General features: G+C 32.6%; 7 protein-coding genes across 11 annotated transcripts; 3 read left to right on the plus strand and 4 right to left on the minus strand.

The window, feature by feature from the left end:
* Positions 1-5305: 5305 nt before the first annotated feature.
* On the minus strand, positions 5306-20366 carry LOC128157972 (uncharacterized). 3 transcript variants are annotated; one of them, XR_008239898.1, is made up of 6 exons: positions 20180-20366; positions 12589-12650; positions 12353-12505; positions 11123-11238; positions 9743-10620; positions 8935-8985 (listed from the first exon to the last, which is right to left on the minus strand). XR_008239898.1 is itself a non-coding variant. In XM_052820645.1 (5 exons), the coding sequence occupies exons 3-5, from the start codon at positions 7758-7760 to the stop codon at positions 5575-5577; spliced, it is 627 nt and encodes a 208-aa protein (XP_052676605.1). In that variant the 5' UTR covers positions 7761-7859; positions 8935-8985; positions 9743-9934; the 3' UTR covers positions 5306-5574. The 3 variants fall into 3 exon arrangements, 2 of the variants coding, with proteins under 2 accessions (XP_052676605.1, XP_052676604.1); XM_052820645.1 differs by lacking the exons at positions 11123-11238; positions 12353-12505; positions 12589-12650; positions 20180-20366 and adding exons at positions 5306-6094; positions 7516-7603; positions 7742-7859 and having other exon boundaries at positions 9743-9934; XM_052820644.1 differs by lacking the exons at positions 8935-8985; positions 11123-11238; positions 12353-12505; positions 12589-12650; positions 20180-20366 and adding exons at positions 5306-6094; positions 7516-7603; positions 7742-7859 and having other exon boundaries at positions 9743-9934.
* An 862-nt stretch (positions 20367-21228) lies between these two features.
* Positions 21229-38855, minus strand: LOC128161803 (uncharacterized). 2 transcript variants are annotated; one of them, XM_052825207.1, is made up of 11 exons: positions 38789-38855; positions 36449-36510; positions 36196-36345; positions 35718-35833; positions 35373-35517; positions 34392-34514; positions 33436-33612; positions 27061-27194; positions 26158-26344; positions 22075-22162; positions 21229-21906 (listed from the first exon to the last, which is right to left on the minus strand). In XM_052825207.1, exons 1-11 carry the CDS (start codon positions 38812-38814, stop codon positions 21381-21383), a joined length of 1734 nt encoding a protein of 577 aa, XP_052681167.1. In that variant the 5' UTR covers positions 38815-38855; the 3' UTR covers positions 21229-21380. The 2 variants fall into 2 exon arrangements, with proteins under 2 accessions (XP_052681167.1, XP_052681166.1); XM_052825206.1 differs by having other exon boundaries at positions 38736-38845.
* Positions 38856-40417: 1562 nt separating this feature from the next.
* LOC128161277 (serine-aspartate repeat-containing protein I-like) lies at positions 40418-65775 on the minus strand. The gene is made up of 17 exons (XM_052824531.1): positions 65586-65775; positions 64852-64951; positions 62051-62192; positions 61725-61841; positions 59469-59667; positions 59046-59175; positions 58718-58829; positions 58316-58512; positions 57932-58121; positions 57625-57702; positions 57341-57501; positions 56516-56687; positions 55936-56321; positions 55750-55828; positions 55490-55645; positions 55246-55326; positions 40418-46380 (listed from the first exon to the last, which is right to left on the minus strand). The coding sequence occupies exons 1-17, from the start codon at positions 65635-65637 to the stop codon at positions 42544-42546; spliced, it is 6189 nt and encodes a 2062-aa protein (XP_052680491.1). The 5' UTR covers positions 65638-65775; the 3' UTR covers positions 40418-42543.
* Positions 65776-65906: 131 nt separating this feature from the next.
* Positions 65907-88202, plus strand: LOC128161276 (uncharacterized). 2 transcript variants are annotated; one of them, XM_052824529.1, is made up of 19 exons: positions 65907-66054; positions 69692-70643; positions 71855-72056; positions 72362-72582; positions 72950-73113; positions 73220-73664; positions 74055-74294; positions 75230-75280; positions 76514-76724; positions 77223-77397; positions 77785-78024; positions 78179-78251; positions 78376-78521; positions 79597-79789; positions 80071-80221; positions 80454-80603; positions 80752-80858; positions 81109-81201; positions 86343-88202. In XM_052824529.1, exons 2-19 carry the CDS (start codon positions 69845-69847, stop codon positions 87587-87589), a joined length of 4908 nt encoding a protein of 1635 aa, XP_052680489.1. In that variant the 5' UTR covers positions 65907-66054; positions 69692-69844; the 3' UTR covers positions 87590-88202. The 2 variants fall into 2 exon arrangements, with proteins under 2 accessions (XP_052680489.1, XP_052680490.1); XM_052824530.1 differs by lacking the exon at positions 75230-75280.
* A 2116-nt stretch (positions 88203-90318) lies between these two features.
* On the plus strand, positions 90319-94857 carry LOC128160067 (uncharacterized). Its single transcript, XM_052823334.1, has 3 exons — positions 90319-91385; positions 92356-94012; positions 94688-94857. Exons 1-3 carry the CDS (start codon positions 91089-91091, stop codon positions 94717-94719), a joined length of 1986 nt encoding a protein of 661 aa, XP_052679294.1. The 5' UTR covers positions 90319-91088; the 3' UTR covers positions 94720-94857.
* Positions 94858-101228: 6371 nt separating this feature from the next.
* LOC128160187 (uncharacterized) lies at positions 101229-107395 on the minus strand. The gene is made up of 6 exons (XM_052823471.1): positions 106833-107395; positions 106432-106624; positions 105706-106019; positions 105248-105505; positions 102980-104907; positions 101229-102807 (listed from the first exon to the last, which is right to left on the minus strand). The coding sequence occupies exons 1-6, from the start codon at positions 107281-107283 to the stop codon at positions 102793-102795; spliced, it is 3159 nt and encodes a 1052-aa protein (XP_052679431.1). The 5' UTR covers positions 107284-107395; the 3' UTR covers positions 101229-102792.
* A 4695-nt stretch (positions 107396-112090) lies between these two features.
* LOC128157953 (uncharacterized) lies at positions 112091-116127 on the plus strand. The gene is made up of 4 exons (XM_052820629.1): positions 112091-112603; positions 112776-112968; positions 114516-114771; positions 116006-116127. Exons 1-4 carry the CDS (start codon positions 112174-112176, stop codon positions 116027-116029), a joined length of 903 nt encoding a protein of 300 aa, XP_052676589.1. The 5' UTR covers positions 112091-112173; the 3' UTR covers positions 116030-116127.
* Positions 116128-124056: the final 7929 nt, after the last annotated feature.

The following is a 124056-nucleotide window of genomic DNA, read 5'->3' on the forward strand; positions in this document are numbered from 1 at the left end:
TTCATTAGCCTCCAGTCTACTTGCGGTATGACTGATGTTCGTCTCTAAAGGAATTTTGTACAAAGAAAATAAAAACAAGTCTGAATTTGCCTTCTCGTTTGTTGGCTCTTTAGTTGATTAAACTGAATTTAAATTTTAAACAATGCATTGTAAGCAAAATGCATTATAGACTATACATTTTGGAAGACTTATACATCATATTTATAATATATACAATCTTATCGATTGAAGAACCAAGTTAAATGTTAATGTTCATGTTTTCTGGCTTAGTTGGAATCAGGCTTGGGGTGAATTACAATGTAAAATAATGCATTGCATTACCATTACACTGTACTTCATGAATTAGGGGATTAAATTACCATTACCATTACTTAATATTCTTGAAGTAATGCATTACATTACCATTACATGAGTAAATGCATTACCATTGCTTTGTGAAAAGTCAATAAGTTTTATAAAAGTAATTTAAAAACTAAATAAAGAGTTTTTGTAAACTTTTCATCAATAAAACATGCTTAAAATATTTACAGGTTCATGTTCATGTTTACTATTAGGTTCAGATTTAATGACTAATACAAGATCGCTGTTGCACTTGTAGTTCTCAAAGTAAGGTTGATCCAGTAACATTTATACGCTAATGGCGGAGTTGACAATCTCTGTTATTTATGTCTCTGATTTTCGGAGTATGATTTTTAATGAAAGGAACGGTTGTATCGTAATTCGTGTATGTGATGCACGAGTTTACACGAAAAAGTAGTAAGTGGCGAACGGATTTATTTTTACCTATTAATTTTGCATGAATCGCAAATGAAGAAAATCGTGTCAGATAAGTCGGTCTTAAAAATCAAAATGTCAAAAAATCTTATTGTAAAAAAAATATTTCTAACGCCAGGTGCCGGTGTTTGTTATCGGTATACAAATGTTCACTTTGTTTGTTAATTCATCAGTTTTAGAGTTTTCGGGGTTTTCATAAAACCTTTATTACAGATACCGTCTGACTTGTGGATTTTCCCTTGGATCACACAATTGAATAAATCTAATGGTTAAAATTATCTACTTTGATATAGTTGTTTGATTTTCCCGGTAAGTAGTAATTTTTAAAATTTTTCCTTTGGGTCTTATTTTACATAATATAACGTTGTGTCAATTTTCTACAATTATGAAGGCCGGGATAGAGTAAAAATTAGACAAAGTATCAGACAATTGCAAAAACCCAAATTAACATAGATTGTAACAAATAATTTAAACTCATAAATTTTAGAAGCATATTCGAGGAAATCCAGGATAATTACAAATTCAAACTTTCAAGACCCCGTCTTTCAGTACTCTCATATCAGTACTTATGATATCATGATATTTACATGTCTTTAAGCGATATGAATTGACATTGTTTAGGAAGATCTGGCCTCAAGTCATATACGAGACAAAACATTTTTCAACATATAATGTGAATTAAAAAGCTGATTTTCATATTTCATATTGTTATCATATAAAGATAATAAAAATTTCATGCATTGGTTAAAACAATAAGCATTATAGTATTCAGTTATAAATTTTGAAAAATGCGTTGCATGACGATGTTTCTAGGGATTTAAAGATTATATAGTTATATTCCATTTATGTAATACATTGAAAGTTTTTCTTGAAACCAGAACAAAAAAACTTAAAGGAAAAGAAACATATCTTTGTATCCTTGTTTCACTAATTCACTCCATTTCATCACTTGTCAATTACCTCTTGCAATGTTTAATATACATTCTTACCATTTTAGAATTTAGGTTAATTTTTATTTTACATCACTTCTAAAGTTAATTTGCAAAAATTTTTGATTAACAAAATTGATTAAATGAATTATATTTAAATATAAGAAACAATGAATGTTTCAATTAACTTATCTTGACTAGATGCTGAAGTTCCAATTCAGTGGTGTAACAGTTTTTCCATTGCCATCAATTATCCGAAGATTATAGTAATTGCCTCATTCACATCATATCAAATCGTTAAATCAAAAGCATTAGAGGTACATGTACGAGGGTTGCCTTGAGACATCTATTTATTTCAATTCAGATATGAAAGTGTTAATGCATTAAAATAAATATTTCTGAAGATAATATATTTTGTAGAGCGAGAAGCAAGGGTCGTCGTCGCACGCTAGCGACGTCATTTTTAGATTTTTGGCGTTCTGATAGAATTTCTTAATTTACATGTAGTACTCTATACAAATTGGCCACGATGCTCTGTTTACCATTTTCCCCCTTTTTCATAAAGTAACTTATTACTCTTTTTGTAATCGATGTTGTATATTGTATATTATTTAATGAGCGATAAGTTTGTCGAGGTCTTTTCAAGAGGTCATGAACGTAGCCTTGTGATATAGCTCATATGCATGACGTAATAACCTAGTTTTCAGTTTCCTTCAGAGCAAATATCCTCTGTCTATTTAATATATTTATTAACATGACATATGGTTTTATTAGATATTGGAACCACGTTAAGGGTACCATGTTCACTTGTAGATAACAATGATAACATTCCATAAATTTATAGGACCAGTTAAATGAATGAAATTTTGATATTTGCTTCTGAGATGCACAAAATATAAACTTTAGTAAGTAAATCTAGGTAGAAAAGGTAGTAGGGAGGTTCACTGTTTCCTTTGACACAGAGCTAAAGGTTTTATCAGTATAGATGCAGTTGCATGGTACAGAAGATGTATTAAACTACCAGATATTGCTGTCGTACATGTATATTTACATGCACGTTGTTATGTAAATCTTCTGTCAACAAAACAATTCTATGCAAATGCTCTAGTTGAATGATACCTAATATGTACCTTTCTAGTGTGTTTACAAGAAACATTTACACGTTCATTATATTAAAAATGATAACGATTTGAAATATTATGACGTTTTTTGTTGTGCAAAATGTTAGAGCCAAAGCTTGAGGATAGGAAACGCACAATTAGTTTGATAAAACGCTTAACCCATAGCAAATTATGAGAGATTTTTTTCTCTTTAGCTTAACTTTAAATCTTTTTATGCATTGAAGTTGTAAGCCACCCAAAACATTTACAAAGATATGTCAGCACTATTATGCATAGATAAAAAGTTCCAAGATAAGCAAACAGACATTTTATTCTACAATACATCTTATCAATTTATGAAAGAAATTTAATTTAGCAGAATATTCGATCTGTGTTATTATGTTTGAATCTGTATCAAAGTCAAGGATTACCACGAAAATACACATACCTCATTTTGGATGCTGAATTTCAATCGTTTTAGACAATTTTCTTTTATTCACTTCTATTTTTCCATTATGTATATATGACATATATATTACTACTATTGTGTATAAATGACATTAAGCTTATTATAGAACTATATATCTTTAGAAACGTTTTCACATCTCGTATACAAAATATCTTATATTCAATGGCTTTTAATGTCAAGATGGCAACGGTAAACGGTTGGAATCTTAATATTGAATATATGGGGCTATATATAAAAGCAAAAAAGGAATTGTCTAAGAATTGCAAGATGATGATCTTTTGTGTACATTTTAATCAAATAGCTTCTTTACATTGTAGTTTTTAAACAATTTTGTTGCATAACATTAATTGAAATTTATAATATACCAAGTAGAGTGTCAGTCTTGATACACGTTTCTCATTTTGAAATGAGAAAGACAACAACAGGGCGCTTGAGATTTCTTTTCCTACGCAATTGGTCAAGAGACTGACTTGCCCTCAAATCGTAAAATTTTCATTCATCATTTTTTTTCTGTTTCTATTTACATATGTTAATGAAAAAACAATAAAACAACAGCTAATCAATTCATAGAGTCATTTAACATGTCAAATTCATTTGTTGATAGATGATTTTTTTTTTCAAAATGACCGCCTAATAGTGTCATGTATCTAAGCAATCGGGGGAGGGTACCCTACGTAACAGTTGTGTATTTAGAACAATTATACCGACTAAATTGAATATCAATATGTATAATATAATATGTATATTTTATTCAGGATAGGGGGTACAAGGGGATACAAGACTGTTTTTAAAAATTAGATAATGAAATTTTTAAAATAACAGTTAAAACGATAGGCACGCTTATTAATGTTATGTTACTATTTGTTTCACAGTATAACTATATAATTATTTATTTACAGCGAGCACAGCTTGTCGGCGAGTAAAGCGAGCAGCTCTAGGAACCAGTGTGCGGGGACAACGAGCTATACCTTCAGATTTATCAAGAAAAACTTTTTGAAAGCATTCTATAATGCTTTCTAAAGGAGTCTAGCTCCCGTAGTGCTATGCAAAAAAAAGACTGATATTTAACTCGTTATTCATGCGGTTCCTTGAGTTTGAAGACACGTTTAGAGTATGGCACAATCTTTGATGACACCCAAGATATTTTTACACGTTTCCATTCCATCGTATTGAGTCGAGACACGTACACAAATGATTAATGATTTCAACGTATGACGACACAGCGATCTCGAGCTGTATTTTCCGAAGTAAACTTAGAGCTAAATCAAACATCTGTAATGCGAATACTAGGTTTTTTCAGTAAAACTGCGATATCTGCCTCCGATAATTATTTACAAGAAAGAACCATTATGATACTTTACTATAATATCGATCAAAATTTAAGCTAATTTTGCAAACATGTACATGTATAAGTAAGAAGGAAATAAAAAAAAAAATATTACTATCAAAGTTTGGAACTAAATTTAAGAAAATTCAAGGAACAAATAAAGAGTTAAAAATGTTATGTAGATATTGCATACTGTAAATTCCTTATTTTACGCGAGTACTTAATTCCGAGATTCACCCGTTTTGTACCAAATGACGCCAAATTTTTATCAAAGGTTCATTTAGTTTACATCTGTCAGAAAAATAAAAGCGAATTTCCAATATACGCGAGATGTTCTCGCGATTGTACACGGGTATTAATTCCTCGATCGCGTTTAATCAGGAATCTACATTATTCTGAAATATTAAATAGAAGAATGGGAAATAACACTAAAGTCTAACAAATAAGGACCAGATAACGGATACAAAGTAGGTATATATAATGCACCAATAAACAAATTGATAAAAATAATGAACCAGGGAAAAAAGTCAGATTACAACAAGGTACAAAATGTATTTATCGTTTACTCTTTTGATCAAATTAAACACGAAGTACAATTTACAGAGTGACCAACCAAGAACGGTTTGGGGGGGGGGGGGGGGGGCAAATCTATGTATTTCGCAAGATTGTTTTTAAAAGATAGAAATATTATAAAATATTATCTCTCTCTCTCTCTCTCTCTCTCTCTCTCTCTCAGTCACTTAGTTGACAAAGATCCAAAGTATGCATAATCATTACTGTGCTCGCCACAACGGTAGCACCGTAAACATATTATAAAATTAATGTATATATCAAATTAGAAAAAAAGTTTATAACAAAATTGTGGAGCCCACTATTTAGTTTCATTTTTTTTATACTAAACACAGTGTCGAAAGGCAAAATGAATCGCATGTCTGTGTAATATTGTTGAATTGTAGCTGCAGTTTCTTTTAACCATTAGCTCAACTCTGAATAATCGGTTTCTTTAACCTGGGATACTTTGAATTTTCCATATGAGTTGTCCATTCCGCCTGTACGATCGTAAGTACTGTCTTCCTCATTCAGATGTTCACTAGAAGTTACGTCATAATCAGATAAATCTGATGTGAATTTTCCATATGATTCGTCCCCAACACCTGTACGATCGTAAGTATTGTTTTCACTGTTTACATTTTTACGATTGGCTACGTCATAATCAGACAAGTCCAATAATCCTCCAGATGACGCGTGGTTATATATGTCGTCAGCAGGTATTTCTCTTGCATCTTTGTCTCCAAGGTGATCATAAGTACCATCTTCTGCCTCGTTATAGGGACTTTCAGATTCAATTTTAGAATTGTCCGCTAACTCATATGTAGGGTTTGACTGCTGAAGGACAAAGTAGTTTTTGTCGTTTTCAAGTTCTGTATTTGAATAAGATTCTGCATTTTGTACTGCTAGAACGAGTTTGCCTTTTGGATCACTTGTTTTCCTTCGTCTTCACAAAGAAAAACAATCTTGTATTACATAACGGAAATGAGGGAAAAAACTGAGAAATTAAAATATACGCACCTGTTTTGGTTTTGATATTTTGTTTTGCCTTTCTTTTTTAGTTAACTTCTATCTGTCTTATTCCATTTTTAGCAAATACTTACATAAGATACTAGGACTTTTACATTGATATTTCAATAATTTATATCTGCACTATTAAATAAGACAGAAACCATAGTATTTTGTTTCAACAGGAAAGTATTAGAGGAAAAAAAAGTTGGCGAAATTATTGTTTAATCTTTTAAATTTCCTCTCAATTAAAATTTTTGAGGCACATTATCATATTGTACGAGGCTCAATCAAAAATACGAAGACCTCTGTCATAGTTATGTTATTTGATGTCATGTAATTACTTATTTCAGTAGACATAATTCAGCATTTGTTTCAAACAATATATAATCAAAAAAGTTCATATAATCCTTAATTTTTCAGACTTATTTAGAATCTAATCCTGCAAAAATGAGCTCAAACTTTGTTGTGTGTCAACAATAAATAATATAATGTTAAAAGTAATTTCCACATAAATTGGGCTTAAAACCAACTGATATTGAATCCTAAAATCAAAAATTGTCATGATATTCCAAGTACCATAAATAATGACGTGATATATAGATTTGTTGAACATATATCAGTAAATAAAAACATACAGTCCTCAATTTGAATAAAAACATCGAAGAACGTCACGGCGCAACTAAATGTATAAACAGTAGCTCGGGAAAAGCCGATGGTAGAAAAAAGTTTAAAACTATTTGCACATTTGTGTTTAACTCTAACCCATTTTTTGGGTTTGTTATAAATGTATTTTGAACATCAAACAATACGAAAAAGAGTAGAATTTCTTATATTTTATATATTTTACAAAAAAGTCATCTGACATTCAAGTATTTTCTTACTGTAGATAAAAAGACATGAGGTAAAAAATAAGTGAACTTCGAGAAACTAACCGATGATTTTCGAGCAAATGTGAACAAATTGGATGCCAAGTGAAATAGTGCAGATGCTAGGTAAAATAGTGCCGATTTCAATTGTTTGGTGAAAAGCACAGAAGACTCGGGAAAATATAAAGATTACATATTTCAATTAGTTGTGCGTGGGTCATCTTGCCGTTATGTTTTCAACGATACCGTGCGCCGTGGTGACAAAACATGTTGATTTTAAAAATCATGTAACAAAAATACCTTTTCTTCATAAAACTTCATACATATTAATGAACTAAGTATTGTTACATAAATGAATCCGTTAGTTATGACTTTAATGTAAAAAATATGATAGACAGCCACATTGTCTTCGTATTTTTGATTGACCCTCGTAATTTGGTAAATTTAAACGAATGTAGACAAAGATTATGAGTTTAAATTGTCTAAATACCTTAGATATATAGCGATTGCGACAGCACAACCGGACAATATTACTAAAATAAGCATCAAGGGAACTACGAGTTGGACATTTGAGCTCTCTGGAATAGAAATTATAAACAAATTGGTCACTAGCATTCAATTAAAAATATTACTATCTATTAATCTGAGGTAGAAGTTACTTTTCATTGAAATCTTCAAAATATTATAAAAAATGTTTATGTTTGTTGAGACATTACCTTTCTGAAAACTATTCATATTGCTTTCTGTAGTGTCAGTACTTTTGGATACATCTGTGGTTTCTGTACTTTTTAACAAACCTGTAGTTTCTTTTTGCGGGAGTTCTACATTTTTATTCTAAAACCAATTAAAATAAATGCTACTGAATAAAACAAGTTTGATATCAATTTAAAAATTTGTAAAGCCATTGGATTCAAACTACTATTGAGCTTTCATGTATCAAGTGTGTAGTTTAATTTTCGGATTTACTGCTTATGATGGCACAAAATGAATAATTGATAGTATATTGTGTTAAGATAAATTCAGGTGCCGTAACTTTATATAAGAGGTTTTACAGCGAAACAAATATTTGACATTTAACTTTTTATTCACTGAAACTTTCCAGTTCACGAAAAGTTCAACGTATTTTATGCATAACTTTTAATTGGTACTTCTAATAAGACCAATAGATATGTCCATGGGTGTACATATGTATATAAACATGTATATTATTTCCCCTCTATATATGTGTTAAAGATCATTTACACTTTTAATAGCCAAAAAGACTCCAATTTTAAAGGTTATATAACATTTTAGCATGTAGTTGATGGTTCTACGTTCACTTGAATTCAACATACATGTATTTCTGTTAAGTTTGAAATAAAAATTATTCAATCTACAATAGTTTTAAGTATGAAGTATGCATTTGACTTATGATTTACAACTAATCAGCTACTACAATTTAAAAGAAAATATTGATTCAAAAAATCCTCTAATCGTTGACTTGAAACAAGGCATGAACACATTCATTTCCTGAACCGTAGACTAATCTGAAATATCCATTGTTTGATAATATTTTAAAAAGAGAGATTCCTAACACAATAACAAAAATACGTTGACTGCTTAAACCTAATCTATTAATTCTAATGCGAGGTAATTTACCTAATGTCTGTTAAACATTTTCATGTTAGGAACACTAATATTGTACCAAAATGGTATATGTTTATGTTTTCAATGTTTTTGACATGTATTGGGTGGATTTTTTGTGTTTGCGTTGTTTACATTTCAAAATGCGTGGATACATATTGAGCATCCAGTATATTGTAAAACAAAAATGGCAACAAATATACCTTAGTACAGAAAACTTTGGGATTAATTGATTCATTGCAATTAACGTATCTGCAGTCAGTACTGCGAAAACCATTCTCTTTACATTTCATACAAAGGTAGAAGTAATGCTGATCACTTTCGGTAATCACCTCACCTAAATCAGAAAAAAATATCAAGTTACTATTAGTTAGAGATTATATACACAGATTAAATCTTACTTAAGTACAGAATAAATTTAAAATTCATTAAACAATGAAGACAAACATATTAGGTAATTGCAAACACTTCTATTACTACATGGGTTGACTGGTTTAAATGAATTCTGTGTATAGTAATGGGGTTTTTTTTTAATTTATTTTGTGCATGGATATATCTTTTAAACTCAGCTAGACAATTATGGAATATCAAAACCGCTACTTTATTAAAATGAACAATTGTGCACTTTAGTGTCAGTGATCTTACATTTGTAGCTGCAAATGTTAATATAGAAAGTTCAAATCCATATTGCTTTTTTCTTGGTATTACGTCAGTGTTGCAAACATTAAATGACATACATATGTGTGACTTTTATTGTTATTGTGTTCGTCTTTAAACAATTACCCAGGCAAAAATATCTTTGAAATCTTTTTTTGAAATGGAAATGCAAATCGTTTAAAATTATCATATCTATAAATTTATTTGCAGAGATCGATAAACATATGATCAGGGTGCTTTTTTAATGCTCATTCTAGTAGTTTGCGTTAAATGATTGCATTATCAGAATTGCATAGTTTTTGTTTTCGTTTCTGAATTGTTATGTACGTCTAGCATTTTATTAAAAGGCATTTCCATGAACAATACTAAAACACGTTTGTCAATACAAATTTAAACTTATCTCATATTCAATTAGAACCATTTTAATAAATATATACCGTCATCTGTCAACACAAAATCTTCTTTAACTACTCCGATCCAACGTTGATTGGTATGGTTAAAACCGGTACATGAGGCACTTACATTTGATAAGTTAATGTTCCCAAAAGGGTAATTATCATTCTCTTTACAATAGTCCAGGCTATCTGTCCAGTTCATATATTTATCTGCTATTAAATTCATCAAATTAATAATAAAATTGATAAAACAAGCGAAACAATCAAACAATTTTAATTTGTTTCTAGAAAGAAAACTTCTTAATAATTTTAGAAAAGCTTCCATACATACCATGAATATACAAAATTTAAATTTATCAACCCCGATACACAAAAAAAAAATAACGAATGTACTTGCCTAATGTACTGGTTCTGCAAATTACAGACAAATCCTTCGCACAATTTAAGTCATCAAATATTTGGGCAGCGCCGCATTGTAAAGAAATACAACGAGTTTGAATTCCTAAAATCGTTGTATCTATTAATGATAAAACAAGTATGTTATGAATTGCATGAATTACAAAAATACAAATAAAGCTTAAATGCTGTTATGACCTATTTACATTGTACCAACAAAACGAATACAACCAATGTTAATTAATCTATACATCTCGAAATTTCTATAGTGCTCAAATATGTACATATGCATAATGATTCAAAAGAAAAGTTATTTACAACCTGTACATTTTGAAAAAATCTTTAAGATTTAAAGTGAAATAGCATCAATTAAACCTGTAAGAAATACATTAAACGCTAGTTCTCCTCCACACTCTGTTGACAACAGTGTTGTTTCGTCACAAGTGTATGCACACTTTGATGGATTTAATTGGTTTTTTTTTGTCGTCAAAATCCTTAGCATGAAGGCACAGGCATGTATTTCTCTAGATGAAAAAAATTATTTCAGAAAAAATAATAATTGAGTAAATGTGAACAATAATATTTTTCCACGAATTACAGTAAAACTCGTTTAGTACGAACACGGATAATTCTCGGATATAGCGAAGTTTTGTTTGAAGATTCTTAACAAATCTTTGCAAAATTTTACGTTTATAACGAATTCGAATATAACGAATTCACAGATAGAGCGAACTGATTTTGAGTCCCATAGAGGTAAAAAATAACAAAATTTAACACCTTTATAACAATTTTTTTCAGTGTCAAAGAAGTTGCACTACCATTTAACAAAATAGTTTGAAGAAATTTATTTTTATATAATTTTTAAATTCAGAATCCTATTATTAAAGGTTTCAAAGTAATGTTTTTAAGCCCCATTTAGCAAAAACTAATTCATTATACGGATATGACGAATTACGAATAAGTAATTCCATCGGTCACAAGGACTTCGCTATAACCGAGCTTTACTGTATGGATTTCCATTGTTACCTGAACGGCGAATAAGTAAATTTCTTTTTGGAGACAAAATTTCTGACAAAGTGGGGGTGAAAATAGTGGCAATTCAGTATATATCTCACATTCTATTGTCGATGCATTATAACAACCTGCAACAAAGATTCATTTAACCAGCATTAAAATCATTTTGTCATGCTGGACTGTTGCTGCAAATCTGTAGCTTTACGAGAAAAAACTATTATGACTGTTGATGTTGCTGCAAAGCCTCGAGCTCACATACAAAATAAATATAGGGAGATATGAAATATGGCCCCCATAAAATTGACGAAGAAAATAATTTTTGTTTCATCTTTCATTTACCTCATCTTTGATAAATGTACCCTTGAATTATCTACTTTTTATCCAAGTTAAAACAATTACATAGAAGATTTACATCATTATTTTTGGTAGGTTTACACTGTTTACATTTTTAAGTCCCTTAAATACACGTGTGCAATTAGATATAATTTACTTCTTAGCTAGTCAGTGTATTTTGTCGAATCTTTATATGTGTTAAAGGAGAAAAATAGATACTAGTGCGCTCTTATGTAACTTTTTGATAAATGGAAAAGTCAGCTTTGTCTTCCCCTGAATAAATTATGTTGTTTAGCAGGTTTTCACTCGATTAACATGTCATAAGGTTTCGTCTTTGTAGTACGCATTTTACGTGACATCTACATCAGGAAGTGTGTTTCATCTGATTATATATGTCATTATTTTTCATTTATGAGAATGCGATATTTGTAGTGTTTATTTTCAATTGATCTTATTTCTGATCGCTATATTGTCCCTAAACTGGTAAAATTTTGGCCATAATCAATGTCACGTGATATGAAAACGAGTCTTGTCTCATCTGGGTAATTTATTCATATACATATCCTCTAAGGACAATTCAATAATCGTCGGTCGATAAAATCATCGATAATGCATCAATTATTAAAATATAAAGCAGTTTAAGCTATTCTAGCATATTTGAATGTGTCACTTTTTCAGTCTCATTTGGAAATTTTCAAAATTGGTTAATTTTTTTCTATAAATCAATGTGTAACGACAGGTATTGTAGACAAAGTCACAAATGATACCCTCCGCTGGGACAATATAATAACTCTAGTATTATCATAGATTAGTAAAATAGATCAAGTGGTCATCGATCAATGTTTCTTTCCTAGTAAAATATATCAGACCATTACTTCATTTGCAGTTACTTTACTTGTAAAGGCTTACCAATTATCTGGATCCAATGAGACAATCTCTTGTGAAATCCCGTCCAATAAAAGCTTTTAGACTCATTAGACTGTAACGTTAGAGTCTGGTTCCTTTCTCTGCAGACTGTCTGTGCTTCGAACCACGTGAAAGAATTTGTAGAACGATGAAGTGCTAAAAGAAAACAACAATCAAAAATATTATAATTTGAATCAAGTATTGACAAACTTTATTCTAGTTAATGCATATTTTCTCACCTGTAAATACTGCTAATTGAAGTAATATCTTGTGAGTTATTTTCATTGTGATAAATTCAGCCCTGAAATTGAAAACAAGCTTTTCAATAAATAAGATTAGAGTTGCCCAAGAAACTGTTTAAACCCTGGCATGAAAAAAATTAAGAGATATATTTGGCCTTGGCCAAATGACCTCAGATGACGCAATTTTCTTCTGACCATCAGCTTTCAATGTTTCTCCATAGAAAAGTAAGGAAGCGGGCACAAAAGTGAGACGGCGGCCTATCAATAGAAAAACAGACTAACATGAAGATTTGGCAATGCTTCTTTTGAAACTTATGCAGCTGAGACAGCAGAAAAGTCGTAAAAATATAAAAATAAAAAAAAAAATATGGGTCCATTTATTTTCTAATTAAGAGATACTCTAAAAACAGCTCAATCAAACTGATTTATAGGTTTTTCAAACGACAATACTCATTCTTCCCACTTTTCATCTAGTAGTAGAATAGCCATATAGTACATCATATCTCATGTAGCAAGAGACAGTTTCGGTTAAAGTACCATTCAATATTTTTGTAAAATTGAGAGTTGCTGTACATGATCCATAATCCATGTCAACCCTTATCCAGTGAAATGGAGTACCCTACATGTATATACAACATTTTGCCAAAAAATGACTAAGTTCAAAAGCTGGTATTTGTTTCATAAATTATCGGAAATCAAAATCCTAGCAATATGCACACCTCTGATATATGTACAATAGATCTGCAAAAGAACAACTTCCTATCTTGAGAACTGTAGGAGGAGTTATCCGTACAATGAGGGTACCCTATATGCAACATTTTGCCAAAAATGACTAAGTTCAAAAGCTGGTATTTTTTAGATAAATTATCAGAAATCAAAATCCTAGCAATATGCACACCTCTGATATATGTACAATTGATCTGCAAAAGAACAACTTCCTATCTTGAGAACTGTAGGAGGAGTTATCCGTACAATGAGGGTACCCTTTTGGCAGCCGCCCGCCCGCCCGCCCGCCATTTTCACCATTTTAATAACCGGATTTTTCCGTTGGAAAACCCGGTTAATAAAATTGACAAATAAGATAAGGAAATTACATGTAACATACCAAATACAAGATCGGTTATACTTGTCATGCACTCTCGACTGTTAGCCATATTCCATGTCAATCTAAGTAGCAGTAAGTGATAACCCATGATCTTAAATTTGAAAATAAAAATGCAGTAGAATTGATTTGTTTACATCGTTCGATATGTTCTAAAATCGGAATAAGCAGCATTGGGAATACGATCATAAATAATGAATGTGTCAAATATGAAAAATTGAGACGACACACAAAGTTATGGGTTCTTTCTCACGCATCATTTCCGTGCTGTACACTTATGACAACGATGCACAAGGAAGAGAAAAAATGCACAATGCAAATAAAAAAATGCAAGTGTCAACCTGCTGATTTGCCCTCAGTTTATGAGGGTTTGAAGATTGTAGTCATTGTTATGCTATATTGAAAAATAATAAAATTTGAAAGCTAAAATATCGTAATGTTTTCTTTACTAGATAAATAAATATAACTTGAATCAAACACACACACATACACACACGAACACACACACACACACACACACACACACACACAAAAGTATTTTCTCAGTGTCCGGTAAAAATATAATAAAAGAAAAAAAGCAACACTAACTGCAAAACATAAGGGCTTTCATTGTTAAAAATCTTCAGACGTTTTACAGTCGTTAATACTATGACGTAATTACGTTACCTAGTGATAACGTCAACAATAATACTATGACGTCATAATGCTTATTGAAGGAAACAATCATAGAATAAAGTTATATAGCGTTATATACAGTAAAACAAAATCAGAGACGATGAAACAGTCTATATCAAACTATTTAACGAAGGTTTTAGTGACTTTATAAAATGTTTTTCTTTTTCCCTTCGTTCAATTGCATTGTCAGTATAAAGTTTATAAAACGGAAAAACATTTTTAGAGGCACAAGACATGTTCGCATTAACAATAAAGTCCTTGTCCCCGAACTTGAACGATTTCCCGACTTTAATGTATTGGCAAGTTCCACAGCGGGGATCGTTACACTTGCTGACAGAATAAGATTGACGTTGAAAAGAAGACTTGCAAAGTATCCTTCGGAGATTCCTGGGTTGTCTTTTACTGTTGATGAAGTTATATTTTTTCAGCACTTCGGACATTTTTTCATCAGTTTGTAGAATGTTGTTAAGTTGACGTACGACTGGAATAATATTAATATCATTCGGATTATGCGTAGTTACGAGTGGTAATATCTTTAAATCAGAGGTGTTATTTTCAGGAGGATTAATAAGATTTTCCCTGTTCAGTGCTAATGCCTTTTTGATACTATCGTCTACGTCCCCTACCGGTTTGTATTATTCTATGAAAGCTCCCAAGCACACGACTTTTTCAGAGCTATTGTAAACGAGATGTCATGCTTTAATCAGAGATAAAAGAACAGAGGAAATTAAAACTATAAAGTTGATATAGAAATTAAATACAAAATAGGTAAAATAATACTCTTTATTTCATCTCCTGTAATTTCGCCAAGTCTATTCTGTATTCGCTGGTAAAAATTTGTGAAAACAATGCACTGTTATGCACAATATTATTTCTTACCGTCTTCTGTACCCCGAATCAAACCAAACAGTTGAACAGCCCAACCCGACATCGAACCCGATTGTAATGCTAATACAAAAAAAACCATGCCGATTAAATTTACAACACAATGCTTGACACTATTTTACAGAATTTATTTGTTTGTTAGAAATGATAAAAGAAATGGTACAGGAAAAGGAATGGTACAAGTAACGCACGATATTATTACTGACTACATACTGGCCTCGTTTATTCAATACACACCGAACCCGATAACGAACCCTAACATTAAAAAATTAGAATATAAAAAATTAATTTTCTCGAAAATATGTCAATCAGACGCTACAAAAGTGTAAACTTGATCTGTAGTTTGACATTTTGAAGCTGTTCAGCAAGTTTCATATTATTCCTCAGTTGCATAAAGAAAAAAAGCGTGGAAAACTGAAGTGGGACAGACAGACGGACGGACGGACGGACGGACGGACGGACGGACAGACGGACAGACGGACTGACGGACGCAGAGGAAAGCTATAGTCCCCTCCGGTGAAACCGGTAGGGGACTAATAACCATGTTTAAAATTCACACAAATCAAGTACCTGAGTACTTGAGCAACATTATTTCTCCAGTAACAAAAAATGTCTCAATATATCACACAAGATATAGCGAAAATTATAGTGTTCGTTCCGATCAGCAGATTAGACTTTACAAAAAATCTTTTGTACCTGACACCATTCGGAAATGGAAATCTCTCAAATTAGAAGTTATGGAAGCAACGTCTCTCAACATATTCAAGAAAAACATTACTGAAAGTATTCCTCAACCTCCAAAATATTTTTCATTTGGTAAACGCACTATTAATATTTCACATACCAAGTTGAGACACAACTGTATTTTGAAATAGAGCAAAGCTCTTTGCAAAGCAAAGAGTGGGTCGTCCGTTAATGTTGAAAGTAAAGCTATAAGTACCTGTAAGAAGCAGAGTTCTTAAACAAATAACAAGAGTAACTAAAACAAAAAGAAAAAAATATCGAATAACTATTGGTACGACTTAACAAATCCGAATGATTTTAGGTACGACTTAACAAAACATTTCCGATTTAAAGAACGACTTAACAAAAAAATCCGAATGTGTTCAAGTACGACTTAACAATTATTTTTGGTATGAGTTAATTTTACTTTGAACTTGATTCTATTTTTAAACCCAGAACGCGGAATCAAAATTTCCGGAAAAATCAAATTTTAAACCCTGATATCTCTGCAATGCATCGTCCAATTTTAAAACAGTTTTCAGAATCGATTCACCATGGCAAATTCTTGAACACTACAGTATTGTCTTACAGTGGTAACAACGTAATTGTTGACAAGCCAATCTAGTTAAATAGTTCGTGTAACGTGGGTGATCGTTCGTGTAACGTGCGGGATCATGCGTGTATCAGGAAAAATAGTTTGCGTTTTTTACCGTGCGTGTTCGTGCGTGATCGTGCATTTTTTTCGTTTTGTAACTTTTTTTACGGAATGTCAGGATTTATTCTTAAATCAACGACAAGTAGTTTTTGTAAAACAATGTGAATTTTAAACTTTTTTTATAGAAGAACATTGACAGTTGTTAACATTCATTCTCTTTTTCATGGATACATACATTTATCGAGTATGTCCACAGCTCATTCAATCCTTTGTTCGGTCGAGTTAGTTTTGCATAATGTTATAGTCAGCCTATATCAAGCATCCATTGTGTCATGACACATAATTTTAATCATATTAGCAAGAGCGACACGTTGAATGAAAGCGGTCAAGCTTACCCACTCCCCGTTTTAAACTAAACGATTATCCACAACGTTTTTCTTTCAAATGAGAATACGATACGCATTCCTATCTGGTTCATTGTGTAAACATTTGTTTGAAATATTTTTTTATAGACGCTTTAATTTAGAATAAAAATAAATAAATAAATTATGTACTGTAAATAATAAAAATGCTCAATGTGTAAAATCGAAATTCTATGGAACAAGGTAACAAGTTTACCACTATCCCGCATAATCAAATCGTACGTAAGGGAACTGGATTACATAAACAGTCAACTCGTATGTAAAAAATTTCATATAGTTAATGCATTATCTTCCATTCATTTACACTAAAGTTATTGTTCGTTATGGAGACAAAAAATTAATTTGTGTATGAATCATATACTTTTTTTGTATGAATGTTTAAATTGTTTCCTCGTAAAATATAAAACAGTGCATTGCTACTGTACATGCCGCTTTTCAATAAAACACAAACATAAAGCAATACAAATTAAAGCAATACGTTTCCTTAATTCTAATCTTAAAAATTAATTTTGACTTTGCGTGTTTTATGGTATAGAATCGTTCGGGTGCGTGTTTTATCGTTTTTGTTCGTGTATCGTGAGAATTCAGTAAGTTAGTGATCGTCCGTGTACCAGAATCGTGCGTGTCGTTTGTCAACAATAACGTTGCTACCACTGTATTTTGTTAAAAAAATGAAAATTTCCAAAAATTGGAACTACTTCCGGTTTTGAGCAAAATTGAGGAATCAAATTTTAAACCCCCCAGTACATCATAGAATTGATACATCTATCATCAGTAAAAATTTCAAAACGATATCTTTTTTTTTACAATTTCAAAACGATATTAATTTTTTTTTTAAAAATCACTTTTTAAAAAATGAAAAATGGCCGCCAAATTTGAACGGAAGTGACGTAAAAGCTGAAACTTTAATATCGTTGAGGCACGGTAACTTTACAAAAGCTCTGAAAATTTTTGAGATATAAAGCCTAAAAGGAGTCAGAAAAAACACTTTAAAAAAAATAAAATAATAACTAGAGCAGAGCTCGTTGCAAAGCAACGAGTTGGTCTTCCGTTAATGTCGGAAGTAAAGCTGGATGTTCCTGTAAGAAGCAGAGCTGTTAAACCAATAACAAGAGTAACTAAAATAAACAGATGAAAAAATCGAATTATTCCTTGTACGACTTAACAAAATCTGAATGTGTTCAAGCATGACTTATCATTTATTTTTGGTACGAATTAATTTTACTTTGAACATTACGCTATTTTTTAAACCAAGGAGGCGGAATCAAAATTTCCGGAAAAATCAATTTTTAAACTCCAATATCTCTGTAATGCATTGTCCGATTTTCAAACGGATTTCAGAATTCACCATGACAAGTTCTATAAGACTATAGTATTGTCTGATTTTGTTAAAAAAAATGAAAATTTCAAAAAATTGGAACTGCTTCCGGTTTTGAGCAAAATTGGTGAACAAAATTTTAAACCCCCCAGTACATTATAGAATTGATACATCTATCATCAGTAAAAATTTTAAAGCGATACCTTTAAAGTTTACGGAGATTTTCCGGACAAAATCACCTTTTTTAAATTTAAAAATGGCCGCCAAATTTGAACAGAAGTGACGTAAATGCTGAAACTTTATCATCTTTGAGGCACGGTAACTTTACAAAAGCTCTGAAAATTTCATTGAAATCAAATGAAAACTTTTTGAGATATAAAGCCGAGAAGGAGTCGGGAAAAAAAAAATAATAAAAAGAAACCGAAGAAAAACAAGAGGGTCTTCCGTTTCCAACGGAAGACCCTAATAAAAAGAAACCGAAGAAAAACAAGAGGGTCTTCCGTTGGAAACGGAAGACCCTAATAATGATTTGTATAGAAGAAACATTATTGAATCACCCAATTGTATTTGTGGTCAAAAGGAGGATGTTTATCATTTTTTCTTTGTATGCAAGAGTTATGTAAATGCAAGAAACAATCTTTTTGAATTACTTTTTAATAGGCTTGAAGAAACAATTTTAATTAACTCACATTTGTTTCTTTGGGGTAGTGACAATTTGTTTTACAATACAAACTGCTTTATTTTTTCAGCAGTTCAAAAGTTCATTAAAGAGTCTGGAAGATTTGATAATGAAATTCCATTTTGCTTTTGCTTTTTATACTGTATATTAATGTTATCTACTATATATTTGCAATTACTATGTAAATGCATGTCTATGAATTTAATTATTATAAAGTCAATAACTATAAGTAACATGAAATACTACTATGACAATTGTATATATTGTATGTATTATCATTAGGAGAGGAACTTGTAAGTTGTAAGAACTTGTTTACAATCCTTTTGTGTAATATATAATTTACACAATAAAATATGTTCAAATCAAATCATAATTCGAACAATAACATTATAAGTATGGTTAATATATGTTAACGGTTAATTCTTATACATGTGTAGATCAATTCAATTTTCTTATTGGCTACTACATGTATATTTTGTTTGCACTTTATATTTTCGATAATTCAGATAAAAGTTCTTTAATGTAATTGAGATGGAATTAATTTTGATTCTTTCCCCAAGTTATTGGTTGATATTATATACTCGTGCCTTAGATTTTTTTCCCAACAATTTAAAGATAAAAGTACATGTAAGTCTGCACCTGGTCTAAAGTGGTTCATATTCTAATTTTGAATGACAACTTGAGGATTTACTTACGGTACATAAATCTCGTTATGAATGCATAGCAAATTAACTTTTACTTATGTGTGTTAATTTACTCATGTGTAAATTCGCGACTTCATTGAATTATCTACGCATAAAGAAGTTTAGGTATTCATTATTTCACTCAAGTACGATGTTCGTGAGATTGCTAGCCATCGTGTTTTTAAAAAAAATCCCTTGTCAATATCTTTCTCTAGGTATCGTCAAAAAAAAAAACCCAACAAGGATATAACAAAACTTTTTTCCTAAATTAGCATTTACATGTACCTTAGCAGTAATTTCTACACAACGTAAAAATGTATATGTAGTAAAATCTGAGGTTCACGGTAACAAATATACATGTATGTAAATCTTAATTCATTACATAAATAATGAATAGTTTGCATACTGTATCCATGAAATCTAATGGTGAAAGAAACTAGACATACCTCTTTTATATCGCTTTTAAATCTGCATAGACGTCTACACTTCCTTGTTGGCTGTAGGCATCAGATAACATTCTTTTTACACTCAAGTGTGACTTTTTTTTATATGTGTGTATGTGTTTAGTCACACCGAAGAATATTCACTACACAATGGATTGTATTCAGTATACGGTAGTAGCAGCAATATCACCTCAATCCCCACTATAATACTATAATGTTAACCAATGTATCATGATATAAATAAACGTAAAATAAACCTTTATACAGCGCCTTTGTTTTGCACTGATTGTGTTTAACTAGAAAAAAGACAACCAGTTTCACCTCTAACAAACAAAAACAAACATCTACGCTCTAAATATTTTACAATGTCTTCTTTCTGTAATCTTGACAAGTTAATTGCAAACTTATTGTTATCACATGAATTGGATTTGTATAACTTTTATTAGATGTACTGCATTGCTAAATTATTCAATTTCCCCAATTAAAACCACATGGTTTAAAGATATAATGTTAGTAATAAGTTATGAAAATATGCATATACATACGGAAGATATTTAATCATCTGCGTTTAATCTAAAAAAATTGAAAAAGGAAGGCACTGATTTATCAGGCTTTAATTATTTATAAATGTTTATAAATGGTCATGTAAATGTTCATACTCGTCTGGTATTTTTTTTTAAAGTACACTTGATATTTATGGTCTGTGGGACTGTGATTTAGAGTTAACCCGTTTGGTGGATAAAGGAGGTTTTGAAGGGGTTGTCATTTTTTAATTTACTTTACTATTTACAAAGAAATACTTTCCTGTTTTAAAACAAAAACTCGTTTATTAAATATCAAACTGGATTTCAGTTTACATATCATACTTTGACATAAATCCCAACTTTCTCTGTAAAATCAACGTTGTTATAAAATGCATTATTTAAAAAATATTTCAGAAATATATGGTTTTCTATTTTTGATTTTTGACGTTTGGGCAAGTTGTTTTTCTTTTCAGTTGACATATATGTCAACTCACTTATAATTGTTATGGTACATGCATAAAATACTAATTGTGTATATAGGAACAATTTATTTATTTACTAAAATAAAAACAAATCATTTTCGATTTAATCATTCTTGTTAAAGCCTTTGCTGACGTCAAGTGGATTAATGGACAGTCTATGACATATTGTGGAATTGTAGATGAAGTTTGCTTTTAAGGCTAGCTTAATTCGGAGTAATCAGTTTCATTCATCTGAGTTGAATTGTATTTTCCATGAGAATCAACACCTGTATGATCGTAAGTACTGTCTTCTTCATTTCGGTGTTCACGATTGGCTACGTCATAATCAGATAAATCTGATTTGACTTTCCCGTATGAATCGTTCCCAACACCTGTGTGATCGTAAGTATTGTCCTCATTGTTCAAATGTTTACGATTGGCTACGTCATAATCAGACAAGTCCGATAAATCTGCAGATGATGCATGATTGTATGTATCGTCATCATGTTTTTTTCTGACCCTTTTCTCTCCAAGATGATCGTAAGTACCTTCTTCAGCTTCATTATATGGACTTTCAAGTTCAAGTTTAAAATTGTCCGCCAACTCATACGTAGAGTTAGGTCGCTGAAGAACAAAGTAGTTTGTGTTGTCAAAAGTTTTTGTATCAGAACATCTCTCAGATTTCTTGTTTGCTGGTGGACAGTAGGCACTTTTTGTTTCTTTTTCTTGAAGAACATTTTTCCGTCTAAACAAAAATAGGAATTATGCATGAGTATATTGCTCTTATATTGAACTTGGCAAAGTAAATTGCAATTACATGTATATAAATGTATAAGAGGGAATTTTTAGCAGTATTTTAAACAAAATACTAGTTATTTGATATTCTAAAATGTAAATGTATATGATACAATACCTTTTATATATTATGATTGCTATAACACAACCAGCGATGAGAAATAAAACAAGCACCACGGACACTGCTATGGGGACGGCTGAACTATCTGTAATATGAAGATCACATTGTTCAAATACAGTTACTACATGTATCATTATCATTTATCGACCGAAGTAGATCAACGGTGACGTTAAATTATGAGGACCAAGAACATAGTCTAAACAAAGAAACACACTTTATCATTTCTTATTAGCAAAACGTTAACGATGTGTGTATGTTTTCTTAAAGTAGCCTGTAAATATACAGAATAATTTCTACGGTGTTTAGTAATTCATTTTTACCTATATATGGTTAGTTATACAGTTTAAACAGCCGTTTAATTAGATTATATTCTGAAAATTTAGCTGTTTTGATCAGAACACGCATCTATCATAAAATAACTTAAGATGCATTACTGTACATTAGATGGAGACGTCACATCGGCTTGCATTATCCGTATAAAACTCGCATAAACTGGAATGTGTTCTATGTATTCCTATCCCAGTCTCTCTTTAATGCATTGCTTTGCCAATAATTCTTTAACGAAATACTTCTTATTAACGGATTATCAATAATACTGTCGAAATTTAACCAGTCGACTATTACTCAATTCATCGGCCATAAGATACACTCATCAACAACATAATTTAAACGTACAAAACACTTAAAGATTAACTCGGGATGTGCGTGATTATAATAAAAGTGATCAATTTACGTCATTACCTGTGGTTTTGTTTTTTGCTCATCGGTTCTTAGAGAAAATTGTTAAAATGTCCCTATGAATATGACTAAACCTTATAACTTTCAACCTGAGATATGCTGTAAGTCCTGCTTTCCATTGTAAGTTTGATAGACTTTCATTGAGTAAACCTTGCAATACAGTGGAATCATTAGAATATACGTGTGGTTCAATTTTTGTGGTATTCATGGGTAACCCCCCCCCCCCCCCCCAACGAATTTAAATCCTCGTCCATGAAACAGCATCCCTACAAGTAAGCAAAATCCCTCAAATCCACGAAAATTAACCCCCTCGAATTCCACAGTCAATAAAATCCTTTTGGCAAATTTTGCAAGAATTTTACTTTACAGTCCTATTTTTGGAAGATGAATTTAATCAACTCTCCTATGCAGTCACTCTAGTAAACCGGAAGTAAAACGGTGTTTGGACCTAATCACAAATCATCACCCCGCTAATAGTTCTTGAAAATAATCGACAAATTCGCTGTAATGTTTTCAGAAGCACTGTTTCTCAAGGAAATTCATTTATAAGTACCTTAAATATAGTAAGATTTTAAATGGTACGAACAATTTAGATATTTTTTACCCATGTGTATTCAAACGCCAGAGGTCGATTACAGAAGTAGCGTTTGGAATAAAGGACAGACTATCCAATCTAAAGATAGGACCAGTACTGGCGTAGATAAGACTTTATTATCATTTGTTTGTTAAAAATTGCTTTGATAGACATTTTCAGAAATATTTCGATTACTGATACAGTAACTGTACAAAATACATCGTTAAGTTTGATGGCGTTAATTCCATCTTTGAATAATACACAACGTGATTTGTATTGGGGTTTCGTCTACATAGAATTCTTGTAAACAAAATGTGTGTATTTATTTAATTGAGCTCAGAAACTAATTGACATGCAAAATATCAAATCTTTGATATTACAATAAATAATGATCAATAAAATTATCTCCTTTCAGCACTTCAGTACTTTGATGAAAAATTAATATCACTTACCCATTTTTATAATTATTTCAATTTATTGCTAAATGTATATTTCAACCAACTGTCTTAAGGTCAAGATCTTGTAAATGATGTGTTCTTACAGATGAATGAAATCTGCGGTATGAATTTGGGTTTTTTTTTTTTTTTTGATGATTCATAACAAAAGCATGGTTGAAAGTTGAAACACGTGTTTTGACCTTAATTTTTATATCTAACAAAACATGAAAAGCATTGCAAATAAAAAAAAAGATATGAAGAACAACATGTAAAAATTTCGAAGTTAATTCCGTGACGACGAATAATTTAAAAATATTTCAAAAATACCTACAGTTTCCCATAAACTTGAAGTGTTCTTAACCTCCTTTTGAATAAAGTTATCCGGCCTTTTTTTTAAATATGAAATGAAAAGTAAAGGTCATGTTTTATTATCTACAACTTTTATATTTATCAGTATGAACATCGAAAATGAAAAATAAAATTTGAAATTTTTTACGTCAAATCGTGTCCAAGTCCCTTTAAAGCCGTAGATAATACCGGATAAACATACGTAAATTTAATTGTGATGTCAAAATTGATTTAGCATAAAATATATACGCTTTATCAATTTACTAATTCTTGACAATAAAAAAAAATGAGTTTTAAAAAAGCGTTTGTTTCAAATTAATCAACCGAATGATAATAGCCATCTAATTCAAGCGCTAACTCCAGGAATCATGATTTTTAAATAAATGAATTTACATTACTTCAGAATGCTTCCAACCAAGTTTAATAAGTTTTTTTGGTCAAATGATTTTTCAGTGGCGGATTCAATGGGGGGGGGGGGGGGACACGCCCCCTTTAAAATTAAAATTGTCAAAATAAAGTTAGATTATACTCCCCCTGCATGGCAAAAAAGTACAATTTGTGAGTCTTAATTAAGAACATTTTGGAAACTCATGGGATTTGTCTAAATTACACTAATTTCAACGGTGTAGTATAAAAAAAAAACCGTGTGTAACGTACAAAGAAAACACATTTTAATTACCCTCTCCTTGGGTTCAAATGTGAGGAGTAACCAAACTCTAAGTAATTGGTTACACATGTACAAGGTAGTGTTTTAAACGATCCTTCCGTGTTTTATATACGAGTACAATACAAGCTGGCATGATTATCTTTTTTTACCTTTATAAACATCGTTCTATTGAACTTGTTTTTTAAACTTAAATTAATTTGCAGCCAGTCGTAAAAATAAGTAAAAAATGTTTCTTATATTTCTGCATGGCAGAGGGTTTGATGGGATAACTGCAGGTCTTATATGTATATCTACAAACGTTTGAAAATTGTAAAATTGATCATTGTTTAACTTTTACTCTCTATTGTATTACTTTTAAGTATAATCACAAGAAGAAATATTACAAATATCTATGTTTTAAGGCTTTATTTTACCCTACTAAGTCTCTAGAGCCCATGAGCTTCCGTTGGCTTAGCCCCCCCCCCCCCCCCCCCCCAGGCTGACCGGATCCCCTGTCTAAAACTTGCGCCCCCTCTAACTTCAAATCCTGCATCCGCCCCTGTTTTTGATAAAAAAAAAAATCGGCTAAAATACTTCCGACATATGTCAATGGAGTGAAAATTATATTTTTAGTGTAATCAGTCATGTAAAATGTGCCGAAGATCAAAGGTACAACGTAAAACGTATGACCATCACTCAATCTTTCGATACATAATAAATAAACATAAAAAAAAAAAATTAAATCCTCGTCGTCAATAAGAAACAGAAGGAAACGACGGACAATAGAAAACTTTGGGTGGATCAATTGTTAGAGTATCCGATGAAAAGTATGATTAAAGTTTTTGTAATCGATCAGCGACAAGCATTTGAAAATATTCAAGTCTTACCGTTAGTAATTTGAAATAAATGGACGAACAGTGTTCAAAATCAAAAGTCAAAAGGAAACATACAAAACACGAGCAGAGCAAACACGGACCTCCAAGAAATTAGAGGTATGAACAAGTGCCATGAAGGAGTGAGCATTTTCTACTTGGTAAATGCAATACATATTGTAAAAAAGTGCGATAAATCGTAAGCCATTGTAAAATTATAAAATCAGTATATATAGTACGCATTTTAATTAAACTTAAAATTCCTATAAACACGTGTGTAAAGATTTAACCTTACATGAAGAGTACTCGATCTCTTAAGCCACCTATCTATGACCCATTGAATGTATACTGACGGAATTTATAGTTTTAGAATTGCTATTGTCTGTTGTTTAGCCCTAATATTTGGTATTTTCAATTATAAATAGTATAACATTCAAATAATGGCGGTGAAATTAAAACCTGTACCTTCGATTGATTCTGAAATCTTTTTTTCAGATATATCAAAACTTCCTGTAGTTACTCCTGTAGTTTTTTCTGTAGTTATTCCTGTATTTATTTCTGTAGTAATTTCTGAAACATTTATTTCTGTAGTTTCTTGAAGCGTTGTACTTTTATATGTTGTCTCTGATATTGGTACTGTTACTTCCTTTGTCTACAATCAGATCCAACAAATGCATACAAAGCAAAAACAAAAAACAACAAAGCAATAAACCTAGAATAACTCAGAATGAAGATGTGTTTACGGAAACTGGTTGGGGAAACAACTACAGATCCTTTATTAATACATTTTTTCTCTTCTTCTTTAAAATTCCCACTGTCTTTTCTTCGAAAAAAATACTAATAACATACGTGTACTATGCGCAAATGTGCATTCGTATAAAAACACGTTCACATTACCGAAAGGACAACTTTTGATGAAATGAAATAGTTAATTCTTTAAATTTCTATAACAGAACGTTACGACTGGGTATCTCGATAAGGAAGTAACACTTTTTTTGTCTATTCGTTTAAAAATTAGTGTTCTAAAATTATTATATAACTTTCACCATTTGAAATGCTTCTGTAACAATGAATATCAGACAAAAGTTGAAATAAATGTAACATTATTCCTTAATCGCATTGTTCTGTTTTAGAATATATATATATATATATATATATATATATATATATATATATATATATATATATATATATATATATATATATATATATATATATATATATATGTGTAACCGTTTGATCATGAGACTTATAATTCGTCTTCTGGTAAACATTATAAACTTAACTTTATTATCTGAACATTATTTTAGTGAAGACTACATTGGCAATATTATCACAAAATAAAGTAAACAAAAAAATTGATTCTACCTCTGAACAAATTACTTTTGATTTTTCCCTATTATCCCCGCATCCGACGAATTGGCACGTTGGAGCACCATTTTCAAGTTTGCATCTTTGACATGTGTTGAAAAACTTTTGAGCAAATTGTTTGATATCTTGGCCTAAATTAAAGAGTGCATTTAGAATAAATCAGTAAGAACAGAAATATAGTCAACGAAGCAACGAAGTAAAGCACGATTTAATTAAAATGTGTATATTTTTATCTATAATCTGTAAACATTTTACATTACAATATCAATCAACTAGAAATAAAAATTTCACATTTCTTTATATCATATACATTAATATATCTACCGAGTATAATTTCTTCTTTTTTTTTTTTTACAAAAATTTATTGTTCATTCATGGCTCCATTACAATAAAAACTGATAGGACTGAAATCTAAACGCCCTGTTAATCGATTGGTCGAAACCTACAGCGACCTAATAAAAATCATGAACCGCATGAAATAATCATAATGATACCAGACAAATTCCCAAAGGTGACGATTTGGCTGCTTCTATAAGCTATGCGCGGATATGCGTCAAGGAATCGAAAGAGTCTTTTCTGGTTTTCAACTTGTCAAAAGTAAATTTGATTAAATGTTCATTAAATCAAGATGTAAGGAAATTGAAATATATTTTTTTATCTCTTTTACTATCGTGCAACTTGGCATAGAAATATGAATTAAAGTTTAGAATCTAACAAGCGCTATATTTTTGGCGGATTATTGGCGTAAGAAAATATCACAATCATGTTTTTGCCATTCAGAATGGCGGGAGATGCCTTAGTCTACATGTATTAAGCATTTTGAAAAAAATAACTATATTTTGGATTTTTTCACCTAATGTGAACTAATGATAAGATACTTGGGTTTCAGAATACGTATCTAAAATATGATTTGCCTATCAAGTTATTTTTTTATAACCTTTTTTAAGAGCTCATTCTATAAAAAGATTTGTGTGATTAAATCACGAAAATTGAATTTTCTATTTTATTAAATAGTCAATATATTAGCATTTCTGTATATCTTTTTATAAGGTCTTCATAATATGTAAAAATCAGAATTATTTTAATATTGGAAGCATTAGAATTATTCAAAATATCTTCTAAATTTAAGAAAATGATAGAGGAAATGCCGGTGTAATGAAGAATAATGACCCCCGTAGAATAATGACCGGGGGTCATTTTTCGACGTAGAATAATGACCCCCCTAGCTGAAGAATAATTGGATTTTTCTGAAGAAAAAAGACCCAGGGGTTATTTTTCTTCATGTTAAACATGAAGAAAAATGACCCCCGTAGAAAAATGTCCCCCCCGAAACATGAATAGAAATTGGTTACACCGTATCCAAGATATGACTTTGAAATTTACTTAATTTTTCACTCTGTTCAACTGATTTTGAAGTTATAAACACCGAATTTGTAAATAAATCGCTGTATATAGTTTTTCATATCCGTAGCAGGCACACACACAACACTCTTATATTGCCACAAATTGATTGTTAACACGTACGTCACTTCTCTCGTCGACATATGGCGGAAAATGACGCAAATAAAGACAGATTCATATACAATGATGATATTGTGTGATAATTAACGAACAATAATCATGAAAGAATAATTGTTGTAATAATATAAGCAATATTCACTGGGGAGTGAATTGTCAATCTTAGAATGATACATGTACATATCTTTATGGAAAAAGACTAAGGGGACAAGTAACGTAGGAATATGAATTCTTCTTATTTACATTTCTTGAGGAAAGTGATTTTTAAAAAAATCATTTTGTGTTAGTTTTGTTTTCTTCTACGTGATACATGAAAATCAATATTCTAAACATTTGTTGTAATGTTGTATTTGTGATCATGAATAGACTTTATTCTTTTAGAGCAAATGTGTGATGAGTACCTGACTATAGTAATTCTTAATACATAATAAACACTGATCGATTATAATAAGAAAAGATTGTTTCTAAAAGCGTTCATAAGAGATTAGGGCCCATGTTAGGGGTTTATATCCCCCTTGATTTTGATCACACGATCTTTATTGTATCCAAAGTTACCAATGCTCATACAAACTATTGATGCATTTAACTAAACTTAGTAAAGTATGCCGACGATAAAGTAAAACATATTTTCTGTACGAGTACTCTCAGTACTTTGACGATTTTCCTTATTGGCCGTTAACCTCTACTGGCGTAATGGCTGTTGTCAGTGCCTACTAACTTCAGCTTGGTTATAATGCCTAACAGTGGAGTAAAGTTTTCGTAACTTTGGTTTCATTAATTCCGCGTGATCCACTTGCATACCTAGCAGTTTGTAATAGTGGAAATCCAATGCAAGTATAATTCATGAACAATAGGAAGAATATAAAAGATGCAACGGCGATGCGCGAAGATGCGAAGACGAAAGTTCCAAGTTGCGATGGCGAAGAAGTGATACTACCATCGCTTCTTTGCCTTTGCAACTTTGCACTCTCGCCTTCGAATCTTCGCGCTTTCGCCTTTTTAGCTCACCGAGACGAAGTCAAGGGAGCTTATGCTATACTCCCGGTGTTGGCGTCCGGAGCTATTTAAAGTTAAAGGTGCAGGCCCTGTATCTAAGCTATTACTACTTCACCTAACCTGAATGGATGGTGAGTCTTATGTTACAGATGCACCTGACAGGCATGGATGCTGAATCAGAGCCATAGGTTGGGGATGCTTGAGGAGGTAAAAGTTTTAATTGCTGGTGCCCTCTATGATGATATCTTTCTTATTACTGGTCCTAACTTCACCAAACTTGCATGGATGGTGCGTCTTATGATACTGATGCACCTGACAGGCTTGACTGCTGAATCTGAGCCATAGGTTTATGATGCTTGATGAGGTTAATTTTTCGGAGCAGGTCACATGTTTTATAGATGATAGCTTGCATAGTTGATTTAAATATATTATAAATTAAACGCAGAGGTTGCTTCAGATGCAGAGCCTGATCTCCATCATCAATGATCCTAAAGAAACCTCCTACCTCACTGACACTTGCTTGATAGATAGATGTAGTTGTTAAATGATGTAACATGATTCCTATGATATAGTGTTGTATGATATGAAACACTATTGTTTAATAGGATACAATATAATACCATATGTTATATTGTAAAACGTTATATGATACGATATAATATTGTATCAATTTTTTTTATATTTTATGATATAATATTCTTTCATGATATTGTTCTGTATAATATTGTATATTATGATACAATATTGTATAATATTAAATTGTTTTATTAATTAATTATTAAATCACATTACACTATTACATATGATATTACAAAATATAATATTGCATCCTATGATATAATATTGTATATTCTATGATATTGTATCATACAGTATTGTAATATATTACATTGGTTTTCTGTAATATAGAATTGTATTAAATGAAATTGTATATATGATATTGTGATATTATACAATATCGTATCATACGATTTTGAATAATATGATATTGGTTTATATGATATATTATCATATTACATGAAATTGTATTTTATGATGTTGTAATATATATCATTGTATCATATGATACAATATTTTTAATATAATTGTATTCTATAATATTTTATTTTATCCCTTGATATTGTTTCATTTGATATGATACAATGTTGTATCAAATTATATTGTATCATATCATACAATATCATATTATTTATCAAATATGATACAGTATCATATCATACAATATCATACTATATTATACAATATAATAACATTTGCTTCAATGTTATGATGTATTATTGCAATATGATATTGTTTTATATAATACTATATTGTATTATGTTTTATGATTTTGTATTATTTGATCAAATACAATAATGTTTAACACAATACAATGTCATATCATACGTTACAATATCATATCTCACAATTTTTGTACGGTATTTTATGGTATTATATGATATATATTGTAAGTATGATAGGATACAATTTTTAATTTTATATTATTGTATTATTTAACATATGATCATATGATTATCATACTATTTTTTTAACAGATGATATACGATAATGTGTCAAAACAGAATCCATGAATATCCAAGATCAGAAAGGATGGTTTTCATATAATATGATAAAGGTGATATCATAAAGGTGATGCCTCATAAAGGTGATGCCTCGTCTCGGTGAGCTTTGTAATCTGTGATTACCTATGTTTTATAATTGCGGAGCTTTCTATCGTTTAAGGGTTCCGAGGCATATTTTGGAAATTTTATTTTTATAAAATTAATAAAATTAAATTATTCAGGGGGATAGGGTCCGGATCCCCTCTCCCCTTTTACTGCGTGAAATTATTAATATTGAATTTTCCCGCGGGACGGACCCCCTCTCCCCTTCTAGATCCATGCATGAGCAAGGAGTGTCGCATAATGAAATTAGAATGTTACTGTGTTTGGTCCACGGTAAACAGACGGCTGGTAAGTGATAGGAGTCTGGAAGTGCATACATGTATATACACATTATTGTGGACATTAAATTTTGTGTGGAGTATATAATGATTAGGCATAGCCAGCACTGGTAAACATATATGTCACATGTACACATTAAAATATTTATAAACATTCATAGTAAGCGCGATGGCCTAGCGCATGCGTACCAATAATAGCCTGGATTAATCGAAAAACCTTGGCGAGTACGGTGCCTGCATTAAATTTTATGTAATCGACCGAGACTTGCTGAATGCAATCAAAAAAGGCGAAGGCGAAAGTGCGAAGATGCGAAGGCCAGAGTGCAAAGTTAGGAAGGAGCGATAGTGGTATCGCTCCTTCGTTTTCGCACTTTAGGCATCACATCTTCGCGCTTCGTCGTCGCATCTTCGCACTTTTGCTCCTTCGCCTTCGCACTATCGCTTTTGCAACTTCGCATCTTCGCCCTATATTAAGGTCGGAGTGGCCCTATCGGAACACCATACATAAATGTAAATGTAATTGTTAAAGGGGCATGGTCACGATTTTGGTCAAATTCTATTTTTCTGTTTTCATTATTTAAAATGCTTAAGGAAAGCATTTCTACTGATCATATGGAATTTGAGGGTCAGTTGTAAAGTTATAAGCAAGATCAAGGCTCACAATTCTTTGTCATGTAAACAAGGATCGTGCCCTGTTGTTGTTTACATAGGTTCAATATACCAGTAAAAATTCTTTCTCAAGCTGATTTGTCTATCTTCTTATTCATTTTAAGCATAAAAAAAACAGTTCTTACGTTTAACACATTCATTAGGTCTAAAATTAGAATTTTCACTTCAACATTCAAAATGTAACGAATGACACTCAAATTTTGGTTGCCTATTAAAAATGTCTTACTAGAGCATTGTGAACATTAAGATCGAAAAATTTTTTTTTAATAAAATCGTGACCATGCCCCTTTCAGATGACAACCATACCCCGATGCAATACGTCAGTGTCTTGTTATAAGGGAAGGATTTTTATTTTCTAAGCTATACCCCTTCTTTCACTTTAAGTTTATTTGAATATGAATTATCATTTCTTTTACTTTCTGTAAACTGCAGCAGTAAAAGTTATACAATAGTGTAAAGACTATTTTACAAATACTAAAAAATATACTGAAAAACTTTAATCTACAAGGGGGTCATTTTTCTACAGGGGTCACTTTTCTTCATGTGGAGTGTGCTCATTTTTATGAAAATGACACTTATTCTTCAGGCAAAGGGGTCATTTTTCTACGTAGAATAATGACCGGGGGGTCATTTTTCTGCGTAGAATAATGACCGGGGGGTCATTATTCTACGTCGAAAATTGACCCCCGGTCATTATTCTACGGGGGTCATTATTCTTCATTACACCGGCTAAGCAATATCAATTTTAGTTTAAATAATTATTCCAATTTAGTAGTATAAGCTGATAGACATTCTGATATTCTATCATTTCACTGAATAGTGAATCTTCAAATCCTAAACAAATGTGTACAGAACTACAAAGACCTACACTTATTTTTAACATCCTTTACGTTGAGGAAAAAGGTTGTGACCTTGACCTGACCTACCTTAATGCGAAAACAAAAAGGTCAAACTTGATTAAACTGATCATTTGGTAATATGATCCGTTTGACTGTGTCAAAATTTCATTAATTTCTTATTATAAGAAGTATGTTTGATAAAAAAGGCAATAAAAAAAATATACATGTAAGGCTCGAGCTTTGTTACCATAACAACAACTTCTTTCCTCTGTATCTCGTTGTTACTTGACCTCTAACATTTAAATTTTGGTGAATCATTCAAAATTTACAAGTAAACCATTTTAGACATAAGAAATAAAAATAAAATATTTATCTCAAATCGTGTCATTGTCCCTTTAAATTAACTACCTTGATCTGTATTCAAATAATTTTCTCTAAATGCCCCGATCCAGTGTGGATTTTTATGAGCATAGCCAATACACGCTGAAATGGCGTTTGATAAATTGAAGTTTCCCGCTAAATACGTGCCGTTCTCCTTACAGAATCCCATGCTAGTTGTCCAATTTTCGTTGATGGTTGAACTGTCTAAGGAAAAAAACCGTTTGATGAACAAATTTCTACATTTTACAGCGTCTTTTTTATAACACTGCGAACTGATGATTTTGTTATACAATGCCCAATAGAGCTCATCAATTACTATTTTTCAATAAAATATAAGTAATAAGATATCATTCTTTAGACATTATGGGGTGATCTAAAACGGTAGTGCGTAATCATATCTATCATAAAGCCGTTCGAGCTTCATTTGACTTGATCACTCCGACCGCATCTGATCTGTTCACCTCAAAATTCCTTCAATAAACAGGAACGGTATTCAATTCAAAATACACGTTAACATATATGTAAATATACAGTATATACTGTATATACAGGTACCATTCAAAATTCATGAAGATTAGATTCTTTTTAACTTGCATATTCTCGAACATAACTGAAACAAATTGATATGCAAACAATGTAACAGTTCTGGACAAAAAAGAACCATTATTTCTTACATTAATTATCATGAATATTTGACTGATTAAAAACTTTATAGAAAAATAGAGAAAAAGAGTCTTTTACTTTCGACAATAATTTGTTCTAAATTCCAAAAACATTTCAAAATCTTGTCAAAAAAGTGAAGCTGATAAACAGGCACATATGCGAACGTATAAGAGCAATTTCAAATGGTTTATCATAATTAATCAGCATTATCATACAATTAGTATAAAAGTTGTATAATTGCTACATGTACCATGTAAACTCAATGTACAATCATGTACATGTACACTCAATTATATACATGAATGAACTTGCTGTTTTACCTAGGGTAATGGTATTGCATAGCGGATGAAGAGTCGCGTCGCAGTCATGATTTTCTACAAATATAGGAGTATTTCCGCATTCTAAAGAAATGCAATTGATACCGATGTTTAAGTCTGTCATATCTACAAAAATCAAAAATCAACCTTTTAGAATTTGATAATATCCATTTATATCAATCAAGTACTTTCTTGGGAGAAAATGCAGGTTTTGCGCCCTGTTTTATATAACAACAACTCTGCAACTCGTGTGAGGTGTGAAACTAAGAACCAAAGACTGCAGGGAATGGTGTGGTTTAATTTCAAACTACATTAAGTTAAATAATTTGACATTGATACCAATCTTCCATTGCTGACATTTACATGTATCATTGGCTAAGCAGTATTATGCCAATAAAATTGACATGCAACGCTCAATCAAATACCAATTTTTAAGTATAAGAAATTATATGTTAACTTTATGTATTAATTTTATATTTGCAAATATACGTTCTTATTTGAACCCAGAGAAAAGTAATGGTTATTTATGTGTGTATTTTGGCACGAAAGGATCAAGCTTTTGGTCAATTAATCATTTACAAACACTTATTGTCAAGTTGAACAATTTTGATGCACCGTTATACTGTTACCTAGTTCGTTCCGCCGTGATCAGGCGAATATTTATCTACTTGCTGTGACGTAGCGGTCAACAATTTCGATGTTGGATCGGCGAATCGGTCAACATCAAAAATATTATGCAGTGGAAATGCTTATGTATTATATTTATGGAAAAATTTGGTTGACAAAAAAAATGTTTATGCAGGTTGGAACTAACATTTGTTTTGTTGGAGGTTTTGTTGCTGAAAACTATATATAAGAATGTAAGGGTACAGATATATTTACTTTGAATTGTTTTTTGCTGATTTTGGACCTATTTTTTTTTATCTTTTAAACATTTAATCAAAAGACAATCATACAAGATAAACTATCTCAAAGTTGGTTTACCTGTGAAAAAAACATTGACTGTTAAATTTCCTCCACATTCTGTTGACAACAATGTACTGTTGCTACATGTATACGTGCACTCCGTTGAAAGTAATTGGTCCTTCGTGACATTAAAATCAGGAGATAAACAAACGCATTTACTTCCCTAGTAAAAAAGTGATAAATCAGTATGTAAAAATTTGAGGTGAATCAAAGAATGAATTTACTCTAATTTAAAAAGTTCATCAATTGTATACAATTGATGAAAATTTTAAATTAGAGTAATTTCATTCTTTGATTCACATCAAATTAAATTTTAAAAACATTATTAGCTTATACCTTCTTTAAGGAACAGAAAATCCTTACCTGAACGGCAAATTTATCAATACTTTGCTGAAGGCAATATTCTTGGCATTGAAAAAGAGACGATACAAATGGGAGAGTATAGTTGCTGTACTGTAATATTGATTCATTGTAACAACCTACAAATCATAAAATCATACGCTGTTGTTAACTTACTGCAAATTCGTTATTCAAATTAAAACCTTTCTACTATAATTATCTATTTTCTGGTTTTTTTAATCAAAGCAACATAAAACTATTTTCAAACATGTTTGGAAATAATAAAAAAAAATGCAATGTATATGCTGCATGCCAAAAATTAGTTAAAGTTTTCCAACACAAATTAACAATTTTTCTCATTATCTAATAGCAAACAAACTGGTTCATTTTCTGTTAAAATCGGGCTGATAGGGGGTGATTAGATAATGAAACATGCAAAACATATCCCTTGTGAATTCCCGTATCAATCCTATATCATACACGTATTGTTTAATCAAAATACCTATTATTTTGATCCAATGAGATTGTCTTTCGTATAGCCCTGTCCAATAATATTGTTTAGACTCATTTTTTATTAAAGTAATTGTCTGGTTCATGTTCCTGCAGATCGTTTGTGCGTCAAACCACGTCACTGGTGGGGAACAGTCAAACACTAAGGAAACCATAAAAAACCATAAAAAAGTTAATAGGATCTCAGATGAGCTATTGACAAACTTCTTTTTCAAAATGTGTAAATACATGTACAGTTTTCTCACCTGCTATTACTGCTATAAAAAGTGTTGTTGTGTGAGTGATTTCCATTGTTAAAGAGTGTGTCCTAAAGTAAAAATACTTTGAAGATACATATATTAAACAAAACGAGCAATCACGTTCCACATGCAAAATAAAACAGAGCAAAATCTTAAATTACACTTACAAAACTAGAGGACTCTCTCTCTCTCTCTCTCTCTCTCTCTCTCTCTCTCTCTCTCTCTCTCTCTTAATTTGTACTATAAAATCATCATTGTCCACTGGTTTCCCTATAATAGGTATAGAGTAAATTAAGATATAAAAAAGATAAGCATAATCGATTGCGTAACGTACAGTGTATGTGCATGAGAAGTCACAATCGTTTCTTATTTTTCAACCATGCTTTGATTAAAATGTTATCAATGAACAGGAACATAATGTTTGGCGTTTTTTCAATTTTCTTTTTGAATTTGGAGAAAGCTTATCAAGAAATATAATGCAATAAAAATAGTGCATGTATAAGTTGATAAGCGGAAGCGGTTTATCGATCGAAACCCTATTCAATATATAAGGAGTTAATCAAAACCCTGTTAAATGAAAGTAGATGAAAGTAGATGTCCTAAAAATATTCTTCCTATTAACCACTGTACCATGAATTTACGCCAGAAATTTTACATATGTGTAAATTTAAAAATGTTCAAACTGTCACCTGTGGACAAAGACTTAGATTCACGGGCTTTCAAGTTTAAAATACCGGCAAAATCTACTTGTTCAATGCTCTCATAATTGTGATTTTACATGTACCATGCAAGTGTATTTATATTCGTATGATTCTAGATTGTTAATCGTTTAAACCGTGGCCCACAAATCAATATTAGGGATCAAGGAAGAATTTAGAGTTTAAAAAAGGAATATATACATGTAGATAGCGATTAAAAACTTCTCCTTTAAGAAAACAACCATGACAACATTTCTGAGATTACTATGCAAGCATTATGATATATGGTAGATTTTAAAAGCCCCTGGATCAATATAATTAGGCAGAAAGATAATCATAAATACATGTACATGTTTATTGGAAACCCGTTGGGAATCTTCTTCTCTATATATACTTTTTTTTTAATATTTGAAATGTTACGATTTAATTATTCCTGGTTAAGTGAGGATACTAAAGTATTCAAAATGTGACTGCTGAATCAATTCAGGGAAAAAAATGATAGTTCTAGTTCAATATTTGCCATGATCCCTTGATTATAAGTCTGTTTCAGTGCTTTCTTTTGGAGTGTACGTGTCAATACATGAATACACGATTTTGGATATTACCACGTATAGGTACACAGTTTTGAAAAATACTCTCTCTCTCTCTCTCTCTCTCTCTCTCTCTCTCTCTCTCTCTCTCTCTCTCTCTCTGTGTACGCCACCAGTGCACCGCCCTTCTTCAGGATATTCTATGACATAAATAAATCAAGAAAAGGAAACAATAACACGTTTTAGAACTTTTGCTCTGGTTAGTGATGTGGACTATGACCATCTAGATCGGTTAATCAAAAGAATGCTATAGATATACATCAATACCGATCAGTGATTACAAAGAATGTTGTTTCTAACATTAATATATTTCCATATTTTTGTTTGTAACAAATTATCATCGAACAATTTTTTTTACATCTTATATATATTAAAAAAAAACAATTTTTTAAAAATAATTTAAGTGACTGTGGTTTATCTAATATTTGGATTGATCTCTATTCATATTCAGTGTATAATTAGAGATCTGCAAATTAACTTTGAATACATTGAGCCTATTCATGCTTTAAGAGCACCAACATAGAAGTCATCACGCGATTTAATTCTCGATGAGTGTATTAATTACTGCAGGATTAAATGACACGTTCAAACTGAAATGTACATATCCAATTTTGATTTGTACTTATGAAAAATAATCATTTAAATTTATCTACTCGTCAATTAAAACTATTTTTCTCTACAAAGTTTCTAGCACTATATTTTTAGTCACGGATGCGAACTAATTGACATGTTAATGTGGCTTTTCTTATTGCAATCGACACGAAATAGGAGATGATTTTCACTACATACCAGGCTGTAATTCATTCTCTTACGCATGTAATGTTTATAAGTAAGAAATTATCTTATATTGGATATTTCTAATCTCTGTGTACCATTGTAGATGTACAATGTTGTAGAGATTGAAATAAATGAATGAATAAAATATCCACTGTTAATACATGACTAAATAAATACCTATAGACGTTCGATATATTACATGAATAATTATTCGCCATATATACCTACCAGGTAAATGTGTCTGCAAATGGAATAAATGTGAATGAAACAAATACACAGACCTGTCTAATATCCTTCCTCTTTGCATACATCCATACTTCCTGGTTGTGGTCTGTCATTAAGTCCCCGTATTTAGGGGGAAATAGTATCAAATAGGGCATTTAAACCCCACGTAGCTTATTGTGGATGTGTATTTTAATACACGTGAAAGGTGTGTATGTGTAAATATAGGTGATTAGATGTCTTACGGTATTTTTCCTGCATTTCAGTAACAATACACAGTCTGCTTAACGAACGGATCTTGATATATACCCAATCTGTGATATGTTGATAGGTAAAACACATATACCTATAATAACATACTTATCTTTTGATTTAAACATGCCATGGCACCAGCGACAGTGAATGTGTTGGGCCACATTGGACTTTACTATCTTCGCTATTTTAAGAAATATGGAAAATGTTTGTATACATACTATTTAAACCGAATTACAGATACTAAGTGTATTTTTTTTCAGTCGATTTGTTTGCGGGTGAATATGCGCTTTTCTTTTTTTAAACTGTCGTCAAATTCACTATTTAAATGCAGTGCTCCAGTTTAATATTCAGTTTCAATTTCTTCAAGATTCAATGTTATGTGTCTATGGCTTTAGGTTATGACACTTATGTATACGTTTGGGTAATCAATCGAAACGTAGCTACATTTCAGAACACAGTCTAAAAGGTTTGTTTATAAGATTTTAAAATTGATTAAATGTTTTTTTTTATTCGTAACATCAAAGTATATGATTCATAGTTTGTTTTAAAGTAGTCAAATATTTAGAATTTAGTGATATCTAAATTATTACATTTCAAAATTGACAGTCTCAATATATGAATTTTAATAGAAATCTAAAGACGGACAGCTAAAAAATTCAATTGTCATGAAATCAAATAGTATAAAGCTATCATTTGCTTTGAAACTAGTAGAACACGAGCTTTGTTTTGGCAATTTTGTAAAACAGCTTTGCGGAAATATCTGGCAAATTTTGGATTCGACTTCTGACTGCTTTTAGTTATAATATAGCTTTATGAAATACTTCCCCATATTTTTATAATTTCGACTGATACTGGAATACAGAACTGATGCTTTTGATGACTAAAGATGATTCCAATTCTAGTCAAAGTACTGAAGTACTTACGGGAGTTGATTTTATCGATCGATTATCATTTATTCAAAATCAACGATATGTGATTTTGCATGGCAAGAAGTATCAGTAATCGAAATATTTCTGAGGAATTGTATGGATCCAGGCAAGATTGTCTTGTTCAACCAAACGCTCGACTGTCTCCGTTTATCTCCGAAAAGCAAGAGAGACTGTTTTGTCGGATATCAACGGAGACAGCCAAGCGTCTGGTTGAACGAGACTACATTTAACTCTAGCGTTGGAATACATACGACTTTAAAAAATATCTAAACTGTTTGTACAATTTAAAATCTTACTATTTTTATGGTATTAATAAATAAGTTTTTTTTAAAACCATGCTTCAGAATACATAGCAACGAATTTATCGATTATTTTCAAGAACTAAGTGTCGTCAGCGATATTGATTTGTGCTTAGGTCCAAACACAGTTTCACTTTCGCTTTGCCCGAGTAAGTGCGTAGGAGAGTTGAATAAAATCAACTCCCAAAAACAATAAAAACAGAAATCATAATAATGGTTTATTTTCAATTTTTAAATATTTAAATATTCCAACCAAAAAAATCGTTCAACTATAACTATCTTATGCACAGGAAATGACAAGAATATAAATGACCACATTAAAAATAGCACAGAACCTCCAAAACGTGTTTTATCATCATTCATAATAATAAAAAAAACCAATAATAATTATTATCATCATTACAGTTATCATTTTCATCATAATAATTATTAGTTTTTTGTATATAAAATTACTCTTTCATGTAAAAAGCTACTAGAAAATTACCCAAATATATAGCAATGGTAAGTTTTGATACACATATCAAGAAAAATAACATGAGTGTTGTTCGAACCATTCACTCTTTATCCCATGCACGCAAATAGCAGATTACGAAGATTTTTAACATCCTGGCCTGCTTTATTAAAAAAAATCATGAGTACAACATTAGAATCCAGGATTAACAGGATATTGAGGCATTGATAATAAGTAGCAATAACAAACTAAAAGCATAAAATGTAAAGGAATTAAAGCAGTACATGAATATCTGATATTAAAAACAAAACCAAAAACATAGCAAAACTTTAGGAGGTGACTTCAAGCTGGTTTATATACAAATAAAATCTAAATATATTTGTAACTGTATCATATTTATGGCACACAAAAATGTAATTAACAACATATTTTTGAGCAATAAATTAAGTCATTGATTGTTGAGACCTGATAGTACTTCGACATTCTAAAATATAGAACTTAAACTGAATAAATGTCTATTTTGATACTAGTTCTTATATGTAGGAGCCATGCATGAATTGAAATTAACTGAAATTTAAATATTTCTATGATAATTAAACAAAATACAACCAGTACTGGACTGTCAAAGGATAAACGAAGGAAAAAAAATATTTTACAGTATTTTCGTACTTATAAGTGTACATGTACCTGTATAATTTTGAATGCCCAATGTTTACAGTTAGTTACAAAAAAGGGACTTGTAAACAACGCATGTAACGAACAATACAAGATTGTGAAAAAAAAATACGCAACTACATTGGAAAATACAGTACCGATAAGACCTAACATAACAGAAAGTAAACCACAACTAAACCCCGGGATTACATTCTGGGTTTACTCCGGGTTTACTAGAGTGGACGCAGATCTAGAGTAAACCCAAAGTAAACCCAGAGTGAACACAGAAAGTAAACCCCGATCAGAAGTATACCCCTGAAAGCAGACGCAAATAGTGTATTCGGAATATACAAGGGGCAGGAATTACAGGCAGTAAGATGATAAGATAAATGATGGGTCTGCTTCACACTTCAGAGCGTACAGTTGACCTAAAACGCAATTCTCGAGTTAACCCAAAGTACACCCAGAGCGAACCCAAAGTAAGCCCGAGTGGACCCAGATTTTCAAAAGGTAAATCCAGAAAAGTAAACTCGGGGTTTACATGGGGTTTACTCTGGTGTTAGGTTGGGTCTGATTGGTACTGTAATGATATTAAATATCAATAACTAGCTTATTAACATTTTAAGGTTAAAGATATATGCAATTCAATGCAAAATTAAAAATTGAAAACACTATTGTATAAACCAAAATATCATAAGAAACAATAAATGTAATTAAGTATAAATGTATATGAACTTAAAGTATAACATATTAATAAACCATAAAATATTCTTTCAAATTGTGACGTTTTTTAAATTATGAATTGATATACATAGGTAAACAACAAAGGTATACATAAAAGGCATTTGATATTCCAACATAAACTTTAGAAATAAATATAAGCTAGGAAAATGATAAATTTCTTAGGAGGAATGTTTTATGAAGCTATCTGATGAACTATTGTAGATACATACGAGAAAAAAAAAACTTTCTAAATTATCATACATGTTTGAAATAACATGAGAAAAAAAAAAATCCCACACAAACGCAATTACAACAAAATTAAACTAGTGAGTTGAGATCTTGATATCCTCTTTTAGGAGTTTTATCCACCAACATGTACATATTATATTAAGGCAGTTTATCCTTTAAATTCGAAACTTAAAAAAATTAATCTTATAAATTAAACTTTAAAGTAGATTAAATTCAATAATGCCATCAAACTACACAAAAAAAAATTAAAAAAATTAAGACACATTTCTTTGTTTAGCTTTTTCCTTTTGATTGTCATTTTTATCTTTATTTTCAGAAAATGCACTCTTTACCAAGTCTACGAGATCTAATTCTTCTTCATGTCCTTTTAATTGTTTTCCTTTGTTCTTGATTCGTGTTGGATTAGGATTTTTCTTAAGATTCCTTGATTTATCCTCAGAAGACACATCGCTCGGTAAAACCATTTCCTTTACGGCGGTCACAATTCTAGAAAATAAAGATTGTTGGCTATCGTTTTCATCATCATCATCGTCATCATCATCATCATCACTTTTAGTCTTAGATTTTGGATTATTAGTTTTAGATTGAGATACTTTGGATGAAGGATTTATACGCTTGCCTTCTCGAACATCTGGAATTCCGTCACCGTCATCATCTTTATCAAATTTATCTGGAATGCCATCACCGTCTAAGTCTGGAAGTTTGTCTGGAACTCCATCTCCATCACTATCTGTATCCAAATAGTCTGGAATTCCATCACCATCAGCATCCTCTTGGTCATCTGGTATGCCATCACCATCATCGTCATCGTCTTCATCATCCGGGATGCCATCATTATCGTCATCATCGTCCAAGTAATCCGGGATACCATCACCATCAGTATCCTTCTCCATAAAATCTGGAATTCCGTTTCCATTGGCATCAGCGTCTTGGCTATCAGGAATACCATCATTATCATCGTCATCATCTAAATAATCAGGTATTCCGTCGCCATCAGTATCCACCTCTTTGTCTATAACATCATAATTACTATCTAATTTATCAGGTATTCCATCGCCATCATCATCATCGTCTAAGTAATCTGGAATTCCATCTCCATCCGTGTCTTTCTCTTTGTCATCAGGGATTCCATCGCCATCATCATCATTATCTTTAGAATCTGGAATACCATCACCATCATCATCATCGTCCAAGTAATCTGGAATTCCATCACCATCAGTGTCTTTTTCTTTATCATCTGGAATTCCATCGCCATCATCATCATTGTCTAAATAATCCGGAATTCCGTCTCCATCTGTGTCTTTTTCTTTGTCATCAGGGATTCCATCGCCATCATCATCATTGTCTTGAGCATCTGGAATACCATCACCATCATCATCATCGTCCAAGTAATCTGGAATTCCATCTCCATCTGTGTCTTTCTCTTTGTCATCTGGAATACCATCACCATCATCATCATTGTCTTGAGAATCTGGAATACCATCACCATCATCATCATCGTCAAGATAATCTGGAATACCATCACCATCTGTGTCTTTCTCCTTATCATCTGGAATTCCATCGCCATCATCATCATTGTCTTGAGAATCTGGAATACCATCACCATCATCATCATCGTCAAGATAATCTGGAATACCATCACCATCTGTGTCTTTCTGTTTGTCATCTGGAATACCATCACCATCATCATAATTGTCTTGAGCATCTGGAATACCATCACCATCATCATCATCGTCCAAGTAATCTGGAATTCCATCTCCATCTGTGTCTTTCTGTTTGTCATCTGGAATACCATCACCATCATCATCATTGTCTTGAGAATCTGGAATACCATCACCATCATCATCATCGTCCAAGTAATCTGGAATTCCATCTCCATCTGTGTCTTTCTCTTTGTCATCTGGAATACCATCACCATCATCATCATTGTCTTGAGCATCTGGAATACCATCACCATCATCATCATGGTCAAGATAATCTGGAATGCCATCACCATCTGTGTCTTTCTCCTTATCATCCGGGATTCCATCACCATCATCGTCATTATCAAATTTATCAGGAACGCCGTCTCCATCAGAGTCGGGCAGTTTATCGGGGATACCGTCCCCGTCACTGTCATTGTCTAGATAATCAGGAATACCATCGCCATCAGTGTCTTCTTTGCTATCCGGAATACCGTCACCATCGTCGTCATCATCTTGATCATCTGGAATACCGTCATTATCATCATCATCATCTAGATAATCGGGAATTCCATCTCCGTCGGTATCTTTTTCCATATAATCTGGAATGCCATTTCCATTAGCATCCGAGTCTTGACTATCTGGAATACCATCATTATCGTCATCGTCATCCAGATAATCTGGAATACCATCACCATCAGTATCTATCTCTTTATAATCTGGAATACCATCGCCGTCATCATCATCATCTAGATGATCTGGAATCCCATCATTGTCGTCGTCATCATCTAAATAATCCGGTATTCCGTCACCATCCGTGTCAATCTCTTGGTCATCGGGTATTCCGTCGCCGTCATCATCTTTATCTAGGCTATCTGGAATTCCATCACCGTCTGAGTCTTCCTGGTTATCCGGGATTCCATCTCCATCATCATCGTTGTCTTTATCATCGGGAATTCCATCACCATCATCATCGTCGTCTAAGTAATCTGGAATTCCATCACCATCTGTGTCTTTCTCCTTGTCATCTGGGATTCCATCTCCATCATCGTCATTATCAAGATGATCAGGAATTCCGTCATTATCATCATCGTCATCTAAGTAGTCTGGAATACCATCACCATCTGTGTCTTTTTCCTTGTAATCAGGAATGCCATTTCCATCGGCATCATCATCCTCTGAGTCTGGAATACCATCATTATCGTCATCATCGTCTAAGTAATCTGGAATTCCATCTCCATCAGTGTCTTTTTCCTTATCATCAGTTATTCCGTCACCATCATCATCATTGTCCAAACTATCTGGAATTCCATCACCATCGTCATCATTATCGAGATAATCTGGAATGCCATCTCCATCTGTATCTTTTTCTTTGTCATCAGGAATACCATCCCCATCATCATCTTTGTCTTCACTATCTGGAATACCATCTCCATCGTCATCATCATCAAGATAATCCGGGATACCGTCACCGTCTGTATCTTTTTCCTTGTCATCTGGAATTCCGTCGCCATCATCGTCTTTATCTTCAGAGTCAGGAATTCCATCCCCATCATCATCATTATCCAAGTAATCTGGTATCCCATCACCATCTGTATCAATTTCAAGTTTATCAGGAATACCATCGCCATCGGCATCGTCATCATCAACGTCAGGAATTCCATCATTATCATCGTCGTCATCTAGATAATCTGGAATTCCGTCACCATCAGTGTCTTTCTCTTTGTCGTCCTTGTCCAAATGGTCAGGGATCCCGTCATTATCATCATCATCATCGAGGTAATCTGGAATTCCATCTCCATCACTGTCGACTTCTAAATGATCTGGAATACCATTTCCATTATCGTCTTTGTCCTGGGAGTCAGGGATCCCATCATTATCATCATCGTCATCTAGATAGTCTGGAATTCCGTCACCATCCGTATCCTTCTCTTTGTCATCTGGAATGCCATCTCCATCATCATCCTTATCCAAATGATCAGGGATTCCATCTCCATCTGTGTCCTCCATATTGTCTGGTACCCCGTCCCCATCATCATCGTTGTCTTTATCGTCTGGAATCCCATCCCCATCGTCATCATCATCCAAATAATCAGGAATCCCATCGCCATCTGTGTCTTTTTCCTTATCGTCGGGAATCCCATCGCCATCATCATCATCGTCCAGGTGATCGGGAATTCCATCCCCATCGGAATCTTTCAAGGTTTTGCACCCGTCTTTGTCGCAGTATTCTTTGTCATCGCTTATTCCATCGCCATCGTCGTCGTTGTCTTTGCTATCGGGAATCCCATCGTTGTCATCGTCGTCATCAAGATGGTCAGGTATACCATCTCCGTCAGTATCCTTGTCCTTATCATCACCGAACCAAAGTAATTTTCTCCTTGGTTGACAGTTTGATCCACACGAAAACTACAAAGTATATGATTTGAATTATCAATAGTCTCCTTGAAAAAAAAAAATTAACTGATGATTTTTTGTTTCATTGAAGCATAATTTTAAAATAATTTTTTTTTTAAAAATGAATAACTTCGCAAAGATTTATCTTTTAGTAACGTAGTTCAAGAAACTTCACGAACATTTTATTGAATTTTCGAAACTTGACAGTAGATTGGCACGTCGAGGTTTCAAAAAAGAAGTTGGTCATACTTACATTTTAAGATCTAAGATTTGTGATTCTAGCATTGGAAAATTCATGCACAACATCAAACGCTGTGAACGTGCAAAAAGAAGCAATCTTGATTTGAACTATAGGAAAATGACAATGTAACTGATAATTAGTCAAGTGGTTTACTTGAAAATCAATACAACACCACAGAAAACAAATAAGCCTGAAATCCTAAAACGGCTCTCCATCTTAGTCGTGAAAACTTTGGTAAAATGAAAATTGCAAAAAGGTTTTTAAAAACCTGCATGTCCAGACAGATATTGTAATGTGACTTAAGGTTAAATGTACACTTAACATGTAGACAAGGCAATACGGAAATAACTAGCGCCCTTGAACACAATGATATATACATGTATATTGGTTTTATATTCATCTTACTTTTTTCACCCATCATTTGATAGTTTGATATGTTTAAAAACAGTGAAAGTTTTAAATTTATGAGTACAGTGCATTAGTTCACACGTGCTGTAGTAGGGTTTCATGTTCCTTTTTTTTGTTTTTCTTTATCATTTCATTGGCATATCAATGTACATGTGAAAATGTAAATTGTCCCTTGCAATGTTAACACAGTTGACTAGTCTATTTACTTACTCTCCTCAAATGGCATAAATCATACATGCATCCTATAAATGTGAAGTGTTTGACAATGGGAGGGTACATGTTGTTACCATGTACAATGACTACCTATATTCTAAAACCATCCACTTGTATCCACGTTATATGGTTTCTCACAAGGGTCAAAAACAATTTGTAGGTTGTTATTTGTCAAGGTAAGGATATCATGAACCGGTACATATTGTTCTCCTTTCTGAACTGTTAACGACATCTTTACTATAACTGTGCAGTTTGTAATTATCAGCATACACCATTAATTATACTCTCTCTCTCTCTCTCTCTCTCTCTCTCAACCATTAAATATTTTACTGGTGACAAATTACATGTAAAATGCGGATAAATAGGGCACAATTTGTCGCTAAGCTAGCAGTGCCGCAATTTAAGGCAATATTTTGATCATTATTTAATAGAATAAACGACAAATTGTATGTTACATATCGCCAAGTAATGTGGTAATAGGTGTATATTTTCATAACAAATAGCGCACTTCCGTGCAGAAAAACGTGATGTACTATTTTTTACTTTCCTTAGAAAGATCAAGAGACATACGATACAGGGATGTCAATTTAATGCACGATTATACAATTTTTTAGAGCCAGGAAATGACTGGAAGTGGTTTGTCTGTTCTCACGGAGAGTTGGTGACACCTCTCATACGGAAGAAAAACAAGATATGACAAAGAATATGCATCGTGTGCATCATATTGAATGTCTTCCTTGTGCAGTTAAAATATCGGCATTTTTACATTTAAAAATTACAGATTAAATCTGTTCTTAACTATGTTCGAATTTCATTTTGTTGAACAATAATAAACATTGTTATCAAGCATCATGTATTTAACCAAACTATCAAAGGGATGAGGAAAAAATTCTAAGTATATAATGCAAGCAGGACCAACTCATCAAAAACATTATACTTAAAACGATTATACAGTTAATTTGTACAAGTATATATAGGACATTCACTATCGAAGTAAAAGCTATTTTCATAACCTAGTCCTCCAAAAAAGTGTAATCTTTTCGTTTCTTCAAAATGATCAACCATATTGACGCATTCTGAATTTAAAAAATAATATACATGTTAACATATACAGGGGCGAGATCAACAAGTCACCCATAGTGGTCCTACAAATAACGTATCTAAACGTACATGTATACTGTACATATGTATGTGCTTGTATATACATTGTCTATATATATACAGTTACAGTTTCAAACAGTATAAGAGTTTTAAAATGGACAATGTGGCCAAGATGTTTAAATACAAAAAATGTGTCTGGCATATGGATTCACATCAGCTCTGACTGCAATTTGTCTGTATCGTACTTCGTGTCCATATCAAATGCATACATACAAATGTACTATAGTTCTGCTGTCCTATTTTCTGCTCGAGTCAAACCACGTCTTTTCGAATGTCGCATGGTTCTTTATCAACTATGTAACATATAGATAGTGATATTATAGAGGTATCTAAGGGAGGGGGAAATAACAGCTTCTCCTCTCTCCCATCTCCATAATAAAAAACACAAAACAAAAGGTGCATGACCAAATTGCTAACACGTACAGAGAGGCCTGATCAGCCGACAGAGTTTTTTAAAAAGAGTAACAAAATTAACAAATTGCGTACTTAATTTACATATTTTACATGAGTAGCGCTTTTATTATATCTTGAAAAGATAGATAACTTTGATAACTTGTGTTGTAATTTATATGAATGCTTTTTCTCCTCCAATATTAAAAGGTTTTTTTTTTCACATCAGTCGATGCATTCATTTGAATTTCTTAAAGAAAGAAGAAATACACAGAAGATATACAATATTTTGCTGTAACGTCTCCGCTGAGTGTAAATAGTTAGCATGGTTGAACACCACTTAGATTGCAAGATTACCCTTTCTGACTCAGCAAACTGCACCCTTTCTCATATGTACATAAATTGCTTTTGTATTTAGGAGGCTATGAGTTGAATAAATTACCCCATCAACAATTCCCTCACGTTTTAAATACGATTATTTTCGACATAAACTTCTTACATACCAATATGTAAGAGCTGAATGTGTCCTAATTAATGGCATTTTCCTTTTCTTGAAGAGTTGCACCCCCCCCCCTCCCTTGCTTTTATTCTATGAAGATGAATTCTAAAATGAAACGTTATGGTATAAAATTTATTTTCAGTAGTTTTTGTATTCCTAATGATAAAATACATCTTTCCACCAGAGCATTTACTGACATTCCTAGTATTTACTTTTTTTAATTAAAAAAATGTGCTTGTCCCCTTAAACCACAATGCAATCTTCATTAATTAATTACTGCATAGTTAATATTTTTGAAAATTTCTCTCTGTAAATCTTTTTCTACACTTAAATGCTTTAAATTAATATCAAAGTATTAAATACATATGACGGATGTTCAAGGTTAGAAAAATTAGGTTTTATAATATAATATGGATCGGATACCTTTAAGCGCCATACAAATGGTGACACACAGACAATAAGTTTCCCCAAGTACATGTGTATTAATTTTTATTCAACACTTCCAACTCATGCCTCTTTACAAAACGTAAACCTCTGGAAAAAAACCCCGACGATTCGATTAAATTAAAACGAAAGACTGAACATGTTTCTGACCAAGCACAAGTACAAATTATTCACAATCACGCAAGTCGAGGTGTCTGTTGAGTAAAACATAAAGTCGGAAGATGTCAATAGTTGAATTTTGTGTACATCTACCTTTCAATAACCCTTTACAATTGAGTTTTAATACTCGAATAACAAGGTGTGCATTCCTTTTTACACTTTTTTCAGAAAGCGTTCTTTAAAATGGAAAAAAAATCCCATAAACAGAATTTCTTATATATCAATACCTATAAAAAGTGCGTCACTGTGCCATTTTCAATCTACAAATTAATGTCACCATTTTTTTTTTAAATCTCCATTTTGCTTCTTAATTTTTTTTATATAAAACTTTGGTCATTTGTCATGTACGAACATATCTGACAATTCAAAACACTGGTCTATTAAACAGTAGTGCCAGGTTCCATTATGGTGCATGTAAATATATAACAACTAGAGCATGTCTATCGTAAATTCAGACATCTTCATCCAATAGAGCAACGCCCCTTCTATTTCAATTTGGTTCAAATGATGTAAATAGAAGCATGACTTTATAAATTTAACATTTGTCACAATATTTTACAACTGGATAAAATCACCAAGTTTTATGCTCAGCTTTACTTCCAGAAACAAGCGATAATTGAGAAACATTTAGGTCCCTCCCCTCCCTTGGACATACATTAAAGGGTGCATAAGCCTATACATTATGGGAAGTAAGCATGTATATGTAAATGAAATTGACCTTTTGAACTTAAAATCAATAGGGATAACCTACCAGTTCTAGGTCTATCTGAAATACCAACCAAGTATGATAAGTCTAAGCTAAAAAGCTATATTTTTATAATAAATCGGTGTTCAACCGTACCCAAAACATAACTTTATCTAGATATATTCTGGATACAAATTTCATTTCAGTATGTGCAACCTTTGTGAAGAAAATAAATGGGCACTGTAAATAATTGGAACTTTTCTAAGTCCAATGAGCATAACTCTCTAAAAATTTGCTCGATCATATTCTTATGATAAATCTGGATACCAAATTTCATTTCAGTGTCTGCAACCTCTGCGAAGAAAATGAACGGGGACTGTTGGTGGACCGACCAAACGACAGACGAACAGCAATATAGCAATATGCCCTCCCTTCTTCGAAGGGGGGGGGGGCATAAATATTAAGCACAGGGTTGATCGATATCATTTCAGAAATTCAAAGATTTACCTACATGCATGAACCGAAGACTGAAGGACAATTAATTTTTTTTTCCTGTTCAAAGCTGCACTGCGAAATTCTTACATAACAAGAGGCCAATTGGCCTTAACGGTCACCTGAGTAGCATACATCCCATACACAAACTTTTCACGGAGCCTCAAATATGCATCTAATTAATTAGGTTTCATACTGGAGTAGAAAAATTATAAATTTGTAATGACGACCACATTTCAAAAAGAACTGTGAAACCTATAGTTTTGTTGAAAAACTAAGATCTGGTCTACAAAATCATGAATTCAGTTTTCCTTTAAGGCGTGTGGGAGTAAAGAAGATAATTTTTTAACGTTATATGCATTAACATCTATACATCCATTTTGGCCCTGTCCTAGAGTCAAAACCCATCCTTGAGGAGACATGAAAATTAAAATTTCAGTAGAGGACTTCCTGGTAAACATAATTATTAGTCAGTTTTTTTTAATTTTTAATTATTAGTCAGTAATTTTTTTAGATGTGTGAGAATAGAGAAGAGAATTATATGCATTAACACTATATTACCATATTGCCCCCCCCCCCCCCCTCTTTCATGTCCTGAACCCCTGACCAAGGGGCCATGAATTTCACAATTTAGGTAAAGGAGATTGTGGATATCATAACCATGTATTCAGTTTTTGGCCACATGTGTGGGAGTAGAGAAGAAGATTTTTTAAGATTTAAAACACTTTTACTATATGGCCATATTGGCCCCACCCTAGAGCCTGAACACCTAACAAAGGGGTCATGAATTTCATAGTTTTATTAGAGGCCCTCATGGACATCATAACCATGTATTCAGTTTTTTGCTCACATGTGTGGGAGTAGAGAAGAAGATTTTTAAGATTTAAAACAGTTTTACTATATGGCCATATTGCCCCCCCCTCCCTAGAGCCTGAACACCTAACAAAGGGGTCATGAATTTTACAATTTTGGTAGGGGGCCTCATGGACATCATAACCATGCATTTAGTTTTTAACAGATATATATGGAAGTAGAGAAGAAGATTTTCTAAGATTTAATACATTTTTACTATTTTGCCACATTGGCCCAACCCTAGAGCCTGAACCCCTCACCCAGGGGTCATGAATTTCACAATTTAAATAGAGGGCCTCATGGACATCATGATCATGCATTTAGTTTTTAACAAATATATATGGGAGTAGAGAAGAAGATTTTCTGAGATTTAATACATTTTTACTATTTGGCCACATTGGCCCCACCCTAGAGCCTGAACTCCTCACCCAGGGGTCATGAATTTCATAATTTTGATAGAGGGCCTCATGGACATCATAATTATGCATTTAGTTTTTAATATACAAATATATATGGGAGTAGAGAAGAAGATTTTCTAAGATTAAATACATTTTTACTATTTGGCCATATTGGCCCCACCCTAGATCCTGAACCCCTCACCCAGGGGTCATGAATTTCACAATTTAGGTAGAGGGCTTCATGGACATCATTATCATGCATTTAGTTTTTTAAAAATATATATGGTAGTAAAGAAAAAGAATTTTTAAAATTTAATACATTTTTACTATATGGCCATATTGGCCCCACCCTAGAGCCAGAACCCCTGACCCTGGGGCCATAAATTTCACAATTTTGGTAGAGGGCTTCATGGACATCATAACCATGCAACTGGTTTTTTCCTCACATGCGTGGGAGTAGAGAAGAATATTTTTGAAAATTTGTCTTTTTTTGCATATTTGGCCCTGCCTGTGGCACCCCAAGGGTGGTAGAGCCATGAATTTCACAATTTAGATTCTTCTTACCATAGAGATGCTTTACACCAAAAATGGTAACGATTGGCCTGGTAGTTTTCAAGAAGAAGTTAAAAATGTAAAATTGTTAACACACGACGCGCGGACGAAGACCAATTGCAATAGGTCACCCGAGTGACTCAGGTGACCTAAAAATGTCAAATAAATTAGCATTTTAAAACTTCCTTATTTCTCGTAAATACTCTGCCAGGGAGTGGAATGAAATAACTGAATATATTTTAAAAGGTCCTCGACATCCCGTGACTTTTACTTTCTATCAGTACGTCACAACATGACGATTTTAACCCAGTGTGAAACTGGTTATGTCACCAATATTTGTTCTCCATCTCAATAGCTCAGTGGGTATAGCTTCAGTCTTCGAACCTGCTGGTCCTGAATTTGAATACAGCAGGAACTTTTGTTGTTATAAACAGCAATATAATTTTAAAGTTGGATTTTTTTCCAAAATCATTCAAGTCGAAAGTATCCTTGTATCCCATATCTTTGAGAAATTTAGAACATTGATTTGTATGGGAAACTTTTCCAGAGGGTACGGAGGACCCTAGTGTTAACTCTTCAACAAATTAAATCAGCGATTATTTTACATACGGTATATCTTGAATTTTGAAATTCACCCTCCCAATTTATACAATTATTTCTCTTTCATAAATAGCCTGGTTCTCCATTCACACAAACTAGCTAAAATACGACACTTGTTCTGTTTTTATTTCTTTATTTAAAAAAAAAAACAAGAACAATATACTCTGAGAATCTGGACCACATTCACATACAAAACAAATAAACCAAGCATCAACTAGATTTAGTCACTAAGTTCATTTATAACAAACAAATCCAGACAGTTTTCTTTGGAGGAATATTTCTCAATTAAAGTTAAGTTTCTTAAAGATGCTCATTATGCTCATATTTTGATTGATATTATGAAACAAATACAATTAAACATGGTCCCCTGCGAAATGAAAGCTATTAAATTGTCAAGGTAGCACTGAGTAGAGACTTTTGAGTCAGTTCAACACATATTTCACCAAAATTGTTATTGTGTAGGGGAAAATGTACATGGGAGTATATTTAACTAAAGACATTCACATTTATTACTTTTAGTAGTTTAAGTACAAAACAAATATGAAATACGGTAACACTATGCCAGTTTCCACACAGCACACATCACATTCACACTTATCTTCACATATCACAAAATATAAATAACATGATGTTCTCAGCACGTGTCATCAAAATGAAAGAAGAGAGAGAACTTGTTTTTTTTTCCTTATAAACACATTCTCAAAGTATTGCTTTACCATTCACTAACAATTGTCGCAAGATTTTGCATAAAGTGTTCTTATAAAAAAAAATATATGGAATTCTTGTTTGAAAGTTTGATGATGGAGCACTAAAGTATTCTGGTTCTTCCATCGTGAGAGATGAATGATTAGAATGTAGAAATGATTGCTACACGAGTCCTGGGTTATAACTCGTCCTTTGTATCATCCTTCTTTTCCTCAGATTCCTGCAATAAACAGTTGGGAGAAAATTCAGCCATTTTGTTTTTTCTCTTCTTATGCATGGAAATTCATCGCACTATTTTTTTCTCTCTCCAATTTTAAGCTTTACTGTAAACCAATATGAAACTTAACAAAATAATTAAAATCAAATTAACTAAATTACATTAATATCTCCCTCCCCTCTTTTAAAATTTCAGACCCATTTTCATAGATACATCTTTAATAAAAACAAAGAATTTTTTTTCAAAACATAGAAATTATAGCTCCAAGATAAATTTCCATGATTAGAATTTTCTCCCATCATTCCTGTTGGCAACGCCTGTGTTGTTTTAGACTAAGTAACAGTTACGGAAGTGTCGCCACTAATCTACACGCGAACACAATGGAATAGTCGCGCATGATGTCTTGTTGTCCAAATGGAGATATCATGCATCAAGACAATAAAAATCATGCTCAAAACTTTTTTGTTCAATTCTCTTTAGTTTTCAAAAGTGAGTGTTGTCATGGTAACAAACACAGGCAAAGCTGAATGGAATGATGGGATATATACAAGAGCTAAGTCAACATCACTCATTCAAAGTCATGCACAACAAAATTCAATATTTCTCTAATCTATTGCTCTCTATATTTACTTAACTTACTGCTACATCAAAGATAATCAAATCAAGATCGCCTTAATTTTTATTCTTTTTTTTTTCTAATTTTTTTTTTTTATTATAGATTTCAATATTTTACATCTCACTTTAATATTAAGAAAAGAAAATAGAGTACAGTGCGTTATGTAAAATAGAGAACAGGAATCATAACTCTAGCAGGTAGAGCACCAATCAAAACAAAGAGTGATATATAAACATGGAGTCTACCTTGTCATCTTCATCCTCATCACCAACCTCTTCTGGTTTATCTTCTTCCACTGCCTCGTCATCTTCAGGCTCATCTTCAATCTATATAACAAGAAAATAATTCATCACTCCATGAAACTGTTTATGTAAGGTTGCAAGAGTTACTATTCTTGAACTATGTCCCTGTAGTTTAAAATGTAAGTGGAAGCTCTTATTTAATACTTTTTAAAATCACTCCAAGATAGAGATTTTAGTTAGTGCTTACTTTGGCATCTTGAGGAATGCTCATGGCTTCTCTCAGCATATGTTCTACCCTCTCAGCGAACCCAGCAGAGTCTTGCAGAGCAAATCCTGACCGGAGGGTGGCTGTCTCAAACATGACTACAGCAAGGTCTTTGGCAATCTGATCGTCAGCATTGGCCTATCATAGAAAAAAGTACATGATATATTCACAAGAATTTTTCAATCAATCTATTTTATCATTATTATATAAATTGATTTTTTCCAGCTATTAAAATCACCTACATCAACTCGTGATTTCAGCTCTTTAATCAAAGGATGTCTGGGGTTGATTTCTAAAGTTTTCTTCTGGGTTGAGTAAAATCTGAAGAAAAAAAAATGTCATATTTTATCTCTAGAATCAATATTGATGCTTTTAAAATAGGAGATGGATTTTGTACAAAGAAAAAGTTCAATGTGTAAGACACTCACTGTTGAGAAGGATCCTGCTGTTTGGCATATGCTTGGGATCTCATGATCCTTTCCATGTTTCCTGACCAGCCATAGGTGCTAGCTACCAGGGCACAGGGAGACTTTGTTAGTCTGTCAGACACTGTAGCCTTGCTGATCTTCTCCTTCAGAGAGTCAAGTTCCTGCAGCCATTTTGTCAATGGTTCATATTCTTTCTCCATGGCTTCCTTGCGCTCCTTGGCCTTTTCAGAGTCATCAATTGTCAGTCCTTCCTTGGCAACATTTTGGAATTTCTTGCCTTCAAACTCTGGGAGAGATTGGATGCAGTATTCATCAACAGGCTCCACAAGGAAGAGGACTTCGTATCCCTTTTTCAGAAGGCGTTCCACAAATGGAGATTTCTCAACCTAAAAATAAACAGAAGACAACATGAAAAATCAACGAACACTTTTAAACAACATGGGCATCAATTATGTTATGCAAGGATTTATTTCACTCTTTACATTCATTTTTTTAAAGAAAGCTTCATCAAACTTTAATGAATGCAAAAATCACTAATTTTTTTTGTAACAGTTTTAAGAATTGGAATCAGAGCACTAACCTCGCTCCTGCTGGTTCCAGCAACGAAGTATATGGCCTCTTGTTTCTCCTTCATCCTCTCGATGTAGTCGGGCAGACTGGTCTGTTCCGTGTCAGAGTTGGAGGAGTAGAACCTAAGCAGTTTGGCCAGACGAGTTCTGTTGGACTGGTCCTCAATCACTCCCAGTTTAATGCTGGAAAAAATGAGAACCAACCACCTTAGAACTTCCAATACATTTCAAGCAAGAAAAAATCCCCCAACAAAACTACCTGTATCAAGCTTAACAAAAAGTTGAAAATGTGCATTTTGCGACAATTTTGCTCAGTAAATTTCAAAGACTTTAGAGCTATCTAGTCTTCAAATTTTGCACTAAGAAAAAATTGCTTTTGAATTTCTTAAAACAACATATTATGTGAGACAACAGTACATCATAGTCAGAAATGGAATTTTGACAATGGTAGACTATGTTGTCAACTTTTATTTTCCAGAGCACAATTTCAATGTGAAAATTGGTATCTCATCATCGAACTCAAAGTCTGGAGACACATGAAAAAGGGCAGTAACTGCCTTCATAACATCACAGATAAATTCCTAAGCATAAACCATAACTTCTCTTTTCCCAACTCTCTGTTTAGCACTTTCAATAAGTGGAAACAAGAGGCAATTTTTTTACTATTTCACTGATCAGTATTAGCCACTTCTAATTTCATAATACACACAATTGGAAACAGTTTATACTAAAAATCCTCTATATTAATGAATAATTCACCTCTTCAATTCCAAATAAATTATTGTATGCCCTGCTGTTTGAAAGATGTTTGTTTGTTTCAATAAGCCAGTGCTTACTTTGTGGAGTACTCCTTCCAGAACTTCTCGTAGTCGTCCTTGCCGATTTTCTTGATCATGTCCAGTGTCTTTCTGACCAACTTCTTCTTGATGACCTTCAGGAGTTTGTGTTGTTGCAGGGTCTCACGGGAAACATTCAGAGGTAGATCATCAGAGTCCACCTACAGTCAATATATATCATGTCCAACTTACATCCCACTTATAGATACATAGTAAGCATTGTAAAATTCTACATGTATAAGGCACTGTTGCAAGCATAAAGAAATAAAGAGAAGTCTACTTACAACTCCCTTGACAAAGCTGAGGTATTTGGGCATCATGTCTTCAAAGTCATCAGTGATAAAAACTCTTCTGACATACATCTGAAAAAAATAACAGACATAATAAATATTTCAATTCAATGAGTTATACAACTTCAGAACTTTGTAATGTTTGCTTTTCTAGCAATTTCATGTACATTTTTAAAAAGTAAACAATTATGTTATATTATACAAAAATATAAATAACATATAGCATAAATTCTGCAATTTTAATATATGTTTTTGATAACTCTTAATATTGAAGAAAAAAAATAGAACCCCTTTAATATACCTTGATGGATTCCAATTTCTTTCCGTAGTTTGAGAACATGTCATGGGGGGAGGCCTTGGGGACATACAGGATGGATTTGAAGGTGACCTCTCCTTCTGCGGTGAAATGGGTCCTAGCCAGGGGCTGCTCACTGTCCTTGGAGATGGATTTGTAAAACTCGTTGTACTCATCATCACTTACATCATCAGTTCTACAAACAAAAGGACAGTCAATACATTAACCAATGCTCAAGTTATCACATTCTTTAAGAGCACTAAATCAACTGCTTAGTTTACAAAACAAATATCTTCTCTACCCCCCTCCCTTCCAAAGAAAATATAAATGTATCAATTCTTTTGACCCCAGGCTTTTATTAGTTTCATTGTTTAATCAACTCCCACTTACTTTCTGGTCCATATAGGTTTGACACTGTTCATCAGTTCCCAGTCCCACACAGTCTTGGAGACTTTCTTGGTCTTAGGTTTGTCCTCATCCTTCTCCTCCTCAACCTTTCCTTCCTCATCTTCCTCCTTGTCCTCATCCTTGGTGGCTTCCTCTTTCTTCTCTTCCTCCTCTTCAAGAGGCTCCTCAACTTCTTCAGTCTGTGAATTCAAGAACGATTTGTTTATATTAAATACTAAAAAAAGCAAGATAATTTTTGCAACCTTCATTTCTTTAGATTTTGATACTTTTTTAACGTAGACTTTCCTAGTTTTGAAAAGAACACAGAAAGACAAAGTGAAAATAAACACCATAAAATCATTTTGTTCTACAGTTTGTTTAATAAAAAAAATACCCAAACATTACCTTGCTAGCCCAGATGTAGATGGGGAAGTTAATGAACTGAGAATATTTCTTCACCAAGTCCTTGACTGTATTCTCCTCCAGGAAGTCATGAGCCTCCTCCTTCAGGTGAAGACTGCACAAAAAAGAGTTACAGTAGAGTTATCTTTCATTTCTTCACAATAAGCAATACATTTCACTTAGATCTTCAGCAACAAGACTTGGATTGAGCCTTTAATTTTGTCATCTCTCTCAGGTGTTGCTTATTTAACCTTTTCTATACTATTCTATACTAAATTGAATTTTTTAACTATCATGTAGGAAATCAAGCTGATGGTTTATTTCTCCTCACCTAATTGTGGTTCCTCTGCCCAGAGTGTTTCCTCGGGGGTCCTTCACAACAGAGAAGCTCTCGGAGTCAGACTCCCAGACATACTGCTCATCATCGTTGTTCTTTGAGGTCACAATCACACGGTCAGCAACTGGAACACAAAGATATAAAATAAAGGTCATGTTACGAGTATGTTCAGAATTTAATATAGAGTAGAATTTCAAGTTTGAACACAAATATTCTTGTTTTACGGGGACATCATTTTGTGGACAGTCTCTCCTTGTGCTACTCTTAAGAACAGTATCAATTATCATGACGATGAGGACATAAATTTATGGAAGAGAAAAACAAGAAATCAATGATTTTACATTTACATATTATTTCATAATGCAAGCAAATTACCTCATAACAAATAAAGTACAATTAATTTCTGGAGCGCCTTACCCAAGAAAGATGAATAGAAACCGACTCCAAACTGTCCAATGAGATCGGACATCTCAGTCTGAGAATGAGCTTCACCGAGTTTGGTCAGGAACTCGCTGGTGCCGGATCGTGCGATGGTACCGAGGTTGTTGATCAGATCGTTGTGAGTCATACCGATTCCAGTGTCTGTGACATGCAGGACATGGTTGTCTTTGTCAGCCTGAAATGGAAAGAATAGTCAGATGTGATTGTAGGTATTAAATTAAACTCAATGTTTCCAATGCAAAAATTTTAGAAATGTAATGCTGCAGGCTGATATGTAATTTTCTTTTTAAAATAAATTAAATTATTGCAAGATTTGAGAAGGGAAATAACTCAAGTTGACTTTTTTTTTTATATATATAAATTAAAAATTGAGTTATTCCACTATTCAAAACAGCAAAAATAATCAATGCAGAAATATATGAAACAATAAAGCCATTCCTGTACAAATAATTATTATTTTTTTAGCCTTAGAGATTCATTGCAATTAATGATGTGCAAGAAAGTGAAAGTTTTAAGTTTCTTTGATATACACCATATCAATTGAATGTTTCAATTTTTATCTTATTATTATTTTCAATAAAGAATGTACAATAATAAGAAGTAACTGTAATGATTTATGGAAAGAGGGTAATTTATAGCCATGGACTAATGAGAACACAATTTTTTTTAAAACAAAATATTTTTATCAAATACATTTTTTGTCACTCAAGATTGAAATACATATTACAAGTTCAACATTTAGAGAATAATTCATACTTTCTTTCCTATTGCAATGTCATATCAAATATGGTTTTTTACTGAAGAAAGCTCAACTTGTTCATGTGTCTTACTCCATACATCAATGTTCACTGCTATTAAAACAATAAGCAATTATGATAGAACAGGGGCTTACTTGCAACATCACAAGTGCCTATTAGTATGTGAGCAGTTGCCACTGTGTTTATAACACTTTGTGCAACAGTAGGCATTATTGCAACTGAAATCTCGCACTTTCTTCCTGACTCCTGAATTATGTATTTTTTGTTCCCCTTGATCACCCACAGATGTGAAAATGCTTTGAACCCCAATTGCAGCAAAAACATTTGCAAGGCAAGTAAATAATTTTAATTATAGCGTATGTGCTCATCTCTTCAGTTTATGATGCCGAAAGGACACAGCAGGCAAGAATCAACCAATTAAACGAAGCAAGACTTGCGTCTGGAAATATCCAAAAGATCAACAATCTTTATCTTTACACTTGAAATCCTCTTAAATCTCTCTTAAACTACACTTGAATTTCATCGCATGCCAATTAAAAAACCTGCATTTAATTACAACAATGAGGCAATATGGTATCACCCAAGCAATAAGGTAAATAGCAGAAATGGAAGTGGATTGTCACAATAAATTACCTCATCACACGCTAACTGATCTATTAATAAAGTCTCTGGCATGCAACATACGTCAGCAACACTTAGTATCTGCCTATCTGAGGGGAACTTCTCAAAACCCCAGACACAAAAATACCTCGTCACAGGTGAAGATGTTATTGTATCACCTTCTGTTTCTAGCCTTGTTAATTGTACTGTACATTTCAGGCATAACCACACAATCTCTATAAGACAACTTTATCTCACAATATCTTTGGAAACCCTATGCTGATAAATTGATGAGGGAATACAGGGATATAAATATCAATTAATGTGATATATCACAGAGCGTTTATTATGATCCACATGGGCATTGATCCCATGCAATTTCTTATAACATGGTTTAAACCAGTTGTAGATTTCATGATTATCAAAAGCAATCTGACAAGCTTGTGATGCACAATTATAACTGTACTCTCGGTACACAACACCCCCATCTGTCTGGATCGATCTTGTTTTCTTTCTTGGTAAACAACATGTACAATGTGCGATTAATTCCATCACACAGTATACTGCTGTTTTTTAAGAAGAATGGATTGATTATGAAGTATACAAGTGATTCAGTCTGTACTAACTATTGGTCAATGAGTATGCATGTCAAGGGAGTTCCACTGTGGTTAGTGTGGAATCTCTGTATTACTATAGAGAGGCACACATCTGAATTAATGTATATTATTTCTAATAAATACTGTATGTGCTTGCAACTCTTTACAAAACTGATATCAATCCTTCCATGCATAATGTAATTTTTCCCCTTGGTATAGATAAGCCAATACTCGTGAAGGAAATGAATGATCATCAATTCTGCTATTGACATCCCTACCTTAATCTTGATGCTGAGTTCTTCTGTTGCTGACAGAGCCGATTTATCCGTAAGTGACAGGAAACGGATTTTATCCAAAGCGTCAGAAGCATTGGAGATCAACTCTCTCAAGAAAATCTACAAATTTAAAATCATGTATAAATTGTTTTATCCCTGAAAGTCAGAAACAATAGATTTCTACAAGTACATAAGTGTATACATGCAGAACAGTGCTCTGAAAGACTTGTAAACATCCCCACTGTGGAGGGGGGGGGGGGTATTTCAATTAAGGACTTAAGTTAGTGATTCTTGAATTGTATGTGCTAAGAATGGGCTTGACTCTTTACCTCTTTGTTTTTGTAGAGGGAGTTGATGATAAGTTTCATCATACGGTTGACCTCCGCCTGGAATACATGTTTCTCCGCCTTTTCCCGTAGTTCCTTCATTTGAGCGACATTCAGTCCATCTAACTTGATTGCCTCCTCTTCCCTGAGATAAAAAAAATCCGAAATCATCTTTGGTCTCAATCATTTTTGGAAACTCCATACATATAGTCAAAATTTTAACTGATTTATTTTAATACATATATAATGGACCAACACATCATAGATATATAATGAGTTGGTCAATGAAGGTAATCATTGAACAACATGATTCCTTTACATCCCCCAACAATAATTTGACCTCCAACAATAGAGACATTTTAAAAAGATACATGTATGTCATAGGACAAGGAACTGCAAATCTGCCAATGTTCATACTCCATGTTTGTGATGATGAATATGCATATACCGGTACAGGTATAGTAAATTAAAATCTCAATTCAGGAAGTGGGCCTGTGGGGAGAGAAAGAATCGTTATGCAATCTGGACCTGAACCAAATCCAGAAAAATGTGAACCAAAACCAAACTGAACAACTTGTACCACAGTTTACCGTCCTATCTCGGAATAATGACAGCCCTACAGTACTTATAAATGAAAAATTACTTCTAACACTAAGGCACATGTGTGGCATTCTAAAATTAGACTCTACTACAACACACAAATCTGTTTAAATCACTCCAAACCACAAGGCACTGATTGGCATCACAAGAGAATTTTTCTAATCATTAAGAAAAATTGATAACTTCATAATATCTAGGTGGGGGGTTGCAGGCAGATATACATGCAAGCCATGATCAAGTCTGGCATTCCTGGCTGTTTCAGCTAGCACATCATTTTAAAAAATTTCACCCGTCTTTCGAGTTATGTTGTGACTATTGCAAACTACATGACTGTACTACTTTACCCTAACATACAAAGATAATATTGGATATGTATTCATGTAGTAGCTTAGTGTATTCACTAGTTATAGTAGCACAGAGTACTGCTGTAAAAAAACATTCAAGTACTCTTCAAGTACTATACATCAACCATTATATTTAATAAAAGCCTCTATAAATCAGATGCTTAAATCTTTTAGGAATGTGGCATGATGGATAATTGAATTACCATACTATTACACTCAAAACAAAATAAGTTCTTCCATGGCTACTGTTGCAAACCTTCTGAGAGAATTTCAATACAAATATTGTGTAGCATTGGAGCATATTTTGTACAAATATAAGGGGCACATGTTCATATCTAATACAAAACAGGTGGTTCCCCTCTTTGACTGTCAGTATACACAAGAAATATACACAAAATAGATTCACAAGAAGGGAACACTCTGCTCAGAGTTTACATGTAGATGACTCTATTGATTCTTACAATGTTCCCTGGCCACCTTTGTTTCATCCCCAGCATGTTCACATAGTGTTAAACCCTCACCATTATCTCAATATCTGCCCATATCATCAATGTTATGCTGAAACTGACACTGACATTCTAGCATGGGGGTCTTCAAAAATGTTTCAAATTGATAAAAATCTATATTGCACTTCTCATAGAAAGAGCATTACCTATGTATTTGTTAGCTTTCTAGATGTTTTATAACCTAACAGCTGCTAAAAGAATTTTTTTTTTCTTTCAAATATTAAAAAATGCAGTCAATTCTTCAGTTTTTCAAACCCTGTCTGTAGTAATTAACTCTTGTAAACCATATTCCTATAAATATAAACTCATCCCAATGAATAGACATTATGAATCTGTTCTTCATTAATTAGGAGAAGTTACAGGCTGGAGATATGCTGATGTCAGCAGATACTACTACTACTGCTGTTGTCTTCATGTTGTGTTTCCCCCCTTGAATTATAACACACAGCAGACATTTTTCCCCCTTGCATGCACCAGCAGTACCCTCATTATAGCCTGTATTGACTACCTTTTTTCCTCTTTTTTTATTATCTTAATAATATTAGTTTTCCTCATCACTCTGATCACTCAGGGAATCTAGTAGGTCAAATGAGTTCAAAGTTCAGACTATTGAGGTCAGACATGGTGATCTGGGTCAAACTGCACAAAGATCATGGCTGTTTTCAAATATATACATGTAAATACAAGGTATATATTGGTATCATAAAGTATGTTAGAGGTGATGTGGACTTGATTAAAGTAATTCCATAAAATTTGTTTAATTAACATCAAAGTTATGGTCATGCACAATCAATGATAATTGAACTAGCTACTTCTATCAGACCGCCTGCGTAAAAAGTGATTTTGTCTGTTGTATTGTACAAAGACTATGCAATCTTCCATTTTGCTTTTGTTATACACCAAAAAAGCCACATGACATAATTAAACACAGATCATACACATGCAAGCCGTTTCTGCATTAATTCCATCAGAATCTGTGACAGTGCATTGTGCAAGGTACGGTATTTATGTGCAATTATAGCCCTTACCAAGGCAGTATGGCATACACTTCACTTACAAGTCAAGAAAGTTAACTTGGCAATTCAAATGCTCATAAATTCTTCAAGAAATGTGCATTTTTCTAGCAGAAAAATAAATAGGTCTTGTTTTTTAGAATATTTTTTGTGCGCTTGTTTACTTCTGAAGATCAAAACACTTATTACAAATTTTCGAGATGTACACAAAAATGACTGCACTTTTCTCCCTATCACTTAGGGTATCTGCCAATTCACTTGCCCACACCTGCCTACACAAAACGCAATATTGTTTTGCCAAAAAGGCCCGGCAACTGATGCAAGACATTCAATCTATTTACCTCTGCACTGCTTCATCGTCTGTCCTGGAACCATCACGACTCTTTCCAATGTCATCCTCTAATGTCACGTCCCCTTCTTCATCAGCTGCTGAGCAAACACCTGGGAAAACATTTTTATAGTAATGAGGATAATGAGTTACATTTGCAATTAACCAACATAATTATATGAATTTTCCTACTGGAAAAAAGCCAACCTTGCAGTTAGTAATAATTTCATGTTGATATTGTATGCACGATTTCGCATGTTTACTGTTGATTTCTGCTAAGGAAGCATGGAAGAATTCGCTTTTTAAGGGTTTCAAGGTAGAATGAAGGTTGTTCATAAAGTTAATGAGACAAAACAATAAAATAAATGTATGACATCTAGATTTTAAAGATTAAATTGAACTGAATAAAATGACTATCCAATGCATCGTACACAAGACATAAATTAATAGTTTCTACCCTGCTAACTTGCGTGCATGATTTTACTCCACCCCTTTCCCCAAGACTTGCATGTCGGAGACAATATCTCAGACTTTAATTCAAACAAATCAATATGTCTTTTAAAAGAAATTTGCATGCAATATAAAAGAAAATGGACTGACTGGCACATCTTTTTTTTTATACGCAATACCTCTTTTACTATAACTCGATACATCGTATGTGGGGGAAAAACATGCCTTAGTTGGCTCGACCGGTGCACGGCCATGCGCATACCACGCAGTGGTCTTGATCTTGAAATATCTACTTACCCGCCACTAAAAACACGCAGAAAAGTCCCAGGTAAAAGGTTTTCCACCTCATGTTTCTAAATACTTTGTTACTTGTTTATGATGATGGGTTGAATACTGTCTAAACGTCAAAACACAAGAAAATGGCTGTCTGCACGGTGCACAGCCTTGCTTGGTGGGAATTCCCTTATATCGAAATACACCAATGAATGATCAACACGATCCCCAAATCAACCAATCAGCTATTCACAAGTTAAAACCGAGTTCGTCAAACTTGGCTTTTTTTGATTGGCTAATAAAAATTACTAGATCAGGGCCTCTTGCATTTCCGGTTTACAAAAATAGAAGTTGTGATTTCTCGCACTTCCTTCCGGAAATTTTTAGTTTACATGGAGATGGTGCGAAAGAAAGCGATGTTTTCACTTGTTTACAATTGTGTAAATAAAAAGGAGTTTATCAATCTCTTCAAGACGAACATATCTTACTAAAGGTGAGTGAAAGAAGATATGTGAGAAATTTTACTCATCATTACCCCTTCTTTTTGTGAATATTCCATATTTTTCATGAAAATGCTTCTTAGAGGGAGCTAACTCTTACACTAAGCATATTTTCTCGATACCGGTTTATATTAATTGAAATTCTACTAGAGGTAATACACGTTCACATTGTAAAATTTTTGAAAGTATATTATTTATTCAACCGTAAGACTATGTTAAACATTGACAAAACCTGAAGAGAGAGAGAGATTGAGAGAGAGAGAGAGAGAGAGAGAGAGAGAGAGAGAGAGAGAGAGAGAGAGAGAGAGAGAGACTATATATACAGATTGCATACAAAAAAATGTAACAAGACATAGGTATGCAGTGAGCCATGCATATAAATGAACAATATATTGCATGTGTACAATATATAGAATTGTAATACATTTACTTAGCAGTAACATGTATATGTACTATTATATATACATGTTTATTGTACCTACATTTTAAAAGCTTATTGCATGATATTAGATGGAGGTGTAAATTTGGAGTTACGATTATCTATCAGGCATACTGCTATAACATTTTTTAAAAAAGTGGACATATACTCAGAATATGAATCATTGTTGAAGTTTTATTTATCATTTAAGATGCTACATATTTAGTATAATACAGAGATGGTGAAATAGCCTAAAAATCTATTGAACAGCTCGAGTGTCCTACGAATTTTCAAAATGCCCAGGAATTATTGAAAATTTGCCAGCCAAGTAACTAGACTAAAAATAATACACATTAAAAATGTGAATATTATATTTATTGCTCAATAAGCCAACTCAGTCTGAAGAGTGTTCTTTTTTGACACTATGTCCGGCGGAGTTTTTATTAACTTTTACCAGACATTCACAAAAACTACCAGGGATTGCCTGCAATCTGTCACATTTTGCCAACTCTGTATATAGCTGCTTTAATAGCTGTACAACTTTCTCTTTAAAGTCACTTGGCTTCTGTAAGGTCATACTTTTTAAAGAGGAACAGGTTTGAGTTTATATTTCGGAAGATTTCCAAATGCTCTATTTATCTCAGTTCAACAAACCCACTTTATTTGTCTGTTAAACATGTTTAATTTTGGATCGAAAAAAAGTTTATCAGATGATTACAAAGGCATGAAACCCTATCAAAGTTGTTGACATAGAATTAAACGGCAGCATTTACTCGGGGTCATGAAAATTTCTGGCAGCCGATGTGTCAAGCACTTGATGTGGGTCCTTAATTTGTGTTAACTTTATTGAGATAACATTGAATTCTTTTTGTGTACTCTATTGATTTTAAATAATCCATGTTATCATTTTATTTTAAACATAGCTTCCCAGGTTTAAAATAATCTTCAGGAATATCTCTGAAATTCGGATACAAAATATTGGATTTATAACTATTGGTTCTGGTATTCTAAGTTAGTAAAATAGTGTTTTATTCATTACACAGTTGAATTACAGATAGCACTTTAATTGAGAACAGATTTTATTTTATGATAGCTGACATTTAATTAAGTCTTAAAAATTACCTCGATTGAAGTACCGGCCTCGATTGAAGTTCAATCAATTAATTTTTTTTTAGAATATTATTATATACCAGTATGTTTTGTATTTGTTGTTTGTATTCCAAATCCTATATTTATTTAAAATCTTAACCCTTAATTGTGTCACTGAAACACTATCATTATAATTTAAAAGCTCTACAGGCAAATTGGGTTTAACAACTTATCAACTTGAATTTTCCTATAGAGATATTGTTTTGTTACAATAAAAGGCATAAAGAAAATGCATGAAAAAACCCCCTCAAAATTTAGATGCCATTCATTTCTATACCTACTTATTAATTCTATAGAGTTAAATGTCTTTACTTTCCATTAGGAAATCAAATTATCTAAATGGGTTTTGAAATTTGAAAGGACTTAAGTGCTGCAGAGTACACTGGTGATAAGTCGTAAATAATGCTGCTGAAATGTTTAGAAAATTCTTATCCTTTCTTATATCTAATGCACTGAGGAAAAATATTGAATTTTTAACGTTTGTTATAAGGTTAATTTATTTACTGGACATGTAAGCTTTTACATGTACAACCTAACAAAATCAAATGATGTTTGAAAGATTCAATTAGCTTGTACAAAACGGGAAAGAAAGTGTGTTCAAGAAATGATTTAACATAAAGAGATAAATGTTTGTGCATACATGCTTGTGTACATTAGATTTAAAACCTGCACATTTGGTTTCCCACTGGCATTGAAGTTGACATTGCAAGTGCAGTGCATACATGTAAATGCTTACTTACTTTATCCCCGATGAAAACTTTTTAAGATTTCATTATTTTTACATTTGCATTTACACATAATAATAAATCTGTACTGAAATATTTTTTTAATACTGTATAATTATTTATATTCATGCATGGAGACAAATTTTCTGGGTTGCAATTTTTTCCACATGCAGGTAAATGTTTACGCATAATTTCATGCATTTGTTTTATGGATCCTAAATAAACAACATCCTTCATGATTTTTAGAAGATACAATTTACTTCATGGAGTGAGAGGTAACCACAGAGGCCACACAATTAAATGCTGATGATTGCAAAATTGAAAATAGATTCATAAAGTCCTATATAAAATAAAAGTCTAATTAAAAACTTAGATACGTCAAAATTTAATATATTACAATCCCTCTCATGAAAGTGTAGCATTAACTTTTTGTTAATACAATAAGTGCATGTAAAACTAGCTATCTATCAATAACCAAATAATATGGCCGAGCCGGTTTAAACATTACAGATATGTGTCAAAATTAAATTTCCATATTTCTCCCATTGAAAGTTGGAGGTTTTGGTGACACTCTGTCAAAGATAATATATGATAAATTGATAAAAGTCAGATAAATAGAAAAAGGAGAGACCCACACCGAGGACGTAGAACGTAGAGACTTTGAAGTCGCTGCACTAACAATGAGAGATCGAAAGAATTCTTTAATTCAACAGACACCCAGGAAACAGTACTACGTCCCTCCTTTTTTTTTTGCTGCATGCAGACCAAACTGTGCTGGGTCTCTCAGGGTCTCTGATAAATATTTGCTTTCAAGTACATTATTTATGAGTCGTTACTCAGAGAAGCCAAACAGTATATCGAGTGCTATTGAATTTTTGTAAATGTTCTTTTTTTTTATTTTCCCGAAAGTTTATTTTTCTTTAAAAAAGTTTTGAACAATTCCATGTTATCTGTTTGTCTTCTTTTTTTTTTAAAGCTAATGCTTTTAAAAATCTATAGTCATTAAATCATGCAATATTTTAAGACTATAGAGTTTTAATGTATAAGTTTTCTTTTAGTGGGTGCAGTTGTTTAGGATTGCAAGTGCGTGTTCACAGGGAATTTGGATTGTTTTCATTTGCAGGTTGTTTTGTATAAGCATGCAATAAGTAGGACCATGTTTGTTATCAATTTGCAGATTATGCTTAAATACTTTATTATTAGCATAATATGCAAATTTTGAACAAGGCAAGTCAGATATCAATAATGTACCGTTAAATACCTGGTTTAATCTAAATATGTCACTGTGATCGAAGAGGCTATATATATATATACATAAAATTTCTGTTAAATTCACAGATGTTGGCTTTCACTGTGCAGAGGATGTTACTGTACTAGCTGTTAAAGATCATGAAAAGAAATGAAGAATACCTAGACTTTTGCTGTTCTATGGGCCAGTTGATCAAAGCTTAAAGGTTATAGTTTTCTCCCTGATTATACCACCAGATTAAGATGAAGTTGGACAATTTCTTCGAAGATGAGGATGAAGAAGCCCAAGCAACAGAAATTGATCAAAAATATCAATTACGCAAACCGATTCGACCGTTTGTTTGTTCCACTCCTGAAGACTTTAATGAGGAGAAGGATTTCCTACTGAGGGAAATTTTCCCTGAAATTCACAAACTGTGCAAGTTACGAGGCGGCAACTTCCTGCCTTATGATATCCGATGGAATCCCAATGGGGATGAAGCGGCATCAGGGAACTTATTAAAACTGAACTTGGACTACATATCCAAGAGTTCTCCTTTCTTCATATGTCTTCTGGGAGAGAGTTATGGACCTTATCGATATATGGAGAAACCTCCTCTCCAGAAAAAAATTAGAAATGTGGAAGATCTTGATGATATGGATTGGATGGATAAAAATTATCTAATGGCTGCTTCAGCTGGATACACTTGGGTGCTACAAGAAAGCCATCAGAACACTAGTTTTACAGAGTTAGAGATAATTCAGGCGGCATTTCTCTGTGACAATCGATACTGCCATTTCTATTTTAGGCAACCGGAACATTTGGATGTGAAGTTTGGACATCTTTCAGAAGAGAGGAGAATTAAACTCAGCAAAGTCCATTTACCTGAAAATGAGTATGCTGACCTGAGTATTCGAGACTTGAAGCAGAGAATAGTTAAGAAAGCTCTTCCTGTGAAATATTACAGGACCAATGAAGAATTAGGTAGACATGTTATAAAGGACTGGACAGCAGTCATTGATATTGTGTACCCTGCATTAGAACATCCACTTTCCACCCTGGGTAAGATTTTTATCTGAATTACATGTAGATACAAGTAATGGTTTAGTGACAAAATATCAATTAAATAACTTAAAATTAATAAAAGAAACTTAAAATATAAACAGTTTAATACACCCCCTTTTTCCCATTAAAAAAAAAAAGTCAAACAAATCTTTGAAACCTGGAGACAAAAGTATAAACATGGCTATTGCAGGTAATAAATAAATTTGAATCAGATAAATCCTCATGTTTTTAAAACACAGGTACATTTTGGATATCAGATAAAACAGACACAAGAGTAATCCAAATATTTCAAACTCATAAAAATGCAGCATAGAGGTTTTATATCACAGATATTGGAGATACATGTCAATAAACTCTCATAAATTCTCACTTTTGGGCCAGTTATGATGGCTGATAACTGCCCAGCTTAAAGTGGGCCTGATTTATGAGCCCCTCTCCTCCAAGTGTTCATTGTAAGTGCCTCATGATCTCATTAAGTGTGTATATAACAACTTAAGTGCTTTGTTATGAGCTTGAAGGGATTACTTCCGATTGAGGAAAATCAATGTGATCTATGCTCTGTCTTTTAATGTTTTGAGAAAGATTGTCCTGCTAAATTCCTCTTTAATCAGCACAGTGTTTTGTAACACATTATTTAATAGCCTTTAGCTTGTAGACCTTTAGAAGTGCTATACTCTGATAGATCAAGGGAAAAAGTAGCAAGTCTTAATGAAAATAAAACACAATCAGATCGATAAAAATTGATTAATTGATCCTATGAGGTTAAAAGAAAATAAGAGGAGCGAATTAATCCCCATGCAATGTTGACATTATAAAAGCTTTTGGCGGTGACGATATTCCTATCCAAGTTTTGTCATTGATGTTAATTTGGAAAATATTCCTTAAGGGCTGAAGACATTTTGATAAAACTATCTTTGCATAAACATTCCAACAATATGTTTGTAGCCTAAAAGGTTTTAATAATCATCAATATTAGCAAATTCATGTTAGAATTGTTGATGCGGAAATGGTTGATCTCTTATAATAATATCATTTCTTCTTTTCTCTTAGTTGGTTCCCTTAACTTCCAACTTAGATATATAATGTAATGTTCATGCCATCTAATCAGATCAAATTCTTCAATCAATAATACATGATGTACGTTTATAGAAAAATCATCATTAAATTATCAAAGGACATGTAGGAATGTTTTTTTTTTCTTTTTCTAGAATCAGAGGAATACTGTGAGTGGGTTGCCAATGAAGTGTTTGCAGACAGCAGACGACATGTTTTTGTGACGTCTACTGATTTAAATCAGTTAAAACAGACAATGACATCATTTGCCCTGGAGGTGTTGGATGAAAATGTCTATGAAATAGAAGAAAAAATGGTGGATAAACCCTATTCAATTCTGAATTTGCTGAAAAAGAAGTAATTTCTTGTGATTGATTTTTAATGCAAGTTATATTGTTTAGAATATACACAGTTAACATACCAACAACATACTTGTAATATATTTAAAAAAAAATTGTGATACAAAGTACACCTCTTTCAAATCACTTAACATTATAACTACCAGTATATACAATGATACATGTATAATACTGCTTTTGCATTTTTCTGTGATTTTTACAAGATCTGTTGTATAAGGAATTAGCTTTTATAGAATACATAGAAAGTAATTGAAATCATTGTGTATGTGAAAAATAAGATTCAAATTATTTGTTGATTTGTAGGGAAGCTGTGGAAGCCCGCTACAAGTCAATTATGGTTGTCAATGGCGACAGAGGAAGTGGAAAAAGCACACTGATCAGCAATTGGATCCAGAAGTTCAAGGCCGAAAACCCAGAGGTCAAGGTCATATGTCAGTATGTGGGCTGCAGTGGGAGATCTGCTGACATCTCTGTATTCCTCAGACACTGTATCAAAGAACTTAGAGAAGAATACCTAAGACCAAGTAAATTAATCTTATCCTAAATTTTAGTGTGTTTTGAGGCTAGGGTATCATTTCCAAATTTTTGATATACAGTGTAACTTTTTCTTCTCAGTTATCATTTGGGTTTGGTTTTTTTTGCGTTTATTTGCCAATTTTAAATATGATATTAATCTTGTGATTCACCTATAAACAGATTATTATACATACAAGGTACTCTTACAAGAACCTTGTTACTGGACTATTAGAACACTGTTTTAAATTCAGTTTATGGACTTTAACAGATATATTACATGTATGAATTTAATAGCAAATTTACTTACTGTTTTTCATTTTATTTGAATGAAATACTGTATGTATATTAAAATCTTTATCATTGTTAATTTTGCAGTTGAGTGCTCTTCCTCAGAGGATGGAATGACAGAGGAGGATCAGCCCTGGACATTTCAGGAAGTGTGTCAGGCATTTGTGGCTGCTCTCTCTCTGGGTCCTGTTGTCATTGTCATTGATGGACTCGATGAGATCGGCAACACCCTCGGACTGACCATCAGACAAGTAAGCTTTCATGACCCTAATCACCGTCAATACTCTCAGTACTTTGATCTTGAGGGTCAGAATGGTTACAGCAGTGGCATTATCTGATGGTTTTTCTTCTTTGTAGGTTAAAGAATTAAAGTGGCTGCCCTTCCCTCTACCTCCCCACTGTAGACTTATTTTTACATCCTGTCGCTCAGATCTCACCTACCATTCTCTGTCAACAAGGAAAGACACAGTTATGCACACTGTTCCGTCATTCAATACTCCAAAGATACGGACAGCTTTCCTGGAAGATGCCATGCTTCAGCATTTCGACCACCTGAATGAAGAAAACATCCAACAAGTCCATGATATAAAATTGTCCCATAAGCCACTCTTTATGTCTCTGTTGGCAGGAGAAATGTGCTGCTTTAGTGTCTATATGGGACTGTTTGACTATTTGGAAGAGCTTGGGGAGAAAATATCTTCCCTGAGAGACTACTGTCTTCGGTGTTTTCAGCGATGGTCCCGGGAAATGAGTTGGACCAAAGAGAATCTCTATGGTGAAGTGGATGATGAAGATCAGTTAGGTAAGACAAAAGTGTGGATGATATGATACATGCACATTAAAATAAGTGAAGTAGAGATTTTACCTTCAAGACAATGTACAATCAGAGGTGCAAGTGATATGATACATTTACAATAAAAAGACAGTAAAAGATTTTGCTAAAAAAACAATTCATATACATGTATGATCTACAAAAATGGTTTTATCTTTATAAAAAAAAACAAAACCAAAAACAAATACACAATTTTGTTAGCATGAGGTTAAGAAATATGAAAGAATAGTAACAGCTGCATGTAGCTTAAATTATATTATCTGATTACTTGAACATGATACATTGTACATTAAAAATAAAATAGAAGTTAATGCCTACAAGTGCAAGTGTACTGAAACTGAGAATTACCAATTTTGACAGAACTGGAAGGCTGGATCCCTGATACTCTACGTCTGCTAGCCGTGTCCAGGACCGGCCTGTCCCAGGGGGATATCTTCACCCTGCTGAGGGGCCTGGGATACAGGAACAGCAAGGAGGTCAGGAACTTCCAGTGGCTCCAGTTCTGTACCTGCTTCAGGGACTGGGTGTATGAGCTGCCCAGCGGACAGATACAGTTCTCTCACCAGCACCTGAAAGAAATTGTGGAATATGTTCTACTGCGTAAGTATAGTCAAAATGTGCTCTCTCATATAAAAATTGAAGTAATTCTCAGGGAACCATGATTGTACATTTTAAATTATATAAAAGTTAAGTTACGTACAATAGCACTCCAATCGGGGGAGAGTATACTCTCAAATAATTGATTTAAATTTCTACAAACTTTGAAAAGGACATTAGATTTGCTTAGCTTTAGTTTTGTGTTTTTGTTTTAGATCTTGTCCCAGAATGAATATAGAATTTCTGATCTTTGTATAGAGAGTGTTTTTTGGTAGGTTAATCAGCAAACCTTCCCTAATCCCTGTTTTATAATCATGGCCATGCTAATGTCTGAGTGCATGCATGGTAAGACATCCACTGCAAAAAGAAGCTGTTTTCATTGCATGTTTGTTTTGTTCTTATGGAACTGATGTTAATTTTTTATTGTAACCATGCAGTGTAAATTATTATTCCTAAGATTGGAATAGATGTTAAGTAATGGAATGCCAAGAAAATGAATTAAATGCATAACCTGCTCCAGATCCATAACTGCATGAATCATTCCTCTTTTTTTTTTTGCACTGAGCTAGTACATCAATATGTGTATTAATGTCCATTGTTAAATATATAATAGTTTGTTACCTTTCTTTCAATTTTAAATGTTTAAAGTAATGTTTGCAAGCAAACAGAACCATATTTCTCATCAAACTTTAATTTATTATATTTAAAAACATGTAGTTGATACAGGCACAATTTTCATAAAAGTAAATTTTTTTTAACCATAATATATAGAAAGACATACAAACAAAATGGATGAAAAAGTTAAAAGTTGTATAGCTTTGAAATGGTCATTAATTTATTTGAATACATTAAATTGCTATGAAGTTCAGTAAACTTGTACTTGTGTCAGAGTATTTTATATCAGCTTTATGTTTTCTGACCTTGAAATGTGATTTTAGGAGGTGCGACCAAAAAGGATGTTAGTCCACGCCGTAAAACGGCAGTACTCAGTAGGTTGACCTTTGACCTAATGCCCTAATTATTGTGTGATTCATTGATTAATTATTAATATCTTATTTTGATAATGCCAGCTTTTGTATTAACTTTTTTTCCTGCCAGTACTAATGATATTGTGACCCACTGAAATAGACCTTTGAAATTCTATCCCCAATTTATACCCAATTTATTTCAATCTGCTAAAAATGAGATGGGAATAATCTTGATATATTAATAAAAGATGATTGCATTTGGTGAACTAGTAGCAATTTAAAAAAACCCCAAAAAACTGATGTACATCTGCTTTTAGATATTTTAGCCTAAATATTAATGACTGAATAATGACATTTTTTAATTCTGCATTTTGACCATAGTGATTATGTCAATTTTTTAATTTGAATTTCTGCTCCCATATAATATGCAGACCGTTTCTGACAAATCTTATTTTGGAACCACAGAATGTCAATATATATATACAAATTTGTTTTTTTATCTGAGTCTCATTTCCTCAACATTGTCCTACAGTTATTTAATCAGCTTTATACATGTACTGGTCCATGCATACCCATGTATTATACATGTATAGCTGGTACTTGATTTGCCCATGTTCCCATACTTTACTATCTTGTACCTTATTTCTAGTATGCTTATTTTCACAATGCTTGTTATGTCAAACACATAATTGTGTAGTATATGTTTAAATATTTTAATTGTTCTTAATATCAAAGGCATTAGAATTTTGCTTTTTTATAATTTTCATCTCAGGTTTTAGTGTAATTGTATCTATTTTTTTTTGTACTTTTTAAATGACACTTTAAATCACGTCACACTTGTCCCCATTCTACCCACAGCAATCACATAATCATTTCATAAAACACTGTTTTATTTGCAAATGTATGCTTTGATTAATAAAAAGATACTTATCAATACATGTATTGAGTTATTTGCTAATTTGATATATTAAGTAAACAAACAAATCAAATTTGACACTTGTAAAAGCTGAAATGCTAAGATTCTGTCAGTTCAAGAAGTACTAGTGTGTATAGAAAAGTTACCATAGATTTTTAATTTTTAACCGTGTTGAATTTTTTAGTGACACAGAAACAGTAGAACTACATGTATTTCATTAATTTGTACATGTATAAAGTTTTCATCGCATGATATTACAGTAAATTAGTACTTTTTAGGTTATTTCAAACGACTTTTACATGCAAATTATAAACCATGCATTATTCCTGTACAAACAGATTCCCTGAAGGCTGGCAGTGGTTCTGGAGAGGTGGCCTCCACTGGTGAGTCGGAGAAAGAGTGGAAGGGGCAGAAGAACCGCTTCCACAAACAACTGGCTAAGTACTTCCTCAGACAGCCATTCAGCCAGCGGGTCCTTGAAGAGTTGCCATGGCAACTGCTGATGTCAGGGGATACAGACACTCTGCTGCAAGTTCTCAACGATCCCTTGTAAGTGGAAATGGAAGTTCATGCTCATGTAACATACAACAGAATTTGTGGCAATGTGGTATTTGGGTTCAAATGGACACTTAGATTTTTTTTTTGCAGGTTTTTAAAATTTTACTTCATTTGCAGCTTTGTATATGATGTACTAGTTTGGAAGTTATTTATTTTTGGAACAGCCAAAAGAATTCCACAAAAATACTTGTATAATATATCATAGACAATATTGCACAAAAGTCCTGCGATATGGTATAATTATTATGCTATCTTTTGAAAGAGTAAATCTCAACAAATTTTTCAACCATAACCATTGTAATTTACAAATCTATCTATCAGTTATTATTTTTGCTGTCTCATTAGAAGATTTTTTGAAAGTAAATGTTTTTGAAAGTCTGGTATATAGGCATGAGTCTAAAATTTTCTTAAAATAAACCTAACCTGTACTCACTATTGGTTTTTTAAGAGAACCAAGCAGTTACCCATCTCATTTTTGCTTCCAAATAGGATGATTGAAGGCTTTCTGGATGACAAGAGACAGAACCCTTCAAACAAGCTGGATCTGGCCTTTTTCTGGTCACTGGTGAAGGAGGAGGGCAAGGATGTTTGCACCATGTACCAGAAACTTCTGATACGACTTGGAATAATGGAGGAAGAGAGGGAGGAGATCTACATAGAACAGGTTAGGCAGCCATTGGCAGGCTTCACGCTCTTGGCCTATACATTTAGTTTCAGAATTTCTGACATTGCATTACTTCAGATCTATATATGCATTGAAACTGTGCATTAGCCAGGGACGTACAAAGTATAAAAACACCTGCAAAAGCTGGTCATACTTAGGTTGTAGTTTACATGTCCAAATTAACTAAGTGCTTTTGTTTTGCATATTTTCACCTTGATTAAGTGTTAATTGATCATCCTAGCTAGTACTGTATGAAATTTACCAAATTGTTAATGAGAACTGATGAAAACTTTAAATTAATCACTTGGAAACTTGACAGAGTTTCAATTTATATTGACATACTCCATGATATAGTAATAAGACTAATTATCATTGTGGTATATTCAGAACGGAGAAGATCTAGAACTGGATAGTGTTACGAGCGAGATCTCATCTCACGAGGACGAGACAGTGGCGTCCTCCAGAGAGAACATGAACATTGTGGTCCCCACCATTGTGACCTATCCCCCCCACAGGGAGCTGTCTGCTGTGACCGAGGAATCCATAACCAGCAGCATGGGGGTCAGGTCACCCCAGCGGCATAGACTGGAGGAGACGGTCATAGAAGAACCAATCAATGAGGAAAAGGTCAGTTATGATCCGATTAAATGCTTTCATGCTCAGCTCCATACTGAAATATGGAGGTTAGTAAACTAATAACATTAATTTGATATGAATTTTTATCCATGAAAATCTTTGTTTTTTTATTCTGTATCATTGATTTTGATTTTTAATTATCCAGGAGAGTAGAAAATCAAGACCAGTGGATAAAAATAGTGCTGTGTTTTTGACAGAAACAAAAGCTGAAACTCCAGGTAAAAACTCTAATACTAGTATACACAAAGTTTCTATTGATTAGTTGTTATTTGACACAAATGTGGTTGTCAGGTCCATCTATTTTGTCTGTTATAAGAGCTCTTAAATCTCTCTTTTTTCAAGGAGCTGATTCACCATTGTTGTATCAGACCCATGAATTGTGTAACACAATCAAGATCGCCTGGCTTATCGCAAACTTCCTAAGAGATCTTGGTCATGAAGATGTAACAGAGAAAGTTTTGACAGCCTTAAACAAAAAGCTAGTGAAGGTAATAATAAAATTTGAAACTACAGTTTTGAGCTTAATGTACATGAACTTTGGACGTTTTTAAAACTTGAGATAATTTTTCTTGTTTGCTAATGAATAAAGGCAAATTGTTTCACTGCTTGTATTTTCCTTTATCATATTGTTATGCTACTCAAGTGTTATGATATTGCTATTTGCTCACATGTATTAACATACACACATTTCTTTCTTTATCACCATTAAGAGTTATTCAAAACAGCCTTTTACACAGAAAATATGCATTGTGATTCATTCATAAAGAACACATATATAAAAGAATAGTTTGATAACGAGTTATGACAGGGTCCCAATATTTTCAGAAATTGTAATAATATGTTTGTGAATTATGGAAAAAAACATGTATAAAGTAACAGTTTTTTCTTGTACATTTAACAATCTGTGCATCCTATACTTTGCTTTTATATTTGATTTTTATTTTGATAAAAATATTAAGGTTAACATTTCATTTGTTTATGTCACGTTCACTTTAGAAATTATTTAAGTTGTATAAAATTGTTACGTTAACTTATTCCATGTTTAAAATTTCAGATTTATGGAGTAAGCAATGGGTTTTTTATTTGGAATTTGTTGCATTGCATGAATGCAAAATCAAGATACCACGCTTATACACATATTCATCCCAGAACACAGAATTCATGCTTGTGCTTTAGATAAAATATACCATTAGTTCTGCTTTAAAACCCCCGAAAAATCCTTGAAATAATTTGTAGAGTAAGTGGTAAATTGTTTTTGCCGTGAGGAGATAACAGAGCTCATTAGTTTTTAGGCATTTGTATTTATGAATTATACACAACGGCATGTACATATCGTAGACCCGTATAACTATATGAATGTGGTATTTTGTTTTCGTTAAGTATTTATAAAAATCGAAATCCTCTACATTTTTTATGCCCGAGTCGTTTGTATATGGATTCAAAACACTTTGCACAGTAAATCATATAATCCTTTTTTAAAAAAAAATCTTATAATGACATATCAATACTTTAACTTAAGATGCTTTTTTCAAGAAATAACTACAAACTTTCTTTGACTCTTAGAGCTACCCTCTTGAACACGATGACATGTTAATCCATGCCAGAGTACAAGAAGCCCTGGGAATGTACTGTCAACAGAGAGGAGAGTCGGGGCTCTCACAGAAACACTTTACCAAATCTCTCAGGATCGTCACCGATCTGTCGGAACTAGACGAGGAATCCTCACTCAACTTCCTAGAGCTAGAGAACCTGAAGGGTATAAAAATCATAGTCATTCCGTTATAATATAAAAAAAAATAATATTTATTTCCTTTATAACTAACAAAGAATATTCAAAATCAATGAATGGATGGCTTATACTGTGTGCTAATAAACTTGAATCAACTTTACATGTACATATCCACGTTAGGTAGTCTTAAAACATTTAAGCAATAGGGAAAATATAAATGGGTATGTATAAAGCATGTTTTCACACAAGAACATGAAAATGAGTTTTACTGTACACATGCACATTTATGTTTATTTCTTTCATATTAGGTAAACTTCTTTCCCATCTGGGCAGTCTTCGGTTGAACGAAGGTTTAGTGGAGAGTGCAGAAGATCTATTGACAGAGGCACGTGATGCCGTTGAAACCAGCGGCAATCTGACAGCCAAAGCAACAATCTTGTACAACCTAGGACTCCTAAGGTCAGGCGGTATTACAATTTTACATTCAAGAACTGTTGAATTTAACATTCAAATTTCATTTAAAACACCTAAATACCTGTATATATATATAAAAAATCTTTATCTTTATCAAGATTAAAATCGTCTGGACTGTCCATTGTAACCAAGATTGATATTCTCAAATGTAATCAAACAAAAATGTTGTATCGGTTTATATAAGGCATGCATTATATAAATGATATTTTACCCTTAGAATGCAGCAAGAGGACTTCATTTTGGCTGAGTCCAGCCTTCGCCAGGCACTAAACATCAGGGAGCAGTGGTTTGGGAAATCCCATCCCTTGGTCGCTGAAGTCCTGTTCGCGCTGGCTCAGCTCATGGGGAACCCGGATAACTACCGCGGGTAAGAAACGTATTACACACACGCACAAACATGCATGCATATGCATCATATTTATAAATATTCTGAGAATTGTTCTGAAAAAAAAATTAAAAAAGAAAGGTTAAATTCTGTACAGACATTTAAAATCATTTACAAACTGATCTTGCAGGTTTGACAGAGGTCGCTCGGAGGGCGTTTACAGAAAAGTTCTTAAGATCAGAGAGGATTGTCTGGGAAAGGACCATCCCGCTGTAGGGGATACACTGTTTCAACTAGGTAACAAACTTTTACCTGTGTCTTTTTAAACCCAAACACAGAGCATTGATGGAATACCGTATATAACGTTATGCAAATGATGTATCTTTGCAAATCATTTATTTCTTGTCATATTTGATTCAGTTTATGATCAAACAAGTGTCTAGGAGATTTTATTTGTGTGTGTGGATAAGAATGTCAGTTTTTTGTATGTGCCGCTTGATTTCACCTTTTACTTTTTTAAACTTATTTGTGCAATAATTTTCTGTAGGAAAACTTCTACAAGAGGAAATCAACTATGCAGCAAAGTGCGAAGCTGTGCAGCTGTTACGTAGAGCACTAGACATAAGGACAACCAAACTAGGTAAGTACTTCCTTTATTTTTTTTTTCATTTTGATTGATGGAGTCATGATGGAATAATAAGAACGCGCTTCTGTGAATTCTTTTGATTTTACCCCAAAAGGAAAACGTTTTAATGAAGGAATAAAGGAACTTACAAATATTAGCAGTGAAGCAAGACTTGATGGTTTCCTTGTAAAATTAGAGTAATGCAAGACACATCCCCAATTAAAAATATTTGTTTTCGCATCTATTTCCGTGTATGAGAAAATTCTTAATCACAATCTGCAATTTTTTTGTTCCCCAAAAAGTTGATGTACTTTACTTTAAAGAAAATAAAAAGATCTCCTTTACATGTATCACATAACAGACTCATTATCCATCAGGTTATCTTCAAAGGTTTATTCACTTTTTGAAAACTTGGTTATTTGTACCCATGTCGGCCAAAGCTATACTTTTAAGATCATTTGTATGAAGTTTGCCACTTGCAGTTTCTTTTCATCTCTCAGAGTAGATTTTGCCAAACCATGGTACTATTTATCGTCCAGTGATTAGAAACATTTCCGTAGAATTGACTTTCTACTCAACGTAAAAACATCATTGATTTGTGCTTTCATTATGTCGCGTCGTTCGTTTGTTTTTTGGCAGTTCAAATTGTATAGAGAGTTATCTGGGATATCCATGAGGATCAATACATTAAACTTTAATAGGACTGCTCATGTTACTGCTCGGGACAGGCAAATTATCAGCGTGGCTCATTAATGGCAAGTTATATTTGGTTTTCTATTAAGCTAACGCTGATTTCCCCCTTTTAAAATAGGAGAGCGAACAAAAGATGAATTGAGAAAGTACTGCCATGTTCGGCTTTTATATTTTAAAAATGTATTGGACTTATACGTACATTTTCCAAACAAAGCCTTGTTTAAGAGAGGGAGAAAAGGATTTAAATGCTGCCCAATTTCTCATTGATTGTTTGATACCTGAGATATACAGCGTGAAATTCTCGGTAGTTGTCCCATTGTGAAAGTGTACACTACATATGTTTGAAGTTCTCGGAGTTTAAAGATGGTTGTACATGGATGTCGTTTGCAAACAAAAAACCAACGTCCAGGGTATTCTTTGACAACCGCTCTAAATCCGTCGTTACAATGAATGCCTCACATATGTTATAACTGCGCTACAACCCAAGACTTGCTCTCGGTTTCTTTCGAAAGTGTACATTCATGGAGTAGACTTATTTGTTATTGCCAGGATTAAAGGTAGCAATCTTGGCTCTACGAAAAATAAAAGATTCGAAAGAACAATCCCTGGAGAGATGTTATAAACTAGATTTATTTAATATTTGTTTGGAAGTTTGAATCACTGAGTGACAATATAAAGAAAATACCTTAAGGCTGCTTGGTAGTAGTTTTGACCCGAAGGTTAGAGTTAACCGTATGGTGACTGGGATTAAATGCACGAGAAGCGAGGATAATGCCACTGTTACTGCAGAATGTCTAGGGATTAATGGATAATCCTCTAGTCCGACATCATAAACTGTACGATCGATCAGCAAATATGTTTTGCGATTAAGTTTTGTGATTTTTTCTCCACTTCTATTCAAGTACATTTCCACGAGCTGGATTTCAATTTATACAACAGTTTTATTGAGAAAGAGGAGAAATATGAAAGTAAAACGAGTTAGAATTGCGGAACCTGGGCAATATATCACAACAGGAATCACACCTTTTATAGAATATAAGCAAGACAAACATGAAGAAGTTATTGCCAAGCCGCCCGTTTCATGTCTGAAAATGAGAAAAAAGGAACATCCTGATCAAAGGGAATGCAACGATTCTGATTTGGATTATAAGAAATCGTTTGGTATGTTAAACAGTTTGGTAAATAATACCGCGATCTGTCAAAGATATGTCAAAGATCAACGCAATGCATAAGTATCACATAATAAGGATATTATCTCTAGATATCCTGATATCGATTAAGACGAAACGCTCTGATAATAGGTAGAGTATAAGTGCATGTTAATGTCAAAGAAAAGCCTGTTAATTATCATGTCTTATTTCATGATCTCTTCAATACGCAAAACACCTATATATGTGTGTGTTAAGAATATGTTTTTCAATAGAAAAAAACAAGCTATATAATTAACACTACACAATTTAAGTCAGAACTGAAACCCCCCAGAGAGCTTGGCTTACGTTTATTAAGCTTGCATTTGATAGAACATTTTTATTTTCCCATAATTCAATTACAAAATTGAAAAGAATTTAAAATCGAATAGAATTGGATGTAATAATGTCGAGGTCATCCATGTCAACTTTTCAGAAATATCAGCTAAAATTGCTTTCTAGGCTGTAAGTTGAAATTGGAGAATAAGAGTGATAGTGGGGACAATTTTATCATCTAAACGGTTGAAGTATACTTTATATGGGTGACATTTTCAATTTGGATGACTCTTTAGGTATGATTTATGAGTTTGAAATGTTTACTTAAACCTGCACCAAAGATACATAAATATGCAGGAAATACATTGAAATTGTAAACTTAAGAGAGCACCCATCGTGAGGACATTATAGGGGACAACTCGAGGAGATTAAACCAAGTAAATTCATGAAAAGAAATGAAATTAACTACATTGTACTGTAAATTCCTAATTAAAAGTGAGGAATTAATTTTCGCGTAAAGGAATCTACAGTATATTACCCCTTTGTTACTGGGATCAAAGACATATAGTATAATAGGTTATTCAAATATTGTATCGGAAATAAAGCTTTGCATATCTTTCGTAAGCACAGCGAGGGAGACATTTTATTTTTTTCTGCATAGTTAATTATTAAACGATGGTTCTGTTTGTTTATCAACATTGATAAATAATAGGCATATTGTGTTTTTAAAGAGTTTTATTATCATTTTTTATTTTTTGTGAATGATATTATTCGTCATATTTCACAAGTCCGACGTTTACTGTCTGATGTTTGAAAAGAAAGAAAGTGTATTTACTTGCACTCAGACTGATTCAGAATTGATTTATTGTGTATGTTTCTGTAGCAAGATCCGATGAAAAGTTGAAAGTGATTCTTTTTTCCCCTGACTTTTATTAGTTCCCAATCTTTTTTACGTCGTAATCCTCCCTTCAAATTAAATACCTTACCCCCTCATCTTTCTTTATATCATACTTGTCTGTACCGTTCATTTCCAGTTGTATTGTCAAATGAACAATTAACGTATCCCGTTACATGATCAATGCATTATGCGTTCTTTCTTGTATAGAAATTTAAATATTTATGTTCATCAGTTTACCATTATATTCCCTCCCTAAGATCTCCTTTACTACACAGTTGACTGTGTTGGCTCCGTCAATGGTTTGTTCGTCCAATAATTAATCTTGCCCGATTAAGTCATGGAGTAACATTTAAATCGAAATCTTTGGATAAAGCAGAAGGACTCGCGTTTCTATGTGGATAGAATGCCAGATTAGAGGGACATACACCACTTGAGATTTGCCAAAAAGCATTAAGGGGTCATAGATGGTCGCAATGGACATAACCGTTAGCGGGAGAATATGAGGAATGGATTTTAAACGCGTAGTGACTGTTTAAGTTGGCTGAATTTATATATGAACGTTAAGGATGTTATACAAAATTATTAGAAGAGGGTTGTAGAGATATTTATTAGGTTGTGAATTGTACCTTCATATTTCTTTGGTGTCTCTACTGTAAACTATTATCATGAAATTGCTCCCTCGTATCCAGGAGAATGTGTTAAAGCTGCAAGGTATGTGTATGTGTAATCTTAACTTGGGGATAGTGCTGATTGTGAAATCTTAATGAGTTTATGAACACCTTTAAATTGAAACTGTAGGACCCCTTATTGTTGTTCCTGTTATTGTAATACTTGAATTGATGTGTAAATCTATGGTAAATTTATGTTTGATTTTTTTAATGATATGATTCTTTGAAAATATAAACAATATTGGATTGATTTAATAGTAATTGCAAGTTTGAAAAAGTCAAAATTCGTATTTGTTTATCACATAAGCATTTTATATCATAGATTGATTACCAAATATGTCACTATGTAGTTTAGATGAAAATAATTTTATGTGCATTTTTTTCATGTAATCAACATGTTAAAGTGTTTAAAAAAGGCCATTTTGAAACAACAATTGTAATCTAAGTCTTGGGAAATGTTACATTAAGTCAGGTTGTTAATGGAGCTGTATGGACTAACGAATCATCGTTAAAATAATGCATATATAAAAATTGATTTCAGTATGAGATTTCCTTTTAACCTTTGTATTTTTATTACTAATTAGAACCGATGAAATTCTTGTAAAATTATAATTGAACGTTAACCCCCTTTATGCATATTAAATTATTAGTTAAATCATATTGATAAACAACTCCTACATATACATATTTTGAATCCATCAACATCATTTGAAACTCTTTTGGAAACCACCTTTCTAGATCTTATCACAGAGGTTCAGTTTTATGGCCAGGTCGGCGCATTTGTGACATAGATTTAATTGACATTGATTAGTTTTCAAATTTATCTTTGTTTCTTATCTTCTTGTTTTAAAAGTCTGGCTTCACCTTACCGATATGAATCGACATACAGTAAATACTTTGATATGCATATGGCCTTCTGTTACTTCTTTTACTGTTCGTGCTGAGCTTAGCATATTAAATGAACATTTCTTTAGTTTTAATTTCAATAGAATCATGCTTAACAATTCTGTTAGCTCCAAGGACAGATTTTTAGATAAATATGCCACGTGTATTCGAGTTTCAGCCAAGATGATTTGTTTTATTGAAACATTCACGATGATGATGCTGTTTGAATTATTTCTTTACACACTTATATGTTTGAATGCAAAGTACGATATCATATATTTATGACACAATGACATATTATTATTTTTTTTTTGCTAAATGAATATGATCATGTCTACCCTTTCATTATAGTGAATTAATTTGGAAAAGAGCAATTTATTTGTGCAAATATACCAGTTTTGCAACGATATCAGATAAAAGAAAAACTATTTCTCGATACATGTAATACAAATACACAGTCTTTTCAGTAATTCTGAAATTTACAGCATTTTTGTTCGTTATTAAAAAATCAACAGCTTAATATCATTTTTTTTTTACTTATCTTTGTAGGCGGTGATCATATAGACACTAGGGCGGTCCGACATTATTTAAGCCAGCTGGAAATTTCTCTTAAAATGGGAAAATACGAGTTTGGTCCGGCCAGATTAACAGACACGCGGACAACAGACAGGCCTTTTAGCAAACTTTCGTGGCGGGAGAAAGATCTCGCAAACATTGATAAAAGGTCAAAGTCAAGAAGTGCTAGTCGTAGTTCAAACTCCGTATTGAGATCACGACCTTCTAGTTACAAAGAAGAACACGGACAGTCGCTGAGTCGTTATAGCAGTGTAAGCCATCTTAGTGCTTCGGAGAAATTATTAATGGATGCGGATCGTCCAAGATTGCTCCATCGAGATTACATCGATCGAAAATTGAAAGTATCCCCTCCTTCATCTGAAGTGCATCAAACAAAGCGTCTAGTGACTGTTGAAATAAAAGTAGACGACGATGTTGATAGATCAGGGGATGTTGAAACAAGAGAAGCAGAACCTCAGATAGATAGCTTTGGAGATGAAATTCGTCAAACAGACAGTTTAAATGTTGGACAAGAAACCAAAAGAGCTCAATTTGCTGAACACGCTGATAGTGGCCCTGTTAAATTGTTCAAGCGATATAGCAGTGCCGGGAGTTCCAGGTCGTCCGTGTCTCGACACAACGAACGAAGTCTGCTTCGTGGAAACAGTGCTAAAAGTAACCAAAGCTCTCATATAACCGGATATAGCTCAAATTCGCGAATGAGTCTAAGAAGTGGTTACTCGCGACGGAGTGTTGTAGGTCCACATGCAATTACACCAGGTAACACCCAGTCGGTTACAACTGGACCGAACTCGACACTGGACAGTCTTATTGCTAGATCACCACGTGACATGAGCCGGACCATCCACCATCGATCTGCCTGGTATCATGTACCAGGTCGATATGTCACCTCAGAAAAACCGTTCCCACCAAAGCGTTCTCAAAAAACCTCGGAAGCAAGGGAATTGGAACATCGCCTTCTAACCAGCAGAAAATCGAACAGAGAATCTAGTAAAACTTTATACAGGAAGTCTCCTCCCAAAATAAATAAAGCGAAATCCTTCACGTCAAGAGACATAAACAAAGAATTTGGAATGACTGTAAAGGGAATTGGTCCTGTGATTTCCAATGGGTATTACAGCAATCCCCCACATGACTATGCTGTAGAGTCTTACATTGATTCTGAAAATGAACACCATAATACAACGGTGAAATTCAAGGAAGCCGTTTTTGTTGAATAGAAATATGATTAGGGATATTTTTAGTAATGTACCCATTATATTAACTATTCGCGCATATAGATTATGTCTGTGATCTTCAATAGAATAAATTAAACTATCTTTTGTAATATATTTATACATGCACATAAGCATTTCTTAATCAGTAATTATTATCATAGGATAAGTAATGTTTTCTGCACAAAATTTTAAGCTAAAAGTTAAAATGTTTGGATCGATTTGTGTTGTTCAATTTCTTGAATCTGATTTTGATAAACTTTGCTTACACTCTTGATTGTGTGTTGGTGTATTTAAAAAGACGAAGCAAAAATTCGATTAAAAAAAATTCAATTGCGGTTGACTCGTTATACATGCATACAAAACAGAAAGCAAGAAACTTGTTGAATTTATTTGTTGAATTATTATTTGTTGTTACTTGGAGAACGTTAAAGTACATGTATCAAGTCTTGATTCTTAACGGGAATATTTTATTGAGAATCATATTAAATGATTGTCACACAATATATATGTGTCTTTCCTAAAAGATGTTGCTTTTTTTTCTTAGACAATAATTGCACTGTAATCAGTTCGCCGGCATATATCTATATTTTAATAAATTAAATGGATTGTCAAAGTCGGTGTTTTTGTTGTTCTCGACTCACACATATATATTATAGCCAGCAAAAAATTAAATAACTTGCATAAAAAGAGGTATATTTGCAACCGATATACTTAATGTAGAGTGCAAAAGGTTGAAAACAGTTGCTAAACATCTTCAGATATAGTAATTTAAAGATAATATTTGTTTTGCTAGAATAATAGTGCTATTGCTCAGTTGTTTAACTATGATGAAAACATTATCAATAAAATAGAAATTTGAGCATGCAAATTTATGCAAATGTGTAAACATTTATAGTTACGTTGTGATGATCAAATATTTCTGATAACGGCCAAACACACGTTCCTAATCTTACAAACTCTTCAATTTTAACGGAAGAACCCCGAATAAAATGATCATAACAGTCTAAAATTCATTTAAAGAAGATGTCTTGAAATGATGTCAAGTTGAGTTGTGCTCTACAGCACCATGATAGTGTTTAGCTGAAACACTTAATAAAAATCTTGTATAAATTGCCTGTGTAAACAGACTTATTGTTTAGAATAATGCATTGTCCACTGCAGATGTGTTTTAATCAGTTTGAAATATGAAAACCAACACCCATTGTTTTGCTGCGTAACTTACAAAACACCAGTAAGAGAAGCAACACCAACAAAAACTTGCAGTCCAAAGTGTAGCTACTTCAAATTGACTGTATTAATTCTACAATTTTATCAGAATCATGAAAATAAGTCTACAAAAATATTTCTTTTATCATCTACGTGTAGGATATGAAAGATATATAAACTGAATGGTAAACAACTCATGTTTGAAAAATTTATGTCAAGTCAATATCAAGACTTTGTCAACTTTGCATAAAAAATAGAAAATAAAGCGTGTTTTCTTCCTCATTCCGATTTAAAAACAAGCAGGAAATCTCTTTAAATCTCTTTCTCAGAATTATGTTCTATACCACTATAATAGCATACATGTAGCACTGACGAAATTCCAGCTTTAAGATTAGAACTTTCTTCGTACAAGAAGCTTACTTTTACTATTCCAGTACAGATACGTTAAGAATGGCAACAGAAAAAGTATCTCGGTTGATAGAAAAAAAGAGACAAAGCGATACTCCTTTAGGCTTTTGGAGAAGTGAAACCAGTAGCAAATAGAAAACTGAGGAAATATCTGTTTATAACAACTTTTTAATTGGAACTGAAAACGGGGTCACTCCCAGTGACCGAAATCTAAAATACGAAAGTACTTGGCAGGATTTTGATGAAGATGCGTACAATGTCACAAAAGGAAATATGTTTTGTTACGAATTAGACGAGACAGACTATTTCGATAGTGAGGATGAATACTGGGATAATCTCCGAACAAAGAAATCAGAGAGGAATTATGTCCCCACTGTCATTCTTATCATCTGCCACGTAGCATACATCATTACGCCGCATGTAAGATGTCTTTATAACATGGAATATATCATGACTTATATTACTTTAAGATAATGAGGAAAGTTTAAGAAGTTTTACGTTTTACTAGATTATAGATATATTTACTGAAATTGGCATGCTTTAAATATGGAGTTGTGAAGTAAACAAAAATGATAAATATAGCGGAAAATGTATGTACATTATGTTTGTCCAGGTACTTATGGTGAGGTGTATGATATGTATCCCGCCTTTACTCCCCTTGTTCAAGCATTTGCCAAGGAACACAAATTTGAAATTCACGATATTTATGAAGATGAACTGTGTGTCTATCGAGCGATGTCTGATCAATTCATGATCAATGGATGCCCTGGACATACAGAGTTGTCTCTACGTGAGACTGTTTTTGAGAAAGTATATATACTTCAAGTATGGCTATTCAAGTCGTTTGAAATGCTGAACAAAAACTTAAAGAGTACAGCTAAATTTATAACTTTGGGAGTGTGTTTTTAAGTTTTGATTCGCTTCGATGCATGCACGTGATATAAGATTTAGTGTTTGTTATAATACACAACGTTGATAAAAACATTTCAAATTTCCTGTTGTTTGCTTGGTAAACATATCAATATCTGTAAAGATTTTGTTTGTCATTACTCGTTTTTTGTCTTCATAATACAGTTTTAAAAGAAATATTAAACTTAATTTAACTTTTTCAGACACCTGAGAAGAAACCCATCAAACTATGGAATACACGATTCATCCTTTTGTGCAGAAGATTCTTGGGAAACTTCAGTAAAAAGAATAGATAAAACAAGACAGTGGGGTTTTAATACTATTCTACAGGTGTTAGCAGACATTTTTCTTCTGCAAATCAGTATTTTTCGTTTTGCTCATAATGATATTAGACATTCCGTTATAACATCACAACGAACTGAAGATGTGTTGACGAAAAAGATTCACATTTTTCTCGGTCATATTGGAGAGTTTCATTTTTTTAGTCTTCGTCCTTTGACATGGCAGACAGAATTACCTTATAGTAAATCTTTTCTTCATTATAAAAAGATATATACAATATAAACAATAAATGAGTATTTCAAAATATTACGATGCATAAATTTTTTTCAGAGTCTCAAATACTTCGATTGTTGGTGACAGGCTCTGAGAAAAATGAAGAGGAAAGAAAAAAACTATTAGACAGAAGATTGACATCATTGTCGCAAGGACATTTTCCGATGTCAAATTTAACCGAGTATGTCCAATTTGTCTCGCAATGCATTTCATTTCATGAAGCAAGACGTGCACAGCGATCGAAACATACGTATTTTGAACACATTTTCAAATCCTACAGTGGGAGTGACCTACAGATGGAAGAATCCGAAGGCACGTATTTTAATCACTTTTTTTTCATAATTATAACATACCACAATCAAAATAATGACTTTTCAGTGTATATTTAAACAGAATTTCAGTTGCCTACCATGTTTAAGATTATATGTCGAATTTGCTTTTATTCCAATTATTGTCGTATTTAATGTTTGCAGATATTCGAAGAAAACTACTTGAAGATCAGTCGCAAATTGACCCTTTATCGGGAATACATTTGTATCAATTGAGTTTTATTATGAAACATATTTTCCCATATAAAATGTTTCAAGGTGGTTATATGACATATCATTTATTTGTGATTGGTACATGTAAAATATATTATCATTATCTTGGGTCCTTTGCGGACCATAGCTGTCTAATGCTGAGGGACATAAGCCGCACCCAGAAAATTCGCTACTTGCGAATTAAGGTAGTCCTATACTCGGCACTAAATGGGCTCAGTCATTAATAGCTTAGCTTTAAATGATAAATATATATTCTAGCAATACATATACAAAAGAAAATATGTATGTTTACATGCTAGTTTGTTTGTTATCACCTCTCAGAAGGGTGTACCCCTTTGCGAAAATTATTGACAATTATGAAATTTGCCAGACGTCCGTTTTTCCTAAAAATAATTACCAATTTTGGGAAAATTAGAACTGAACAGACAAAATAGAGTATAAATATTTATTTAAGCCATATCTCATCAATAATTTTGCGCAAATTTTTGTAAGTAAGTACGCTTTATGTACCTGATGTATCAAAATAGAATACAAAAAATGCAATGCTGGTATCGCGTTTGGTAATTTTGTTACTATTTTATGGGCTCAAACTTAAATTCATGGTGTTTATTCTATAGATTGACATCTTAGAAAAAAAATTTGGTAAAATAAATTATATGTTGACGGATTACTTTTCACGCTATAAGCTCCAAACCAAGTAGAACCTGACGAAAAATCCGTAAAAATCACATTTTGCTACAGTTTTCTGCCTAGATCTGTCAACAATGTTAGATATCATTTAAACATTAATTAATTGACAATTGATTAAATTCGAAATAGCTTCTGTCTCTAAATTTAAACCGGTTTTAGTAAAAGAAAAAGAAAAATTCGGGGGGGGGGGGGTCAAAACAAAGAAGATATAAGCATACCTGTGATCCTGGTTAATCAGAAACTTCGTTTTTCATTTTACTTTAACAGAATCGAGTTTCTCAACATTAATCATTTATATCTCTCATGAAATACATATATTACCGTTCTAATTGCTTATTATTGCCATTGTTTACAACAGCGATGTAGAGCAAAATCAATACCGGGTATCAAAAACGCTTTGTAAAAGTCGAACCAATATTGTAAAATCCGTATTATGACGTAGTGCGATACTCGGACTACTTTAAACGAGGAAAATCAAGGAATAAAACAAGGGTTGCTGTTTTAAAGATGGACGTGGTGGCCGTTTACGACAATGATTTGGTAAATGATGAGCCAATGCCTGGACATGTACATGTATTAGTTGACTCATCAAATACCCATCCTGGATACTGCAGACTGAGACATTTATCGTCCATGCAATTTGACAATGATGATAACGTTTTGAAAATTGGGTCTGAAATATATCAAAAAGCATACAGAATAACAGACAGATTGCGCTTAGAGGTAGACATAGAAAACCTCAGAAAACTTCACTGTATTGGAATACCATGCTATACGTTTCCCTTTGGTCGTCGTTCGGAAGAAGGAAAAGAAAAATCTGATTTTCCGTCAAGAAAACTCATTGCTTCTATTATCAGAACCGGCTGTACCTTGATTCCCAAACACCACCCTAGAAGCTCATGTCCAGATGCAGAATGGCAATTTAATTTTTCAATGGCGGAAAACTTGATATTCAATAGTTTTACAGTTGCACAGCGACATGGTTTTCTTGTTCTCAAGGTCCTCCTTGAAAATATGCTGGACCACTTTTCTTTCAAAACAAAGCATCTTAAATCAGTATTTTTTGTGGCGTGTGAAGAAATGCCTTCTAGTGTTTGGGAAACAAATTTCTGTGGGTGTTTACTTTTTGTGTTAGGCTCATTGCTTTCTTGCTTAAAGGCAAGATTCCTACCGAATTACTTCATACCAGAAAACAACCTCATCGACTGCCATAGTGAATATGATGTCTACAATTTGTGTACTATTGTCGAATACATACGTCTTTTCCCTGCAAATGTCATTCAAATTGTGGCTGAAAAATATGGGTATACATATGGATCAAACCTGATCAAATATGTTTTGTCAAATGTTAAATACAACATCGATAAAACTACAGTGCTTGCATCATTCCATGATCAAGTCGGTCCTCTTACAATTTCAACAGCAAAAATATGGGCTAAAATGGGTTTCTACAGCACATCTCTTGATCTTCTAGAGGATCGATTTGAGCAAAGTCTTTTGATTCCGCAGACGGAGATGAGACAAACATCTTATAGTTTTAGAGATTTTTTGGTGTCAGCGTTAATGGAAATGAAACAGAAAGCCTCTCGTGTCCTTCTTGCACGTACATTTGATATGATAATGGGGTCAAATGTAGAAGATATGATTTTAGAAAAACAAGGAATTTCCCTGCAGATGTATTTACCATGGCCGATAGACCCTAGATTAAGTTGGATCAAGTTTCCATCTGCTGACAGCAGTGATTTAACAACCGTAACACGATTCTTGTATGAATACAGTAAAAGAGAATATTGGAGGCAAAATAAAGTTCTTGCTGAACTTGCAATAACTACAGCAATTCAATGTATCCAAGAAACATTGAATAAGGATAATCTTAGCGATGTACGAAAAAAGATGTTAAAGAAAAAGCTCATTGTGTTTTATGTGCATGTTTTTTGCGTTTCAACTATGAATTGGAAATTAAGGCCATTGATATATCATATGGAGGACAAAGAGAACCTTTGCACTGAATTCCCAGAAATGGCACTGGTGGTCTCTTCGATGTGTCGCTATACTAATCAACCTGAAAAAACTCGGAAGTATACTGAAATGAGCAGATTAGGCGTATTTGGAAGGGGTATGTATGTTAATATTACGTACATGTATATTTATGGTATATGCAACCTCAAGATCCAGGCTATTTACGATTAATACAGTTTCAATTCTTCAATGCATATACATGTATTACATTCATTTGTACGTTTTGTAGTTATAATTTGCAAATACCCTCAATGAAACAGGCGTAAATTTTATTGTATGCAATAATTTATTATAATCGAATATGTAGAAACTTAATGAACTATAACTTTGTTCGGTCAAGATAAGTCTTATGTAGCTCTTTCAAACTTTTAAAATAAGTGCGATGCCATGTATATTACATTGTGGATGCCATGATGTCATGGTTTTGGCTGCAGAGGAAGGTTCTAATGTGTGGATAAACCTGCTCCGGGAAGTTAGAATATTTTAGCAAAGGATGAAATGTATGAAAAAGTCCTAAGATATTCGATATGTCTGCTCTTGTCGGAAACGAAAAAAGGTGTTCCGCACGATTTCAAACATTTCATAAATTATATGCTACATTAGAGGCCACCCATTGAATTCATATTGAAAGTAAACTTGTCACTGCGAATAAATGCTTATCGGATAACTAATTAACATAGCACGATGAATAAAGATTATTATAACATTTCTATGAAATTGAAAAAAAAAGTTGATAATTTTCTTACCATGTTTTCTGTATCTTTTTTTGTAGATTCTGACCTTGCTTTAGAGAGTTCCCCCTAAAGCATTTGAGGAGAAAAAAGAAAAAACTGTTTTAACAAAAGCAAAGACTGTTTCAACAAAAGCACTTTGAATATATTTTACTTCATTTTTTCGTAGGTGTTATAGTTTTTAGCTATATATATAGAGGATATCTATATTGTGTGATTTTATATTTGCTTTATCCAACGAGTTGAAATGGTGTATATATTCGCGAGGCTTGCCGAGCGAATATAACCATTTCAACGAGTTGGATAAAGCAAATAAAAAATCACACAATTATAGATGTTCTATTTATCTCATACAATTTGATTTATATTATGAAGCTTTTGAGACAGTCCCTTGTGTGACCCAAATTGGTTTTTTTTTTTCAAAGGTTAAAAACGATGATGCAACGTTGTGTTATGCGGCTATTGTGACCTTGCGCAATACAATTTAGTACGTCATTCCTGAGATAAATCTAACTGTTTTAATGTAAAGTTTCACTGAAATAAACCTTAGAATAATTTTTTAGCTCTAAATAATTTTTCTTAGAGCTTATTCACTTGATTAAATGGAAATTCCGATTAGAAGACTTGAATAATCAAGTTTGTTGACATAGGGGGCCTACACAAAGTTGCGAATGCTCGTTAGTTTGAATTGACTCGAACGAGGAACAGTAACTGATACATGATGTTTAATAAAACAAACACTAGGCTAATTGAAAATAGTGAATAAGGATGCTTACTGGTGGTGGAATAAAAGTCTCATGAAACATTATTTCGGTAAGTTCTTGTATATAAACACAACCAGAGCGCTCTGTTTTCAACGCGTCGTCAGGATGAACTCCTTGATATTTAACGTAATTTGTAGTTTTATAAACTTCACAAAGCAAATTGAAAGTTGGAAGTGGGCTAAATTTATCAAAAATCTTGACAAACAAGAAAAAAGGGTCTTGTGGTTACGGTTATGAATAACTTTGCAAAAAAGGTGCCCCCCCCCCCCCCCACTCACAATAGCCCCCCGGTTCCGACGCCTGTTCTACGCAGTTATGTGTTTTCCTTCATATTTGTAATTTAAATCTTTGACAAAATTTTATATTAATTTTTGTAGTAGATATAGTTATGTTGAAAGTACTAGCAAATCTTCGAAAATAGGTCACTGAAGCGTTGAAGCGAGGGGCTGTGTCAAAAGTAGTTCTGACCGGAAGTATTTGATATAGCATCACCCGTGTGATATAGCAAAGGTTTATCACACGGGTAATATACACTACACGTATGAGATAAATATATATATATATATATATATATATATATATATATATATATATATATATATATATATATATATATATATATATATGATATTTTTTTCATGATCGATTTTACTGAGGAATTTTACATTTATTTTATTCATTGCGAGAGAGAGAGAGAGAGAGAGAGAGAGAGAGAGAGAGAGAGAGAGACGTTGAATAAAGTAACACTGGAGATCGATGGCGTGGGATGGGAATTTTTTTTATCACTTTTGGTATGTTTATGTTTTATGATCATGTAGAAAAAATTTTAACATGTTCACTGACGGACGTACATTGGTATTTAGGTTCCCTGATTTGTTGTCGGTGCACGGTCATCCTGTGTCTCAAGGTGTCTCCTGTCTGACCGATATAATTTTCACCGCAACCAGCGCAGCGCAACGTAAGATCCTTTCGTTCATGGGATTTGGCTTTGTTAATTCCGTTTTGAATCAGTTGTGTGGGATAATTTCTTTGAAGTAGTAAATCTTGTAATTCTGTGAGACGAAAGTCTAAGATATCTGTATCGGAGATTATTGTGCATAAACGCCTTGCTAAATTGCAAGGAATATACGTTTATGCACAATAATCTCCGATACAGATATCTTAGACTTTCCACACAACTGATTCAAAACGGAATTAACAAAGCCAAATCCCATGAACGAAAGGACCTTCTTTTAGTTAAAATTAAACCCGTCAAAAATGTTATACCATACGTTTCAACGCACAACCCTAGAAATCCAGAAATGTTCAACATCATTAGAAATAACCTACCTATCCTAGAGGAGGATCAAGACATGAAGAAAATATTAGATACTTCACATATCATCAAAAGTAAACGACAAAGCCCTTCTCTTAAATGTATTCTTACCAGAGCATCGTTTTCCAGTAAAATCCAGGAACCACCCATCATCAAAAAATGCGACAAACCAAGATGTAGTACATGCCCATATCTGACAGAAGGATCCACATTTCAATTTAAAACCGGAAGCGATTTTTCCATCAAAACCTCCATGTCATGCACCAGTTCAAACCTTATCTATGTCATACGTTGCACTGGTTGCGGTGAAAATTATATCGGTCAGACAGGAGACACCTTGAGACACAGGATGACCGTGCACCGACAACAAATCAGGGAACCTAAATACCAATGTACGTCCGTCAGTGAACATATAAGGAACTGTGCAAGGAATAAAAGTCCTAATTTTACCGTTTTTCCTTTTTACAAGTTTCTGAGGGATACCACAGAAAAAGAACGTGAGGCAAAAGAAAAACTGTTTATCAACAAATATAGACCTGTTTTAAATGCCTAATAATGATATAATGTATCAGATAAAAACTGTTTCCCGTAATTATTTTATATATTTCTATTATTTGTATGGAGAATTTTATTTTCCCGTACTTAATGTATATCTTTATATAATGACGTCATAATCAATTCGGCTACATAACGTAACATAATACTAGCGTTTTATGACGTCACAATAAGAAATATGTATTCGTATGTATGTGTATTTGTGTAACTTAGCAACATGTTTCCAAACTCCTGATGATTTAAAATGAAACTAGTTGAGTTTATTTCGGTGTTGTGATTTTCTTCATATATATATATATATATATATATATATATATATATATATATATATATATATATATATATATATATATATATATATATATATATATTCCTTATTTTACGCGCAATTCAATTCTTATTATTGATCCTAATAGGATCAATTTGTGATTTTATTCTGGATATTTATTATTTTTAAATCATTTAAAACTGTGCCGATTTATTTTTTGTTGCATTGGGGAATTAAACATATATATATATATATATATATATATATATATATATATATATATATATATATATATATATATATAAAACCGCTAATAGTATAGATCTCGCCAATACTTTTTTTATTCCGTCTGTGTTTATATTATACTAATTTGCTTGTCTGTCTGTTATCTTTATATTTGTCCCTTTTTATGCCAGTATGCAAACTTTTTTAAATTTGGATTTACACACAGATGATCATATACTGAAGTGTAGAAGAAATATTTTTTAAGGTTTGAATTGCATACTATAGATTCCTTATTTTACGTGCAATTCAATGCTTTTGCATCAAATCAAAGTAGTATAAAATCACGAACGCAGAATTATTTTCATAATTCCAAATAGCTTACATTTGTCCGAAAAATAAAAGCGAGATTTAAAAATCTGTGAGATGTTCTTCTCGAGATTTTACGCGGATATTAATTCCTCGTGTTTAATTAGGAATTTACAGTAGTTATTAATTAGTGTCATTTTGATGTACATGTACTCAAAGAAAAGAAATTGTATTTATTCCTTTTGTATGTCGTTTTTACAAAATATCATATATGAAAAAATGACAATAACAAACTGTGAACCTTCTTAAAAACCCATTAAACGAAATACAAATTCAAAGCAGAGCAACACGGACCTCCAAATAGATAGAGGTAGGATCAGGTGCCTAGGAGGAGTGAGCATCCTCTGCTGACCGGTCACACCCGCCGTGTGCTTTTTGACGTTTTCAGGAAAAAAATCGGAAAAGTCCGTAGACAATTAGGTGATTAGTTATGGTCTAACAATTAGTATGAAAAACGTCAGTCAGCATGCGACCCAGTGGAAGATTGCATTTGCTGACAAGGTCGTTGTATCGACCATAGAACTTACGAAAAGATTACTTCAAACGAGACTGTTGATAGTTCTGTTTTATCATCTTGTTTGTCAGTAGCTTGATTCGCCTTAGAAACTGTTCATACGAAGAGCATGCCCTTGCGTATCGAATCAAATGAGAGAAAAAAACACTATATGCAGGTGATGAAGGTATATTGCTACATAAGTAAGGAAAGTTGACTAAAGAAAAATTACCATCAATGTCTATTTCCAGTAAAATATCAAAATATGAAACAGATGACGCAGTCTCTGTGGTAAATTTTATTTCAAGTTCAATGGGATATATCGAGTCGATGTAAGTATGGAAATAACAATTGTTGATTGATAATACGTCGTCGATATACCTGAATGTTGTGTTAAAGGCCACAGCGAGTGATTTATTTTTTTCACGTCCAAATTTTTGAATAAATTCTGCTTCATAAGAATACAAAAATAGATCTGCTAGCAATGGGGCACAATTGGTACCCATGAGAATTCCAACAGATTGTTGGAAGACTTGATTTCCAAAAACTTCATAGATGCTGGCTATCAGAAACTCAGACATCTTTTTATCCATAATTGATTTACGTATAAAGGGACCATAACTTATGAAGTTTACTTGACGTATGTCCATCACATCCATCTTTCGATACATAATACAATGCATATATACAAAACAAAACATGGCATATGTTGCTCTTTGCCACCAGAGTGACTTATATTGTTACATAACATTGTAACACATTGCGTAAAATTATATAAAATAATATTACGTAATACTACAATGAAATTTTGATTATGTCACAATTAAGCATTTCATTTTAATATTATGTAATCATCATTAATTTCCGAATAGTTATTGGTAATCATATACAATTATGAATTTTATTAATTGGCTGTATTGAGAAACTGAAATCGAAAATTGGTTACGTAATATCGTCAAACAAATTCCCTGTGGTCTGAAAACTATGTACATCTACAATAAAATACATGCACGAAAAAACAAAAGAAAAAATAAATGAAAAATATAGAAAATAATATAAACAATTTAACAGAATCAGTATTCATAGATGTTACCCTTACGGCGTCCCGAAAGAAAATGAATTAGCGCGTCTTTCTAAACAAAGAGAGTCGCTAGAATTCCCGCGTTTAATTTCATTGGTCAAATGATGACACTAACATTACGTGACCAAATAGAGCACTCTCTACTTCTTGATAATACACATAAAAAAGTGCAAAAACTCGTAAGGCGAAAAATTGTAAAAAAAAAATCAATATATATATATATATATATATATATATATATATATATATATATATATATATATATATATATATATATATATATATAAAGCATTTTTAGTAAACATAAAATTCCTTAAATATCAACTTTAGAGTACTTGTGTGTGCAATCAAAATGGTTTTTAACAAAATATTTTTTTTAGATTTCCAATGACAAGGTAAGCATTTTACGACTTCCATTTTTATTGAAGAAACAACTGTCGATGATATAAAAAAGCCTAGGTTTTAATTTGTCATGGGGAATTGTTGTACATGTATAAAGCGTTGACAAATCGTACGTTTTGATGCTATTGATTTTGGTAAGTTTTTGTGACCTCAAAGTTTCTTATAATTCTTTAGAGTGTTTTAATGTCCACATCTGATTCACACCACTTCTGAGTATATTGTTGTGCAGTACTCTTGAAGTTTCCCCTTTACTACTGTAAGAATTTGAGTAAGGAGTAAAGAGAGAGGTTGGGTAGAACATTTACTGGAACCTGCCTTTATAGGACTTTTGTAAAGCTTTGGATTCCGGTACAAATAAGGTAAATCAAATTCATTTTGTGTATTGTTACATGAGAAAAAAAGGTTAATGGCGGAATAATTACTCTTGACATTGTAAACGGTATAAAAGTGTGCTTAAATCACTCTGATATACTGACAAGTCTGCAAGTAATGGGCACCATGAAAACAGATACTGTAAACCAATTTTTATTCGCGGCGACTTTATTTTGCGATAAACTGCCGATAAACTGGTGCACGACGACTAATGTTCGCGACCAGACCTGTATTGTTATAAAAACTATATTAATAGAATATATATAAAATTTATAGAAATATAAATCAGTGAAACCGGCATCGCAGGTAAAGCAGAATATTGACTCCCGTAGAATAATAACCGGGGGTCATTATTCAACGTAGAATAATGCCCCCGGTCACATAACTCATACATACTTTTTGTTAATGTTTAGGCAAAATACACAGCATACATAAACTCTTTTGCGACGAGTAATAACTCATAGAGTAGGTGTTATCTATTCTCTTTCAATATACGCCATACATATGTACCTAGTAAAACAGCGCTGTTTCTGTATTTGGTTTATTGCACAGTCAATTCATGACTTTGACGCAGGTCACCCTTATCAACCAATTAACATCCTTAATGAATAATGAAACATCATATTAATATTTTCATCATAAAATTTTATCCATGAAACTTTGTCCTCATGAATCATCAAAAAATTTAAATACATTAATTTAAATACATACGGGTAATATTGTAAACGTGGAAATTTTGACGATGTGTTAATTTTGACTATGTTGGCGATTTTTATTTTCTCGTCAAAATTTCCACTCGCCAAACTTCACATCATATATATAGCCTATTAATACCAGTATTTTTATCGTCATTATCCCGTTAGGACTAGGTCAAAGTTAATGATTCATTTATGTAAATAGCTTTAAAAACACGTAATTAGCATTGAAAAAACCCATAAAATCTAAACAAGCATGTTTTAAATGCAGTTATCACTCAATCGTCACACCATTCTATAATAACTTTGCTTGCGTAATTACCATGCCGTTATTACCTTAGGCAATATCGTATAGTGAATAAAAACAAAACACAAAGAACAATTTTATTCCATCAAATCTGTACAGACCCTTTTTTCAATCAAAGTTAAATTTTATTAATACCAACGCGTGTAAAAGAGTTCGCAAGAAAGATAACTCTAACCCTGGCATAATAAGAAATCAAAGATAGATAACTCTTACTCTTATTAAAGAATTCGTCAAAATTAAAACTCGCCAATTGTCTCTTATAAAAAAATCGTCAAATTTTGAACTCGTCAATATTACCACGTTTACAGTACATTTAACTTGATGTTGAGTGTTGTGTTGTAAATACAACATTGCAGAGGCTCATACATAATGTACTAACATATGTTAATATGTATAATATCTTTTTTAATATATATCTTTTTGTTTATTTTTAGGTTCCATGCACTTCAGAGTAATTAATTTCATTAAACGAAACTAAAAATAACCTATTGATAAAAAACTATGAAAATAATATCAACAAACATATTTGAAGAGGTGCATGTAAAATCAATTTTCAATTCAATGTGTAAAACTTTTTATTTAGAAGTGAGATTATATTTGCTGTATTCATAACTTCATACCATTTTCACGAAATTGAAACACAATTTCAATTAATGATTGAATCAATTAATAAAAACATTTTCTACCTAATTTTTGTAGCAACGTCCGTTCGAGGTCGTGTCATTATCGTTAATTTCAGCATTAAGAATTAAAAATGTGCTCAATCAAGTGGCACTTACATGTACTTCTATTTCAAATATTATTCTCTTGTTTTTTGCAAAAAGAGAATATATCACAAACTTAGCTTAATCAAATGACACATATATGTACTATCAAACTGAGTAAAAACAAATTACATTTTCAAATTCAATTTTAGTTGCTTCCGATTTATTTACTGCATCAGGTTATATATTGCTCAGCAAATTAAAACGTTCGGCATACTAAACTATTATGATTAACAACTATAAAAATATAAAATGAAAAGGGGTTACATCTATCTACAATGCAAGACCATTGAAAATATAATATTGATTGAAAAAAAAAATCATATAATTCTGCAAAGTTAATGTTTCAGAGATAAACGAGTAGTTGAAAAGTTATCAGCTGTATTTACACATACTGCAGAATCTATGTAAACGGAATTTGACATTTTTTGTGTTCCCAGAGGCTTCATTATGATGTAAAATATAAATCTGACATCATGTTCTATACAGTACATTGTCATGCCTTTCTACGAGAACTGAGAATTAAATTCCTTTAGTCTTTAGGCAGCTGCGTCCTATAAAAAATAATTATACATACGTTATGTTCACACCTCTTGGTTTAAATAACATTCTTCCAAACCAGCATTTTAAATGTTAGCAAAATTTATCTAATGCAAACAATTACGTATCTATTAAATAAATCAAACATTTTGCTAAATTACCGTCATGCATAGCTTCAATACTTACTCTATCATGAAAGTAAGCATTCATCATTTTTGCATACTTCCAACTTTTTTCTGGTTTAAATGCATCGCTGAACATCGAAGATACCACCCCAGCCATTTCTGGAAATAAGTTGCAGATGTCCTCTACATCATCCAAATAATAAAGCAAGGGATATACCTCATAATCTAACAATGAAACGCTATAAAGATGCACATACAAAGGAATAAGCTTTCTCTGTAAGGTTCGGTTTTCATCTTTGACCTCTGTGCCTAATCCCAAATCTCTGATACTTTCAACATTGAGACTATTTTCCTTCAGCGTTTCTTGTATACATCTGATTGATGTAGTTACAGCTAGTTCGGCAAGTATTGCGTTTCGTTTCCAATATTCCGACTTACTGTATCCATATAAGAAACTTGCTATTTCAGTCAAATTTCCCGTTTTGTCGAGTGGAACTTTGATGCAGCCTATTCTTGCATCAACTGCCCATGGCAAATAAGCTTGCAGTGACCGTGTTCCTGTTTCAATAACTAAATCTGATATATTTGATCCCATATTCAGGTCAAATATACGTGCTAAATTGACACGGGATGACTGTTGTTTTATTTCCATTAGAGCCGACATAAAAAAATCGCAAAAATTGAAAGATGATTGTCTTAATAGCGATTGTGGAGTCAAAAGGCTTTGTTCAAATCGGTTTTCCAATATCTGAATAGATACACCGTAAAACCCCATTTTTGCCATTATTTTTGCAGTCGCGATTGTAAGTGGTCCAAATGATTCATCAAATATTACAGGAAATTTTGTTCTATCAGGAAAATATTCCCTATTCAACAATATACGCTTTATCAGATTAGTCCCATATGTATATCCGTATTTCTCTGCGACAATTTGAACAGCACATGCAGGAAACAACCGAATATATTCCACAATACAACACAATGTGCCAATATCATCTTTTCTGTGAGAGTCAATAAGATTCCTTTCTGGTATGAAATAATCAGGAAGAAAGTTTGCCTTTAAAAATGACAGCAATGACCCTAGAACATACAAAAAACATCCACTAAAGTTAACATCCCAGGCTCTACATGACAATTCTTCGCAAGCCAGGAAAAACACTGCAACTAAATATTGTGTCTGAAATGGTACATGTAGGTGATTGGTCATATTCTCCAGCAGCACATTAAGGACAAGAAAGCCATACATCTGACCATCTGTTAAACTATTAAAAATCAAGGTTTCTGCAATTGAAAAATTGAATTGCCATTCTAAATCCGGACGTGTACTTTTCGGATGGGGATTAGGTATCAAAGTACAACCGTTTTTAACGATAGAGTCAATAACGGTACCTGAGGGAAAATCGGATCTTTTATTTTTCTCCCAACGACGAACAAATGGAAAAGATTTGCATGGCACTCCAATGTATTGAACTTTTCTTCTGCGTCCTGCATCTACTTGTGACCGCAAGGTTTCAGTAATTTGAAAAGCTTTTTGATAAATATTCGAACCAATCCGTGCAACATTTTCATCTGCAAAATTTAGAGATGAAGCGAGTCTAAGTCGACAATATCCAGGGAGGGTATTTGAAGAATCAATAAATACATGATCGACCTGGGCATCATCAGCAACAAAATCATTGTCGTATATCGCTTTCTTGTTTCTTGTCAGAACAACAATCATGTAAGAGATTTTAAGTTGTCTTTTCATTTGCAATTTAATCATCTTCTGTGTGCGAGATATGTCTCGCAGGGTTATGCTTTGTGGATTTGAAAAATGGCAAACATGATGAAAATAAATCTCACCAATTCTTAACAAAGGGGGTTTCATTCGAACTCCATAAAACATATTATATGGAAATATGTGTTTTATGATAAAATTCAAGTGAAGCAAAGGTATTCCTGACACGCTATCAACTTCAACGCCATCGTCAACCAATTTTCTTCTAATTTCTGTAAATTTATAAAAAATAAAATCATCATTTGCTGAAATGATTGTTTAGAATGTTTCCATTCTTCAATTACAAATGGTGTTTAAAAGAAATGGATGGCTGCGGTCAATTTTAACCTATATTGTTCCCCTTTTGAAATAAAGCTCCGTAAAAGATGCATGTAAAAAGTTAAAGTAAAAACCGAACATATATGCAATTGTTTTTACTAAATAATAGCTCATAGCTAAACAAATCATATTTAGAATTCATAGGTATATATAATGGGTAATTTATTAGCAACCCACCCTCCTTTAAAAAAAAAGTCCAGTGAATTTTGAAGTTGATTCTTATAGTATACGCACCTCCTGATTCTTCAGGCTCTAGATCTTTCCCACTGTAGGATTTAAAGATATAGCTCCGCTCGACATTTGTATCATTCGTAACTCGTAGATGACTTGTCTCGTTCTGAATAAGCTGCAAGACGTACTTAAAATAGTTGTCTAAATGATCTTTCGGAAAGTGCCCTTGAGAAACAACAGCCATCTTGTTATGTAGAAGTTGTCTTCTTTCTTCAAAATTTTTCTCTGTGCATACCACAAGCATTCGATATATCTGAGCCCCTGAAAATATTATCACAATTTAAAATGTGTATGATAAAAGTTACATGCCAGAATTTTATGAGTGCATAATCCAAAAAATAGCATATTGGGATAAGTAGTTTATAATTAGATATTTGTAAATTAAGCAAAATATAGTAACAAGATTTAAATATATCAATTAATAGGAAAATAAAAAATAGTTAAGAAAACTCAAATCTTACTATAAGGCAATTCCGTCATCCACTGCAATGGACGAAGGCTAAAAAAATGTGCTTCCTCATTACAACCTAGATACATGTGAAATTTCTGTCCTGTTGCATTTGTCTTAGAAGTTATTACCGATTGCTTGCTGTGGCTATCAACGAAGTAAAAAACGTAAATTTCCAAGACAAAAACGTCAGCCAATGCCTGTAATATAGGATGATTGTCCCATTTCGGTGCTTTTTGCATTTTTTGTAAATATTCTTCCAACGTATCTTCTACATGGGAGGATGAAAGATGTAATCCATACCTTTTGGGATCTCCTTTCAATTGACTGAAATAGGTTAATGTCCAGGCTATATAGTCAGACATTTTTTTTTCTTTTACCAAAACTTTTATTATTTATTTTATTCTTTAGATCGTTAGATGAATTGAATATATCTTTAAAAATTAACTGTTTAGATATCTGGTCCAACTTTTAAATGATTTCGTTCTTTAATTGTTAAACAGAACACTGTCTTTATTACCTGTCTTTAGCGATTTATAATCCCGATCAGATTACAAGCTAACAAGAAATCAAATCCTTATCTTTTATATATCCCATTTATAACCGTCTAAAACCAGTATGATACTTAAACCGCACATACTGGGTACATGCATAAAAATACATTTAATTTAAAGGTTGTTTTATGTGTTAACACACTAATGTATATTAAATGATCGTTCTAAAAATGCAAAAAAGTTACTCAATAGCTGTCTGACGTAAAGATAATTCTGTATGTCCAGGGCATCCATTTATCTCAAATTGATCAGCAATTGCACGGAACAGACAGGTATCGTCTCCATATACATCGTGTATTTCGAAATTGTTTTCTTTTGCAAACTTCTGAACAACTCGTGTAAAAGCTGGATACATATCATAAACTTCTTCAAGAGGGCCTGAGAACAAATATAGTGTATGTTAATATCATTATTGAAAATTTCCCCCGTTTAATTCTAAGCGTTACTTTAATATAGCATTGAACATGATGTTAGTGGGTTTTTTTTCGGTAGCAAATGGAAAATGTATCGGTTTTATGTTTTAATGTGTTAACTTTAAATGATGCAAAAGAATAGGCAAAGGTATTTTCTGTAATAAGAAACTTACAATATTCGCTTTCTTCAACGCTTCGTGGTATATGATGGCAAAGACAGTAGGCACATAGCTCTTCCTCAATGTTTTTGCTTCTAAGAGAATCCCAGTATTCATCTTCACTATCAAAATAATCTGTCTCGTCTAGATCATCACAAGACGGAAAACAATTCGCACTACTCTCTAAATCTTTTTCAAGGTTTCCGGTTAAATTCCCATCATTTCTTGTACCTTCATTACTCTTGGTACTCTCGGAAATACTCTTAAAACGTTGGTCATCGGAAACGAAATATGAAGTAGCAGTTAAACAATTGTCAAAAACAGATTGTGTATTAACCCTGTGCTCACTAATATTTTCACTCTTCCAGAATTCATTAGGAGTTCCTGACTGCCTCTCTTTTTCAATAAACTGAGTGATATTTACAAGCGACATGGTGAATGTTTTGCTAGACACACAGATGATCATATACTTAAGAAATGAGCGAAAATTTTAAGCAATCCGTTGTTGGTGTGATACTAATAAATGGATGACTGGGCTTCCCAACTGCGAGAATTTTTGTTCCAAATTTTGTGCAGCAATTTTCAAATTCATTTCACCTAGTAAACGAAGGAAGTTATAATTACAGTTAAGGACAAAAATAACACAATGCATCAGTTCCCGTTAATCGCATTATCTAAAGCAAAGGTCCATGCTTAATTGATAATTATGCTAAAATAACAGAGTACAATGGGGTTTTTATAAAAGCAGGATGCAAAGAAAATTTTCAGGGTTACTAATGTACATGTCGCATGGTTTTCAAAAATTACAAAATATTTTGTATATTTATTAATGAGTTCATTCAATTTCAACACGCATTGATACATATTAATTTTGCAATTGAAACCAATATCTAAATTGTACAATTTTGTGTATGATGTATAAGTAATTGATAATGTAAAGATTAGAACTTTGTTAACCCGTGTGCTTATAGATTTTGTTGAACTTTTTCAAGTTTTTCCTACGAAAAAAATATTTTTCAAAGATGTATTGAAGCACAAGAGACCCATTGGTCACATCGCTCACCTGAACAATAGTTCCTTGTAACAGTCTATTTTGTAGCATATGCTAATTCCATTTGTAACTTTGAACCACATTCTGGGCCCCAGTAGTGGTCTGGTGATCACGGCTGCCACAATTAAGAATCTTCACAAATTGAGGATGCTTGAATAATGACCTCACAAACTGTAGCAATGAAGTTCACGAGAATAAGATTTTTAAACACTTTTATGATAAACTTTGATCCTCTTCCTAGGCCCCAGTGTTGGTTCGGGGTGACGGTTTTAACAATTTGGAACCTACAATAGCCAAGGATGTATGAAAGAAATATACCAAACTGTTGCATTGTAGTTCGTAAGAAAAATATTTTTAAACATGTTTCCTATATATGTTAAATTTTAATCACCGTCCGAGGTCCCAGTTTATGTCCAGGGGTCACAGCTTTAACAATTTTGAATCTTCACTATATATATAAGCTTTCGTATATACATTTATATTGACATTTTTGGTGCAGAGGTTCTTCTTCAGATTTTTAAACATTTTTCCTATGTATTTCTATGTTAAACGTTGAACCCCGCTTGGCGCCCCAGCTTTGTCCGGGGTCACGATTTTTACATTATAGAATTCTCACTCTATAAACAGCTTTTGTGTAAATATAAGCATTAATTTTCTGGTGCAGTGCTTCTTGAGAAGAAGATTTCTAAACACTTTTCCCATGTATCTCTATGTTAAACTTTGAACCCCACCTAGGGTCCTAATTGTTGTATCGGATCACGATTTTAACAATATAAGATTAGCAATATAGAATCTTCACTTTTAACATTTTAACAATTAATAATCCCCTTTCAATAAGAGTGCTTTGTACCAAATTTGGTTTTTGGCTCAGTGGTTTTACAGAAGAAGTCAAATTGTGAAAAGATTACAGACGGACAAACGGACAGACGTCGGATAACCTTTTGTTTAGGTGAGCTAAAAAAGGTATGCATGTTATTCTATCAATGGTGTGAACATATCTCTAACTGTTTCTTAACAGTTTTTGTTACTCGAGATGTTAGAGTAACATGTAAACAACAAACCAAGTAACAATAAGCATAGCAAACTTAAAAACTTTACTTAAGTTTGATTTTAAATTTAAATTAATACTCAACACAATAAAAGTAAAGACGTTACATGTGTAAAATAAATTGTATAAATATTAACTATGACAACGAATGAGAAACTTGTACGATGATAATCTAACAACTTCCCATCTGAGGATTACTGTTCCATGCGGTACCAATCTGAATCTACTTAAGTTAATTTTACTTCGGGATTTGGCAAACATGAAGTGATGATTCATATCTAGAAATTCCCAACCCAGCATGATAATTTTCAAACTTTTTATCAAAGCACTAAATTGTAAACCGTGTAATAGTGTCCCTCATTTTCTTTCTTTTTAATCAAAGTCATTGTATTTAAAGTTTTACATGATTCTAGTCTCTGCAAACATTATTAAATTTACAAGGGTTTAGTTAACTTAGCAAACTTAAAATCAAATTTATACAGAAAATATGAAAAAGGCGCGTACCTTTTTTCTTATAAGAGGTGCAACAATGTTATATCTTGTATCAAACATATAATAAAAATGGTTTCGCCTGTGACCCTGGAACATTCTTGACGGGTTGAGGTAAAGCCTGTTATACTGAGTAAATTAAATTGTGGAAGAGGGTTTTAATGTTAAACTTTAAATCAAAATATGTAAATGAAAACTTGTTTATGACGGAAGATAGCCTAATATTGGTCGTTGTGTCATTGAAGAAATTCGAATAATCATCACAATGCAGCCCCAACTCGCGAGTGACTAAAAGTCACATTTTTTTATGAATGGGGTGATGTTGATAATACAAAGAGTAAGGTTCATAAGCTAATTTAGATAGAGTCGGTCATTTTTTTGCCCTCTGGACCTTATATAAACAGTTGATTCAGTTTCAACCATATTCTTTTGTCGTTCTATATATAGTATAGAATATAATCACCCTTTATTTCATCCTTTCACCCTGTAACATAAAAATAGCAAGCTGGGACCAAACAAAAAATCAAGAAACATCAGGCATTGTTATTCCTTTATTCATCAACATAGATTTAAGGTAAGGAAATAAAACATTTTTATAAATCGACCAGATCTTTCTTTGCCAGTGTGTATGAAAGAGACTGTCACAAACGAGTACACACTACACTGACTACAGTTTGATGGATGAAAAAGGCATAAACAATGTATCAGAAGAAAAACAAATTAGAATGCCCGAAAAGTGTCTCTTGACTCTGTGATAAATTATCTAAAATAAGAAAGCCAAACGCTTTGAATTTAGGGGTTTTTTGGAGGGTTTTACTAATAGTTTTTTTTTTTTTGCTGGGTTTTGTAGTTAACCATAAAAAAAAGTCACCGGTCACAATCATTTTATGAATTTCCACAAAACACGAGGACTGCAACTTCTTGTTTTAGAAACATCAGATTATACAGTGGTAACAACGTTATTGTTGACAAGCCAATCGTGTTAAATAGTTCGTGTAACGTGGGTGATCGTTCGTGTAACGTGCGGAATCGTGCGTGTATCAGGTAAATTGGTTTGCGTTTTTTACCGTGCGTGTTCGTGCGTGATCGTGCGGTTTTTTCGTTTTGTAACTATTTTTACGGAATGCCAGGATTTATTCTTAAAACAAGTAGTTTTTGTAAGACAATGTGAATGTAAAACTTTTTTTTATATAAGAACATTGACAGTTGTTAACATTCATTCTCTTTTTCGTCGTTAAATACATTTTTTTTAATTTCCATAGCTCATTCAATCCTTACTTCGGTCGAGTTAGTTTTGCATAATTTTATAATCAGCCTATATCAATCATCAATTGTGTCTTGACAAATAATTTCAATCATATTAGCAAAAGCGGCACGTTGAATGAAAGCGGCCAAGCTTACCCATTCCCCGTTTTAAACTAAACGATTATTCCCAACGTTTTTCTTTCAAATAAGAATACGATACGCATTATTATCTAGTAGATTGTATACACATTGTTTGAAATAAAATTTATTTAGACGCTTTAAAATTTAGAATAAATAGAAATAAATCAATTATGTACTGTAAATTATGAAAATATTGTATGTGAAAAATCGAAATTCTATGGAACAAGGTAACAAATTTACCTGTATCCCGCATAATTATATCGTACGTAAGTGAATTAAATTACATAAACAGTCATTTCGTATGTAAATAATTTCGTGTAGTTTATAATTTATCTTCATTTCTATTACACGTAATTTTCTTTAACTTATGATAGAAGTTAATATTTGTTATGGAGACAAAAAAATTAATTTGTGTGTGAATCCTTTATATTTGTGTATGGATGTTTAAAAGTGTTAAATCGTAATATACAAAACAGTGCATGACTAAAGTACATGCCGCTTTTCAATAACACACAAACATAAAGCATATACAAATTAAAGTAAATATAAATACGTTTCCTTAATTCTAATCTTAAAAATTAATTTTGATTTTGCGTGTTTAATGGTGTAGAATCGTTCGGTTGCGTGTTTTATCGTTTTTGTTCGTGTATCGTGAAGATTCAGTAAGTTAGTGATCGTCCGTGTATCTTGCGTGATCGTTCGTGTATCGTGCGTGATCGTTCGTGTATCGTGCGTGATCGTTCGTGTATCAGAATCGTGCGTGTCGTTTGTCAACAATAACGTTGCTACCACTGTGTATATATATATATATATATATATATATATATATATATATATATATATATATATATATATATATATATATATATATATATATATATAAAACAACTAGCTGTAGATTGTACAATCAGTTAAAAATTAGAAATTCGATCCTCTTCTGTGTTTTTGAAATTTTGAATTAGGAAACAAAGTTGTGCTATTCTCATAAACATTATGGAATTTTGAAAATCTCATATTTAATAAAACACTTCGACATCAAACAATGTTTATGAAATTATCAGTCCAAAGGCAATGTATCAAATGTATAAGGATACGTTGTGTTTGATGTTTTCACTACCGCACAAAATATTATATTTTCACATATACGTTTAAACAAAATATGTTACAACCTCGCTATAATTGCAAATACTATTAAATTTTCCTTCTTCCTCAATTAAATTTTAAGAGACTGGAATCAATTTGTTTGACCAGGATATGATTCCATCATTCATCCTTATTCAGATCCTGTTATTTGGAGTTTAGTAACTAGGATTAACGTTTATTTCTAAAACTCGATATATTTTGCTATATTCGATATTTGTGAAAAGATTCACAGTACAAAGATGTCTCTGGTCAATATTGTGCAGATGATTGAGAAAAAAAAGCAAATTGGAACACCTCAATCATACTGGGGAAGTAAAGACAATCGTCAGAACGAGGTTGAGAAGTCGCTCGTATTTAACAACTGTCTCACTAAAGCTGCATTAGAAGTTTCACACGAGAAAGTAAAACATTTGAAAACTGACCCAGAGGATAAAAATGATTCTGTTGTTCGAAAGCATGATGACATTTCATCGAAAGATCTTCAAGAGGATATGGACATTAATTCAAATAAAGATGAATCCGATGACGAAACTGATGACACAGATTACTTTGATAGTGAGGATGAATATTGGAGCAACCTTGGAAACAAAAATATAGATGATAACCCAACTATATGTCCATACTGTATTTCGTATCACCTCCCTCGAAGTGTCAATGAGACTAAAGGATGTAAGTCTTTTTTTTTTTAAATAAAAACAGTATTTGATGTAAACGGTTTGTAATTTATTTTCACTTTGTGGTTTTAATTTGAGTTACACAGAAATTCGTTTTGAAATGTTTGGTGCATGATAGAGTTGTGTTTTTAAAAATTATATACATGTGAATCTTTTGTGGTGCATAGGTTACTATGAAGAGGTATACGATCTGTCTCCATGGTGTACACCAGCAATATTAAAGTTTGCAAAAGACAACGATTTCGAAATCAAGGACGTTTATGGCGATGGAAACTGTCTATTTCGTGCTGTAGCAGATCAATTTATGATCAACGGGTGTCCTGGGCATACCGAAGTGTCATTACGTGAAACTGCTATTGAGTAAGCATCAAACTGCGTTTATTATTATTAGTTAACATTACCTTTTAACACTTCTATTTAATAAGTGAACAATTTTTATTATTATACATCTGGCGATGCTTCGCATCAACAATTATAACATAGTTTTAACATGATCTCATTGAAATGCAACAAAACTACGATACTTAACACTGTGCCGGATAATTATGCCAGTGCCAAGGTGGCATGTTTGCACTTGCTTAAGATGCAGTTCGAAAATATCCATGTATACTAAATGATAGACCATTGTCTAGAGAGTATATAACCACTTTTGTTTTTAGCATGTTTCACCTGACAGGTGAGATATTTACCTTAAAAAATTAATATCCCATTGGAAAATGATAATTTCCATATGAGAATTGATTATCCTACAGTAAATATTGACAATTCTATAGGATTTTTTAAAAGTCCTATGGGAATTATATTTCCTATAGAAGAATGGTATTTCCTGTAGGAATTTGATTCAGACATGTAGTTTTCTTATAGGATATTAAGTTTTCCTATCGTATTTTATCAAATCCTATCGGAATTGAAATTCCCGTAGGAAGGGCTTGTATTCCGATAGGAAATTTCAAATTACCTATAAGAATATTGTTTTTCCTATGGCGAAAATTATTTTCCTATAGGAATTTATTTTTAAAAAGGTAAATATCTCACCTGACACCATTCTAAGGAATGATATCAAAGGTGGATGTTAACTCTTTAAGCAATGGTCTATCATATTGCATATTTGAATTTTTCGATATATGCAGCTTAAGCGGGTGCAAAAATACCACCTTGGCACTGGCATAATTATCCGGCACAGTGTTACTTTTAATTTATAATTTCTAGTGATTTCTGTTTGCAAACATCTAGATTTTTATTCTAAGATGTTTTAGTCAAGTTTACATGTTTACATGTACATATGGCTTTGGCGAAAATAATTCTCTTGCATACTAGGGGGCTAGGAAACGACATATACTGGAGATTCCTTATATTACGCGAGTACTTAATTCCACAATTCAGCCGTTTTCCATCGAATTGCGAGAACATAAAATCGCGAATGCCGAATTTTTATCAAAGTAACATATAGTTTACCATGTCCAAAAAATAAGGGCGAGGTTTTAAAATTTGTGAGATGCGATGAAAACTATGACAGTGATGCCACACAATGAAATTTTGCGCGGATATTAAGTCCTCGCGTTTAAAAAGGAATCTAAAATAGTGATAAGAACAATTATCATTCACGTAGAGTTCTCGTTCTACAAACGTTAGATTATAATTGCAGATATCTGCACGTGAAATAAGAAACATATCTTACATTGATGTACTTTTTACATTACGTAACAAAACTATAACATTGTACACTTATTTTATATGTTCTAATCTGTGTTGGATTTTTAAGGATAATTCAGTGGTGTCAGTTTTTATAATAAGTTATATAATCATTATAATACAATACCAACATTGATTTTCTTTGCGATGATTAATTTGAGCGCATATTTTAATATTTTTGAAGAAATGAAACCATTTATTTTACATTATTTTAGACACCTAGAGAACAGTCCGTCAAAATATGGAGTTCACGTTTCGTCCTTTTTATCAGGAGAAACATGGGAAGATTATCTCAAAAGAATGAAAAAGCCAGGAGAATGGGGCGATCATATTATTCTTCAAGCTTTGGCTGACGTATTTTTACTGCACATTTCTGTCTATAGTTTTATAAAGGAAGACATTAGACGAACCGATATTACCACTGAACAAATCCTTCCTGTGACGTCAAGATTCTGTATTGCACTAGGGCATGTAAGGGAGAGACATTATTGTAGTCTTCGTCCAACTCAATGGCTAGCAGAGTTACCATACAGTAATTTGTTTGGGTTTTTTTTTTTTTTTTGGTTTTTGATATCTTAATTTCAATGAAGCAAACTATTTTGCTTTGATTTGATGAACAATGATCCGATTAATTTTCTCTTCAAGATAAGAAGTTAAATGATCAAAGAACTAGTGTACTTATGGGCCCCGTTAAAAAAGTGAAAATTTGGCATCATATTTTATCTCACATTATCTACTGATATTTAAAGCATGAGAAGTTTTAGCGCTGAATTTAGTGTATATAAAACGCACGAAGCTTTACAACATAGTAGAGGTCAGCTGACATTCGCAATGTAATATTGTTAATCTAGGAAGAACATTCATTTAAAAAAATGTTTACCATCAGCTTAAACGTGTACAAACCTGTGGAAAGATAAAAAACAATACATTTAGAAAACCCCTGTGCAAATACGAAGTCTGAACAACATTAGGTTGGTACTTAAAAACGGAAAACTGTATGAAACTTTCAAAATTCTTCCTATAGCAACTGAGGGCTATTACCTGCGTGACCTATGTTGAACCAACGTATGGAATCAATTATTTCAAATAGTCACAGGGGTTCTATCCAGGTAGACGTTTGTCAAATGTGCTCACTGTAAAGACTGACACGTTTTAAATCGCTTTCCATAGACTTTGTATGGTAAGGAATGTTTTTTGATCAATATGCTAATATGCAAATTCAAAGGTTTAATTCAATTTTTTTCCAAACATGAAATAGCGCATAAAGTACATTTAAACAAAGGCACCTACTGACAGAATAAAGTCGATTCGAATGTCTCCTCCCTCTTAATTAAATTAACACAGCTCAAATAGGCTCGGTATGATTTCTACGGATTTAGATAGTCTATAGGCATTAAAAATCCTGAATTGTTAAAAATGTATGCTAATTTTGGTAGTTAAGCGTGCATTTAAATCACAAGTAACCATTAGTGCTTAAATATTACGGAAAAAAGCAAATTGTTGATATTTTCTACATAAAACGGCACTGAAAAAGAGTCCATTCAGTGTAACTTAAGTGCACTCGTTCTTTGTGAATGAATAACTTATTAACACATTTAAATCTAACAGAAAATTGTGATGCTCTTTCAGATAAGTATATATCCTCGACTGAAGAAGCACCTTTACATATTCTAATTCAGTTGACATAGATTGTTTTGTTCTTCAGAATCTCAGATATTTAGAATGTTAGTGACGAATACGGAACAAAACCTTGGAGAAAGAACAAAACATATGGACAGAAAGTTTACAATTATGACGCAAGGCAATTTCCCGGAATCTCATTTGGCCGAGCCTTATCAATTTGTATTGCAGTGTATTTCATTCCAAAAAGATCAAAAAGCAGATTTACTACAATCCAATCTGAAACCAGTTTTTATATCTTATAATGGAATTCACCTACAGCAGGAAGAAACAGAGGGCAGTAAGAGTATTCATAAAGCAATGTATAGCAAATAAAAGACATAGATTTATATATATTTTTTTCGCTTTAGTTAAGTATTTTTAGATTTTTGCTTTAATTATAATTCTTCTTTTGTTTTATAGAATCTCAAAAAACATTGCTTGAGGACCAAAATCATGTTGATTCCATGTCAGGAATACCTTTGCATCATTTGACATTCATCATGACACATGTGTTTCCGTATAAAATGGCTTTCAAAGAATTTTTAATCAGTTCGCCATTTTTCTGTTCTGAAAACGTTATGTATCATTATCTAGGATCGGTCGCAGATGAAAGCTTTATAACTCTTCGCGATATAACCCGTACGCGAAAAATGTGGGCGCCTAAAAAACCCAAAATTGGTAGAGTAGTTGTTTTAAAAAAGGACAAAGTTCCGATTTTTCTCAATGATGATCTTACACAGGAACATATCCCCGGACGCTTATATGTAGACTGTTCTAATACCCAACCTGGGTATTGTAGACTTAGACTTTCATCACCAGATTCAAGTAGTGCAATGGATAACACCGAACAGGTTGGTTCTAATATGTTTCAAAAAGCATTTACAGTCCCTGAAGGGTTAGCATCTAAAATCAAACTTCCTAATCGTACTACGATTCACTGTATTGGGGTGTGGTGTCTGACGTTTCCATTTGATTGCCGCTGGAAACATAGAAAACCAAAGTGTGATTTTCCGTCTAAATCTCTTGTCCGATCTATTATTAAAACAGGTTGCACTCTTATTCCAAGATCACACCCGAAAAGTTCGTCTCCGGAAATCGAATGGCAATTGGACTTTTCTATGGCAGAGCATCACATTTTCAAAAGCATGACAGTGTCACAGATTCACGGTTTTTTTGTTCTGAAGGTATTAGTTGACAACATGGTACATCACTTACCATTTAAAACAAAACATTTGAAGTCGGTGTTTTTAATGACATGTGAAACAATCCCCTCAGGTGTCTGGGAAACAAATTTCAGTGGATGTGTAGTGCATGTTTTGAACAACTTAATATCCTGCTTGAAACGTAGATTTCTTCCAAACTATTTCATCCCAGAAAACAATCTTATTGATTGCCATAGAGAAGATGACATCATTACACTATGTAATATCTTTGAATACATCCGTCTTTTTCCTTCCAGTGCTATTCAGGTTGTTTCAGAAAAGTACGGCTATACATATGGATCAAATCTTATAAAACGTGTTTTATCAAACGTTAAAGAATTTAATGATAAAAAGAATTTTCATGATGTATTCAACAACATATTTGGGCCATTAACATTAGCAACTGCAAAGATAATGGCCAAGATGGGATTTTACGATGTGTCGCTTGATATTTTAGAGCAAAGATTTGAACAGAGTCTGTTGATACCAGATACAAAACAAACTAAACATCAATCAGTAAATTCTTTTGACCTTTTTTGGTCGGCTGTAATGGAGATGAAACAAAAGGCATCCCGAGTCCTATTGGCAAAATTATATGACACAAAAATGGGATCAAACTTCTCTGAGATGATATTGAAAAAGACGAAGTTTTGTCTGCAAACGTATTTACCGTGGACAGTGGACAAGAAAATAAGCTGGATTGCTGTTCCATCGGAACATGCTAAAGATTTTGCAGCAATTGCTAACTTTCTGTACCAATACAGTAAAAGAGAATACTGGAGAAGAAATGTAGACCTTGCTGAACTAACCATTACAACATCATTGAAATGCATTCAAGAAACATTAAACATTGAATGTGTATTTGGGGAAAATATCAAACATGTGGATGTCGGTTTAAAAACAGATTTAGATTCTCACAGGCAAACAGTCATGAAAAAATTAATTCCGTATTATGTGCATTTGTTCAGTATTGTAAGACTAGATTTTTTAATTACTCCCTTAAACGATCATTTGGATGACATTGAAAAACTTTGCAATGAGTTTCCTGAAATGTCTGGATTTGTCAGTTCAATATTTGCTTTTACAAGGCAATATGAGAAGGAAGTGGAATATGCTAAAAAGATGGCTGATTACTTTTACGGAAAGGGTGAGTTCATAACAAATGAATATTTTAGAAAATGGTAATTAATTGGATTTAAAAAGGTAAAATCTTTGATGAAATTGATATTCATACATTATTAATTTCTTTATCTGTTAACGAGGCCCTGCACACACGTGAGTGTTTCAAGAAAATACTTTAGGAGCAATAACATTCCCGTCACGATTCTTGTATTTTTGAGAATTTTTGAGAAATAGATATTTTCTTTAAAAAGTTTAATTACTAATTCTAAACAATATTTTTTAATCCATAATTTAAAGTGTTTTTTAAAGTTCAATTTTCTAATATCATATTTAATAATTATCCTTTTTTACCAAAGCGTAAATATCCTTCAAAAGTATCGTTTAAGTTGTGTGTTTTGTTTGACTTTTGTTACTTCGGGGATAATGTACATGTAATACTCCCTTGAATATTTCACGTGCTATGATTTATGCGGAATTATTTTATTGTAGGTTAAGAAAACGTTCGTTTCTTTAATATCAAATAAAAACAAGGATCACACATCTACACTATACCACTCTAAAATTGCAAATAATTTATCTAACATCTTTGATAAGGTGTAATGACACGGGGAATATGTTACGCCTCTCATAAACATAACATAAAAAGCGTTATAGAATGGATAATGTGGTTTCATTAATATCCAAGGGTATCAATTTTCGTGGCAAAAGTGAAAATCACACTTTGAGGATACGTATATACGTGGCCAATGATCCTATCAATACAAACTGTTAGTAAAAATTGCACTTCAATGAACATTTATTTCATAGATAAACTTAACAACGAAATTCACGAAAACTGGTATTCAACGAATATTGATGAATCCACAGTATGCGATATGAAATGGTAAAAAAATATTACCTCTCCTTAATTATAATAGAAGGTACTTGTATATGAAGTAAATGTTAAATATTTATACTTTTGGTTCGAAAATACTTATTAAAAAAGACTTAACGTTACCCGCAAGTGTGGCTGTTTGTTTATCCGTCCGTTCATCAGTTCATCTTTACGTCATAGCTGTTATATGTAGTGTAGATTAATTGTTAACACAATGACTACCGAACCCATAATGTGGCCCATAGAAGGTTATAACGATAAACTTTAAAAACAAAAATCTGTAATTATCTTCATCTCATAAACCAGAATGTTATAGATTGTATTATTTCTATGCAGGCATCCTCAGATAAAGCAGATAATGTTGATTCTACTTATTTAAACTATGATGATTCGGTCAATTATTAGTCCCCAGGAAGGAATTTAAGTTTAACATAAAAATAGACAGGCGGATTTTAAGAGATATATAAATTTTTCATTAATTCTTAAAAAAACATTTTTAATTTTTTAAGTTTTCCAATTATATTGGTATTTCTATAAAGTCATTTTTAAAGTGTAGATTTCTAATTGTTTAAAACCATCACCTCATGTCAAATGAGGGGTTTGAAGCTCAAAGAAGAAATCCATAGGAAAAATGTGCAAAGATCTTACAATATCACTATATCTTATTTCAAAAGATGACAATAATAGCTATTGATTTACTTTTTTCTAAACTAATTTTTATAATTTTTTTTTCGTTTATGTTTTGTTGAAAGAACGAATAAGTATTTTTTTATGGTATGCAATGATGGCAATGGGCCTCTTGTTTTGTTTTTTTTTTGGTCAAAATTAATTTTGTTTTAAACCCGTTTTTTTTTCTATTCAGCTGTTATGCAGAAAAATATTGATCCAACACAAGGGCCTATCTTTGTTCAAATAACAGAAAATTGTTTGAAGTTTGTAACTCAGGTTAAGCCTAACAAATGACATTCAGTGACAATTTCATTGTTAATGATTGTCTATCAGACTAAACTAGAAAAATAAAATTCATTAAGATTTTAAAATGAAATCACATATCGAAATCAAGTCCTTTTAAACAAAAATATAATTATTCAGTTTATTCTGATTTGTGCAACTTTCAAAAGTAAATGTAATATACAAAATGCATTTACTATTTTTAGTTAAAATGTCGATTTATTGTATTTTGTCTCTTATGTCATGTCAGCCAATAAAGATATTAAGATAAGCACCCATGTTTTATTTGTTTTGCATATTTTAATAACTTAATATTCCTTTGTAGTGATAATACATATTCCGGACAGTTCAATTCCTGACTGAGATCAAAAGCAAACAAGAGAACGCGATCGACTATTGAGTGACGGGGATCTGTTTCGCCGTTGTCTCTTTTTGAATTATGAAGACAGTTTGATACTATTATCTGATGTAGTTTAGAAAACAAATATTCGTTCATCTTAATAAAGATCAAATGATATCATCCATATGTTAATGTATGCAACGATAGTTATTTCAATAAAACGATAGAGACTAAATCGTAAAAAAAAAATTAGACACGCTCAACTGAAAAATGAACCAGTGTTAAAAAGCATGAAAAAAATAGCCTCATCTAAAAAAAAACAACAAATTTTGGCTGTAGATAGCATAGACTTTAAGCTTTTTATAACTGTTGTCTTTTTCTTTCTTTTTTGAATTTATAATACTTCTTTGTAACTGAACTTACAACATGGCACAGTTTTGATAAAAAAAAAATATACGACAAACGTCCTGCATGCATGTTCACGAAGCTATCTTAGGACTATGGTGCGTCCTAAGTACATCTTAGGATACGTCTTAGTCTTACGTCTGTTTCTTGAAGCTCTCCTAACTTTAGGAACCGCCATAATTTTGTCCTAACTTTAGGACATCACTTACCTTGTCTTAAGACCATCAAAAGGCTGTAAAACCACGTTTTTGGGAATATTGGGGCAGTTATGAAGATTTTTCTTAAAGCCGGTCAAATAAAGCAATATTTTCTACAGTTCCAGCATTTCCGACAAACCTCAAATTTCCAATTCGGTAGGAAGAAGGGGTGCAGAGTCATTAATTCTATCATGTATGTATTTTAGTTTTAACAAAATTATGTGCAAAGAGACCCTAACCTCCCCCCCCCCCTTTCCCCGTTGCTACATGCTACATTTTTTCGCAAATACTGTCTTTGTTTGGCGAATGAAAATCGGTCATTTATTTTGAATATCTACTATGTACACTAATTGAGTTACATTCTTTGTTCCGATTATTTTTGGAAATTTTTCAAATGTCCTTTGCTAAAAAGTAAATTAACACTGGTTTATATAAGCCATGCGCGATCATTCCTAATTTTTATCACTTCCTTCTAAAATAAAGAATAATCGTTAAAAAAATTTGTAATGTTGAATAAACTGTATTAATGTATTTTCAAGATACATCACAACTTATTTCTTATTTAATATGTTCGCGTATTCTATATTTTGCAGATTAATTTATTGGTTGTGTTTGTACGTGTGTGTTTTTCTACGTTAAATTTTAGGAAAAAAATGATTTACACTCGAAGAATGCACATGTGTTGTTTAAATTTAGTATTTGTAAATTTTAAAAAATGTATAAATTAAATTTACTGTTTTTAGTCATATTGTGTTATCTACCGACACATACACTTTTTCTCTGGCAAAATGTTTAATGATTTATCCCTACAAAAGTCTCTCAAATTCGATATGTATGGATAAATGTGAAAAATAAGAATGGTTGTAGACGGTTAGGCTGTCCTAACTTAAGATGTGCCTAAGTTACCGTCGAGCTACATCTTAAGACGTGTCTTAAGTTGATTTTAGGATGTTCCTAACTTTTTTCCTAAATCATGTCTTAAGAACACACTTAGGTCATATCTTAGGAAAGTTTCGTGAACATGCCTGCTGTTTTGTAAAGTGATAAAACTACACGAGACGTAAATTTGATAAAAAAAAAATCAATTCATCTTGTAGACAATATAATCAATTTATGAAAATACCATAGAGCGTTGAAATACGTATACGTTAAAGTTAAAAATATATACAGAAATCAGTGCTGAAGGTCAATAGTACGGCAGTAGATTTAATTATGTCGTTGTCTTCAAAATGTTTTTTCTGCAATCCGAAACTACATGAAGTAACGTTGAGTGTGTTCAAAGATTTACGGGACATATAACTAAGGATTCAGCCTTTAATTATATCGCTTGATAGCATATTAATAAATAAAATGTTTAAATATTACAAGAATACGCTATTTGAACTTAATTACCATAGAGATAGATCTCGAATTTTGATACATTACAGTCTGTGTTTCAATTTGTTTATAAAAAAAAACTTTTATGCCTTATACAAGCTATGCATTTTCATTATAATCTCGTGATACGCATATCTTTCTTTTCAGAATTATGACACGTGTTAAACTATCCGTAAATGTCTTTAAAATGAAAATCTTACAATGTATTTCATTTGGAGAGAGAGAGAGAGAGAGTCGCATAAAGTTACTAATTAATACATACTAAAAGGTTTAAACAAAGACACGCCTGGATCTAGAGGGGTTTCGGGGATGTAAAAGTTCTCGAAAATACAAAATTTCTTGAAGCTACTTGGTCCGATTTTATATAAAATTTTGTATACGCTTTGAAACGATAGTTATGCTAAGTATGTTTATAACAATAGACATTGCAGTAGTTTTTCCAGTCAATTCAGCCATATTTCAATGAACAATATGATGTAGACAATTTTCTTACAAAATAAATGACATTGAAAGAGTGTCGAATTATTTCTCCTCATATTATAAATCGCCCCGTACATCAAGGAGTGGATGATTGTATTACGCCTTTGAACATCGCTTTTTTTATAATTATAGAATCATATATAGGTAATGTTCTGGCAAATCAAAACTAAACCTTTGTACATGTTGTTCATTGTTATTTCTGAAGATTGTTTTGTTTACAATCGATGCATAAGATCCCGGTTGAATAACCCCAAACATTTTGGGGACGAAACCAAACGGTTTCCTTTCCTAAACGTTCCTTTGATGCATTTTGGTATTTTGTTTGTATGTTTGTTTGGTTTTTTTTTTTGTTTACCCATATTTCTTAAATTAACTTTAAATATTCTTAACGTTTGTAGGAGATCAATTCTTCTGGTGTTAATAGCAAAAGTTTTCAACTTTCTTAGATACCAGGAATTGGTTTGTATGGAAATTTAATTGATACTGTTATTATGACAATTTTTTGTGTGAATGGGGTAAAATTGTCATAATGTACGGGATCTTGAAATCGCTGTTTAACCGAAGGAATCTGGACTGCTCATTGCTATGGGAAGTGGCGTCCTACCCGCTCTGGGGTGTTAATTCTTTACCCAAGCTCTGAATGTCACAGTTCATATTAATTTATTTATTTAATGTTCATCAGCGCGCATTGCTGATAGAACGCATTGCTGTATGTATGAATGAGTGCATGTGTGAATGTTGTGATAAGTCACGTGGTTTTTCCATTTTTAGGATTTAGTGACCAGGTACATGTATATAAGTCTTATTGACCAATGACAGACGACTTTTAGCTCATTAATATGCATGTTTTACTAACTTCGTTCACTATATAAGCGCAAGTCCCGCCAAATCCAGTACCCACAGATTCTACCCTTTACGGCGCTAGTATCATTTACTGTTATATTCCATTCCTGATCTTCAAAGATCCAGTTATTTATTTATTATTTAAAGTCCTGGATACCTGGTAAGATCACTGTTAAACATATTATTGTAACATCATATTCAGTGATATTGTCGGAAAATCACCGGTATTATAATTGGGAAAACCATTGTGTTTGTAATTTAATTTAATATGTAGTACATGTAATTGTCTTTCGTTAACGTGTG

This window comes from Crassostrea angulata, chromosome 8 (assembly GCF_025612915.1).
Source record: "Crassostrea angulata isolate pt1a10 chromosome 8, ASM2561291v2, whole genome shotgun sequence".
NCBI classification, from domain to species: Eukaryota; Metazoa; Mollusca; class Bivalvia; order Ostreida; family Ostreidae; genus Magallana; species Magallana angulata.

Bases quoted from the DNA above. Each gene is read 5' to 3' on its own strand.
- LOC128161276 (XM_052824529.1), top strand. From the start codon at position 69,845: ATGAAGTTGGACAATTTCTTCGAAGATGAGGATGAAGAAGCCCAAGCA. The intron at 73,665-74,054 runs GTAAGACAAAAG...CAATTTTGACAG, and splicing joins GGATGATGAAGATCAGTTAG to AACTGGAAGGCTGGATCCCT. The intron at 74,295-75,229 runs GTAAGTATAGTC...ATGTGATTTTAG, and splicing joins TGTGGAATATGTTCTACTGC to GAGGTGCGACCAAAAAGGAT.
- LOC128161277 (XM_052824531.1), bottom strand. From the start codon at position 65,637: ATGAGGTGGAAAACCTTTTACCTGGGACTTTTCTGCGTGTTTTTAGTG. The intron at 57,703-57,931 runs GTATATTAAAGG...TATTTTTTTCAG, and splicing joins AGAAATTGGAATCCATCAAG to ATGTATGTCAGAAGAGTTTT. The intron at 46,381-55,245 runs GTAGACTCCATG...TATACTTTGTAG, and splicing joins ATGAGGATGAAGATGACAAG to TTTTCGTGTGGATCAAACTG.
- LOC128157972 (XM_052820644.1), bottom strand. The intron at 7,604-7,741 runs GTAATGTCTCAA...TTTCTATTCCAG, and splicing joins TATGAATAGTTTTCAGAAAG to AGAGCTCAAATGTCCAACTC. The intron at 6,095-7,515 runs GTATTTAGACAA...TTCTTTGTGAAG, and splicing joins GCAATCGCTATATATCTAAG to ACGAAGGAAAACAAGTGATC.
- LOC128160187 (XM_052823471.1), bottom strand. From the start codon at position 107,283: ATGATCATCTGTGTGTCTAGCAAAACATTCACCATGTCGCTTGTAAAT. The intron at 106,625-106,832 runs GTAAGTTTCTTA...ATTTGTTCTCAG, and splicing joins CGTTGAAGAAAGCGAATATT to GCCCTCTTGAAGAAGTTTAT. The intron at 105,506-105,705 runs GTAAGATTTGAG...TAATATTTTCAG, and splicing joins GATGACGGAATTGCCTTATA to GGGCTCAGATATATCGAATG.
- LOC128161803 (XM_052825206.1), bottom strand. From the start codon at position 38,845: ATGACAGACCACAACCAGGAAGTATGGATGTATGCAAAGAGGAAGGAT. The intron at 36,511-38,735 runs GTAGGTATATAT...TTTTTACTTTAG, and splicing joins TTTGCAGACACATTTACCTG to GACACACTCTTTAACAATGG. The intron at 26,345-27,060 runs GTAGAATCAATT...ATCTGATTGTAG, and splicing joins CAAAAGTAATTTGTTCAGAG to ACAAAGGAAGTAACAGTACC.
- LOC128157953 (XM_052820629.1), top strand. From the start codon at position 112,174: ATGTCTCTGGTCAATATTGTGCAGATGATTGAGAAAAAAAAGCAAATT. The intron at 112,604-112,775 runs GTAAGTCTTTTT...TGTGGTGCATAG, and splicing joins TGTCAATGAGACTAAAGGAT to GTTACTATGAAGAGGTATAC. The intron at 114,772-116,005 runs GTAAGGGAGAGA...TTTGTTCTTCAG, and splicing joins TCTGTATTGCACTAGGGCAT to AATCTCAGATATTTAGAATG.
- LOC128160067 (XM_052823334.1), top strand. From the start codon at position 91,089: ATGTCGAATTTGCTTTTATTCCAATTATTGTCGTATTTAATGTTTGCA. The intron at 91,386-92,355 runs ATTAAGGTAGTC...TACTCGGACTAC, and splicing joins AGAAAATTCGCTACTTGCGA to TTTAAACGAGGAAAATCAAG. The intron at 94,013-94,687 runs GTATGTATGTTA...CTTTTTTTGTAG, and splicing joins ATTAGGCGTATTTGGAAGGG to ATTCTGACCTTGCTTTAGAG.